This window comes from Microcebus murinus, chromosome 19 (genome assembly GCF_040939455.1).
Source record: "Microcebus murinus isolate Inina chromosome 19, M.murinus_Inina_mat1.0, whole genome shotgun sequence".
Taxonomy (NCBI): Eukaryota; Metazoa; Chordata; class Mammalia; order Primates; family Cheirogaleidae; genus Microcebus; species Microcebus murinus.
In genome coordinates this window covers 31,498,176-31,601,704 of record NC_134122.1, presented here as the reverse complement: position 1 = coordinate 31,601,704, position 103,529 = coordinate 31,498,176, and the positions used below count along the sequence as shown (strand labels likewise).

Sequence of the window (103,529 nt, the reverse complement as noted above, 5' to 3'; positions counted from 1 at the left end):
TGGCCCTGGCCCTCTTGCCTGGCAGAGTGGAGGTTGTCCGGCAGGCACAGGGCTGGGAGTGGCATGGCATCACCCGTGGAGATACCAGCTGAGGCCATCAGGCTGGTGGCCACACCCTCACTTTCAAATACATGGACTTTGCCTGAGCCCAGCTCCCCTGCCCTTGGTCGGGTTCTGCCCACAGGAAAGCCTGGCACCTCGCCCGTGCTGGTACGGCCATGTGGGGTGAGCCCAGCGTGAAGGAACAGATCTCTGCTATGGGTGATATAGGGGCTTCGCCCAAGGTGGGGGTTCCCGAGATCCTGGGGGCTTTTTCCGTGCAGCTCCCTGGATTTCCCAAGGGCAGGTGATAAGGCAAAGCCTCTCCCCATTCGTCAGCAAATGCTGGCAGTGCTGAGTACATACCCCAGGCTGGGTTTCAGGCTAAGAACTTTATATGGAGTATAGAGAGAAATGAAGATCACCCCTGTGATAGCAAGGAAATGCTATGTATTCGGAGCTTGCTGTGCAAGGCAGAGACTCCAAGGCCAGCAGGGAGAGCTTTAGGATGGAAAAGGGAAGACTCTGGTATGCCCTGATCAGAAGCTGCTGGCCGGGGAGGCCGGTGCCTGGGGGCAGGACGTCCTATGTGATTGACAAGGGGGGCATATTTGGCTTTTTCTGGTTGGTTCTAAATTGGAAGTGGAGGCAAAACCTAGGGAAGTAGCAGTTATTGGTTAAGTCCTGGCCATCTGGGGCCGATTGCTGCAGGGGTTGTGTTTGCTGCAGAGAGTAGGTCAGAGTTCTGATTTGATGTATGGCCCAGTCACTGTGCATTTGAGCACAGAAAGTCTCCAACTTATAGTGGTTCAACTTAAGACTCTTCAACTTTTTTACTTTAGGACGGTGCAAAACTTTTTTACTTTACTTTTTTACTTTAGGATGATGCATCCGTAGAAACTACTTCGAGTACCCAACAACTCTCCTGGTTTTTCACTTTCAGTACCATAGTCAATAACTTACATAAGATATTCAACACTTTATTATAAAACAGGCTTTGTGTTGACATGATTTTGCCCAAGTGTAGGCTACTGTAAGTGTTCTGAGCATGTTTAAGGTAGGCGAGGCTACCCATGAGGCTCGGTAGGTCAGGTGTATTAAATACATTTTCAAGGCCGGGCGTGCTGGCTCACACCTGTAATCCTAGCACTCTGGGAGGCCGAGGTGGGAGGATTGCTCAAGGTCAGGAGTTCAAAACCAGCCTGAGCAAGAGGAAGACCCCCGTCTCTACTATAAATAGAAAGAAATTAATTGGCCAACTAATATATATACAAAAAATCAGCCGGGCATGGTGGTGCATGCCTGTAGTCCCAGCTACTTGGGAGGCTGAGGCAGGAGGATTGCTTGAGCCCAGGAGTTTGAGGTTGCTGTGAGCTAGGCTGACACCACGGCACTCTAGTCCAGGCAACAGAGTGAGACTCTGTCTCAAAAATAAATAAATAAATAAATAAACACATTTTCAACTCAGGATGGGTTTATCAGGACATAATCCCACTGTAAGTCAAGGAGCAATTATACTCAGTCTCTCAGTATTAATCACTCCGTCCCCACCAACGATTCTAAGAGGTGGGTGTGATTATTATGCCCACGTTAGAGAGGAGGGAACCAGGACACAGAGAGGTTAAGGGACATGCCCCAGGTCACACAGATCGTGAGTGGAAGGTTTGCCGGGCCACCGGGCTTCAGAGGTGCCCAGGAAGAAGGAGCAGAAAGCTGGGCGACACGGGCTGCCTGGAACTGGATCCCAGCTCCGGCGCCAGCTGTGTCCCGCCTCTCCCCGGGCGACTGGGGGAGACACGGAGAGGAGATCTTCTCTGCTAGGGAAGCGCACAGTCCCCGTGTTGAGTGCCTACTGTGTGCCACATTTGCTGTTCCCTCTTCTGCAGGCGCCGGTCTCTGCGCCTGGAATAACGGGGACTCGCACGCTTGTCACGACACCCCCGCGGGCGGCTCTGCTATCGGCCCCTGTGCGGGTGAGGGTCTGGGACTCAGCTGTGCCACTCGGCAGGTGGTGGCTGTACCCCGTGGAATCCTGGCCGCTCGGGTCCAGGTGTTGGTGTTTTGGTCACCACACTGCCAGCCGCTCAGGTGAAGTGGTGCCTGTGAACGGGCGGCAGTGGCACCTGCGACATGCCGGGTGGCACAGGTTCACAGCGGGGACTGCAGGGCTGAGGTCGGGCCAGGCGGGTGGCTCCTCCTCGGGCAGTTCCTGAACGGGCGTCTTCAACTGGGGCCTGGGAAGTGGAGGCCACCCCCTCCGAGGTGGACAGGCCCACGCTCACTAAGCGTCAGGGGACACGTGTTTAGGGATTTCGCCTGCTGCTGGCATGGGCCCTGCTGGGATGGACATCGCCTCTAAAGGAAGGGTCTTAGGTGCCGGTGGCCCTCTACCACGCCCGGGGTTACTTCCTCCTTGGGTCCTGGGCTAGGCCACACACCGCCAGCTTCCTCTTCTCAGAAGAAGTCTCTGGAAGGTGCTGGCGGCAGGGCCCCTCTGACGTCCCTCCGTCTGCAGCCGCCCAGCCCCAGCTGCGATTCCTCATGTGTCCCTCCTCTCTCCGAGTCCCACGAGTGCACATCTGTGTGTTAGGTCACTCTCCAAGGCAGTGACACACCCTAGAAGCTTGTTTATTCTGCTGTTCCTGCGAGCCTTTTGTCTGGGGACGCTGCCCACTGGCCCCTGCTCTGCCCAGGGCTGCCCCCAGCCCCCCAAGGCTGTACGTGCTCTCCTGGCCCAGATCTAGGGGGGCATCTCTTTGGGGTCTTTTGGGTCCTCCTGAGAAGTCACACCAATAAGATCCCCTCATTCCCACCCAAAACGCAAAAATGAGAAACTGATGTAATGTTCCCAGCTTGTTACTTTACCAAGAAAAAGACGCTGGAAAAAAAAAATCACTGTGCTGTTGACATCATTTCCTAAAAGAAGGGACATTTAGCACCGGAAGAAGGTAAGCACATCATCTTGGAATACAGGATAGTTTATTAAATGAAGTCCGCTTGGCTTTGGGGCAAACTCTTGTTTTGTTCATTCTGCGGCTGGTGGAGGGAAGGTTGGTCAAGGTTGGCAGTTGTTCTGGAACCCTGGGAACCGTCCTAGGGAAGTTCACTTTGGCCGGAAGCCTCAGGGTGAGGGGTGAAGCCTGAGGGACTTCCCTCATCCAGACTTCTCCAGTTTCCCCGTCCACCTTGATTTCCGACAGAATGGCACTGCCCAGTCTGCTTTTGGGGGCCAGCTCATGCCCCTTTCCATCCCCCCACATTCTGGGGTCCCTGAGCCTTGATAGCATCACAGCTCCATGGCCAGATGTTTGGAGAGAAGCTAGGAGATCATTTATATTATCCCTGTGGCTTTTCAGCAGGAAGGACAAAGTACCAGGGGGTAAAACACCATTAGGAGAGCCACCAGCCCTCTTAAAAGAGCAGTCTGCTTTCTCTGCAGCTTACCTTTGTGGCTTCCTCATTCATACATTGTTCCTTCATCCAAAAGCTGCGGTCCATGTGTGTATGATATATGAGAGTTAGAGCTAGCCTGGACAACATAGCAAGACCCCATTTCTAAAAAAAAAAAAAATTTTTTTTTTGAGACAGAGTCTCACTCTGTTGCCTGGGCTAGAGTGCCGTGATATCAGCCTAGCTCATAGCAATCTCAAACTCCTGGGCTCAAGCAATCCTCCTGCCTCAGCCTCCTGAATTGCTGGGACTACAGGCCACCATGCATGGCGAATTTTTTATGTATATATTTTTAGATGTTTAGCTAATTTCTACTTTTTTTTTTTTTACTTTTTTTTGAGTCAGAGTCTCACTTTGTTGCCCAGGCTGGAGTGAGTGCCATGGCGTCAGCCTAGCTTACAGCAACCTCAAACTCTTGGGCTCAAGCCCCCTGAGTAGCTGGGACTACAGACATGTGCCACCATGCCCGGCTAATTTTTTTTCTATATATTTTTAGTTGGCCAATTAATTTCTTTCTATTTATAGTAGAGATGGGTCTCGCTCTTGCTGTAGCTGGTCTCAAATTCCTGAGCTCAAACAATCTGCCCACTTTGGCCTCCCAGAGTGCTAGGATTACAGGCGTGAGCCACCATCCACAGCCTAAAAAATATTTTTAAAAAAATTACCCAGGCATGGTGGTGTGCACCTGTAGTCCCAGCTACTCGAGAGGCTGAGGCAGAAGGATCACTTGAGCCAGGAATTGGAGGCAGTAGTGACCTATGATGGTGCCACTGCACTCCAGCTTGGGTGACAGAGCAAGACCCTGCCTCTAAAAAACAAGTTAGAGCTCATATTCAAACTGCTGTTGCCTAGCAACAAAACCTCCCTTATCACTTTTAAATCCTTTAGCTCCTTTCTGCCTACTGTGTGGCTACAAAATTGCTTTGAAAAGACACCTACTCAGATCAGAGCCCTGATGCAGTAAAGGTCCCTTGGGCCATGTACGTCTAATTCTTGAAGTATGGTGCTTACAAGCAGCTTCCTGGAGGAGGTGACAGCCCAGGTGTGTCTTGAAGGATAAGTGTGTGGCAGGCAGGGGGCAAGGTGGGAAGAACCTCAAAGAGCTTGGGTGGCCAGGGAGCTGGGACTGAGATTCGGCAGGAGGGCAGCAGGCCCCCAGTAGGGGGGCCTCGTGTGGCGGGGCTGTGGAATTGGGCTTTTTCCTAAGGGCAATGGGGAGCCCTGGAGGGTTCTAGGCAGGGGAGGGACATAAATGTCAGGCCTGAAGCCTGGCCCCCCAGGGGTTGGAGGTTGCAGGGACCTTGTGGGGACAGATAGGAGGAGGCGGGATAGTGATGGAGGGGTCCAGCCTGCACCCACCGGGCAGTGTCCCCCAGGCCTGGCAGGGTGTGGGCGGAGGAAGCACAAGCCGTTGAGGACGGGATTTCCACGCTCTGGCGCCGATTTCTCCCAGCGAGACGAGTGACCCCAGCCCGCCGCTCTGACGCAGAGATGAGGGTTTCGCTGCCTACGGTTGGGGTGAAAGGTGGATGGACCTCCGCTGTCTGCCTAAGAAAGCTCCCAGTGGCCTGGCGGGTAATCAGCCCAGCCTGGCAGGGCCAGGGACAAGGACACACTTGTTTTCCCCAGCCTGCCACCCACTGTGAAAATCCACATTCTCCCAGTGCCCTGGAAGGGATGTTGTGTCAGAATCTTGTGTTCTACGGCCAGAGCTCTCTGTGGACAGGAACAGACACTGGATCCAAGGAAAAATAATGCCGCAGGCTGGGTACCCTCTGGAGTTGTGGTGACAATGACACCAATATACCCTTCACCTGGGAGGAGCAGCACCGGGCGGGGCCATGTGGCAGGAGGACAGGGACAGGCACAGGCTCAGGGAACCACGGACCCCACAGGACCTCCAGCTGACAGGCACCAGCTGTGTGATCCTGGATCACAGCGTCAGTTTCCTTGTCTGCAAAGCGGGAGTGACACACTCCACCTGCCACATGCACGGACCGATAGACTCGATCCAAGGCCGCAAACCCACTGATGGAGACACGGCCAGGGATCTTGGGGCCTCGTCTAACTCTCAGTTGTGGGTCTAAGAAGAGAGACGTGGCCGGTCGCAGTGGCTCACACCTGTCATCCTAGCACTCTGGGAGATCAAGGTGGGAGGATTGCTTGAGGTTAGGAGTTTGAAACCAGCCTGAGCAAGAGTGAGACCCCGTCTCTACTATAAATAGAAAGAAATTAATTGGCCAACTAATATATATAGAAAAAATTAGCCAGTGCATGCCTGTAGTCCCAGCTACTCGGGAGGCTGAGGCAGAAGGATTGCTTAAGCCCAGGAGATTGAGGTTGCTGTGAGCTAGGCTGACGCCACGGCACTCCCTCTAGCCTGGGCAACAAAGTGAGACTCTGTCTCAAAAAAACAAAAAAAAAGGAGAGACATGTCAGGTGGTGTAGGACGGTGGAGCTGTTTCTGTACCAACCATGTCACTCTCGTCTTTTCATGTTGGTTGGGAGACGTTACTCCAAAGTGACCAGCTCTGATCAAAGGTTTGGCGAGGAGGAGAGGAGGAAGAGGCCCAGATGAACCTTTTGCGTCTTTGGCAGGAGAGAGGGTGTCTGTGGATGTCATCAGGAAGCTGGCTCCTGTTCCCCTCCAGCCTGGGGAGCTGAAGGCAGCGTCTGCACAAACCTTCATGGGGCTCCGTGCAAGACACGTGACTGCTCTGCGCCTCAGTTTCCCCATCATGCCCCGCTGCTCCTTTTTCTCTTTTGTTAAACCTCTCCTTCCCACAACCCTACCCGAAAGGGTCCCTGGGCTGGAGCTCGGTGGCAGCTGAGGGTGCTCCAGCCGCGTGCAGGGAGGAACGCCAGCGTGTGGCCTGGCCCGCACTCCGCCGGCGACGCGTTGTCCTCTCTGAAACTCGGGCCTCGCAGCCTGTGTTGCAAACCGAAGTTCCCAGAGCCCTTCTGAACCCCTTGGGAATAACCCCACGAGCGACCGTGAGCATGACACGGGCAGGGTCACGTCTGTCCTGGTCACATGTCGCCTGGTGCATGATCAAATGTGAACACAAACCCCAGGTCTGCCTGCAAACCAAGGAGGGAGGCCTGGGGAGCAACCGACCCTGCCAACACCTTGGTCTTGGACTTCCAGCCCCCAGAACTGCGAGAAAATAACTGTCTGCTGTTTAAGCTGCCTTGCCTGTGGTATTTTCTATGGCAGCCCGAGCCGACTAACGCACCGGGTATTTCCATGGGACGGTGTCACACTGGGGAACGTCATCTGTGAGTAGCACGGTGGGAGGGCAGCACATGTGTGGACCAGGCTCCGCAGCCTCCCCAAGGCTGGTCTGTGATCCCACCCTTCCACCGTGGCAGTCAGATGGGTCGGAGACAGATTGCAAACATGGAGGGAAGATCTGGAGGGGCGGGGAGGCAGCCGGTGACGGGCAAAGGGCACTCGGGGCTCCTCCCGGCCCCTCCCAGGCCCCTGGAGCCGGGTCAGCTGCCCTGCCTAGCTGGCCCCAGGCACCACGTGGAATCCGCTGGAGCGCCAGGATGGAAAGTGAATTCAACCAAAGACATTTATTGCTTTTAAGTGTTTTGGTTCGGGCTACAGTCTGGGCTAGGGTAGGGATTGCACCGTGCTGATCTGGGGGAAAGCTGGGTGCCAATGTCTTCTTCATGACTCGGCTTCCTGTATCTCAAGTCCACGTTTCCACAAATACATTGAATGTAGACTCTCATTTTAACTCCTTCGGGGACAGCACTGGCTGAAAGCACCACCCATCCAGCCAGGGAACTCTACCACCCGAGTGCACACGGGGATGTGGTGTCTTTGCGGGGTGCAGAGACGCAGTCACATGTAAAACACATGGATGCTCCCTGCCTGGGCTCAGAGGCCCTGGGGGCAGTCAAGGGGCTGCCACAAACCAAGAAGTTTTAGCTACCGGAGGACCTTCATCTATCGCATCAAGGGGTGCCTGCCCGCCCACGCCCGGCCTGCAGCTATGGGCTCTCCGGGCTTCTCGTCCCAAAGGATCTCTGCCTGGGCTCGGAGAAGACAGTCAGGGTGCTGTTCAAGTCCGTTTCTCTCATTGTCCTGCCTGACAACTCCCTGTAAGTAAAGGTGTATCAGGGGATAGTTCACTAGCTGGAAACTGATTGGTCCTCTGGTCCCTTTGCCTTGGGTTTGGGATCAACATACTGGTCCCTGTCTCCTCATGGAGCCTTCTAGAAACACTGAGACCCCAGTCACAGCAGGATCTCTAGGTCAGCATCAAGGAGGGGTTAGGGTGGGGAATCTCTAGGTTAGGTGGGGGGTGGGGGTACAATCCTGGGCTCTGCCCCCAAATCTTTTGTGTGACTTTGGACAGGTTTCTTCCCCCACCATCCTGGTCCTTGATTCATAAGATGAGGTGAGCGTGTGCACGCGCATGGTAAATTGCGTTCAATTTTGATTACAAAATAGGCATATAAAGCAGCAGATACAACGTACAGAGAGGACTTAAGGACACGTGGCTTAAGAAATAGAACTTCCCCAGTACCACTGAATCCCCTGTGTGTACCCCTCCATGCCACGCCCTCCCCAAAGGAGCCTGTTGTCTTAAATTTTTGCTTCCCTTTGCTTCTACACATATATGCCCAAACAATACTGTGTGAAGATCCGTGTGCTTTCAACCCATCTGTAGGTGCAATCACGTGGCAGGCATTCTTCTGTGATGTCCTTTTTGCTGTTCCACGTTATGTTTGGGCCTCGCCCACGTCAGTAAGGTGGCCACAGAGGATCCCACTGTGTGGACGTTGTCCACGCACCTACCTGCTCTCTCGATGATGAACATATGGGTTGTTTCCCATATGTTTGGGGTTTTGTGTGGTTTTGTTCTGTTTTTGCTGTTTTCACTGTGTCTCACGGGCTCACTGTACAGCCCTCTCTGGTGGCCAGCTCGGAGGGAAACTGCAGGGTCTGGGGGAATGTGCATCTTTGCCCTATAAGATACTGTCAGATCGTTTTCCAAAGTGGTGGACCAGTGAACATCCCCTTAGACAAATGCCAGTCCCTTTGTTCTAGGTATCTATAGCAACATTTTGTATTGTCGGACCTTGTCATTTTTTATGGTCTGATAGTTGTAAAAAAAAAAAACAAAACAAGAAAAAACACTTCCTGAAACCTGATTGCAAATGGGGTTGAACATTTTTAACAAGTTTGTGGGCCGTGGGAATCTCCTCTTTTGTGAAATACTTACTTGTGCCTTTGCCCATTTTCTATTGGGTTGTCCGTTTTTCTTAATGATTTCTAGGATTATTCACATACCCCAGACATTATTCCTTCATTGGTTAGAAGAGTTACCAATAACGTCTCTGGTTTGTGGCTTGTCGTTGAACTTTGTTTATAGTGCCTGTGAACAGACAAACCTTGATTTGAAGTGTAGTCAAGGTTTTTCTTCATGGTTTAAGTCTCTGGGGCTTTGTTTAAATCAGAGGTTTTTCTTTTTCTTCATAGTTTAAGTCTCTGGGGACTTGCTTATTTATTTTTATTTTTTATTTTTTTGCAACACAGTCTCACTCTGTTGCCCGGGCTAGAGTGCCGTGGCATCAGCCTGGCTCCCAGCAACCTCAAACTCCTGGGCTCAAGCGATCCTTCTGCCTCAGCCTCCCAAGTAGCTGGGACTACAGGCATGTGCCACTGTGCCCAGCTAATTTTTTGTATATAGTTTTAGACAATTAATTTCTTTCTATTTTTAGTAGAGACGGAGTCTTGCTCTTGCTCAGGCTGGTTTCAAACTCCTGAGCTCATACGATCCTCCCTCTTTGGCCTCCCAGAGTGCTAGGATTACAGGCGTGAGCCACCGCGCCCGGCCTGTTTATTCATTTATTTTTATTTTTTTAGTAGTGGTAGCCTTGTACGGGACTTGTTTAAATCAGACGTTTTCAATTGACTTTTTAGCAACATGTCTCTTTGTTCAAAAGAAGCTACAAAAAATAGATCCCCACAGAGAACACCCACTTCCTCATGGGGGCAATTTTTTCCGTAAGAAAAATTTCTTGGACGAACTATCATAAATCAAAGACCCAATGTTTAAGTAATTAAGTCTTTATGGCAACAACGGCAAAACCCAGAAAGGTAAAGACAAAAGAAAGCAACTGTGGTATGGCCAACGATGCCCAAGGTCACCCAATGTGAACCCACTAATCTGGCCAGCCACATACCTGAGGCCACACTCTGGGGTGGCTGGGCACTTCTATTGCCTTTTTTTTTTCCAGACAAAATTAAGTTTGTTCATTTTACAGAATGATTCTTTGCTTTGCAAAGTAATTTCAGAATGGTGGTAAATAAGCTCTGGTTATGCATTTAAAATACAGATTTATTTTTAATCCAAGTCTTCAGGGAAAGTAATTTAGAATGAGACACATACTTGCTTTAAATAACAAATCTATAAATGACACAAATCAGGATTTCGGAGTGCTAGAGGACCCCGGAACACTTCAATGCAATGTCCTCGCTTGAGGAGATGGGGCACTAAGGGTTATCTCCGGCAATCCCGACACGCCAAGAACCCAAGGCAGGCCCCTGGAGACGCGAGCTGCCTGGAAGCAGAGGGAGTGGTAAATGCAGCCCGATAAGTTGGCTTCTTGGGCCTGAATGGCTGCAGGTCTGGGTGTGGCCGGCCGTGAAACGCACCCCTGCCTTGTCGGAGGGCGGCGGCCAGCTCAGCCTGGGCCCCATATCCAGGGACCGGTCCCCGTGGGGTGCCTGATCTCCTGCTCCCAAGCCCTGCCAGCCGCCTGCAAGGGGTGCTCTTCGGGCCTGGGCGCCCTCACCGCCGTGGCCCTGCCAGCGGCCACAGCGGCCCCTGCAGGCAGTGAGCGTCCCTGCACGCACAGCCCAGGCTTTCCTTCCACCTTGGGCTGCCTGTTAAAATTTGGGTTTGTCTCCCAGCGGGATGGTGCTGCGCACAGTGCTGAGGCTGCTGAGGGTGCGGCGGGGTCAAGGGCACAGCCCCATGGGCCCTCCTAGCTTTTCGGCCAGGCTGGGAAAGAATCCATGAACCCCGTTTCCCCAGCTGCAGCTGGTCCTCCAGGACACTCCTTCCTGCTCCTTCCGCCCATCCAACCAGACTCAGGCCACAGACATTTGGGACTTTTCATGCCTGTCCTCATCTTTTTGGCCTCATGTAGGAAATGAGGTGACGCCTCTGACTCAGGTCTTGGGATGCTTCTTGGGAAGCAGACACACCAGTGGTCCAAGGACGTCTTCAAAGATGAGCTATGGGTGGGCCAGTGCACTCTCTAAGGACCAGCAGTCTCCCTTAGAATCCTGGTCCTGGCGGGGGTGGGGGGTGGCTCATGCCTGTAATCCTAGCACTCTGGGAGTCCGAGACCAGCCTGAGCAAGAGCGAGACCCCCCGTCTCCACTAAAAATAGAAGGAAATTAATTGGCCAACTAAAAATACATAGAAAATAATTAGCTGGGCATGGTGGTGCATGCCTGTAGTCCCAGCTACTCGGGAGGCTGAGGCAGCAGGATTGCTTGAGCCCAGGAGTTTGAGGTTGCTGTGAGCTAGGCTGACGCCACGGCACTCACTCTAGCCCGGGCAACAACGTGAGACTCTGTCTCCAAAAAAACAGAAAAGAATCCTGGTCCTGCCATTTACTCTGTGCGAGCATAGACAGCACAAGCTGCTCTGTGCCCCAGTTTCCCTCGCTATAAAATGGGGATATGCTAGTACCTACCTTACAGGGCTCCTGGGAGAGCAGAATGAGATAACTGCTTCTCTAGGGCTCTTCACACAGCGCCTGGCACGCTGCGTGTACTCTGGGGGGCGGGAATGATCTCTCACACGGTGAGACCTCCAGGCATTCATTTGTACCGGAGGCTGGAACCCAGGTTAGGGAACCAGAAGGGCAGGGCTCCCTGGGAGAGAATGACTCCAGAGCATTCCTGGTGCCTCCCCTGCCAGCGCCAGGCAGGCTGTCTGTCCTTCCTTTCAGTGCAGACACCCACGCAGCTGATTCATCCCCCAACCCCAGGTCTGCCCCCCAGCCCCAGCCCCGCTGCTTCCCCTTCAGCCCGGTGGCCCCTGGTCTCTGCCCTTCTTGCTTCCTGTTCATGCCTGCACTGTGGCCCAGATGTGGCGACAGCGCACCCTCACCACGGGGAAGGCAGAGCTGGCCCAGGGCGGTCTGCACTCTCCAGCCCCTCTCCTCTCTCCTCTGAGCCCAGGGTAAGCACACACAGCCCGGCTCACAGCAGGACTGATTCTAGTACATTCTCAGATGGTCCCTTTAAGCTGGGAATGCTTCACTTCCTGTTTGTTTTCTGTCAGCAGTTCTAAACCAGAACTTTCTTCCCCACAAAAACTATTTCTTCAGGTTACGACACTGTGATGCTAATTTGAAAACGAGGGGAATTGCAAACACGTTTTATTTGGATCAGAGTTAAAATTAAGGCCTCCCCATTCGGAAGCCCAGGGAAGGCTTGAAGCCCTGGTCCAGCCCAGCAGACCTCAGTTCAAATCCCCCCTGTGGCACTTGCTGGCTGCCTGGCTTTGGGCAAATCTCTCTGGGCCTCACTCTGTTTTCTCATCTATAAAAATAAGAGTAACTCGATGTGGTGGTTCAAGCCTGTAGTCCTAGCTACTAGGAAGGCTGTGATGGGGGACTGCCTGAGCCCAGGGGTTCAAGGCCAGCCTGGGCAACGTAGCAAGACCCTGTCTCAAAAAGAAAAAAAAATATGAGTACACATTTCTGTGCTATAGTCTTGTGGATATTGAATAAAATATTGTATCAAATGGCTTCAAGCACAGGGCCTGGCATAGAAAAAACACTTGATGTCCAAAGAAATAGAATTTCTCCCTAGCCCACTGCACATCAAGGTTTTACAGAGTGGTCAGTGCAGAGAACAAGAGCAAGTATGAGGTGAAAATTCTTAAGAATAGTTGCTGAAAACATTTTTTATAAAGAACCCCATCAGAAAGTCAAGGAAGCAAAAACTCTGAGGCTCAAAGGAGCAAGTCCAGGCACCCACCTAAATCTTTCTTGACTTATAATTAAGGACAAATTTTCTGTCATTATCCAGGGCTCTTCACATCTTAGGAAGGAGCACAGCTTAGATAAAGAATGTGAACTATTCAGCTAACTCATAAAATCTCCATTATACATAAGTAAATTTCTACGGGTACTTAAAAAATATGTAATGCATATTACAAAGTGAAAGAAGCCAGTCTGAAAAGCTACATACTGAGCATGTGTGATTCCAACTATATAATGTTCTAGAAAAGGTAAAATGAGGGAGACAGCGGAAAGATCAGTGGTTGTCAAGGAAGCATGAACATGCAGAGCACAGAGGATGTTTAGGGCAGAGAAATTATTCTGTATGACACTATAATGGTAGGTACATGACAATATGCATTTGTCAAAACCTACGGGGCTGTTCAACACAAAGAGCCTTATAGACAAACTAAGGCTTAGGGAAAAAAAGCAAACCTTATTGTAAACGATGGACTTTCGTTTATAATGTAGCAATATCAGTTCATCGATTGTAATCAATGTACCACACTCATGCAAGATGCTAATGACAGGGAAAACTGCGTGCCAGGGAGAGGGGTATGTGGGAACTGCCTGTGCTGTCTCCTTAATCTTCTGTAAATCTAAAACTGTTCTGAAAAAAATATAGTCTGGTCTCCTTTCACTCTCAGGGGTTGACACAGTCCTTCTCTGGAAGGACTATGCTTTAATACTATTTCATCATATTATGGTTTAATACTATGCTTTAATAAATTTCAGCACTTTGCTTGATTGCATAAAATATATAGTCTATTAATTTTTAAAAATTATTTTTAAAAATATGTACTTGCAGGAAATAGGGTGCTGTGGAAAGAACAGTGGGCTGGGCGACAAGAATCCCTGACAGATTACCATTGATTAGCTGGGTGGCCCTGGGCAAGCCCGTTGCCCCTGTGACCTCGGTTTCCTCATATTTATTAATAAAATAAGAGCATTGGACAAGATTATCTCCAAACAGCCCACTCTGGATATGAAACGCTCTGACCTTATTATGACATTTCAGAAGGATAAATGAGCAAAAGTCTTTGAGTTTCCCAGGAAACAGGCCTATAAACAAAGCTCAGTAGTTTTGTTCCAGGAACCCCCTGGAAGTATTAATAAAACAGAAAATGCAAAATCTCCCGCCTGGTCACCTTGACCGGCCAATTACTATTTCCTCCAAATACCACGCGGGCGGCGACAGCAACCGAAACACTAAACTGCCTCTGGTCCCTAGCAGCTGGCCGGGTTTCTTTCCTTCTTGGCTGGGCCTAGAAAGTCATATTTTATTCATGAAATTTGAGGCCCTGGGAGGCCTCGGCATAAACAGGATGTAAATATTTGCGGGTGGTGGGGAAGAGGTGGTATTCGAGCAAGGGTCTGCCCAAAGTGGGAACATCCTGGGCAACGCTTACTTGGGGACCCGCCCACCTCCATCTCCTCCGCAGGCTGGGGGTGGGGGGCTCCTGCGGACACCTCGGATTGGAGATGGGGCTGGAATTCCAGTGCCCTTGAAGTGAGCTCAGGGCTACTGCTTAATCTTCTAGTGTGTTCCATTCTCCTAATCACTGGGGTCCCTTCATCCCTTCTTCTGGGCCGCAGACTTAGTACTGGCTTTCTGGCACTTGCAGAAGTGCCCTTCTTCCTCTCCAGCCCCTCACCTGCCTTCAGGCACCTGGACACTGTTTCAGTTACAGGGATGGAGTTCCCTGCCATTCCCCAGGCTGCACCTTCTCATGGGGCTTGGCCCTTTGCTTATGCCAGTTGCTCTGCCCCGGGTGACCCTCCCCCTGTGGGCTTTGACTGGTCTCCAAGACTTCATCCAGATCTTTGCATGGGCTTCACTCTTTCTTGGAACCCAAGGCCGCCCCATCTCTTGGGCTTCCCCGGGAGAATAACTCTTGCTCAGATACCAGGGCGTGGCCTGGGTGTCCCTTCCTCCAAGAAGCTGTCCCCTCCAAATCTGGATTCCGAGTCTGGCCTCCCCACCCATGGCCTGGAATTTCCCTACTTTAGCACCTGCAATGCTGAGCTGAATCTCATCCCCTGCCAATCCCACACTGACAGGGCCCCGGTGCTTCCTTCACTAGGTAGATACTTGGATGGATGAAACGGGTGGATGAATGGATGCACGGGTGAAGATGCAGTTCCCACCTCACGTGCGGTATTCTCTCGTTTTCGATCACTCCTGATGGACATGCTGTGCACGAGTCATTTGTTTCTCAATCAGTGTGCCTCCTTACACCCCTCACCCCACAGCCTGTGCAGTACATCCCTGTACCCAGGACGGCTTCTGGGACACAGTTGTAGTGCTGGTTGGAATCTTGAAGGGTATCCAAGACTTTCAATATTGTAACCTGCACCCCACAGCCTCAGGTATGCGGAAAACACTGCTATCTGTGAGATGCCACTTGCTTGGAATTGACGCCCTCAGGGCTTCCCAAAGAATGTGGTGAGCATGTGTGTGTGCCAGCAGGCATGCTAGGACTAAGCTTTGTTTAAAATACCCATGACGAGAGCCAGATGCACTGGCTCACGCCTGCTATCCCGGCTAGCTGGGAGGCTGAGGCAAGAGAATAGCTTGAGGCCAGGAGTTTGAGGCCAGCTGGGCAACACAGTGAGACCCCAAGAGCCCCTCCCACCCGGTTCTCAAAGTAAAAAAGTAAAAAGGCAAATAAAATAGCCACAACATCCTCTTCAGGTAATGAGACCCACATTTGGAGATTTCTGGGATAAGAGAAAACTTAAAATACACCCTCGAAATTGGAGCAGCAGCTGGCCAGGTTAGACCTGGGTCCACCCCATTCGTGGAGGACGTGGTGTTAGAATGGTGGGTACGCCCTCGTGTTGAGGATATAATGAGTTTGCTGGTGAAAAGGGATGTCAAACTACTGAGGTGAGGTGTCCTCTTTTTTTAAATGCAGTTAATCACTCCCTAATTGAGCCCGTGTGGACATGTAGATTTTCTTCAGTATAGAATGTCTTAGCCTAAAGTGGGCTCCCTTTGCAACCTCATGAGAGAACTTCAAAAAAAAATTTTTTTTACTTAAGTGGACATATAGGAATAACATTTATTGGGTGTCGGGCGGGTGGGAGGGGGCATGGGCAATATACATAACCTTAACATTTGTACCCCCATAATATGCTGAAATAAAAAATAAATAAAAAAAAATTTAAGTAAAATGGTGTGGTTTTTTTTGTTTGTTTGTTTGTTTGCTTCCTGTTTTGTTCTCTGTGATTTGGAATATTTGGATAGATAGATCAGAAAGCCCATTTTACTTTAAAATTTTTTTTATTTATTTTTTATTTCAGCATATTATGAGGGTGACTAAAAATGACACCCTGGCACTCACATTCCTGGTGGGAGAATGCCCGGACCCCCACTCACAGCCTGCTGTCCCTATATTTATTGACACTTTAGGGCAGAGGTTCTCATCCCTGAAACACATCTGAATTCTCCATACTCAGGCCTTGAGACCTAAGAAATCAGAACCTCTGGGAGGGGACTGGGGCCTCAATACTTACATAAAACTCCCCCGGTGAGTGTGGGGCAGCCAGGCTCCAGAAGCAGTAGAAATACATAGAGTGAATCATGAGAGAAAGTTTCCCTCCTCTATGTCATATGTCCCCTCCATACCATTGTCCTCCCCACTCGGAATCACAGCTAGCATTGGGTGCTCCAGGCAGAGTTAGAGTTGTTTCTGTTTTTAGACAGGTTCTCTTGCTCCGTTGCCTGGTCTGGAGTGCAGTGGCATCATCATAGCTCACTACAGCTTCTAACTCCTGGGCTGGACCAGCAATCCTCCTGCCTCAGCCTCCGAAGCAGCTGGGTCTACAGGTGCAAGCCACAATGCCTGGCTAATTTTTCTGGTTTTTGCAGAAATGGGGTCTTGTTCTTGCTCGAACTGGTCTGGTCTCAAACTTCTGTCCTAAAGAAATCCTCTTACCCTGGCCTCCCAGAATGCTAGGATTACAGGTGTGAGTCACTGTGCCCCACCAGAGTTGTTTGTTTGTTTGTTTGTTTGTTTTGAGTCAGAGTCTCCCTCTGTTGCCTGGGCTAGAGTGCAGTGGTGTCAGACTAGCTCACAGCAACCTCAAACTCCTGGGCTCAAGCGATCCTCCTGCCTCAGCCTCCCAAGTAGGTGGGACTACAGGCACACGCCAACATCCCCAGCTAAGTTTTTCTATTTTTAGTAGAGACGGGGTCTCTCTCTCTTGCTTAGGCTGGTCTTGAACCCCTGAGTTCGAGCAATCCTCCCATCTCAGCCTCCCAGAATGCTAGGATTACAGGCATGAGCCACCACTCCCTGCCTTATTTTTTTTTAAATAAATACGATTATGTATTTCTTCAGTGACTTTGTTTTTTTTAAGAGGGACACAGAGACTCTTCCCTATCAGTGCAAGCAGATGGCCTTCATTTTTTAGTGACTATATAGTACGTATGTGCCATTCCACTACTGATGAACATTTATATCGTTTCCTTTTCCCCACTATCCTAAATGGCTGCAATGCATATCCTAGTACATTTATCTTTGTGCACATGTGTAATTCTGTAAAACAAGTTTCTAGAAGTGGAATTCTGGGTCAAAGAGTGTGTACCTCTGAAGCATTGCTAGAAACTGACAAATTACTCTCTGAAAGGACTTCAGGGTTTGCACAGAAAAATGGACAAATAGACAAGTCGCAGAAGAGGAAATACAACACACACACCAAAATGCTTATCAAGACAATGAAAATTAAAATAGCACTCATATATATTCATATAATATGTATTGCGTGTAGTATATGACTATGTATGTACATTGGCACACCAGATTGGCAAACGAAAATATGCACCCCCATCTCTCCACGACTGGTGGAGAGAGAAATGGAACAGAACCGGACTGGGCTTGGTGCTCTGGTCCCCACCCGGCAGCAGATCCAGAAGTGGTCACAGGAAGGCCAGGGAAGGAAGGAGGAAGAGCTTAGACGAGTAAACAGACTCAAATTAGAAGTAAAGAATCCACAAGCTGGGATCTGGGCTGTACAGTGTGAGGGCCACAGTCCATTGCACACCCAGAGTCTCTGGGGTCATCCCCGTATCATGGCACGTAAAACACATGACCTTTGTACCAACGATGCTTAAGGCATCATGGAAAATTCTGGATCCTTCTTGTTTTTAAAGAAAGCAAGGATGTGTGTAAAGCAATTTTCCAGGTTTCCAGATTGCTAATGTTTAACAGAGTAGTTAAAACGAAAGCCTTTGCGTACAGAGGGCGCTTAACCGGAAGGCGTGTCTATGTAGAATAGCTCCTTCTCTGGGAGAGTCATTAACGTGTTACTCTTCAGGATTTGCTTAAAAAGTAGGGCAGGCACTTTTTGAAATCATCAGCCTTAGTACTTTAAAACGCCACCTGGTGAGGAAAGTGTCTCCTAAAAGATGCACCTAAGAGTCATGGGTAGACACCTTCACTCCCCTCAAAATGTGGTGTCCGGGGGGACAGGGGTGCTGAGGGTCTAACAACATAGAAGACAAGTGTCCTCTTTGAACACATGCTGTTGGCAGCACCGGATTTAAACTCAAGCTGAAGGCTCAGCTCAAAGGTCGTGCCCCCCTGCAGCCCTGGCCCTACAGCCACAAGTGACCCTTCCCTGCTGGTGCCCTCCAGTTCCTAGCAGTGGTGAGGCCGGACAGCTGTGTACCTGCCAGGCAGCTGGACTGGGCACAGCTCGTTGAACTTGTCTCTGTGTCTCCGGCTGTGGTCAGCCCGGAACTGTGCTGGGCAACCCTCTGTAGGCTGTGTTACATCCTGGCTCTGCAGCCAGGACTGTCCATGTCCGATAGCTGCCTTCTCTCCCATGCCTGTGCAGAGAATCCTGCCAGACGTCACCCTGTGACCTAGTTAATCGTAGTGACGGGAAAAAGTCACACACTCAGAGACGCACACCAGATTCAGGGGGAGACTCGGGGAGAAGTAGAGACAGGCACAGAGGAGGGGCCTTTGAGGTGGCAGGTGCACCTCCTCTGTGGACAGAGTGACCTTAACCTCAGCCCACCAAGGCCCCTAGGAAGCTCCTGGCGAGGCCAAGGTGACTTCCGGGAGGCGGACGTGAGGGGGGCTGGCTGGACAAGGTAAGGAGCACAGGCTCTGGGTGTGCTCAGACTGCACCTCCTGCTCACCATGAGACCTTGGGGACCACATGCCTCGGTTTCCACATCTGTAATGGGATAATAACAACCTCAAAGGGGGGCACAAGGAGTCAATGTAAAGCTCTTTTACACAGGAGGATTGTTAGTTATCATTATCAAGCCTCAGCAGGCCTGAAGTCTGTCACCAGCTGCAGACTCAATTAAGGGGACATCAGCGGCAGCAGGCAGAGAGGCAGCTGTCCAAGGTGGGAGGAGCAGGCCCGGGGTGGGGGCTGCATGGCCCCACTGAATCTCAGTGGCCCTCAGTTTTCTTGTTTGAAATGACAGGATTTGAGCATTTGAATAGCACTTTAAAAAATTACTTCCTATGTGCGGCTGGGTAGGGGTGTCACTGCGACAACCCTTCAGAAAACAATGTGACAACACTCATGGGAATGTGGGTTTTCTGGTGTACTCGAGGACAACTCTCGTGCATTGAAAACTTTATTCAGAAAATTACTTAAAAAAAAAATGTTTTTTTGAGATAGGGTCTTGCTCTGTTGCCCAGGCTAGAGTGCAGTGGCGTCATCATAGATCACTGCAACCTCAAATCCTGGCCTCAAGTGATCCTCCCACTTCGGCCTCCCCAAAGTGCTAGGATTAGGAGTGCGAGCCACTGCACATGTCCCCACCTCCATTTTTTTTAACTTATGAAAGTTACAAATTTAAAAAACCTTTGTTCTTCCTCAAGTTTTTAGGTATACTATAAAATCTTATTTTTCATTTTACAAATCTTTACAACTTTTTTTTACAATTTGCTTTATAGCAAATTTTGACTGTAACTTTTGAAGTCTTTTCGTGTATAAATATGTTCTCTAAACATCTTAAACTACTTTTACAAAATTTAGTATATTTGATTTCCTTTTTAAGTACCTTAGGTATCTGACAAGCCTTCCAAGTACTCAAATATATCTTAGAAATCTAACAAACTAAACTTGTAATATGTTGAATCTCAAGTTCTTTAAAATGTCCTAATACTGCCGGGCGCAGTGGCTCACGCCTATAATCCTAGCACTCTGGGAGGCCAAGGTGGGCGGATTGCTCGAGGTCAGGAGTTCGAAACCAGCCTGAGCAAGAGCGAGACCCCTATAAATACAAATAAATACACTATAAATACAAAGAAATTAATTGGCCAACTAATATATATAGAAAAAATTAGCCAAGCATGGTGGTGCATGCCTGTAGTCCCAGCTACTCTGGAGGCTGAGGCAGCAGGATTGCTTGAGCCCAGGAGTTTGAGGTTGCTGTGAGCTAGGCTGACTCCACGGTATTCACTCTAGCCTGGGCAACAAAGCGAGACTCTGTCTCAAAAAAAAAAAAAAAAAAAAAAAAGGAGGGGAAATTTTAGCATGTCTTGGTGGTGGGTATATAAATGTCAATATTTTTGGTAATTTTGAAATGTTCTATAATTTAAAAATTAGAGATTAAAAGATCACAAACCCAACCCGACACTTTCACACATATTTCCTCCCCAGCTACCCTTGCCTCTGCCAGACCACTGGCTGCACAGCAACTGGAGTGATCTGAAGCACAAACTGGGTCTGGTCACTTTGCCTCCCGTCCTCCAGCAGCTTCTGATGGCTCTTAATAGGCCTTCATGGCCCTGCACCCTGGGGCCTCATCTCTCTCCAACCCCCACTCCCACCCATCCGACTGGTCAGGCCACCGTGTGCTCCAGCTCTGCTGTCATTCATTCGTCCATGCACTCCTGGAGCCCCTGCTCTCTGCCAGCCACTACAATGGGGACAGGACACGGAAAGTTCCTGTTCCCAAAGAACTGTCATTCTAGAGGGGAAAAAAATAAGTAAGGCAATATATCCAGATAATTATAGATTGTGGGCAAGTACAATTAAACAGGGCTGGGCAAGGTGTCTCATGCCTGTATCCCAACACTTTGGGAGGCTGAAGGCAGAGGACTGCTTGAGGCCAGGAGTTTGAGGCCAGCCTGGGCAACACAGCAAGGACCCTATCTCTATAAAAAAATAAGAAAAATTAGCTGGGAGGCTGAGGCAGGAGTTTGGGGCTGTAGTGACTATGATTGCACCACTGTACTCCAGCCAGGGTGAAGAAATAAAAAGAAGAGGAAAGAAAGTAATATGGTGATAGGGTAGGGAACAATGGGAGATAGGACAGGGGTTAGGTAGTCCTTCCCAGCAAAGCCAACAGGTGTTCAAATCTCAGAGTCAGGGTCAAATGCTCCTCCCTGGCAAATGATTCCCTGACCTCCCAGGCAGGGTGTTACCTTACTGCTGATAGCCTCACAACCAATGAGTTCCTTTTCTAACACTCATCATAATTAAATAAACATAAGATTGGCTGCTTGGTGGCTATTTCCTCCCTATAATGTAAGTTCCTACACCTACCCCAGTGGCTGTAGGCACTCCATCAATATTTGTTAAAGGCAGAAAATGAGAGTCACATTAAATGATTTCCAACCAGCTTCCAAATTCCATAATTCTAATCACAGCAATACCTGGGGACAAATTTTACCCAGATGAGAAATCTTTATACTGTAGATATATATAGGAAATTTTTTCCCCCACTACATGATGAGCCTCTTAATATTGAAAATGCCAAGAAGAATGTTAAGAAAAGCTCTAAAGGGGACGGAACACCACAGTGTCTGAAACAAAATGATTATTTCAGTGACAGCATCAACATTTTAAAACAAAAAAAGAGGCCAGGCGCGGTGGCTCACGCCTGTAATCCTAGCACTTTGGAGGGCTGAGGCGGGTGGATCGCTCAAGGCCAGGAGTTCAAAATCAGCCTGAGCAAGAGCGAGACCCCGTCTCTACTAAAAATAAAAAGAAATTAATTGGCCAACTAATATATATAGAAAAAAATTAGCTGGGCATGGTGATGCATGCCTGTAGTCCCAGCTATTCGGGAGGCTGAGGCAGGAGGATTGCTTGAGCCCAGGAGGTTGAGGTTGCTATGAGCTAGGCTGACGTCACAGCACTCACTCTAGCCTGGGCAACAGAGTGAGACTGTGTCTCAAAAAAAAAAAAAAAAGAGCTAAAAATGATAAAGAAATCCACTTGAAAACAAATAAGGAATTTTAAAAATACAATGTAAACAAGGCAAACATAATCAAGTATGTTCAATATTCTGGGCCAATGGAGGCCAGAGTGGGCAGAGAGCAGGTGGAAAACAGGCTTATGGATAGTCCTGGTCTTGTGGTGCCGCCAGATTTTCAGCCTCATGTCCCGTAACACTACACAGGAAGTGGCAAATAGTGAAAAGTCCAGGTGCCATTTTAACAAGATTTGTTGCCTGTCCTATTTGATAATTTCATTGGAAGCGTCTGGATTTCGGTAAAAGATATTGTTTTCAATTTTATTTCCTTTCCACGTGCTTCCTCTTTTTGTATAAAAGCCTTGTCCTCTTGTGAGAAAAGATTCTAGGAGCCTAGCCTCAGTGTGAATTCAATTTCCTGGGATTTCATGGATTTGTCAGGAGGAAGTCCCTGTGGCTACTCCTTGCCCTTTTGCAAGAACCTGTGGTTGGTTTCACCACCATTCCCTGGTCCCCCAACATTGCTGCTGTTTGGCCCTAGAGAGTGGCTGGAGTTTTTAAGCTTTGAGCTCTGTCTGGGCCGGAGTCCAACTGGGTCACAGAAAGCTCAGTTTAGAAAGAAGAAAAATGTCCTGACAGTGCACTTCTGCCCCAAAAGTCACCTTCTTCTCTGGTTCTCCCGGCATTCCAAGCACATCAGTGAGACTAGAGTACTGGCAGCAGCCAAAGGCCTTTTGTAGAGTCGGGTTTTTGGAGAACCACCATGAAAGGAGAAAAAATTATATACCATTTTCTGCATGCATTGAAAATGTTTAGTTTCTAAATTGTTTTATATGGTGGAAGGGATGTGTGTGATAGTTGATTATAAGAAAAACATGAATATTACCACATAGGAACAATCCCAAGGAAAAACCACAGAGACATTTCAAGAAAAGTTTGTATTTCAAGAAAAGTTTGTATTTTTTCCTCCAGAAATATAAAGGACCTGTGAATACTCATTTAAAAAATATACAAGATGGCTCCATCAGTTTAAAGGGGAATGGAAGAGAGATACCCAAATTATAAAAGGGGAAAAGAAAAACACTGACCAAGTTCTGAATCTGGAGACTTTAATAATTACTATCAGTAAACAAACCACTTCAGAATTTGAGGTTCCTGTCTGACTGGCAAGAACTTGGAAAGAATGAGGAAGCACATGTTTTTTTCTCATCTTATAGAACACATTTATACCTATTGTCCACTGCTTGGATCTTGCCAGTCTGGCTGCATGACCAGAATGAGCAGTCAGCAGATATCAACTCAGCACTGATTATGTACAAGGGAATAAAATAGGAAGCAGGGAGCAGGGGCCTTGTCCTCAAGGAGCTAAACACTCTGGCTGGAAAAGACAGAGGATCAATTTACACAAGGATAACTAGCGTAACAGCAATATTGTCTTCCCCTATATATTTCCATAACAGGCAAGGTTTCTTGGAGGAAGAAAACTAAACAATAAGGATAAAAATAGAAAACAATGTCCTGCAATATAGATTCTGGAGCAGATATTTATTTGAAAGAGTAATCAATTGCCTAAAAACAAGGTCTTCTATCTATGATATATGCAGATTTTCGCTGATGATGGGAAGAAAATCGCCATGTGGCTTCGGTCAGTGCTCTGGTGAATTCGAGCAACCCACCTCTTCGCTGCTGACCCAGGCTGTTCTGGAAACATGACTTCTCATTATTCATTAAAGACATTCACACACTTGCAGTGCACCAGGCCCTGTGCTAAGCACTGGGGATAGGGATAAACCGTTCCCAATCTTTGCCTTCAATTCAGACGTTAAAGCCAGTTTTTACCCTGAAATTATTATTATTTTTTTCTTCTCTCAAATGACTTAGATTTAATCATCAGAAGCAAACTAAATGGAAACCTTACAATAGAGAAGAATTACATGTCAGTGCTTTCTGCAAACTGAGCTAGGACAGAAAGGGACTGGGGTTGCCACTCAACCTGATCCCTTCCAACAATGACATCCACAGTGTTCCTGGCACTCTGGCTCAGGAAAGGGGGAGACTCCGCTGGTTTTGTGTGTTGAAGTCACCTCACCCAGCACTCATTCCTGGCTAGCATCAGGAGCCCCGCCTTGCCGGCTCTGGTCATCGCCCTTCTTCTTGTGGCCTGAGACAATGTCATCAATCCGCAGCAGCAGAACTGCCGTCTCCACTGCAGTCTTGTATGTCTGCAGCTTCACAGCCAATGGCTCCCATATGCCTAGTTCTTTCATGTCCACCAAAGTACCCTTTTCACCACTTACACCCCAGGTCTCACAGTTCTCGTGGATATGTCTGGCCCAAAGGGAGGTGAGCGGATGGAGGGTGCTGGCCCCATAGTTCTGGATCAGGATACAGGGAATGACCTCCAGGGTCTGTGCAACAACCCTGTATGGCCATTGTTCCACACCAGTCATGGCCTTTGATTTTTCTGTCAAGGCATGGGCCACAGCCATCTCAGAGGCCCCACCACCGGGCACCAGCTGGGGGTCCAGGAGAACGTTGCGACACACTTGCATGGCATCCTGGAAGTTGTGTTCTACTTCTGAGAGAATCTCTTTGCTGGCCCCCCGTGGGAGAATGGTGCAGGCCTTGGGGTCCTTGCACTCAGTGATGAATGTAAAGTACTCATCTCCAATTTTTTTGATTTCCAACAGGCCTGCTCCTGTTCCAACATCATCTTCTCTAAGTTCCTCTGGTCAGCTGACTATCCGGGCCCCACAGGCTCTAGCAATGCAATTATTGTCTGTTTTCCGGACTCTGTGGATGGCTGTGGTATTGGCCCACATGAGGTAGTGCTGAGCTAAATCTGAGATGCCCTTTTCTGTGATGATCACATTGGGCTTCAGTCGGATAATGTCCTCACAGAGCTGTTGGATATACGCTTCTTCCATTTGGAGGATTTGGGTGAAGTCTTCCTCTCGTGTAATTTCAATGTCAGTCTGGTTTTCTCCTTTCTTGTATTCTAGAGAAGAATCCAGCAGCACAACTCGAGGGTTCTTGATATAGCGTTGTATTAGTGGATGGGTCACATCCTTGTTGATCATGACTCCACGTAGGACACATGAGTCTTCAATGATACCCCCAGATATCTTTTTTGCCCTTGCATGTTTTTTTATGTCAATCTCCTTCTGGCAAGTCTCCTCAAACTGTACAATCTTGACATCATCCAGGGCAATACTGCAAGCCGAAGAGGACCACCGACTGATTGCTTTGGTAGTAATGGAGCTGTTGATGATGTTTAGCATCCTATCACAGTTACTGACGTCAACAGGGGTACTCATTTTCTTTAGGGTGCTGATCATATCATCCAATGCCTTGCGGTAAGCACTGATGACCACTGTTGGGTGCATCTGCTGCTCTAGAAAGTGCTCAGCTACAGACAACATTTCCCCTGCAAGAATAATTACTGATGTGGTCCCATCTCCAACCTCTTCATCTTGGGTCTGGCTAATTTCAATCATGGACTTGGCTGCTGGATGCTGGACTTGAATCTCTCGAAGAATGGCATTGCCATTGGTCATTATGATGCTTCCCATTGGAATGGCATCATTGGTCATCATGATGCTTCCCATTGGGGCCGAAAGCATCTTTATCATGGACTTCGGTCCCAAACATGTTCGGATGATATCTGCAATGGTCTTGGCAGCATTGATGTTTCCAGATTGAACTTTTCTTCTGGATTCACACTTCGTGTTCTGGCTAAGGACTAGAACAGGATGATGGCCCATCATGGCGGCGTGATGCAGAGCCCTATTATTTTTTTTTGAGACAGAGTCTCATTAGGTCGTCTGGGATAGAGTGCAGCGACGTTATCACAGCTCACTGCAGCCTCAAACTTTTAGGCTTAAACGATCCTCCTGCCTCAGCCTCCGGAGTAGATGGGACTACAGGTACAACCACGCCTAGCTAATTTTTCTTTTAGTGGGGACTGGGTCTCACTTTTGTTCTGGCTCATCTCAAACTCCTGGCTTCAAGCAATCCTTCTGCTCCGCCTCCCAGAGTTCTAGGATTACAGGTGTGAGCCACCACGCCCGGTCTACCCTGAAATTACAATGCAATATGGTATGTGCAGTAAAACTGAATTTTCTATGAAGAGCTTTGGCAACACTGTGGGGGAATGAATCCTGGCGCCACCATTGACAACCTAAATGACATTGGACAAATCATTTCATCATTCCCAAGCCTATGTCTCCATTTGCAAAATGAGAATAATACGAGTATTGACTTTGGGGCTAGCGCATAGTAAAGGTGTAGTAAATGATAGTCATTATTTATTATAATTATGACATCTTGGCTATGGGAGGAAAAATTAGTTCAATAGGTAGAAAAACAGCCCCCAAGAATGCTCCAAGCACTTGTGAATGTGAAGTACCTATGTTTCTGGAATGAAAACTATACCTGACAGAGGGACAGTTTCAGTTTCCCCTTCTGCAAAATGGGGCGGGGTGGGGGTGGCAATTCCCGTCCTGCAGCAGAGAATTCCCTGATAATAAACGTCCAGTACCTTGGCCGGGCGCGGTGGCTCACGCCTGTAATCCTAGCTCTCTGGGAGGCCGAGGCGGGCGGATTGCTCGAGGTCGGGAGTTCAAAACCAGCCTGAGCAAGAGCGAGACCCCGTCTCTACTATAAATAGAAAGAAATTAATTGGCCAACTAATATATATAGAAAAAATTAGCCGGGCATGGTGGCGCATGCCTGTAGTCCCAGCTACTTGGGAGGCTGAGACAGAAGGATCGCTTGAGCCCAGGAGTCTGAGGTTGCTGTGAGCTAGGCTGACGCCACGGCACTCACTCTAGCCTAGGCAACAAAGTGAGACTCTGTCTCAAAAAAAAAAAAAAAAAAAAAAAACGTCCAGTACCACACGCGGCTCAGCGCGGAGGCCCAGCCAACCGGAGCTGCACATGGGGCCATTCGGTGCAACCCGGAGAACTGGGCACCGGCAGATCCCAGGTGCGCCCGGACGTCAGCGCCGCCGGTGTCCCTGCGCCTGGGGCCGCGCGGGGGCCACAACGCCACAGGCACCCGCTCCTGCTCGCGCGCACGAGGCAGGAGGCTCCCACCCCGCCGGGGAGAGTCTCCCAGATAAACCACACAAACGTCCATTTCTGGATCTCGCCAGGCAACGCTGCCGTGTCTCGCCTCAGTCTAGCTCCCAGGCCGGACGCCAGACGGCGCTTAGCAACCGCGGCCCATAGCGACGGGAACCCAGCCAGGCCGGAGTCCTCTGCGCAGGCGCGGAAAGGGGCAGGCGCGCGGCTTCCGCTCGTGCCCGGCGGGGCAGGGGCGGGGCTTTGCGTGACGGCGTCACGGGGCGGGGCCACGGGTGGCGCGAAGAGGAGACGCGGGAATGGAGGTGCAGGCCAGCTGCAGTAACGCGGGCGAGTGCGGGTCCCAGGACCCTGCCGCTGCCCCCAGCAAGGCCCCTGGCAGCGCCGGCCACTACGAGCTGCCGTGGTGAGGGCCCAGGCCGCTGAGAGTCGGCGCATGCGGACGTGAGGGTGGGCGAGTGGCGGGCCGTGCCCTGGAGGGAGATCCGGGGGCGGGGACTCGATGGGGGCGATCCTGAGGGAGCTGCCGGCCTGCGGTGGCGTCGAGGAGGTTACTGGTTGGAGGCGGCGCGGGGCGTGGGTCACCGAGCTCCTTTGGGGTCGAGAGTGGCAGGTCTGAACTACAAGCGGGGTCTCGCTCAGAACAGTGCTAACGACGGTGAGGGCTACCTGGTGGGACCAACTACTCGGACTTAGTATTTTTAAAATATCACCGTCATTCTTTTATATTACATGTTGAAAATAATAATATTTTGACTATATTAGGTTCACAAAATATTAAAATTAACTTCACTGGTTTTCTTTTTACTTTTTAATGTGGCTACCAGAAAATTTTAAATTACCTATGTGACTTGCATATTTTTCTTGCACAGCACTATTCTAGATGCTAGAGATACTTCAGTTAGCAGAACAAACTCTGTTGTCATGGAGCTTACATTTGGTAGAGAATGGCAAAATGAAAAAAAACAGACAAGTAGATATGCAGTGTATTTGATGATGATGGGTGCTCTGGAGAAAAATTAAGTGGAGTAAGTAGCTGTGGTGGCCTGGGAAGGTCTCTGATGAGCTCTGATATTTGAGCAAAGTGGGGGAGTAAGCCTTGTGGCTGTGTGGAGGAAGAGCAGCTTAAGCAAAGGCCCTGAAGGAGGAACAAGCTTCTTCAAAATCCAGCTCAGATTTCAGCTCTTGACATTCCAGCTGTGATTCTTTCCCTCCTCTGGGCTTCCACAGCCCTTGGTTTATCAGACCAACTTGGCACAGTAGTAGGATTTGCTAAGCTCTATGTCCCTGCTAGTGGGAAAGCCCTTTAGAGCAAGAACCATGTCTTGCTTGTCTCTGTACCATCTACTTTCCTCTCCTGAGATCTCTAACTCTTTATATAGTGGTTGGCACCTGGAAGCTGCTGACTATAAAGAATGAGTAAGAACTAGCTTACTCCACTTGCTAGTCTTGGAGAAGAGCTGTCTCTGTTTTCTGTAGTTTGTGGCAACTAAGCCTCTTTGCCTACAGCTACTTCTGGAGCAGAACCAGTACCTGCACACTGTGCAAGCTGAGGATAAATCAGGGAATTTAATGAAGGGCAGAGGAAGTTCTGATGGTCACATCATTGCAATTGTACCACCACTTCTCAGAGCTGGAGAAAGTCCTTTTTCTCTTATAACATAGCTTGCTTTTTAATTTAAAAGAGAAAACTATTGGTCTCAATAAGCCACTGGCCTGTCCACTCCATACAGCCTAATAGGATCACAAGGTAGGCCTGTGGTTCTGTCTAGCCAGCCCTGCTGTGCACTTGGCACATGTCTGCAGAAACCAGCACATAAGGGATGAGAAAGGGGCTCGGTTACACCCATGTCTGTCAGACCAAATGATGTCAGTTCTGCATGTGCTGGGCCTCTGTTGTGACAGGCACACTGTGTTGCAGCACAGTGTCACATTGCTCCAGATGGCCTGCCTCTGGCCCTTTTCCAGCAGCCACAGGTGTTTCTCTGCTGTGGCAGGTTTGAAGCCTTTGGTGTACAATTCTCATGCACTTTTCAAATGGCACTTAGGCACCTCCTTAAATTTAAACCTTGCAGCCATTTGGCATATTTGCATTAAATGTTTATAATCTTCTGACAAAACTGTCCAGGATTGCCCTTTAGTTCTTTCTTTTGGGTAATGTGAAAATGGCCATGTCAACATTTTTATGCATTTTCTTTAAAACAGGGTTGAAAAATATAGACCAGTAAAGCTGAATGAAGTTGTCGGAAACGAAGACACTGTGAGCAGGCTGGAGGTGAGTGACTTTTTAAAGGATGGTCTGTTATCCTTATTGTAGCTTTGACAAGCTTGAGGCATTTGGAGGAAGACACCCAAGATAGTGAGGGGGAGATGAACAACAAATCCGGAAGAATTGAGGGACTGGGAGGCTTTCAGTTTGGGGGAGAGTGGAAGCTGTGGGGGATAGTTGCTTGAAGGGCTAGCATATTGGAGAGGGGTTCTCAGACCTGTTCTGTATTCCCCTAGAGCAGGGGCGGCAAACTGTTTCTGTAAAGGCAAGATAATAAATATCTTAGGCTTTGCAAACTGTGTAAGGTCTTTGTCGGATATTCTTTATGTTTTTAAAAAAAAAAAAATCCTTTAAAAATGGAAAAACCATTCTTAGCTAGGAGACTTACAAACACTGGCTTCAAAATGGCTTCTCTCCACCCCTGTCCTCACCCCAGGCCATAGTTTGCCAACCCCTGCCTAGAGGAGCTAAATGGCTGAGTGATAATGCAGCTGACTTCAGGGTGACGCAAAGAAGAGCAAGCAGAAATGTTAGGCAGTAGAGCAAGCTTTGAATTCCTAGCCCTGGAGGTCTTTAGAGGCAGGATCTAGAAGCCACTATGTGAGACTTGACAGGTGCTCTCTACAGAAAGTAAGGGCTTAGATTTTAATAGCTACCAAGGTTTTTTTGATTTATTCGTGTTGCAAGTATTTGTGTATCTTCTCTGGGCCAATGCAGTATTAGGAACTGTTGCTGTGTGAACAAAATACACATGATTGCTGCCCCTGTGAGATTTACAGTCTAACAGGACCTACATTAAAGCCAGCAGGTACTGTGATAAGCACTCTATGAGAGGAAGTCAGCGTATCATGGGAGTGCATGGCAGGAGGAGTTAACCTGACTTAGTCCGCAAGTGGGAGAAGTGACACCAAAGCTGAATGAGTGGGAGGTGGCCAGGTTTGGAGGGTATAGGGGCAGACAGAGGGGAGGCAGTAGGAGCAGCATGTGCAAAGGCCCAGAGGTAAGAGAGTTTGGGTGTATGTATTGCTGGGGATCTTGGTTAAATGCAGATTCAGATCCAGTAGTTCAGGAGTGGGGCCAGAGAGACAGCGTGTCTCACAGGCTCACAGGGGATGTGACACTGTGGGTCTGGGTCCATGGAGTCCACTGTGTGTAACAAGGCTGGAAAGAGTGTGTTTTAGGATGGGGTGAGAATGAGCTGGGGAGGTGGGCAGAATCCAGGTCATGCAAGGCCTTGTGTGCCATGTTTAAGAGTCTGGGCTTCTTCTGTGACGGTATCACTGGAAAAAAATGAAAAAAAAAATAAAGAGTTTGGGCTTTATAGTGAGGACAGGAAGAAGTCTTCCAAGGGTTTCAGTTAGGTAAAAATTTTTAATAGACACTTTAGAAAAGTCACTGTGTCTATGGTATGGGAAATGGATTGCAGTGGGGCAAGATTAGAGGCAAGGAGACCAGTTAATGGCCTGTGGATTGCAATCAGGTGAGAGACTATACATAGGGTGAGTCATGGGGCTGGAGAGAAAGAAAGGAATATGGAATTGAAGGAGAAGAGTGGCAAAGCCATAGTACATTATGATGGAGGTGCTGTGTAGGGTGAGGAAGAGGCCAATCAAAGATGGCAGTGACCTCAGCTTTGTGGTGTGGACAGTCCATGAAAGAGGAAACATGAGTGGGGCCTCAGATTTGTAAAGGAGAATGATGAGTTCAGTTTCAAATATGCTGAGGGGCGGTGTTCTGTAGTCCCAGCTACTTGGGAGGCTGGGGTGGGAGGATCACTTGAGCCCAGGAGTCGGAGGCTGCAGTGAGCTATGATCACCCCTGTGAATAGCCCCTGCACTCCAGCTCCAGCCTGGGTAACAGCAAAACTACATCTCTGAAAAAAAAAAGAAAAGAAAAGAAATGAGGATGCTGAGGTGAGAAGTCCATGGAGCATCCACGTGGAGAATTTTGCAGCCATGCTTCCCACACGGGCCTGTGTAGCTGAGGAGATCAGTTCATGAAGCTTAAGGATTGACCATTTTGAATGAACATTTTTCCCTCAGGTCTTTGCAAGAGAAGGGAATGTGCCCAATATCATCATTGCCGTAAGTACTCAGTCCTGGTCCTCTTGGGTGTCTCGGCATGTCATTTGCCTGCCTGCATACGTGCTTCCTCTGCAGAGGGGTTGCATCAGTACTCCCGGCAAAGGGAAGCACTTCACTCAAGTTAGTCGGGAAGCCTGTGGGTTGGCAGCTGTGTTGATCTGGTGTGTGCTGTGGTAGGGGTTAGAGGGTCAGAGGGAAGGTGGGTGCAAACAGTGGTGAGCTTTAGAGCAGGAGCTACCCTGAGGTCATTCTGGTGGCCTGAAGTACTTACTGGAGATCTTATTCTCAGGGCCCCCCAGGAACTGGCAAAACCACAAGCATCCTGTGTTTGGCACGAGCCCTGCTGGGCCCAGCACTCAAGGATGCTGTCTTGGAACTCAATGCTTCAAATGACAGGTAGGTCATTGACAAATGACAAATGATAGGCTGGAAGGGTAGTGAGCATTTTGCATTTTGAATTGTTACAGAAACAGCATTTTTTCAGCTCCATGTTATGGTTGGGGCTCGCCGTGCCAGCTGTGTTTTCCTTCCCACTGAAAGAGCATGAGAATTGCTTACTTGTTGATTTGTTGTTTACTTTTTTTTAATGAAAATTTTCAGAAATTATTTTTTTTTTATTCCTTTATTTTTTTTTTTTTCCATTTTCAGTTGGCCAATTAACGTTTTTTTTTTTTTTTTTTTTTTTTTTATTTTTAGTAGAGACGGGGTCTCGGCTCTTGCTCAGGCTGGTCTTGAACTTCTGAGCTCCAACGATCCACCCGCCTCGGCCTCCCAGAGAGCTAGGATTACAGGCGTGAGCCACAGCGCCCGGCCAGAAATTATTTTTAATTGTGAAATATACGTAACATGAAATTTGCCATCTTAACCATTTTTAAGTGTATACTTCAGTAGTATTAAATATATTCACATTTTTGTGCAGTCAAATGGCAGAACATTTTCATTTTGTAAATCTGAAACTCTGTACCCATTAAAAAGCACCCAGCCCCTGGGAATTGCCCTTCTGCTTTCTATTGCTATGAATTTGGTTACTCTAGGTACCTCATATAAGTGGAATCATACAGTATTTGTCATTTTGTGACTGGCTTATTTCACTCAGCATAGCATCCTTGATGGTCATCCATGTTGTAGCATGTGTCAGAATTTCCTTCCTTTTTATGGCTGAATAATATTCCATTGTGTGGTTATGCCATGTTTTGTTTATCCATCTGTCAATGAACACTTGAGTTGCTTCCATTTTCCAGCTATTTTGAATAATGGTGCTATGAACCTGGATGTATAAGTACTTCTTTGAGACCCTACTTTCAGTTCTTTTGGGTGTATACCCAGAGTGGAATTGCTGCATGCTATGGTAATTTTGTTTAATTTTTGAAGAAACTGCCATCCTTTTTTTCCTGTATTGGCTACACCATTTTACATTTCCACCAATAGTGCACTGTGATTCTTGTTTCACCACATCCTTCCAACACTTGTTATTTTCTGTGCTTGTTTTGATAGTAGCCAACCTAATGGGTGTGAGGTGCTGCTTTACCTTTCAGATATGAAATAGAGTATTATGGAATGAGAACCTGTGGGATGAAATGTCTGCGGAGTCTGCCTTTGATTATTCCCTTGAGGGTGTGGTTCTCAGATCTTTAATATTTTCCTGGTTTTGAAGATCTGTATGTACCTGAAATGGGCAGTGTCCTTTTATTTTTATTTATTTTTTTTTGTTTTCCTTCACCTATAATTCCTTCCCTGCTTACTTCTAAATAACACAAATTATGCTTGAACTGCATCGGTACTTTGTACACTTTTGAGATTTTACTGTATGGTTTTGTTTCACCCTGCCAGATTTCTGCTCCTTAATAGTACTGGCATCTGCACTATCTCTTACACAACTTATCTCCTACTTCCCCCTGGTAATTTTCAATATGAGCTAAATGGATAAATAAAGCAAAACACATAATCTCTTTCAGTTATATTTTTACTGAAAGATTCTTTTTTTTTTTTTTTTTTTTTTATTCTTCCTTTTGCAAGTCTTGCTTATGAAAGATTCTTAATTTGGGGGATTTTTAGGTGCATTAACAGAAGAAAGAGAACTGTATTAACCCCTCTCATAATTTAACCCGAAACAAAACAATTTCTTTCACCATATACAACCTTCTTCCTGAAGCCTTTGCTGGACGAGGTCGAAGCACCACAGTCCTAACCACTTCTTCCCCCTACCCCCCAAACCTGGCGTTTGCTTCTTTAACACCTAAAATAGTGTGCATTATTTATTTATCTGCTACCCAACCTGGTCGTACACTTCTTAAAGGCAAGATATGTCTTTCCTCGCACATTCAGTAACTAGCACAAGTAGGGTTCAACAAACTTTGCAGACCGAATGAATTAATGAAGCCACATAGATCTCAAAAGACCACGCATAGAGCTTCTACTAGATATGGGAGCCCCCATTCCTGGAGAAACTTCTTAAAAGTTGCCTCTGGATAGGTAGGATCAGAAAGGCAACCTACTTTACTTTCTTCCCAATTTAAAGTGTTGTTACAAGCGTCCCCGAAATAGAGTTCCCCCAAGGAAGCCTACGCAAAGACCAGAAACCCAAGGAAAACACTAAAGCCAAGGCCCACCGGGTTCCCGTCCCACCTGCGGGTTCCCGTCCCACCTGCGCGGCAAACACAACACGCCCCCTCGTCTACTATGCCCGGAGGCGGGCAGTGTCCTTTGACTGTGCCTAACTGCTCCTCTGAGCCTTCAAACTATCCATTTTGTAAATGCTGATTCCAGGCATCAAATACAAATAGGTTCTAGCTTACCATTATCTCTTGTTCTCACACTTATATCATCAAAACACACCACTTGGAAGGCTGAGGCGGAAGGATTGCTTGAGCTCAGAGTTCGAGGCCACAGTGAGCTGTGATTATACCACGCACCCTGGCCACCTGTGCAACAGAGTGAGGACCCTATCTCTTTAAAAAAAAAGAAAAGCAATACTTTTGAAGACTTTGGTGGCTCATAATTTTCTGGGAGAGAGGATGGCCCATAATTAGAAAATATTTGTGAATTCTTATCCTGTTTCAATACTATCTATTTCCTTCCAGTCACCTTTGTATACATACCTGCCTTTAGCTTTCATTAACTTACAAACTGTACCAGGTAACTATTGGTGTACAAACCTCATAAATGATGAAAGAATATTGTCACATGTCTTAGCAAAATGAGATGTCCATGTTCTTATTGTAAGGTAATTATGGAATGAAGCTCTTCCTGTTGAGTGACTAGATGAAAATATATTTATTTTTCTCCTTAGAAATGCAGTTGACCCTCCGTATCCATGGGTTCTGCATCCTCGGATTCAACCACAATAGATTGAAAATATTTGGAAAAAAATTAAAAATTAAAAAAAATACAACAATAAAAATAGTAGAAATAAAATAGAAAACAATATAGTTTAGCAACTATTTACATAGCATTTACATTGTATTAAATATTACAGGTTGAATATCCCAAATCCAAAACCTGAAATCCAGAAGTCCTCTAAAATCTGAAACTTTTGCACACCTATGTGACACTCAAAGGAAGTGCTCATAGCATTTCAGATTTTGGATTTTTAGATTTGGGGTGCTCAGCTGGTAAGTGTAATGTAAATATTCAAAAATCTGAGAAAATCCACAATCCAACGTGCTCTGGTCCCAAGCATTTTGGATAGGGGATATTCAACCCATGTTAGGAATTTAGAGATGATTTAAAGTATATGGGATGACACGCATAGGTCATATGCCAACACTGCCATTTTATATAAGTGACTTGAGCATCCGTGGCTTTTGCTATCTGACGAGGTCCTAGAACCAATCCCCGTGGATACCAAGGGACAACTGTGTATTGTTCACTCCTTGATACTTCAGTTTGAGAAAATTCTTCTAGGATATGGGCATCTGAAGACTCACAGTCTGAGATTTTGCCTCTATGGCCAGTTTCACTATCGGTAGAGTCTAGAATGCGGTTGTTGGTCTTTCTGCTGTCATTTTCTGATTCATCTAATGATTATGAAATGTCTTCCTCTGATTTTTTTTTCCTCTTTGCTACTGTGGGTGGAAAATAAAAATTTTGAATTCTTAGCTGTGGCCAATGAAAAAGCTTAAAAGACAACAAAGGTGGTGTACCTGAACTTATCTCATGCCATCTTGAGAAACAACACAGCACCTCAAATAATGCAATTAAAAAACTGAAGGTTGAGGCGGTATAGATGGTCTTTTTTTTTTTTTGAGACGAAGTCTCACTTTGTTGCCCAGGCTAGAGTGAGTGCCGTGGCGTCAGCCTAGCTCACAGCAACCTCAAACTCGTGGGCTCAAACAATCCTCCTGCCTCAGCCTCCCAAGTAGCTGGGACTACAGGCATGCACCACCATGCTCAGCTGATTTTTTCTATATGTATTAGTTGGGCAATTAATTTCTTTCTATTTATAGTAGAGATGGGGTCTCGCTCTTGCTCAGGCTGGTCTCAAACTCCTGACCTCAAGCAATCCGCTCGCCTCGGCCTCCCAGAGAGCTAGGATTACAGGCGTGAGCCACCGCGCCCAGCCTAGATGGTCTTTTTCCCTTTTCCCACTGTTGCATCATCCTTTTAGGCAATTCTAATCTTTTTTAGCATAGTTGAGAATAATTGATGAATTATGATGCAGTAATTACTAGGATAATGAAGTAGCAAGCTGTTTTAAGATATAGGAAGAATGAGATCACTAAGACCCAAATATATCTTAAATTGTAAAAGAGTCCAGTGAACCCACATGGTAATTGCAAGATAAATGAATTTTATTCCATCAAAAAAGTAAGTATTTTCTTTTTTTCTTTGGAAGACCTCCAAGAAAGAATAAAAGTAATGAAATAGCCATCCTTATAGTTAGAATTGCCCCAAAAAGAAACTCAGAAACTAAAATTGAGTCCTGTAGTCTGACTACATACTGAAGGTTTAAAAGTTTCCATGAAGGTAACTGAATTTGTTCGGAAGGTGACAATAAAATTTTGACTTACTGTTTCAGAGGCATTGACGTTGTGAGGAATAAAATAAAAATGTTTGCTCAACAAAAAGTCACCCTTCCCAAAGGTCGCCACAAGATCATCATACTGGATGAAGCAGACAGGTAGGATGCGTTGCCAAATGTCTTTTTTTTTTTTTTTTTTTTTTTGAGACAGAGTCTCGCTTTGTTGTCCAGGCTAGAGTGAGTGCCGTGGCGTCAGCCTAGCTCACAGCAACCTCAAACTCCTGGGCTTGAGTGATCCTTCTGCCTCAGCCTCCCGAGTAGCTGGGACTACAGGCATGCGCCACCATGCCCGGCTAATTTTTTATATATATATCAGTTGGCCAATTAATTTCTTTCTATTTATAGTAGAGACGGGGTCTCGCTCTTGCTCAGGCTGGTTTTGAACTCCTGACCTTGAGCAATCCGCCCGCCTCGGCCTCCCAAGAGCTAGGATTACAGGCGTGAGCCACAGCGCCCGGCCGCCAAATGTCTTTTGACCTTGATCTCTAGATCTCTTTTGGGGCTTTATTAAATCAGGAGGAAAAGCAGTACCGACAGCATCCAGAAACAGCTCTGCCCTGCACCCGTGTGCAGCCTGCCTGTGTGAGAACCACCCCGCCATGGGCTCCTCCAGGGGCTGCCCACACTCAGGCAGGGCTTGGTTAGAAAAGTTGGCAGCTGATGTTATAGCTCTTCTCTTGAATTTTATATCACGGAGGAGCTGAAGGGAGGCCTGGTTCCTGCAAATATGATGGCAGCCACTGTAGATGGTGGGTTTTTAGGGGTTGTTTCTGGTTGTTGTAGGTACTAAAATATCATCTGGGCAGTCTTTGAGAGAGTGGCTTGGGGTGGGGGTTAGCATTTGTGAGGTGGCCTGCTTTACTTATGAGACCCCATCTAGGATACTATCCTATGTGCTGGGTTTTCGTATAGGGAAGGATTTGTGTCCAGTGGCCCAATTGCAAACTGACTCCTTGTGTGTTTCTTCCCAGCATGACTGATGGGGCCCAGCAAGCCTTGAGGAGAACCATGGAAATCTATTCTAAGACGACTCGCTTTGCCCTTGCTTGTAATGCTTCTGATAAAATCATAGGTGAGTGTGAGCTCTGGGAGGCTGGGGTCCACTTGGTGCTCACCTTGGCTCTTTAGCATCAGAACAGGACTTTTTGATTGCCTACCACAGGCCACCACTGCATAACCAATTTGTTTTAATTTAATTTTTTAATTGACAAATAAAAATTAGATGTATTTATCATATATAATATGTTTTGCAATGTAATCAACTGAGGAAGTATTATTAGCTTTACTTTTTTTTTTTTTTTTTGAGACAGAGTCTCGCTTTCTTGCCTAGGCTAGAGTGAGTGTCGTGGCGTCAGCCTAGCTCACAGCAACCTCAAACTCCTGGGCTCAAGCGATCCTCCTGCCTCAGCCTCCCGAGTAGCTGGGACTACAGGCACAAGCCACCATGCCCGGCTGATTTTTATATATATATATATATATATATATATATTAGTTGGCCAATTAATTTCTTTCTATTTTTATGGTAGAGACGGGGTCTCGCTCAGGCTGGTTTTGAACTCCTGACCTTGAGCAATCCGCCCGCCTCGGCCTCCCAGAGTACTAGGATTACAGGCGTGAGCCACCGCACCCGGCCTTAGCTTTACTTTTGAAATGAGCAAATTGGAGCTCAGAGAGGTTGAGCAGTTTGCTCAAAGTCACACAGCAAGTGCAGGAGCTGGGATTGGAACCCCAGGTGAGAGCTGCTGCTCTTTATGTATCCACTTGTACTCTCTGTTTGCTCTGAGCACTTGGCATAGATGGTGTCTACATGTCGGGCTTTGTTATCACTAGGAATTGCCTCACTTTTTTTTTTTTTTTTTTTTGAGACAGAGTCTTACTCTGTTGCCCAGGGTAGAGTGCCGTGGCATCAGCCTAGCTCACAGCAACCTCAAACTCCTGGGTTCAAGCGATCTTTCTGCCTCAGCCTCCCGAGTAGCTGGTACTACAGGCATGCGCCACCACGCCCAGCTAATTTTTTTTTTTGTTTTTGGTAGAGACAGGGTCTCACTCTTACTCAGGCTGGGCTGGAACTCCTGAGCTCAGACGATCTGCCTGCCTCGACCTCCCAGAGTGCTAGGATTACAGGTGTGAGCCACCGCACCTGGCCTGCCTCACTTTTGAAATCTTACAGTATCAGAAAAAAGAATTCCTCATCAGGTTAGGACAAAACAAAAGAAAGAACAAAATCTTACGGTCTCCTCCCCAACCTCAGTGCTTGTCCTTTCAGCTCCCTTCCTACCTTGGTCATCTGCTTCCTCACTGCTTTGAGCCCAGGTCCCGTCTGTAGCTTCCTGCTGGTTTCACAGCCCAGCTGTTTTGCTCTTGTCCTGTCGCCTCACTTCTGCCCTGATCCCCAGCTGTGTGAGCTCATCTGAGCGACTCCTCCCACCCCACGGGCCGCCGAGTGCTGTTGCGGACAAGCACGTTAGCAGGCGTGATGACCCCACAAGGTCACGGTTTCCAGCCTTGGCGGGGCTCTCAGTGTTGCTGGGAATCCTTTATGTTCTTTTCCCTTCCCCAGATAGCCGTGTGTTTGTCCATTAATTTATTCATCCACCACCAAACACTTACCCTGTTCTCAGTAGGTGTGAGGCACCGCCCTGGTGCTGAACTTGAGGAGTTCAATGAGAACTGTTCTCTGCCTTAAGATGCCTATGGCGCACTTACTGGAGAAAAATGCATTGAAAGTGCTTCATGTATGGATGTGTACGTAGCTCACCTCCTTAAACACTAGAAAGACCAATCTTGGAGGCCAGGAGCAGTGACACAGACCTCCCTCATCGCAGAATGCAGCTGGCAGAGGGCGGTGTGTGTATGCCTTTGTTCAGTGATTTGAAACTGCAGTTGTTGATGGAGAAAGCCCTAACTTTCCATTTTTATGAAATGTTTTTGGATATACTCAGCATTCTGAATTATTTTTATTTTCTAAAGGGATATGGCAAACATATAAGCAAAATCCTTAAAGAAGTTTGTTTCTTCTCTTTAGAGGAAACGCTTCATGAGCTGGTTGCTGCAGAGTTGATTTTTGAAACTAGAGTCACACCAGTTAAGAGGAAGGTAAACCTTCCTAGAGCAAGGCCGTGTGCCCGATTCTGACTCTTATTTTCTGCAGAGTAAGCTATGGTGCTTCTCAAAAGAGAAAAATCTACTAAAGGAAACTTCCAATGTAGTTTGAATATTAATTGCTTTTAGATACAACTCCAGCTTCTAAGCTTAATGTAAATAAATACGTAAATGAGTTTCAGTTGCGAAACTTCCTGATTTCAGATAAGTTGAACTAACTAACTCCAAGGCAAGCTGCTCTTTTAAAAGTTTCATCCCTGTAGCAAATATTGAACACGTTTGATATAGAAAGCACCTGCCACGCGCAGGGCACATGTACTTACACCTCCTGTGTATAGTGGAGGTTGCAGGCCTGTCTGAGGCTCAGTCCCAGCCTTGCCGGAGCTCATGCACGAATAGCAGAGGTGGAGCCCTGAACCAGCCAGCTCTGAGTCACCCTAAGTCCCCCTTTATCTGCCCATCACCACAGCCCACAGCCATCCCCTCGCCAAAATCAAATCCAAAGTTGTCCCCCCTCAGTGGTATCTGGAACCCCCACCCTTCCTTCCCTGCCCCAGCTCTGTGGCTTCACCCTGTGTCCCCTTGATGAGTGCATTATTCTCGGCTTTTCTCCTGTTTGAGTCACCAAACAGCTGCCAAGGTTGTCTAAGACCAGCCTGAGCCTGCCAGTTCCTTGCTTAACCCTCCAGTGGCTTCCCGTTGCCTGGACAGCTGTGTCACTCCCCAGCTTGTTCCATGGGATGCCATCTGCCTGCTGTCTCCTCTCATTCCAAGCACTGTGGCCTTATGGTGCCTACCAGCCCCTGAACCTCTTTGCCCTTTCCTCACTCTCGCCTTTGTGCTGTTCCTCCTGCCCTTCCAGCCTGGAAAACCTCATCCTTAAAGGCCCAGCTCAGAACTTGGGTCTGCTGTCCGTCTCCCCAGGCCAAGTTGTCTTCTCTGGCCTAGGTGCCAGAACTGGCCCGGACCCTCTCCGTGCACAGTTGCTGTGCATAGTGCCTCTTCCTGTCCTGGTGAACCTGTGCCCTGGGGCCAGAGCCCTGTCTAGATGTTCATCCACATCCCCAGCTCCTAGGGAGGGGCCTGGCTCACTTTCTGCAAATAGATTAACAGGAGTATGTGTTCTTTCAAATGGTGCGTGAGAACAAAGGATCGGGGTCGCTTCAGCCTGGGTGATCAGGGCTGGCCCCGTGAGAAGGTGGGTTTGTGAGGAGCCAAAAGATGGTTGTGGTTTAAATGGGGAGAAATTGAGAGGGCGTCCTCGCTGGGAAGAGCCCGCCAGGAGAGGGCAGAGTCAGTGTGTTGCAGGGAGACAGGGTGCCAGACACTGGTGAAGGAGAGGCAGGAGGACGAGGGCGCAGGAGATTTTGCAGAGCAGGAGAGTCAGACTATTGGGGAGTTAGTGTGAGGGGACTGTCGAAGGGTTTGCCTCGCAGGAATAGGTGACAGATGAGAACATTGTACAAAGGTCAGCGTGGGCAGCAGTGCAGAGGAAGGATCTGAGAGAGGACCACATTTGTGGTTGGACATCATGGCGAAGTTATTGTAGCCTAAGGCAAAGGCGGTGGAGAGTTCCAGAGCTCTGCATTTGTCCATCTGGTGGTTCTCAGCCCTGTTGTGAGTCAGAACCTTCTGTGGAGTTTTAAGGAGACTGCAGCTGTCCATTCCCACCCAGCCTGATGCATTCGGACCTGCCCAGAAGGGCCTAGTGTCCAGCGTGCGTTGTGATTCCAGAGCCCACCTGGGTCAGGGCTGACTCAGCTGAGGGCTCGTGGCACATGGACATGTGTGTCCTAGAGGATCATTTCCCCTTCTGGAATCCGTGGCTAGGCAAGGTCTTCCTGTGCCCGCTGAGGCCTCTGTGATGGCTTGTCAGGTGATACTTTGACATTTAGCCATTTGTACCAAGTCTCTCTTGAGCACATGCTGACCGGGAAGAGTGACGCTGCCAGCGTGGCTATTCCACGTGGATCGTGCAGCTGCACTCTAGTGACCAGAGTGCCGACCGGTTGATGCTGGCTCCTGCCAGGGGAGCCTCACTGCCCTCTGTCTCGTCCAGAGCCCATCCAGTCCCGGTGCGCCGTCCTGCGCTACACCAAGCTGACCGACGCCCAGATCCTGGCGCGGCTGCTGAACGTCATCGAGAAGGAGAATGTGCCATATACTGACGACGGCCTGGAAGCCATCATCTTCACAGCGCAGGGAGACATGAGGCAGGTAGGTGGGTCACTGCCATCTAGACACAGGCCTCCTGGGCCTGCCCTCCTGCCCCTTACATGGGGGCAGGAGGGAGGCGACTGCTGCAGAGACGCCAGGGTGGAGGGCACGGACCCAGCGCCCTCCTGACCCGTGGGCTGCCTTCCTGGACTCCAAGAAGAGAGGCAGGAAGGCAACGATTTAAAAACCACCCTTAACGTGTTTTTGTTGCCCCTCAGGCACTGAACAACTTGCAGTCCACCTTCTCGGGATTTGGCTTCATTAACAGCGAGAATGTGTTCAAGGTACGGAAGCTGCAGTGGGTGCCACCGTCAGCAAAATCAGTGTCCTCCTGCTGTGGCCGGCGGGGTGACGTGGGCTGTGCTGGCAGGCAGGATGGACACTTGGGCCTGGCGTGGGGCTGGGCCTGCCTTCGGGGGGCTGGTGCTGGGGGACTTGTCCTGTCCCCATTTTCCTTTCCCTGTCGCTGCTTTTGCTTCTCATGCTGGAGAGTTGGGAGGGACCATGGGACGTGTGTGTGGATGCTGGGCGGCCGCTGGTGGATGAGGTGCGGAGCTGGGCACTTTTGGACACGTCTGTCTTGGCTCCGCACTTTCCTGCACAGAGAGGTTCCTCCCATCTCTCTGTGGGGGTGGAGATGGGCTCCGGTGGCTATCACAGGCCACGCAGCCCCTGAGGGGCAGGGAGCAGTGCCGTGCGTTCCCCTCAGCAGCCTTCTGAGCCCACGCCCTGGGCTGCTTCTGCATTGCCGTGCCTGCTTACCCCCTTCTGCCCTGCGGGTGGGGACAGTCCTCCGCAGAGCCAGGCCGAAGAAATAAGGCTCTTCCCTGCCCACATCAAGGAAGCATTTTACTTTTGGGAATTCTTTTGAAAACTTTGCCACATCCTGACAACTCAGTGTCTAAAGCCATCTTGGAAACTGGTTTCCCCCTTTTTGGGCGTAGAAGTTGGGCAGGGCTGTTCAAGCTTTCAGTTTGTAGCTCTTTCTTACCAGGTTTGTACAGACCTTGGCAGTGAACGTATTTTCAAGGGCACGTAGGAAAGGGAAACCTGCTCAGTAAGCGGTAGTGGTAGTTCAAGTCCTGTTTTGTCATGAGTGGTCATTGGGGGCTTCTGCAGGGAGGAGAGACCAGGGCGGCGTGGGTGCCATCTGGCGACAGGAGAAGGCTGAGGCCGATGTGCACTGGAGGGCAGAACCTACGGCCAGTGGGGGGTGCTGCAGGGAGGCAGCCGTGGGCTCCGGGCGGGCTGAGCCCCCAGCACCACCCCCCTGCCTGTTGGGGTAGCCGGACCCCTCTTCATGAGGTCACACTGGCTGGAGGGCTCTTTACAGGGAAAGGGAAAACCAGTTCCTGCTCCAGGGTGGGGGTATGGCGGGGATTGGCCCAAATGACCTCCCAGTTCTAAAGTGGGTTCCAAGTGGTTTTGGGCAGATAACACCCCACCCCCACTCCACCCTGCCAAGTGATATAAGACAGGTGACTGGTGGCTTTAACACTGCTCCCGAGTGAAGATTGTTTATTGGCCCTTGTTTGCTTTATTGTTACTTGTTTTTTTTTTTGTTTTTTTTTTGAGACAGAGTCTCACTTTGTTGCCTAGGCTAGAGTGAGTGCCGTGGCATTAGCCTGGCTCACAGCAACCTCAATCTCCGGGGCTCAGTGATCCTACTGCCTCAGCCTCCCGAGTAGCTGGGACTACAGGCATGCGCCACCATGCCCAGCTAATTTTTTGTATATATATTTTTAGTTGGTCAATTAATTTATTTCTGTTTTTGGTAGAGACAGGGTCTCGCTCAGGCTGGTTTCGAACTCCTGACCTTGAGCAATCCGCCCTCCTCGGCCTCCCAAAGTGCTAGGATTACAGGCGTGAGCCACCATGCCCGGCCTATTGTTACTTGTTATGTTTGAGAAATTTGCGATCATGATGTCAGAAGTGTTTCTATTTGGTGACTTCTTTGGTGGTGAGAAGGACATTCCCAAACCTTGTTCTGGGTGCTGAGACTTCTATGGTAACAGCCAGCAGAGAAGTCGGTTGGTGGGGGCCTCCCCAGCTGGTACCTCCCAGCCCTGACCCCCTCTCTTCGGTTTGCCCAGGTCTGCGATGAGCCCCACCCCCTGCTCGTGAAGGAGATGATCCAGCACTGTGTGGACGCCAACATCGACGAGGCCTACAAGGTCGGCCCTCCCCCTTCCTCATTCGGGAGGAGCCTTCCGCCTCTTGAGCGGGGCAGAGGGAGCCCGCGGTGCCCGGGACTGTATGCGAATTGTTCCAATTAATGCTTAAAATTGTGCTAGGAGTTGAGTGCACCTTACAGATGGGAAAACCGCAATTTAGAGAGGCTGAAATCCTTGCCCTAAATCAGTTTGGAAGCAGTAGACCTGGAATTCAAATTCTATCTTTCTGCTATAATTATATCTTCTGCAAGAGAAATTTGTCAACCTAAGTCGTGAGGGAAGACTGTCCCAACTGCCTTCCCAGTGAAGCCATCTTCCCTCTGGTGGGGGGAGGTGTCCCCATCCACCCTCCACAGGAACATGGGGATGGCCATTCTGGGACCCAGCAGTTGCTGCTCAGCCAGGAGTGGAGGGGCAGGAGGGTTCTAGCCTGATTATGGGGCCTGGTCCTGTGAGCAGATGCCAGTAGGTGTGACTGGGGTTCAGGTGACCTCAGCTCACGTGGGTGGCAGTGGTGTGATTCAAGGCCATTTGGTCTGACAGGTTTCTCTCCCTTGGCCCCCAGCTGACTAGGCTGGAAGGTGACTGGATTTAGGGCAGGGTTTGACCTGTTGTGCCATGAGAGTGTGCAAGGCAGGGAGACTGAGGCAGAGAGGCCAGGCTGGGTCCCTGAGTGGGCCTGAAAGAAGCCTTCAGATTTACGACATAGCTTCCCAGCCCCTGAACTCACCCATGATATCAAAGCAAAGACAAAAGGACTGCTTCAGACCTGCGCTCTGGCCAGGGCGGGTGGGGTGGGTGGTGGTGACCACTGCGGTCTGCGCTGCCCTGGTCGGAGCGTGCTCAGGGCTAGTCCTGCAGGGGGTGCCCTGTGACCTGGCCACTGGGGAAACTGGCAGGTGAATGGCTGTGTTTCTCTGCTCTGTAGTACCTAGTCCTCGGATTAGTAGAGTGTTTTAAGAACTCTGGATAAAGATACTACATGGACATGGTAGTAGACCATCTTGCAGTACTATTTTAAATATTCATAAAGTTGTCTCTCCCTGCCAGCAGTCAGTTAAATTACCCCACGCATCTGAAGAGTGTGTCCCTCCAGCTACTGCGATTCTCAAAATCACGAGTCACCTGGGACAAGCTGTCTGCTCCCAGCAGTGTGACAGGCCAAGGCCGTGTGGGTGGGACTTCATTTCCCTATGGTCTTTGTAGTTTAAAGAGTTCAACAGCCTCATTGTATCTTTTTCTAGATTCTTGCTCACCTGTGGCATCTGGGCTACTCACCGGAAGATGTCATTGGCAACATTTTTCGGGTGTGTAAAACTTTCCAAATGGCAGAATACTTGAAACTGGAGTTTATTAAGGTCAGTGAGAATACAAAAATGCCTCTGTCCTCGAGAATGTGGGCCGTGGTGTGGTTTTGCTTTGCTCATGGGCCTAGCGCCTAGAAGGTGCTCAGTGGGTGTTCCCCGACTTCCGTGGCAGGAGGAAGGGTGGCCTATTGCCTGGGGTGAGAGTCTGTTCACCAATTTCTTTCAGCAACCAGAGTAGCTATTTATTTTTAAGGTCAGATTAATTGGGGTGTAATTTACATAGAGTAAAATTTAGCCTTTTAGGTACTTTCTGTTGACGAAAGCACTCAGTCACATAAACACCACTGCAACCAAGACACAGTGGTCGCTGCAGAAAAATTCACCTGCCAGTTTTCCCCAGCGGCCAGGGGGTGTCACAAGGCACCCCCTGTGTAGTGTGAATGCGAACATAGGTTTTCATTTTTCTTGAGTGACTTCCTTTTCAGGGATAAGATTGCTTCATCAAATATGTATATGCTTAACTTTGTAAGAAACTGTCCAAACTGTTTCCATAGTGGCTGTAGTGTTTTGCCATTCCTCCCAGCATTTCAGATGACCCACATGCTAGCCACATGTGACATACTCAGCTGGGTTTTTTAAACCATCCTAGCAGGTGTGTAATGGTATCTCGTTGTGGCTTTAATTTGCATCTCCCTAATAACCAGTGATGTCCAGCATTTTTTCTCATTTGCCATCCATAATCTTTGATGAATCATTTGTTCAAATCTACCCATTTTTTAGTTGAGTTGTTTCTTATTACTGAGTTTTGAGAATTCTTTATATATTCTAGATGCAAATCCTTTATCAGATATTCAGATATGTTTTATAAGTATTTTCCCCCAGCCTGGCTTTTTTTTTGCATTTTCTTAATGCTATCTTTTTTTTTTTTTTTTTTTGAGTCAGAGTCTTGCACTATCACCCTGGCTAGAGTGCGGTGGCGTCATCATAGCTCACTAAAACCTTAAACTCCTGGGTTCAAGTGATCCTCTTGCCTCAGCCTCCCAAGTAACTGGGACTACTTTTTCTATACTTTTTAATAGAAATGGGGTCTCAATCTTGCTCAGGGTGGTCTTGAACTCCTGGCCTCAAACAGTGCTCCTGCTACAACCTCCCAGAGTGCTAGAGTTACAGGCATGAACCACCTAGCCTGGCCCTCTTAATGCTATCTTTCAAAGAAATGTCAGCATCCTTTTAGGAAATAAATTGAACTTTAGTCATGATCCATTACATTTTAGTGTTCATTTTCCAACTGGAGTTTAAGTTTGTTGTATCACTTTTAAGCACACGACTAATTCAGATTTTACGAATAACCCCCTCACTTATTAACCAGATTTAAACTTGGTTTGTTTTTCAGGAAATTGGATACACTCACATGAAAGTCGCAGAAGGAGTGAACTCCCTCCTGCAGATGGCAGGGCTCCTGGCCAGGCTGTGTCAGAAGACAATGGCGCCAGTGGCCAGTTAGAGCAGAGACTTCACTGACTGAGTTACGAGAGTCCTTGAAATACAGGAGTCACGGCCTTCTGATTGGGGTGGGAGGAGATGCCACCTCAGACGGGGCCAGTACGCGCCGGGCTTTAAACTCTAGCTTACCTCCGCTCCACGCATGTCTTTTTGCCTTCGTCTCAGACTCCTCCAAGCAGCAACAGGGTGGAAAGGCCTCAGAGAAGCTCAGGGGCAGGGCCCCTGATCTGTGTGTGTGGGTTGACATTTTAGCTAATAAAGTCTTGCAGCATTTGTGGGCCACATGACCACAAATGACCACATGAGGCCTCGAGGAAAACTAGCTTCCTGTCTCTGCCTGCCCCCAGCATCCTTCAAGTGGAAACAGCTATTCGATGACAGACTGGACAAGATAATCTCAGTTTTTCTAGGAGCTAATCTCAATTTTTCTAGAAGCCTCAAGGGTCGGGTTCCGTGGTGTGAGGGCAGGGTTTGCTGTCACGTCCTGACAGTTTAGACAGACTTCTCAGAACACCGGCCACCACGCCCTTCAGGAGGGCTTGCTGAGGGCCACTTCGTGGAGTGGGGTGCGCGACCCATGGCCTCAGGAAAACTGCTGCGTCCTCTTTCCCTTGTAGTTGTGTGTACTTCTTGCTTCAGAATTTCCCAGTGAACTTTATATTAATTTGTAGAATTACCTTTTTTTTTTGCAAGGTACTATTTTTTTCCATTTTCTTTTAATTATGAAAAATTTCAGAGTAGAGAGAATAACATAGTGAAGTTTCACGAATTCATTGTCAACTCGCCCAGTGTTATCTATGCAGGGTCACCACCTACCACCAGCCTCACCCCCAGTTTCTTGTGAAGCCAACCCCAGGCATTGTTTTAGGATGGTGTCTTTCATGGGGCGGGGGAGACTGCTGTGCGTGGTGGTCTCCTATGGCAAGCTTTGATGGAAACACACTGTGTGTCCTGTGGGCTCCTGGATGAAGGGCCGTAGGGGTGGTTCCGTGTGTCGCGGCAGGTGGACAGGGCCTGTGCCCGTCTCATCCTCGTTATGGGTGGGTCCCAGACAGCTCCCGTGTCCTGGTCTGAACAGGGAGCAGCTGGAGCAGGCTCTCCCAAGCAACATCAGTCCCCCACCCAGGCCACATTTGAGTGGTGACACTAAACAGACATGGGAAAGGCACCAAGGTTACTGGCTTTTTGGGTTAAGGTTTCTGTTAAGGGTGGCAGGGAATTAAAAATAATTATAGCCCTTAAAAATGAAGGCATAGCACATACCTTCCCAATGTTACTTAATACCTGGGACCTCATAATGCCTGGGAGGTGAAGGGTTGATTATATCCCCAATTTGCAGGTAAGGACAGTGGGCCCAGAGAGCCACCTGGTTCCCGCGGCGGGGGACAGCAGAGGCAAGACTCCCCTGGTGTCTTCTCTCCAGTGCTGGAGTCCCCACAGCCCTGCACCTCCGCTCAGCCCTGAGCTCACGGTAGAGGCGCTTGTCTCTGAGCTTGTGAGGTCAGGACTTCAAGGTGTGAAGTGACAGTGGCCAAGAGTTGGGTTCCAGAGGCTTCTTCTAATTTCCTAACTTATGGTGTGATCTCTTCTCATGGGACCAGTCGGTGTGGGTGTCCTGGGAGGAGGGCTGTGCTCGGGCCTGCCTCCCTCTGGCCTCAGGGTCCCCTTCTCTTCAATAAGAGGCTTCGCTTCATTCCCTCAAAAGGTTTTTTACCTGAAGCAGACCCAGGAGAAGTGAGGCTCTTAAACTAAAGTGGTTTATTGAGATGTTTGGGTTGGAGGAGGCATGTTTCCCTGGCTGAGTTTCTGACTCAGAAGTTCCCCTCGGGTCCCCTGCTCCCCCTTAGCTGAGGCCCCCTGGGCAGAGGAGGATGCCGGCCAGTGAGGGGCTGCACTGCTGCTGAGGGGCCTCTGGCCGAGGTCCTGACCACACTGCTCCAGACTGATGCACTGTGGTCCACGGCAGATGCCATTTCCACGGAAGGGTCACAGGGTGGCTGTAGCCTCATTTCTTCCTGAGTGAACCGAGGCCCAAAGAAAGGCGAGGTCCCCATTCAAGGACAGAGGGAGAGCCGGGGCCCCGCCTAGCCAGGATGCTGAGGGTAACCACAGGTAATGCTTTGTAAGGTAAGTCTCTACCCAGAAGTTCAGAATATTAAATATGGCTCCACCTATATAAATTAACTGTACAAGATTATAGATCATAAAATCCCAGCAACTATCAACTTGGAATCCAAATCCAAAGCAAAAAGGACATAGCTACCAGTGTCAGACAATGTTTTAGACACGGGGACAGGGCTGCAGCTCGCCCTAAATCCTGGGCATCCACCATGGTGGCAACTGGGTCACCCCTGGCACCTGTCCAAGGAAGCCTCAGTTGGGAGTGGGGGGTGTATTTTTGGCAGTCCTACGAGTAACTGCCCCTCCCCAGGCTGCACCCTGTGGCCAGGTGGTCCTTAGGAGGTGTCAGTATCCCTTCTAGGTGCAGCCATGCAGGGGCCTAAAAGTTGAGCAGCTCTGGAAAGCCATCCTCAGGAGGCAACCGGCAGGTCCACAAGCTCAGTGGTACTCCAGCTGCCTCGCCTTGGCGCCTGCAGTGGAGAGGAAAAGAGTTTGTTAAAAGGAAAAGTTTGCCTTGGCCAGTATTTCGTTCCCTCGGGACCAGAGTGGCTCTTTGGGGTCTGCACTCAGCTGCCCTCCTGCCTCGGGGCGATCAGAACCCGCCCACCAAGCAGCCTCAGCTGGGTTTCTTAAATCCTGATCCCAGGCGGAGGCTGGGGCGGTCCTAGCCACCGGCCTTCAGAGCTGGGATGCCCTCTGCAGAGTGGCTGGCAGCCTTCTCCTGGACAGGTCCTGGGCCCGCGCTTACCCCCCCAGATCGGTCCTCGCCCCACACTCGGAAAGTTGCGTCAGGCCCTGAGTCAACTCCCTTCCGCCCTGACTCACTAGAACCCGGCGATGGATCGGGCCACTACGGCCTTTTGTCAGCCCACTGCGAATGCGGGCTGCAGTGTCCACGCCTCCTCTGCGCCCGATAGCATCTAGCTAGATAGGTCTCATCAGCCACTGCCCAGCCCAGCACTCCCCCCTGCAGCTTTTCCGTCCCCATGCTGTCATCTAAAAACCTTTGCAATCCCCCAGCTCCTGCCCTACTTCCTCTGCTCCCCTCTAAAGTGAAACTTGTTGAAGAAGTATCTGTACCACTGTCTTTGCACACAGACCTTCTTCCCACCATGTCACCAAAACTGCCCTTGTGACCGATGTCCACCTGCACTCAGCTCTGTCATCACCACCACCTTCTGTGCTTGGCTACACCCTCCCTGAGCCCTGTCACTGGTGCTTGTCCTGCTTCGGGCTTGGGAGGGGCCCCGGCTCAGCTGGGTCCTCTGCTCCCTCCCTCGGGGACTGTGGACCATCTGTGTGGTGGCAGTGCCCAGCTGTATCTCTAACCTGACCCTCTCCCGAGTTTGGGCTCAGATATCTCCCTGCCCGTGTCCTACCCCACCTGGATGGCCATCTTGAACTTAACACGTCCAAAACAAACCCCCAGCTTTCCCTACAAAACCTGCTCGCCAGTACCGCCCAGATCCAACAGCGATGCAGACTCGCAGCCCTCACCTCGGCCTCGCCCACACCCATCGATTCCTCCTTCCAAACGCTCTGGGACCTCTGCCCTCCCCAGCCCCAGACCCCAGTGTCGCCACCCCTGGCCAGGTGGCACCTGGTGCACCCTGCTCCTCCCGTGGATTGGGTGCCCGAGGCAGCAGGAGAGCGAGGACTGTACCTTCCTTCCGGCCTTTCCTAGGCTTCCCCGGCCACATCCCCATTCACGTAATCCGGTTCCCCGTCCTCCTCTGGGCTTCCCGGGGAGGGCGGTGCTTCTCGCCAGACGTGCTCTGCGGAGGGTTCACAGGGACACACCTGCCACTGTTCCCCTAGTGGGACACCGGGGCTCGGACCCTCAGACCGCACAAAGCAGCCAGCGGGAAGTGCCCAGGAGGCCGAGGTGACGGCTAAGGGAGCCCCGGCAAGGCTGGAGGCCTCTGCAGCTGCCGGTGCACAGGGGCTCCGCTGCAGGAGCAGCCGGCCCTGCTGGAGGGAAGCCCACCCGCCTGCCCACCGAGCCTGCTGCAGTGGCCCGCCCGCAGCCACCTACCCACGGCCCTCCTGGACTCGCGCCACTGGCGGATGGATGCCGAGTTCTGATAATCCTCACACTCCTCATTGTCTGCGGAAGAGCACAGAGACAGGGACTGGAGGAGGGGCGGCCACCGGCCAGTCCCCAGGGCCAGCGAGGAGTGGCGGCGGCTCCCCTCTGCAGAGGCCACCATCATGCCAGGTGGACACCCTCAACTCACTCCCACTTCGGCCAGGAGCTGATGGGGCTCCTCCCGGGACAGCAGGGGCGCCTCGTCACCCAAAGGCACCAGAGATAGCAGATGCGGGAGAACCTTTGGGCCCAAGCTGCGAGGCCTCACCTGAGGTCCTGGGCTTACAGATGAGCACGTTCTCGTAGGAATTGGTGTCGTCGTCGTCTGCCAAGGAGAGGGGAGAGGGCACGGGGTGTGGGTGGGCCCTGCAGGATGGCCTGGCTCGTCCTCCCTCCTCCGTCCTGCCCTCCCTTTGCAGACGACCTGTCCCGCCAAGCCCCAGCCCTCGGGGTCCCCCAGGGCCACGAGCCTTCTCTGGACAAGCTTCCTAATGGGCGCTGGCCTGGCCCCCACAGGCTCCACCCTGGGCTCCGTCTCTGTCCTCTGAGGTCCCATCTGAAAGCACTGGGGAGGGGGCCGTCACGGAGGGGGCTGGACTCCCCCAGACAGGGTGGGCAGGCTGGGGAGCACTCTGCTCAGGGACCCAGGCCGAGTGTGGCCCCTCAGAGCCTGGCACCCCGGCACCTCCCTGCACTGGGGAAGGTGAGCTCTGACACTGCCCTCACCCAGCGGTCCATCTGTGACAAAGGGGCTCCAAGAAATGAGCCCCCCAGTTCAGAAGTGGCCAGGGTGGGCGAGGACCTCCCGACACCTGCCCCAGCATGGCCCAGGCAGGAGCCAGGTCCCTGCACCCCTCAGTAGGCACCGTCCCCCTCGGTCTTCAGTTCCTCTTTCTACAGAGCAAAGGTGTTCAGAGCCTGCAGGGCGCGGCGCCCATCAGCAAGGCTGCCCCGGCCAGGGCCTTCCAGGGTCTCCCATCCGTGCTCGTCAGGGGCTGCCTGTCCTCCCTCGTCCACCCCCAGCTGCCCCTCTGGGTCCCTCCCCTGTGGCCCAGTCCACCCTCCCAGCGCCTCCACCCACACCTCCCACGCTGGTGGCAACCACCCTGCGGCCGAGCTGCCACGCCACTTCCTCCCAGCCCACCCCCTCACCTTCCGAGGGCTTGGGGAACCGCTCCCGGTCGTAATAGCACCTGGCAATGGGGTCTCTGGCCGAGAGAACAGACACAGCGCAGGTTGCGGGGCAGGCCCAAGGTCAGGGTGGGGGCCCTTAGGGGGACAGTGAGGCTAGGGCTGCTCTGGCCATCATTTGCCAGGGGGCCCAGGAGGCTCTGCCAGGGTCACCTGTCATCCCTTCACCCACACTTCCCTGCACTCCCAAGCCCTGGGGGCTGGAGAGGGTAGCCTGGCTCTGGCCACCCTGCTGTGTGACCTTAGGCCAGTCCCCTCCTGTCCTGGGCCAGGGTTTGCCCATCTGTGAGACAGGCGACCTCCCCTTCCTGCAGCGCATGTTTGGGTGACACAGGATGGGTCTCACCCACCCAACAACCCCACCCTCAGAGCAGGGCCATGTCCTGATCCCACAAAGCCATGGTCATGCTCCCGCTGGGACCCCCAGGGGCTGGGTTCTGGGCAGATGGCAGTTCCTAGACCAGGAAGCAGAGGTCAGGGGGCACAGAGGGCGGCCAGGGCCGGGACAAGGCCCCTCACATGTAGCCTGTATCCGATCCGTGTCTGCTTCCTGCAGGGCGAGGTGAGAATTAGGCCTGAGCTCCCGCGCTGTGGCCACCCCCAGACCCCCACCCCACCCGGAAGCCCACCTACCTTTGCGGAAGTTCTGGTACCTGCAGGACGCGGGATCTGGAAGAGAGGCCAGGCTCGTTGCTCCCCTCCACTGCCTGCCTCCCATCCGGCTTGGGCTCTGGCAGCCCAAGGGTGGGCTGGGTGTCCCCAGCGTTCCCACCTTGCAGGTGCTCCCTGTCCTCTCAGTGGGGGCTGTGTGTGTGTGAGGGCACCCCCCGCCCATGAGCCCACCCAGCCCAGCTTGTGGGTCTCTCCTGACCTCGGAGGACCCCCCTCCGCAGCGCCTGTACCACCAGGTGCTCACCTTAGTCCCACCCGAGCTGGCCCCGCCCCTGCCTCCCCTCATCACTCACCCTCCAGGTCAGGAGAGAACTGCAGCAGCTTCTCCTTCCTGCAGGGGTGCGGTAGGTGGGGGCTGAAGGAGGGAGAGGCCCCAGGGCTCCCGGGCTCTGAGGCCCAGACCACATCCCCCGCCCCCGGGAGCGGCCCTGGGGTCTGGGGAGGGAGCAAGGTCTTGGCCTGGGCTCAGCCAGGTAGGCCCCCCCCATGCCCTCCTTCTCATGGCTCCCTGTGGGGCTGCGACCCCCTTGGGGCCCAAGACGGGGAGCCCACTCCTACCTCGTGTGTGCCGCGTCAGAGACTGTGTCCACCAGGGGCCCCGGCCACGGATGCCCAACCACTGCGAAGGGCAAGGGGGTGTCGGCTGAGCCCCCAGGCCAGCCCGGCCAGCCCAGCCCCCTCACCCCTTCCCCTCACCAGACCAGGCCTGGCCATGGTGTCGGGGCGGTGGTGAAAGAAGGGACCTTGACAGGGACACTTCCGGCCCTGAGCCCAGCCCCTGGACCCTGCGGACTCACAGGAGTAGGTCTGGGCCACCGCAAAGCTCTGCCGGCTCTCTTGCCTGGGAACACACGGGCTGTGCTGAGCCAGGTCCTGGCCCCTCACAGCCCAGGGGACACAGGGGCAGGAGAGAGGGACAGAGAGGGGCGAGGAACAAGAGGAGGGACAGACCAGGGCTGTAGCCAGGAGGAACTGCCCCTCCAAGCCTCAGGCTCACAGTCCCCCTGGTGTCCCCATTCCCTGGACGGCCCCGACTGGGCCCACCCCTCACATGGGGCCCTGGGCTGCAGCCAGACCCATCCCCCACGACCTCAACTGGGCATGTGCTGCTGGGACCCCAACCCCGGAGCTGTCAGGGTCTGTAGCTAACACTGGGGAGGTGGCCCTGAGATTCTGGGGTGGAGGCAGCTGCTCAGGGACCCAGGGGTGACTTGGGGCAAATGATTTCAGCCAGGAATGACAAAGAGACTGCCCCCCACCTCCTGCCCCGGGAGAGTTTGCCATTCCTAGCAGAGCACACCCGCCAGGATGGGGAAAGTGCCAAGTAACTGGTGAGACAACTCGGCTTAGCAGGCTCAGCAAGGGACCTTGCCGTCCGTTGGCCTGTCCCTCTCCCTTTGAGACAGACCCCTGATTTTCACTTAGGCAGCCCCGCGCCCATCTAGAGCCTATATTTCCTAGCCTTCCTTACACCTAAGCATGGCCATGTGATTAAACTCTGATCCATGAAATGCAAACCAGGGTTGTTGATGTTTGTAAGAAATCTCCTTAAAGGGGGGCACTGCCAACTCGGGTGCACCCTTTGTATCCTTATCCCTTCTTTCTCCCTGCTGCTTGAAATGCTGAGATGAGGGCTGGAGCTCCAGCTGCCATCTTGAGCCATGAAGTGTTCTTGGGAATGGAAGATGCCATTAGAGATGGCGGAGCTGATCAGCTGATCATTAAAGGTTTTGGGCTCCTCTCTGGGCCAGAATGGGTCCCTGGCCTAGCCTTCCAGGAGCTCCTGGGGGACTGGGGGTCAGGCCGGCCTGATTTAGGACACAGTCAGACACAGCTTCCTGGAGGAGGTGATGCGGAAGCTGGGCTGTTGCCCATAGCAGCTGCCTCATGCAGACTGGCAGGATAGAACCGAGCAAGGTGAGAGCTTGAGAGGCAGGAAAAGGCATTCCAGGGAGGGGAACATCCAAGGCTCCAGTTCCACCTCCCGCATGGGGACATTTACCTTCTGGCCCTGACTGCCCGTGGCCCTGAGAGCAATCAGGGGCCCTGGTGGGCAGGGACTGAGGGAGAAGGGGAGGAGCCCGAGTAGGCACTGGGGAGCTTGCTGGCAGGCAGGTCAGGAGGCCAAGTGGCCAAAAGAGTCCAGAAAGGCCCAGCCCTGGCCTGGGGTGGGGTGGGGGCGGGGCAGGGATGGGAAGAATCTATTTTCAAATCTCACTGTGGTTTTTCAGTTGCAAAAGGAAATGAGGAAGTGTGTGTGTGTGTGTGTGTGTGTGTGTGTGTGTGTGTGTGTGTTTGTACACTCTGGCCTGCCTGGGGTACACGCAAGTGCTGTGCTGCACGTGTGAGAAGTGCATGTGTGGCGGTCTCGGGTCTCCGGGCCCACAGCCATTCGGTCTCTGAAGCAAAGGGCACGAGCGGCCGCTGCCATCATGCCCAGGGCTGCTCTTGGGCTCCAGCCCCTGTCCCCGGTCTGCAGCGTCCGGCACACTGACGCTCCCGGGGACTTCCCACGGCCCTCCCTGCCCCCATGGGACGCGCCCACAGCCTCTCCTGAGCGTCTCCAGGGGGTTCTCGGGCGAGGCTCACATTTCACTCTGTGCCCCTGTCTCTGTCTGCCCTGTTGCACTGGCAGGGCATGCTCCTCCGTCTGTCCCTGCGCTGGGGTCGGAGGGAGGCTGATGACACAGGTGCCCGGACCTCCTGAGGGGCTCGTGGGCACTGCTGGAGTGGCCAGCCCAACAGCCCAGGTGTCCCCCCCCCCCGTCCCAGACTGTGGCAGGGCCTGGACAGCCCCTCTCCTCCCTGACTGCTGGGGACCCGCCAGACCCCGGAATGGTGAGGGACGAGGGATGGGGTGCTGGGAATGCCCTTGGGGACTCTGTGGCAACTCACAGACTTCTCTGCTCATAGATTTTCTCGGACCTCTTTGCACCTGCAAGAACAGGCTGGGGTTAGCACTGGCCAGGAGCCAGAGGCCTGAGTGGGGTCCGAGGCCCCCCACGTCTTGTCGCCCCTGTGCCCTCGGCAGGCCTCAGGCAGGACTGAGGCCAGAGAGCTCACAGCAGCTAAGTGGACAGACAGCCCCCAACCAGGGGGGCCACCTGGCATTGAAAGGGTATTTGTTCACCATTTTTTAAAGAGAGGAGAGCTTAGAAAATGTAGGTGCTGGGCACGGGGTCCAGCCCCAGACACTGCCTTAGTCCAGCGAAGCTAAAGCCCCAGGGCGAACCAAACCCACTGCATTCAGGGGCAGTTTGGGGCCACCGGCGCCCTTGGGGCCACCTCTCCAGGCCCATCAGACTGCTGCTTCTGACCACAGCCAGGTCGTCCCCCAAGAGGATCTTGGGGACACCCCGTGCCCGCCTTCCCCCCTCACGACCCCAGCACCTCCTTACCTGGGCGGGAGCAGCGCACACACAGGCTGGCGGCCACCCCCAGCAGCAGCAGCGCCACCCCGGGCCACAGCAGCTCGGTCCCCGAGCTCATGTCTGCTCCTGGCGTCCCCTCCTGCAGCACTACGATGGGGGCACAGGTGAGCAGGGGCTGCGCCTCCAGGGATCTCGCCCCACACTCAGGTCCCCGACCCCACCATGCCCCGAGGCCCCGCAGCCCAGCTCAGCTGCAGCAGCGCCGCCTTTCCCCTGCTCCCGCCGGGGACCCCGAACCAGCACCCCTGACCCCATCCTGACCCCTGGCCATGGCCACTCTTGGTAAGTGCTGGAAGGTCCTGGGGGCCGCACGCAGCACCGCACACACACGCACATGCACGGTCCCATGCACACTCGCTCAATCTGGACAACCCCACGGGGTTCACCCTGCTTCATAAACTGAGAAACTGAGGCCAGAGAGCTCACAGCAGCTAAGTGCACAGACAGGATCCCAGCCCCAGGCCTTCTGCGAATCCACCTTGACTCCCTGAGGTCAGAGTCCATAGTCCCTGCCTGCACAGGACTCCCCAGTGCCCCCATCAACCTAGAGCACCTGAGGGCTTTTCTCTGCCTCCTGGGGGACCTAGGAATGGGATTTGCATCCCTAAACCATCTGTGAAGTCAGGGAAGGCTTCTTGGAGGAGGTGGCCTGAGGGCATGAGCTGGGACAACAGGCCAGGCTGGAGAGAGGACGATCTGGGGAGAAGGGACCCTGAGCCCTGCTGGCACTGGGCCAGCTTCCTGGGGGCCGGGTCGTGATGGCCAGGCCTCAGAGAAGCCACACGCAGCCGCATGGCCTGGCCTGGGGAACGGAAGCCCAGCCCTCTCGAGGGGGCTTCCAACAAGAACAGGTACAACTGTGAAGAGACTCGTCCTCCTCATGATGGCTGGGGACACGGCTGAGGGTGACGGGTCTCTGAGGACGCTCAGGAGTGCGTCTGCTCGGCGCTCGCCCGTCCTCCTGCCTCGGCCAGTGGGGGAAGGTCCCCCATGCCACGGCCAGGGACGGTGGGGCTGGGAGCCGAGGCAGGACTGCAGAAGGGGTGCTCCGTGCTGCCGCCTCCTGTGCCGTCCCCCTCACCCGCCTTGTGACCTTGGACAAGGCTCAGAACCTCTCCAGGCCCCTGAGCCACCTGGTGATGCTGACAAGGAATCCCCAGCCGGGGCCTGTCACAGAGAAGCCCCTCCCCAAAAGCCAGTGAGTCAGTGGGAACAAGTGAATGCCCCGATCCTGTGACCCGCACGACCAACGTCACCCCAGGATGTTGTCTGGAGGGAGCTCCGCTCCCCCTGCCCCTCCCCCGACTCACCTGCTGCCCAAGGTGGGCCCCCCGCCAGCCCCTCTGCCACAGCCCTCGGCTATCTTGGTCTGTGTGAACTTGGAGCACCTGGTCTTGGAGGGAGGACTCCTGGGATTGGATCCTGCCTATGCCTGGGAGCCTCCGAGCCTCAGTTTCCTCATCTATGAAATAGGAATGAGTCTAGTGCTTTCCTCAAAGGGTGGTTGGTGTGATAAGTGGCCCGGCCTGGCTCACAGTCACTCTCTTCCTGGAGAGACCTGCCGGGGTCTTATTTATGGCCGGCTGGTTTGGATGCCTCCCTCACTCTACAGACCCTCGACATCTCTGTCCTTTGGTCAGGACAGCGACTCTGCTCCCCAAATGGATGCAGGCACGGGCGGGTCACACACAGGTGTGACAGCCGAGACGTTGTCCAGCACCAGCCAACTCCAGAGTCCACTTAAGCCCCCAGGAGCAAGGCTGGCTCTCGGCCCGACATTCCAGACCCTTCCAGGGCACTCTCCTTCCCGGGGTGGACGGTCCTCTGCCCAGAGGCCCCGACACCCAGAGGCCCTCCTGCCTCCTGGAGGCTGCCATCCTGGGACGAGCGGGACCCCTGCCCCCCCCCCCAGGCTGCGCAGGGCGAGGGGCAGGCCTGTCTGGTAGACTCATCCCTTCTCGAGATGCCGTGTGTAGCACAGGGCTGGGCCCTGGCTGGGCATGACCACCGTGAGCCCTGTCCCTGGAGGTCCCTAAGGCCCAGAGCAGTGGGAAGGGGCGGCAGGGTGGCCTGCTGGGTCCGGGGTTGGCTGAGCGGCCCGCAGTGAACACGGTGGAGAGCTTGGCCGGAGCCTGCCTGCCTGGCTGGCCCCAGACACACGCAGGCCTGCGCCACAGGGGCCAAGGTGTGGGGACCCCGGGAGGGGCCAGGGCCTGAGGGGAGCCAGGGCCGACGCATGGGGCACCTCTGCGACAGGCTCTGTGGCCTGTGCATGGCAGCACGTGTGAGACCCCCGAACCCAGCCCCCCTTGTCCAAGGGAGTAAAGGGAGGCTCAGAGATGCAGACAGTGTTCTGGGTCACACAGCGAGAGACGCACAGAGCCAGGATCCACGCCCATGCAGGCCGGCCACAAATGCCACAAGCCTTCTCCCACTTTTATATTAAATTTGAAAAAGTCATGAACTAGTTTTGAAAATGGAGACTGAAATTTAACAAACACTCTTGTGTCTGCCCCAAACTGAATAAGTTCTGCCTCTGTCTCTCTCACTCTCGCTCCCACCCGGGTTCTGAAAGCAGGTGGGGGAGGAGCTGGGCCCCCCAGGAGAGGCCCCGGTGTTCCCCAGAAGGCCCCAAGGGGCCGGCAGGGCTGGGCGGGGAGGGGAGCGAGGCGGCTGCCACCGGCAGTTCTCAGGCCGAAATAGCAGAAAGGGAAGTGGGCAGTTTCCATTTGAACAAGGTTTGCGAAGGTCTGGCTTCGGGGAAGTTCGGGCCAGGCTGAGCGTTGGAGCCTCGGAGACCACCCTGTCCAATCCCCCAGACCTCCCCATGCTGTGGATGGGGAAACTGAAGCCCAGTGGGGCGGTAGGCAGACAGGGCGGTGAAGTGAGAGGTGGACCCCAGCTGGAAGCCCTGTCCATTGGGCTTCATGTGAGGCTGGCCGGGGGCCCTCCGAGGGGGCTGTCGGGAGGGAAAGGGGGCAACGGGGCCCAAGCAGTGATGCAGATGGTGAAGGCAGGGTGGCTGGGGCCTGCCAGCCAGACCACCTGTCACAGAGCCAGGCACAAGGAGCCCCCAGGGCCTGCGGCAGTTGGCCCCTCAGAGCCCCGGGAGAGTGGCAGGTGGCCAGAGGCTAGGTGGGGGCGGAAGGGACAGTAGCTTCCCCCTGCCTGGGGCAAGACCTGGGCACACGGACCGGCCTGCAGAGTCTCACCCTCACCCGCAGCCCTGTGGCAGGGGTGTTATGTCCCATTTTGCAGATGAAAAAACTGAGGCTCATGGCCCAGGTGGCTGTTTTCCTGGCTCCCGGCAGCCCCTTGCCAGGCTCTTGCAGTGACAGGACCACCCCGGGGGCTTCCTGGCTGTGCAGGCTGGGCTGGGGGAGGCAAAAGAGGATGGGGCTCCAGAAACAGGCTGCTCGGAGAGGGCTGCAGGTCGGGGCGCCAAGGCAGGAGTGGGGCCAGGCGGGGGCTGCCCTGTGGGGTTGGGGGCAGCCTCAGGGCCCCGCCTTGGGCCGGGCTCCGGGCGCTCCTAGGAAAGGCTTACCTGAGGGTCGAGGGCTCCTCACTGCGGCCACCCCATCCTGCACCCACACACCTGCAGCGCCACACACACTGGCGGGCAGCGGGCAGCGGGCAGGCGACAGGCTTCCTGTCAGCCCTGAGTCACCCGCACATCCGCTGCTGTGCCGGACAGACGCGGCTACAAACAGATGGGGCGGGGGCGGGGAGAGTCAGAAACAGGCTCAGAGAGAACAGGAAGACGTGGACACACACGTAAACACAGAAAGTGACACAGAGAGGAACAGAGTCACGCACCGAGGGACGGGGAGAAGGAGAACGAAACGGAGGCGCTCACACAGACACACCTGGGCAGAACAAGCAGGAAGGACACACGTGCAGAAACCCACGCCCCACTGAAGACCGCGCAGAGGGAGAGACCCCATGGCAGGGACAGAGAGGGACAGGTAGAGACTGAGCCTGAGATGGACCAAGAGACACAGAGACAGACACACAGGCTGTCAGAGTCCCAGAGGAGGAGACAGACAGACACAGACACAAAGGACATGGGACATGGGTGGGCAGGGACAGAGACCAGTGGGACAGCGGCCAATGCACACTCGGGTGGAGCAGACGGAACAAACCACCACAAAAGATGGCCTCGTGCGCCAGAGGCAGCAGGACGGGAGGAAGGACAGCCCAGCCCAGCTTGTCCCCGCCTGGGAGCCCTGTCACCCCCATTCGCAGTCGAGGCTCCTGGCTCAAGGGAGGACAGGCTCGGATCGTAGCCACATCTGTCCAGTGCCACCCGTGTGCCCAGTCCTGGCCCCCGGGTGTCCCCAGTCTCCACAGAGGTGAGGGTGGAGCGAGACAGTCCTGGCACCTGGGAGAGGTCACTAAACGCACCCAGCGAGTCGTGCTGGGCCTCGTGCTACTGGTCACTGAGCAACTTGCATCCCATGGCATCCCACCTGCTGGAGACACCTGCAGGGAAGAGCAGGAGGGTGTGGCACTTCAGAAGCCAGGCCCCCAGCCCGGGACTCCTGGAGGCCTGGGACCCCAACCCTGGTCTCCTTTGGGCCGGGGGCTGGGCTTCTATTTCAGCCCTTGTTGCGGGCAGGCAAGGTAGCAGCACAGACGGGTGGCTGGGCCGCACTGCTGCCACCCTGTGGGCAAGGAGGGCAGTGCATGCCCCGCCTCCTGTGGTGGAACTGGGACAAGGCCATCAGCTCCCAGATCTGTGCTGTGCAAGTAACACCACGCCCCCTCGTTCTGCCACACGGTGACAGGTAGGAAGACAGAGGCTCCTGGAGGCGAGGCTGGATTTGAACCCAGACATCAAAGGCTGTCCTCCTCAAAGGGACCCCTTGTTTTGCCTGGCCCTTCCTCACAATGGGCACAAGCCTGCATGGGCCTCCCCCAGCCCTGGACTGTGCGCCTGGCCCCGGCCACCTGCTCTGCCCCCGCTTCCTCCCAGGCCTGTGCACTGGGAGGTGCTGGAGAGGGGTGACCTCTGGCCACGGCCAAGTCAGGGGTCCACCCATAGTGGGGCCGACGGACCAGTTTAGACCCACCATGGGCCCATTTTCCCAGCCACAAAACAAGGGAGTTGTCAACCCCAGGACACTTAGTGGTTGGACCTGAGTGGAAGGAGGACATGCTCCGTCTATCTGGTCAATTCACATAGTCTCCAAGCCTCAGCCACCATTCAGCTGTGAATTTGAAAATAAACTTTAAAAAAACTGGGTGTTCGGCCAGGCATGGTGGCCCACGCCTGTAATCCTTATCCTAGCACTCTGGGAGGTGGTGGCGGGAGGATTGCTTGAGGTCAGGAGTTCAAGACCAGCCTGAGCAAGAGTAAGACCCCCATCTCTACTATAAATAAAAAGAAATTAGCCAAACAATTAAAAATAGAAAAAATTGGCTGGGCATGGTGGCTGCATGTCTGTAGTCCCAGCTACTCGGGAGGCTGAGGCAGGAGGATCGCTTGAGCCCAGGAATTTGAGGTTGCTGTGAGCTAGGCTGACGCTGCAGCACTCTAGCCCAGGCAAGAGAGTGAGACTGTCTCCAAAAAAATAACCCCCAAAAACTGGGTGTTCATGTCCAGTTGTATAAATGCTAGTACACTTAGGTTTTTATAACAACTCAATAGTTTTTAGTATATTACATTTTTTAAAACTGTGATAAAATATACATGGTATAACATAAGATTTACCATTTTAACCATTTTAAAGTATGCATTCAGGGGCATTAATTACATTCAATGCTATGCAACCATTGCCACTATTTCTAAAACTTTTTCATCACCAAACAGGGCTTTTCAGTTCACAGCTGAGTGAACAGTGCACATCTGTGCACATTTGTTATAGAAGCAAGATACCGAGAATAATGCAAGAGCTCTAAACAATTCTGGGGGCCATAATCCCAGCACTTTGGGAGGCTGAGGTGGGAATATCTCTTGAGGTCAGGAGTTTGAGACCAGCCTGGGCAACATATCAAGAACCCAGTATCTATAAAAAATAGAAAAATTAGCCAGGAGCAGTAGTGCACACCTGTAGTCCCAGCAACTCGTGAGGCTGAGGCAGGAGGATTGCTTGAGCCCAGGAATTGGAAGCTGCAGTGAGCTATGATGATGCCACTGCACTCTAGCCTGGGGACAGAGGAAGACCTGGAAGACCATTTCTAAAAAAACCCAGTTCTGGGGCTGAGAATCTTCCAGGGTCATACATGTCTTAAAGCATCAAGAAAGCTATTGATTTTCTATTTTTTCTTTTTTTTTTTTGAGACAGAGTCTCGCTCTGTTGTCCTCGCTCTTGCTCAGGCTGGTCTTGAACACCTAACCTCAAGCGATCCTTCAGCCTCGGCCTTCCAGAGTGCTAGGATTACAGGCATGAGCCACCATGCTCGGCCAGCTATTGATTTTCTTAAGAAAAATGTACCTCAGGAACCCATTTACCCTTCTGCCTCCCCCCACCTAAGTAATTGCTTTTTGTTATGTGTATTTAGAAAGTATTTAATTTTGTATGTGAAGAAAGTACCATGTTGTACGTAAGCACTTGGGGCTTATCTTCCACCTCTTAGCGTTGCTATGGTCCGCCAGTGTCGAGTGAGGCATTATTCCTTCAGCCTGTGGCATGATAGTCCGTTATCTCAATATGGTTTCTCTCTAGCTCTATCAGACATCAAATTGGTTTCAGTGTTGCTGCTGTGCATGTTATTTCTCTTGGGCACATAGCCGGGAGGGGAGCCCCCGGGGTGCAGAGTATGGGAATGTTCAGTTAATTTCCAAAGTGGCTGTACCTGTTTACACCCTCACCTGTAATATGCAAGACACCCACAAACCTTCCAGCAACTGGCTCATCAGGCTTTTTGATTTTTGCCATTTCAATGGGTATAAAATAGTTTTCCATTTCCTTGAAGCCTTATTAACAACTCCTTGATCACTCATGAGGCTTAGGCATTGTTTTTTGGCCATACTTCATCTTTTGTGAAATACTTTGCTTTCTTCTTACGGATTTGTAGGAACTCTACATATATCCATCGTCTTTTTTCAATTTGTAACTTGTTTTTCCATTTCGTGCTTTGATAAAATGTCTTTTAAAAAAAATCTGGTGAGCATATTCCTAACTTCAATAGAGTACGAGGCATGAGAAAGGCTTCTACCGATTCCAAGGAATCCTGGTGCTATCATGGAATTTCTGGTGTGCCTCTCTCCCCATCTTGCTGAGGAGGGCTGGGCCATGTACTGCCTCCCACGGCACAGGAACCGGCAAGTACAGGAAACGAGTTTTCTCCAGGCCAGAATACCGAGAGCCTATTACTGTGAAATGGTGCACTTTTATCTGTATGATTTAACATTTTACAGAGTCAGAGGGTGGCTCCAGATGGCAGACGAGGCTTAGCAGTAGGTTATAATTAAGTGCCTAGTCTTTGTTATTTTGGTTCACTTTCAAACCAAAAACTTGCAAAGGGCGGACTCTAAGGTCATGGTTGCTTCCTAAGTGAGAAAGTGACTCAAAACACCTCAACATCGTTAAAGGTTGGTCGAAACACAAAACGAAGAGCAAAGCTTCTCACCAAAGAAACAAAACCAAAGGTGGCCAGAGACAGCCCCACTTCGTTACAGAAGCCCAGAGAGCCTGGCCCTTGCCCCTCTGTGCGAGGACTTCCTTTAAGGCGGACATTTCAGGCTGCTTCACCACCCTACACAGCAGGAAAACCCAAGTTCTGGGTTAATTAATTAGCTCTTCTCTGTTAAGTAATCTCCCTCCACCGAGAAAGCCAGGCTGTTCCCTGGAAATCACGAATTGAGAGTGGACGCCAGATAACAGTCCCAACACCTCCCCCTCCTTACCCAGCAGCACCTGCCACCTCTTTCCTTCCTGCCTCCTGCTAAGACCTCCGAGAAGCAGCAAGAGTTCTGAGTCACGACGGAAAACCCAGGTTTCTGGAAGTCGGCTGTGGACACGTTTCCCTTCCTAGGCTCTGGAGCCCAAACCACAGGAAGCTGCTGTCAAAAGTGAGTCAACAAGTAACAGGCCTGGGAGAAACAATCCCACCCTGCCAAAACGGATGCAAGGACATTCTTTAGAAAGGGTCTCACTTGGCACACCATGAAGTTTTGGTTCTCTTTAGTCAGTTTTAGAACAGGAGAGAGAAGCCAGGTACCAGCTACCTGCCTAAACCCTTCTCAGGAACACTGACATGGCTGGCGCAAATTTTTACAAAAATGACTCTCTTGGCCGGGCGTGGTGGCTCCTATCTGTAATCCTAGCACTCTGGGAGGCTGAGGCGGGAGGATCACTCAAGATCAGGAGTTCAAGACCAGCCTGAGCAAGAATGAGAACCCGTTTCTACTAAAAATAAAGAAATAAGCTGCACAACTAAAATTATATAGAAAAACAAACAAAAAAATAACACAACTCTCTCCATCCACCCACTCATCTTGGGACATACGTACCGTTAATCTAGTTACTTACGGATGGGAGGCAGGTACCGAAAAGCTTTATGTATCTACCTGCCAAGGGAATGGTGCTTGTCGTGAGAAGTAACCTTTGCACAGCTACAGCAACGTTCAGGGAGGTCAGGAGAGCGCTGCACAAGCTCCTCTTCAGTATTAGAAACCCTCCCAATGACTGTGAACTGCAGCTGACTGTTTTAAACATGGGAATGTTCCACAGGCCCTTCAGAGATGGAGCCCACAGGACGCTTGGATAGAAGGCTCGGAGCTGGATTTCAAGTCTCTGGCCAGCCACAGAAAATCCCTACTGAAGACGAAGTGCCAGCTCAACCTAAGAGTAGGAAGGTTTCCCGTCTTCAGGATCTCCCTGCTTAAACACCAAGAGGCTCCAAGTCCTCTCCTGCATGGCCGGGAAGCAGTCCAAGCAACAGCCCCTCCAGGCACTCAAACAGCACCCACGCTGCCCACCTTATTGCTAAAATTCAGCTGCAGTCCTGCTTTGTACACCACCTGCGGAGGCCCTACCACACGGTGGGGTCTGCACTGGGCCAGGCCCTCACTGCCCTCCCACAGACGGCCGGGCCTTTCCCAAACACAGGCGGAAGCCTGCACTCTGCCCGCAGAGCCCACCTTTGCTTACAGAAGCACATTTGAAAAACTACCAGATGGCAAAACATGTAGCAGTACCTCCGCAAAGCGGACCCGAGTGCCACAAAGCAGCACCCATTAGTCATGAGAATTTCTTTTGCAAACAAGCAGTTGTTACAAGCAGGCACATATTTGTGTAAATACTTGGTTTCCTCCATCTGGAAAAAAAAAATTATGTTCTTTACCTAACCAAAAACTACCACTAGACTTCTGAAGTTCTTGTCTGGTTAGGAAAATTACATTTTTAGGAAGTGAGAGAGGAAAAAAGAAGAGAAAATAATTGGCATCTTATTTCTAATCAACAGTAGCTTTTAAAATAATCCTACTAGGCCAGGTGCGGTGGCTCATGCCTGTAATCCTAGCACTCTGGGAGGCCGAAGCAGGCGGATTACTCGAGGTTAGGAGTTCGAAACCAGCCTGAGCAAGAGCGAGACCCCGTCTCTACTATAAATAGAAAGAAATTAATTGGCCAACTAATATGTATAGAAAAAATTAGCCGGGCATGGTGGCGCATGCCTGTAGTCCCAGCTACTCGGGAGGCTAAGGCAGAAGGATTGCTTGAGCCCAGGAGTTTTGGGTTGCTGTGAGCTAGGCTGACGCCACGGCACTCACTCTAGCCAGGGAAACAAAGCGAGACTAAAAAAAAAAAAAGTAAAAAAATAAAATAATCCTACTAAACCCGTGACTTACAGGAGACTCTCCTAAAAGTAGATGGTGCTTCTCAAATTTAACATTTTTAATTTTACAAACAGTGAAAAAGCATTCAAAAATAAAGACAAGCATTAAATATTACGTAAGGTTTTCTTTTATTTAAAAGATCATTCACAAAATACCATATCCATAGATTTACTTTCTGTCATATAGCTGAATGTGTTAAGTGTTTGGAATTCCATTCTTACATTTAAAAGTCAACTGGATTGCCCAGAAGTTTAGATGAGTGTTTTGTTCTTTTTCTTTTCCACATTGAAGATGTGAGTAGGTCATCTGAAAGCATCAGGTTTGATTACAACCACATAATGCATGTCTTTCTTAAGTTAAGTATTGGTGTTACACAAATGGTTCTTATCTCGGAAGCAGAGAAGCTGACAGGTGGAAAGAAGGAGAGGCGAGAGAGTTCTGTAGATTGCTGAGACCTTGTAACAGAGACACAGTAAGAGAAGCTGAGGATGACAGCTAGTGACCAACTACTACCTAAGCACACCATGCTGTGTAAGCCAGGCCACCCTGGGCTCTGCAGTCAGTCGTCAGGGAGGGCCTCTTTACCCGAGGGCTCTAGTTGCTGGCTGTCCCTGAACTGCTCCCAAAGGGACATACTGGGACTCGGGTGCTAAAAATTTTCCTTTGTTCACACACAAGCGTTCAAGCTCAAAAGCCTAACCTTCTATACCCAAGTAAGTGTTAAACACTCTACACAGGAACAGTAAATTTTGTCCGAAAGATGAGGCAGCAAACCTAGACATTTATTGTCATCTATAGTTAATTTAAGGTTCTTGACAGCTCTGCATAGTAAAATTTTCAATTCACCAAATGAAATAAAGTGCCGGATTCTAGGCCCATTTTCACCATGAATTTAAGGGGCTGTGGAAGCACTGTATCTCACGTTACCTATACTAGAAACAAAATACACAGACAACAGGGATTAGGAGAAAAACAACGTCGGCGCTGTGCATCAGCCCGGCGCAGTGGAAGCACCACCCCCCCTCAATCCCCAAAGCGCCTCAGCCCAGCAGAAAAGAAACAAGCTAGCATCTGGTACACCCAGCCAGAGAGGAACCTCTTACATCCGGTGAAAGGAGTGAACTAGTTTGGACACGACCTCAAAAGAGCAGTAACAAAAACACATGAACACATTAGAGCATTCAATTCATCTTCTATGTGGACTCCCCACCAATATTCCATAATGACCCTTCTCTTCCAGGTTTTACAGTTTGAAATGTGAGCCTATCCTGCTCCAATAGTCCGCATGGGGAGGGGGGAACAGAGACAGGACTACCTATAAATAGGAACGGAAAGGAATCTGCAAGGATCAACAGATATTTTTATCCTTGTTTTGAAAACAAGGTGCATCAAATTCTGTATGTCAATCACAGCTGAATAAAAACAAGATGCAGTTCAATTTGTAAGTGACTTCTGTTTTTCCCCCCTCTTGGAAGCCACAGCAATACAGAACTCAACATGCAAGGCAGAAGAGAAGGACCAAGAAAATCAAAGGAGATGCCTGGGGTCTGGCCAGTGTGTCTAAAGTAAACAGAAAGCAAAGGAGAAAAAAACGAAGCAGAACCTCAACCCCACAGCTCCCGCGTGGTGGCTGCCTTAGACCCTTCACAGAAACTCCTGTTCTGTAAGAAAAACAAGGAGCAAGAAGGAAAAAGGACAGAAGGAAAATGGGGAAGTGGGAGGGAAGAAAAAAAAGTACAAACAGGCACTAGATAGATACAGCAAAGCCAAGGATGTACTAAAAACCACTTGTTAACAGCTGACATGCATTCACAAGCTCTGTGTTTCCGTTGTAAGAAAGGAGGACAATGTCAGGCGCGGGAATGGTGACTGCAGGACTGCTGCCCAGGGGGCCAACCAGGCTGTGGTCTTGCTCTAACCCCCACACCCCATTCCCTCCCAACTGTAGGCTCATTCTTGCTCCCTCTGAACGACTTCCTCTCTGGGCCTGGCTCCCCCGAAGATAGCAGAGTTGGGATTGGCTACTTGATTGAGGGGTGTTGCAACTGTTCGAGGTTTAAGCTGGAGTCGTGGCCTCTGAGCTCTTTCCTCTGGGGAGGAAAAAACATTGTTTATAAAAGAATGGATCCCACTTCATGTTCAGGCAAAATAAGCAAACTGATATTGATCTCTACAGCTCAGCCCATTTTCTAAAATTAACAGCCTTAAAGAACTACTGGTCCATCAGCAAATGCTTTAATAAAGGTAAACTTCCTACTTAAGACAAAGGGGGCTGGATCTATGGCACCAATTGTGTGTGAAATAAGGAGAATTTATGTGGGGCCCAGTCAATGCATCATGAAAAGATGCCCTCCCTTTACAGATGACCACCATACCTTCTGTTGGTTCTCTGAAATCCATGTTGGATCCACGAAGGGGAGGGCCATCTCTGAAACGACTGCCCATGGGAGGGCCTGTTCGCCGGTCACCTGGGCGACTACCTCCCCTGCCTCCTAAGAAATCATCCCTGAAGCCTGAAGAAGAAAGAGGACACTGAATCACTTGTCAACCAACTGTCTAAAGCTGGTTATACAGTAGTTTGTGTATGGTTCTGAGTTTAATTTTAAATTCTTTAGTTTATCCAGCATCTGAAGTTTTTTCCGATCCAAAGTAAAGTGCAATGAAATGGTTCCAAATGTGAATCTGCTGGGCAGTTACAATGCTTTAAACAGACTTTTCAAATAAAAAGAATCAGGAGCTTAGGAGAGATAAATAAAACAGCTGTTTAAATTCTCAGCTTTCAGGAAAAGTGGAAAATTACCATGAAACTGTATTTTAATGTGGCTTAAAACAAAACAAAAATCCTTAAAAACAGGTTTAATTGCATTTTTCTAATATAAATCTAAACAGTTATTTAAAAGGTAAACCTGAAATTTAGAAGCATTTATAAACACAGAACATGAAATCACAAGAAAAAGCTATATGAAGACGAAATAAAAATACGAAGTCACCTCTGGGTGACACTCCCCATTTTCCTGTTTCTGCTGCGTTTCGGGTGTGGATCATTCTAAAAGCAAAGCACCTGTGTGGTAAACAAAGCGGTTATCCAAGGAAGACCACTCCCTACAGAGGGGCAGAGAGGCAAACACCTCACACCCAACTTGCACCTCCAGGGAAGAGGGGAGGGAAGGTTCTTTCCCATTAGTGAACTGGCTTTTAGCAGAAGCAGACTGCATCTTACTTGTAATTGTTGGAATTCTCATCAGTGTGTACAGAGAAGACTATTTCTCAATGGCTTTCAAGAACCTTAGAGGCTTTCTTGTATTTAAGCAAAAGTCTCTCACAGGGGGGATTAAACCCCTTAACTTTTAACAGTATAGCCTACTGAAGTTTGAGTTAAAATTTAGTAAAAATAAATCTAAGGAATAAGACCATTAAATAAATAAGTTTGCTCCCTTTGTTTAAGCACCCAAAGGTGACACTCTCCAGGGATGGTGCCATGGCTCAAAGTTTTAAAGAACTTATCTTTGAGAAGAGCCTTCAAAGCCTGAAGGATATTCTACATTCAGTTGATCCTCATTATTCAGACTCCACATGTGCAAATTCATCTAGTCACTAAAGATTTATCTGTAACCCCAAAATCAATACTTGTGGCACTTGTGCACAGAGCAAGGGAAGACTTGAGTGACCAGATGTGCTCACTCCAGCTGAGGTAAAAAAAGGCAACACTCTGCCTTCTTTCAGCTCTTAAAGTGTAAACAAGAGTCTTGTCACAATCTATTTAGTGCTAGGTTTTTTGCCCTTTTGTGTTTTTTGGTGACTTTATGGTTTAAAATTGCCCCCAAACGTAGTGCTGAAGTGGTGTCTGGTGTTCCTAAGTGCAAGTCGGCTGTACTGGGCCTTTCAGAAAAACAGGAGCAAGATAAGCTTCATTCGGGCTTCTGTTATAGTATACTATAGAGTACTACAGCTGGCCATTTAAAGTCAATGTTAATGAATCAACACTATACACTAAATGGAGTGTCTTTAAACAGAAACACACATAAAGCAAAGTTAGGTATTGATTGGTAGATGAAAATGTGACCACAAGCTTGCAGGAACCTAATCCTGTATTTCCTCTGGAAGCAACAGTTCAGTATTGGCTAATTCAATGTACTAGTTGACTTTATGGAACACAACTACTTTAAATAAGGAGAACCAACTCTATCGCCAATGGTGGCACATTTAGGTGCTTTAAGGGTGGTAAGAATTTTGGAAACAGATCAAATTATTTCAAACCCAGTTCACAGACTGAGTTGATCAATACATGAACAATTCTAAATAGGTTTAGACCAATAGGAACTGCTTTGGGGAAAATACATTTGGATGTGTAGAGTCAATTATATGGTCCTTTAAAAAGTCTTTTAACAACTAGAGACATGACAGTTTTGTTAAACAAACTTAATTCGTATCTGAGCACTTAACGTGACATTTTCCCCAATCTAATCTAAATAGGAAGTATGCCTTTCCATGTGAGTATGGAAGTTACACCCTTTAATATGAGATTAAATAATTTTTGCTACCAGTTTGGCATGAAACACATCAGCACACACCTGCACTGGTGAGGCAAATAAACACAATTGCTGCTCTGTCAGGGTGCACGATATAAAGTACCGTATAGAAAAAAAAATAGCACACATTAATATCAACTGAAAGCCTCATTTCAAAACCTCTTATGAAAGAAGCAATGGGAAAATTGTGAAGGAAAAGAGCAACGTCTGACATTAACAAGTATCTTTAATCAAGATTGTTGACAGATTTCTAGGAAGCAAACTATTTATGACAATCTTCAGAGTTTTCTTTACAAGTTTAGTTTAACACACTATTTCTGGTGGTGGGATGTTTTTATTTGCTTTCTTCTTTGTATTTTGTTTCTTTACAATGAGCATGTATCATTAAAAAAAATAGCACCATTCTATTAAAGAGTAAAAAAGATCTATTTCTGCATCAAATCAGTCATTACTCCATCACATGAGCACATCAGGTTTTAGATGTCACCACACACTGCAGTTCACACTGGAACTGGCGGGTGGCAAGGCTGTGGCATGCTCACTGTGTCCCTGCCCGAGCACCAGCGGCCAAGCTAAGCCAAGAGTAGAAGGCGTTAGTTACTTAGGTAACGTCCACAGCACCTGCGAATACAAAACTGGCAGGTCAAGGGCCACCACTCACTGAGCCACTGGTTAGCTTTGAGAAGACATTTGTTGCATGTTTCAATCAGAGACTAGCTTATACATAAAATTACAGGTTTACTGGATCATACTGTACTTTTATGAATAAGCTCATTTCTGACTGGCTATAGGACTTTTAAAAACTAAATTATTCAACAGATAGTCATCTGTTTAGCTAAAGCAGTAGTCCTGGAAATGAACTTAAGAATTTCAAACTCCCAAGACAGCCTGCACCAGTCTCTCCCATACTTACCACTTATTTTATGTGAGCTTTGTTTTGATGGGGGGATGCTGATGTTCTTATATAGTGGAAAGAACATCTCAAGTTTGTGGGAAAAAAAAACTTGTTTTTCTTTTTCTATCTTTCTGTTACAACTGACATTTTAATCACTTGTATAAAAAACTTTATACATTTAGAATTAAAAAAGAAAAAGTAGGGATAAAATGCTTAGGAGACCAACCCTGAGTAAAGACACAGAATTGGTCTGCCTGGGCTGGCAAAAAAAAAGGGGACAGTGAAGACAATCTCATCCGACATTAAGGAATTGGAAGGAAAAGGAAGGAAAAGGAAGTTCTAAGACTTCAAGAGAAAAACAGGCCACCAGGACTACCTCTTACTATTTAATAAGTAGCCACAGCTAGGAGGCTTTCTGTAAACTTCTAGGACCTCTATACTACAGTTTTCCAGAAGTATTAGTATTTTCTTTGTGCCATATGCAAAACCACCAAGAAGTTTCCCTGGGCTAGAGCCTGACAAAGGGTCTCACCTGCCCACAGTGGAGCCCTCAAGTCCTACCTCCCACAGGCTCTAACAGGCTCTTGCATGCCTGGCTACCTTTCAGGAAAGTTTTATTTGTTAAAGGAACTAAAGTAGTAGTCCGGCCAGGCGGGCTACTCACAGGAAACATACAACAGCAGCAAGGCCACTGGAAAAAAGGTAAGTGGTGATACTTTAAATACTGATACCGGAATTGAAGTCATCCCGGGAATCCCATCCACCTCTAGATTCTCGAGAGCCACCCATTCCTGAGGATACACAAAAAAGATAAAGTTGAGGTCGTATCATTACCTTGCTGCACAAACATGGAAAAATTCATTTGGAAGATGTACAACTCATGTGATGGGAAGTTCAATGAAATCATTGTAAGAGTTTTTGCTGCCAACAGAAAAAAAACCCCAGGCTTGCAGAAGCATCATCCATTCTTTCTAAGACTTTATGCATATTGTTAAGAGCTCACAAGAACCTATCAGAGCTATAAGATAAGAGTTCTACTAGTAATGTTCAAGAATCATAATCAGTGGGCATATAGCAAGTTTTTATGATGTTCAGTTTTAGAAGAACCAATCACCTCTGTCATCTGGTCCACCTTTTCTGAATCCAAAGCCACCTTTATCTTGTTTTCTGCCTTCTGCAATGTCCACACGAAGTGACCGATCACCCAACAGCTAATGATAAGTGGAAAACAGTGTCAGTATTGGCAAGGCAAAGAATCCTGACTGCTAAATACAGAGAAACCTGAGGATACTTACTGCACCATCATATGTCAAAGCTTCCTTGAGGGAATCCACCTCATCGAATTCTACATAGCAGAATCCTGTAAGAGAAAGCAAACCCCCAATTCCTCATGCAATTCTGGGTTAAAGATATGGTGAGATCCTCTCTATACTATATTTCGCTACATCAGAACTACCTTTTTTTGTTGCATCGAGATGACAGTAGACTAGTAGAACCTGAAAGAACATATTTTACTTTCCATAAACAGAATTTGACTGGTATTCCTCCCTCTCAATTATAGTTTATCAGTCAGAAAATGCTAATCAAACATGCTCGGAAAGAACAGCTGTGTTTTTATAAAGCTTTCTTCTTGTATGTTTTAACCATAACAATAAAACCTTTCTTCGGTCATTGCAGAGCTGTTCTGACTTCTGAATGACTTTATTTATACAAATTCGATATGTAAAATGCTCTGAAGAAAGAGACTTAAGGGTGTCTACTAACTTACCACTCAGGTAGTTGATATAAAATTTGCTTCACAAAGCTAAAAATATATCCTCAGCAACAAGACCGGCAGGGGTGAGGAACCTGCAGCCTTGGGGACACAGGTGGCCTCCTGGATCTTTGAGTGCAGCCTTTTGACTGAATCCAAATTTTACAGAATAAATTCTTTTAATAAAGGAATTTCTTCTGTGAAGTTTGGATTCAGTCAAGGGGCTGCACATGGGGATCTGGAGGGCCACCATGTGTCCCCAAGGCTGCAGGTCCCCCACCACCCTAGGTCCAAGCATGTGTTACTGACAACCCATGTCCCTGATGCTGGATTCTGACATTGCTCCTTCCTTGCTGTCTGGAGACTAAATCTGAGTTACATATTCCTGTACCCCCACATAAACTCACATGACCCACATATCCTTACCCTGTATAATAACTACATTTCATCTTTGAAGCCCACTAGACTGCAAGTGCTTTGAAGCCTTGAGTTGAAACTTCCCTGTTTGCCATTTGTGTAAACAATGTCCTGCCTTGGCTGGAGGATCCCCCCACCCTCAGCGTTATTCCCTAAGTGCATTAAATGTTAAGACTATTTGAGAAAGCCACTCCCAAGTTCCATAAAGGCAACAGCCCAATCATGCATCTCATACTCTAGAGCTGCTAAACTGAAGATGATCCTCTATGAGACAAACTCCAACACCTGGGGCTATTGATCCAACCCAAAGGCTGGGTTCACCCACAAATTTTTACACAAAGTTTGAATTCCTAATGCTTGCTACCAAGCAAACTGGTGGGACTTACTTTCTCAAGCTTAATGATTTGTTTTCATTGTTTATGTACTATGTATGGCTTCAGGTTCTAAAGTCGCAAAGATTACCACCACCTATACATAAAACCACTCAGATCAGCAACGGTTTCTCTGCTTCGTGTATAGCTGTCCATAAGTCACTCTGTACCTTTCATGGACATACTTTTGGAACAATGTAAGCCAAATATCCTTGCACCCAGCATTATGCACTTAAATACTGGGTGCATTTTCCTTTGGGAAACCTTGAAAGCAGGATAATGCTTATCTGATCCTTTATTCTTACTCCTCTCTGCTCGAGCACCCTAAGCTGACACCTATCTATAGATAGATACTAAATCTGAAATTTGAGCCAACCCTATCCAAACACACGGTCCTAATTTATAAATGTATACTGACAGTGCTAGGTATCTTTTGGATTTTATAATAACTGGATTATAGGAAAACGACAAAGAAAATCTACGAATCAGTCAAGGTGAAATGTGCCTTTAAAGTCCTCAGTTCTGTCTGTTCATTTCATTCCTGGTCAACTCCTTTAATGGCAGAGACAGGATTGCTATAAAGGTAAGACAAACAAACCTGGGCATATGCCATTATTTGTACAAACTGGATTGTGCATAAACCATTTTCCCCCAAGTGGAACTGAGGACCTATGAGTTAGAGTTAATATGAATTTCAACTGCTTGGACCAGGCAAACCTTTAAAACAGTTTCATGATTAGAGCCTTCTGGTTCACTAACACATTTTCATCTAGAGCCCCTCCCCCAACCCTTTACAGTAATATACAAGAATTCCCCAAAACTCACCTTTAAATTTGTCTGTGTCTTTGTCTCTGACTAGCCGTACACTCCTTATGCTGAGATCCTTAAAGATAGCGTCTATGTCGCCCTGAACCGTATTAAAAGGTAGATTTCCTACATATGCTGTGTAGGGGGGCTCTGTAGGCAGCTCCTTCTGGCTACGGGAGCCATGGCCACCGGCACTGCCACGGGACCTAGGAGGGGAGACAGACAACATTCAAGTCTGCCCATGTGTTCCTGTCCCCAGGGCAGGACAAGCCAAACAAGCAAAGATGTCTTCTACTCAGCCGCATCAGCCGGCACCAGCACCCCAGGTGGAACACTCCACTCTAATGCACAGGAACGGCTTCTTGAAATTTTAAAGATTATAAAATATCTTTTATCAAAAAGGTACCTTTTTGATGACCAAAACACGGAATGTGAGTAAATAAGTATTTTTCAAAAATCGAATCCAAACATATATTCTCCTAAGCAACTGGTTTTCTTCTAGTCACTTAGAATCTATCTGTATCTACAAAGTACTGATATCTTCAACCTAACCAAATACCCTCCCTTTATTTGCAACCGTACTAAGAAATACAGAAATGGACTGTCTAGCACATTGCATCCAGGAGGGATCACTGAGGCTAAGTTTAATACATAATACTACTGTTTCTCTCTTTGGCCTGACTATAGGCAATAAGAATGTCCTAATAAAAACTCTGGTCGCTGTGCAGCAAGTGGTGTGTGCATACTACTCTCCATTCTCCATGCAATACTTTGCTGTGGCCCTAAACATACACTGTATGTACTACTAACCCATACAGACTTCAATGCCAATTCCTCAGTTTACCAAGTGTTGTTTACTTTGCAGAGGTATTGGTTTAAATCCCAGCTCTGCCTCTAACTAGTCATATGACCTTAAGGAGTCACTCAACTTCTCTAAGCTTTATTTGTCAAATTGGGTTGACACTAACACAGACCCTGAATTATTGAATAATAGCAAACATAGCAGTGCTTCACACAGTGTACGTATGTATAGCAACAATCACATTATCGCCTCCAACTACAACCTGAGTTTATTAAAAATATAAATAAAAAATAAATGAGGTCATTATACATTTGTCCAAATCCACAGAGGTACAAGGGTGAACCTTAGGGTTCACCAAGAATGAACCCTAAGGTAATCGATGGCCTTCGGGTGACAAAGATGTGTCAATGTAGGTGCACTGACTGTAACAAATGTACTACCCTGATGCAGGATGTTGACAGTGGGGGAGGCTGTGGGTAGGGGGAAAGGGAGTATTTGGGAACTCTGTGTACTTTCTGCTCAATTTTCCTGGGAACCTAAAACTGTCCTAAAAAAATAATGTCTATTTAAATAAATAGGCCGGGCGCGGTGGCTCACGCCTGTAATCCTAGCTCTCTGGGAGGCCGAGGCGGGCGGATTGCTCGAGGTCAGGAGTTCGAAACCAGCCTGAGCAAGAGCGAGACCCCGTCTCTACTATAAATAGAAAGAAATTAATTGGCCAACTAATATATATATATAAAATTAGCCGGGCATGGTGGCGCATGCCTGTAGTCCCAGCTACTCGGGAGGCTGAGGCAGAAGGATCACTCAAGCCCAGGAGTTTGAGGTTGCTGTGAGCTAGGCTGATGCCACGGCACTCACTCTAGCCTGGACAACAAAGCGAGACTCTGTCTCAAAAAAAAAAAAATAAATAAATAAAAAAAAATAAAAAAAAATAAATAAAGAAATAATTAATGAATGGGAACACTTTATATATTAGCTGAGAAATGTTTCAGCTAATAAACGTAGAAGAAATCTTACAGGAATTACAAACCATTACCTCCAACACCAGCGTAGCAACTGACCCAGACAAGGCTTATCAACAGATGCCAAAACCAGAGTAAAATGGTTTTGGGGGGGACAAGAAATTCACATGATCTCAAATTAACACCCCACAATTATTAATCAAGGCGGGGGGGAATCCTCCTCAAATGGAAAATCCTGTCAGTCATCACATTAACCAGACAGGTAACTGTTGTTAATAAAGGGACAGGCTTATATTTCATGTCTCCTATTTTGGCATGGATTCTTCAAGTATGTCACAGTCATGAATGAAATAAAAGGCAGAGGGACTCATGAGACATGACAACTAATGCCACATGGGATATTTGGATCATGGGACAAACAGCTATGAAAGAAAAGATGAAGAAAAGATGAAGGCAGATGAAGAAATCTGAATATGGTATATACAGACACTGTATCAATGTTAAGTTTCTTAGGAAAAACAGTGGAATCACCATTAGCAGAATGCCCCATCAGAAGTGTCAACACAGCCAACATGTATCTTCAAACAGTTTATCATGAAGGATAAGTGTGCAGATATGTATATATAAGGATTAAACAAATGTGGCAAAATATCACCTTTTGAATCTACCAATGCCCATTGTATCATTCTTTCAGTCTTATTGCAGATTCGAACATTTTCTAAAGAATACATATGGAAAACTAAGGAGAAAAAAATTAAAATGGGGGGGCTGTTCTTTTGAAAGGGACATTTAAAACAAATGGGTCCCTTCACTATAGTCATCCTTCTTTCTGCAAGGGAAATATTAATACCAGACTTGGAAAACAACCTGCTTTCTTATCCACATACTGCTAACAATACCATGAAGCAAATTCCACATCTTCCATGAGATAAATTCCAGATATCTCAAATATCTGAAAAGTATCATTCTTTAAAACATTTTTCTAAAGCAGAAGGACCAAGCTGTGATGGTTCTTAGATGGCAAAAATTTTTAAGTTTAACAATTCAGAATTCTGCTACTTCCCAACATGAAGTCCTATATTCTAAGAATACCAGAGAAACAGGTTTACAAGTAGACTGCAACCCACCCTGCTTACCCCACCCTCCCTAGCTTAGTCAATGTGATTTATTCTGCATTTCAATACCTGTTGCCAACACTATTCTATCATTCCTATCTCTACAACCATAAATCCTAAAATATTTTCAGTAAGACACTCTTTAGGACTGGATAATGAACATGTAAGATGCAGTACAAACATTTGGAAAACTGTCAAAATGGAGGATGAATTCTAAACACTTTAAGTTCATCAACAAACATCTGATGAGAAAATAATCTCTTACACTCAAGTAGCTTACAACTCAGTAGCACATATAAAACATTTACATAGGTATATATGCAGGTCATGTTTGTGCATAGATGTACATATACGTAAAGCAAAAAGCTACAACAGTTTTTTTAAAATTTAAGTGAGGGTGAGGATGAAGAGAGATGATAAATTCACAGATGTGTGATAAGGAAAATGGAGGTAGGAAGGTGTTGCACAGAAATTTATGGAAAGTGCTGGATGTAGAATAGAGAAAGAGGTGTGACCTCAGTGAGTACAGGGAGCCCAAGGAATGGTAATAAGGTGATAGGGGTACTAATAAAAATGCGGTAGGATAAGAAAGTGGCTCTCTGGCTTTGGAGAATATAGAAACACCTGGTGTTAGGCAAGTAGTATTGGAAAAGCTAGCTAAATGTCAAGTGGAAGAACCTAGCCGCTCACTGGCAAGTTAATTCTGCAGTACAGATGAACCAAGCCTGTCAATTTGTTCAGGTCACTCTAGCCTCACAAAACTGCCAGTGGCTTAATACTCCAGCCCTTTCAATAATTACCAAAGCAGTCCTAAATGTTACCCTTCCCTACCTGATGCAGTCAGTTCTAGAGGATGTCAGCTTTTTTTCCCTTTTTTTTTAGCTTTTCATCCAGTTCAATGAAGTCACTTACAGGGCAGTGGGGTTGGGCCATCTAAGTAGAATTTATTAATGCTAACATTTATAAACTGTCTACCGTGAAGGGTGAATAAGGCGAACCCCAGAGAGTACACATGTGTAAGAAGACATAATTCTGTTACCCATCAATTAATTTTAAAAAACCAAATGTGAGACCCCATCTCTACTAAAAATAGAAAAGTTAGCTGGGTGTGGCGGTGCACACCTATAGTCCCAGCTAGTCGGGAGGCTGAGGCAGGAGGATCACTTGAGCTCAGGAGTTTGATTGAGGTTGCTGTGCCCTGGGCTGACCCCACGGGCAACAGAGTAAGACTCTGTCTCAAAAACAAACAAACAAACAAACACACACACACCCACCAATGAAATGTCTTAAAACTTGGTACCCTATAAAAATATACAACTATTATGTATAAGAGGGAGAGGGAATGGAAGAGGGAAAGGGAGAAGAAAAAGGAAAGAAAGGAACTCTGAGCTAAAATGCCTGATACCTCTGCCACTAGGCTGAAGCTTAGGGGAGCAATCATCTGAACAAACTGTGTCACAGGATCATAAGTACTTTTGTAATAGATTAACAACAACACACACAGGGAGAACAGATTCGTTTGACACATTAGTTAGCTTGATGTAGGACCTCTGCCAAATTACCTCTGTTCCTCAGTTCTCTGGTCCATTATTTCATAAATATTTCAAATTTTGATTTTAGAAAGAAACTTTGATCATAAAAACATTTCATAGGGCAGGCATGGTGGCTCTGCCTATAATCCTTGCACTCTGGAAGGATGAGGTGGGAGGACTGCTTGAGGTCAGTAGTTCTAGACCAGCCTGATCAAGAGCGAGACCCCATCTCTACTAAAAATGGAAAAAATTAGCCAGGTGTGGTGGCTAGTGTCTGTAGTCCCTGCTACTTGGGCGACTGATGGCAAGAAGATTGCTTGAGCCCAGGGATTTGAGGTTGCTGTGAGCTAGGCTGACACCATGGCAGTCTAGCCCAGGCAACAGCTTAAGACTATCTCATAAACAAACAAATAAATAAATACATTTTGATGTTTAGCCCCCCTGCCCACATGATTCCCTTATGTTACCTTGGTAATCTGAAGACTCCCCATCAGCAAGAAGGCCCTTACTTGATGCAATCTCTTGACCTTGGACTACCCAGCCTCCAAAATTGTAAGAAATAAATTTGTTCTTTAAAAATAAAATAAAAACACTTCGTAAACACTGGCTGGGCAATTGTGGCTCACACCTGTAATCCCAGAGCTTTGGGAGGCCAAAGCAGGAGGACCAACAATTCAAGATCAGCCTGGGCAATATAGTGAGACCCCATTTCTACAGAAAAAAATATTTTTAAATTAGCTGGGTGTGGTGGTGTATGTGCCTGTAAACCAAGTGCTCGGGAAGCAGAAGCAGGAGGATTTCTTGAGCTCAGGGGTTGGAGGCTGCAGTGTGCTCCGGCCTGAAAAAACAAGACCTTGTTTCTTAAACAAAAAACGACTTCATAAACACTGAGTGCTATAGACACATTTAATAACAATTCTCAAGTGTTTATGGGTACACAGTGAACACGCCTGAGGCAACACTGCGGAGCAGAAGCATGTGGACTGGCAGCTGTGCATGTAAAACAGGAAACAGATGAGCAAAGCAAGGCCAATTCAGAACAGACACCTGAAGGACTGGGCTGCAATCTCCCAGGCTCTGTCACCAGTTACTACTGAGCAATGGTTCTCTTTGTCTTTTACTCCCATTGCGGACAGTCTACTGATCATTACAACAACATATGAAAGTTTTAAAGTAGTAAATTACACCCTCAGTAATTTAGGAAATCTAACTTTCAGCTCCAAGTGTGACCCAAATCCTTTACAAACAAATCACTTTTCTTCACTCAAATCAAATATCTGAGTGTCTGGAAGCTGGAGTGCAGTGGTATAGAAGGCACACACCTAAAATCCAGTTCCTGCTCTCAAGGAACTGATAATTCAACTGAATGGGTCCAGGCATCTGGAAAGAAGAAATCACATCAAAAGCAAAGGACGGCAGAAAATTCAGGAGATAGCAATGAGACCAGTCTCTCCAGGGTGGAGCAGTGGGGTGTCAGGATATACAGCACATTATATAGCAGCAGGGACATGGACTCCACTGTCTAGATGGCAGACGGAAAAAACACTAAACTCTTAAAATGAATTAGCAAAAATACACAGTGTCAAAGGAAAGTAGAGTTTAGTAACTTGAGGGTAACTTGAAAGCTAAGGGCTCAAGACTTACTTCCAAAGTATAAAAGATACTGAAAAATGAAGGACACATGCTAAGTTGTTTCTGGAAAAGGATTTTATAAAGATTTCTAAGTGCATTAGAAACTATACAGAATTTAAGCATAGTTGCAGTCGCCCTTAAAACATCAAGACAAATGCTGAGATATCAAGACTAAAAAGTATTAACCTCTCTGTTGAGTATTTGGAACATTAGGAGGTCTCCCTCTCTATTACCTTCAGGTATTAACTGAGGTAATTTATTAGGGCTGATCAACAATTCTGGTCCATCGTGTGTGCCATCCAGAAATGCTGATCAATAGCATGTACTGTTTTGCATGTTGTACTACACTAGATCCTATATAAAACACCAGTAACACTGCCTTCATAACAGTAAAATGCAAGTAAGTGACAAAGACAAAATACAGTGAGCATGTTTTAAAAAAATGAAAAAGCGGTGATGGTCAAAATGTGTAACCTTCAGGTTTTGGACAATAATCAAAAAAAGTTAAGCTTTCAAAAGTCAAACCCTTATTTCAAAAACACCATTTTGTTACTACCTACTAGTAACATCTTACATTAATGTGGTGCACTGGTTATAATCACTGAACCAGTACTAAGACATTGTTATTAACTGAAGTTCCCTATTTATTCAGATTTCTTTACTTTTTACCTAATGTCCTGTTTCTATTCCAGGATCCCTTCCAGGACTCCACTTTACATTTATAGCTTAGGTTTTTAAAAACTAACTCACTGCAACTTGGATTAAAGGCAATTTATTTCCAAGTAGACGGCTTCCTGCTAAGTATAAGCATTCTCCAAGGCCTTCAATCAGCTTTCAAAATTAAATCTTGAGAACTGTCATTACTATGGGTTGTGCATGAAAGCCTCTGAAAGTTTCTGGTAAACACTGGGAACAGGGAAGTTCCCTGGTGAACTCTTCAATGATTCTATTTTCAAGGAGCTCTTTCCTGCTGAACTCCAGTGAATGGTATCTTAACACAACCACATTTTTAAGATATAAAAAGCCTTGCAGAGAAAAATACTTCATTCTAACTGGTAGAACGTGTGTTCCATGTAGACAGGAACTCTGTCTTGTTCACTGCTGTCATCTGCAGAGCTGTTAAAGTATCTGATACTTTCCAGGAGCAGAAGGAATGGAAAGTCATAGATGTAGAAGCTACTTTAGTATTATAAATTCTTTCTGTCACTCATACAGGTATTCCTATCTGGAAAAAAAATTTTTTTTTACAATATGGGAGAGGGTTATGTGTATTCAGATGACATCTCCTGGCTGGATGTGGTGGCTCACACCTGTAATCCTAGCACTCTGGGAAGCCAAAGCGGGAGGGTCGCTCAAGGTCAGGAGTTCGAAACCAGCTGGAGCAAGAGCAAGACCCCCGTCTCTACTAAAAAATAGAAAGAAATTAATTGGCCAACTAATATATATATAGAAAAAACTAGCCGGGCATGGTGGCACATGCCTGTAGTCCCAGCTACTCGGGAGGCTGAGGCAGCAGGATTGCTTGAGCCCAGGAATTTGAGGTTGCTGTGAGCTAGGCTGATGCCATGGCACTTTAGCCCGAGCAACAGAGTAAGACTGTCTCAAAAAACAAAAATAAAAACAAAAAAACAGATGACATCTCCAATTACGTTATTTGTTTTTCAAACTTTTTTGGGCATTGACCAACAGCAACAAATATTTAATACATCATGATTTAATACACATATACATGCATGTATATTAACTGAATAAAAAAACTGTCCAGTAGCACCATCTTGTAGTATATAAAGCACACTATTTGCTATTCTACTTATTTTTTTTTAGACAGAGTCTCACTTTGTTGCCCAGGCTAGAGTGAGTGCCGTGTCATCAGCCTAGCTCACAACAACCTCAAACTCCTGGGCTCAAGCAATCCTGCTGCCTCAGCCTCCCGAGTAGCTGGGACTACAGGCATGCGCCACCATGCCCGGCTAATTTTTTCTATATATATTAGTTGGCCAATTAATTTCTTTCTATTTATAGTAGAGACGAGGTCTGGCTCTAGCTCAAGCTGGTTTTGAACGCCTGACCTCGAGCAATCCGCCCGCCTTGGCCTCCCAGAGTGCTAGGATCGCAGGCATGAGCCACTGCGCCGGCCTATTCTACTTAATTTTTAAAAAATGCTTAACAGGACCCACTAAATTGATTCCATCTATATGACACCTATCTATATGACACAACAGGCATTTGAAAAGCTTTATTTCAGATGAACAATGAACACAAAATGACTTTTGGTTTGCAATTCTTAAAGGAAATTTTTCTTACTAGGGAAAAGGCATTTATAATGTACTAAAATTTTGGACTCTCACACATTAATGAAAGCAATTAAATGTGTTAGTAATTTAATAACTTCACATGGGTGAATAAAGCTACTTAATCCAACAGTTCCAGATCAATCCAAATAAATAAAATGGAACAAAATATTAATTGAATGCTTGAGACTTGACATTCCACATACTATCACTTCCATTTAAAAGAATACTTCATTTTTATGCAATGTTGGATTTGATATGATCTACCAATAAATCACAACTATATAATTTATTACGTTTTCAATTCTTTAGTTAACAAAAAAATCCACAAATAGATCACCATTTAAAACCTAGAATTCAAAGGCATTCAAAGTCATACCTAACAATTCTCTTCCTCATTTAATATCTGAAAAATAAAAATCTAAGTTACTTATACTAAAATACAAACATGGGGCGGGGCACGGTGGCTCACGCCTGTAATCCTAGCACTCTAGGAGTCAAAGACTGGCAGATTGCTCGAGGTCAGGAGTTCAAAACCAGCCTGAGCAAGAACGAGTCCCCATCTCTACTATAAAAAGAAAGATATTAATTGGTCAACTAATATATATATAGAAAAAATTAGCCAGGCATGGTGGTGCATGCCTATAGTCCCAGCTACTCAGGAGGCTGAGGCAGCAGGATTGCTTGAGTCCAGAAGTTTGAGGTTGCTGTGAGCTAGAGTGATGCCACGGCACTCACTCTAGCCTGGGCAATAAAGCGAGACTGTCTCAAAAAAACAAACAACAAAAAACAAATATGCATTAACATTTAATATTAATACTTAAGTCTGTTAATATCAAATTAATTTTATTGCTACCTTGCATATAATGGTTACAAGAATTAAATATATTAAAAGTCCCTAGAAAAAAACCACCCCCACTAAAAAAACAAATAGCAAGGAATAAAATAAAAGGAAGAAGTATTCTATGGATTAAGAAATTAGTAGGCAAATCGACTAAATGCAATATGTAAACCTTGTCTGGTCCTGGTTCAAACCAACCAGTTGTACACCAAAATTTGTAAGCCAACTGAAGATATCAAAATATTTACTGGGGCCAGGTAGGGTGGTGGCTCATGCCTGCAATCCCAGAACTTTGGGAGGCTGAAGCGTGAGGATCACTTGAGGCCAGGAGTTCAAGACCAGCCCAGGCAACACAGGGAGACCAAGTCTCTACAGAAAACAGTTAGCTGGGTGTGGTGCCATGAGCCTGTAGTCCTAGGTACTTGGGAGGCTGTGGCAGGACAGAAAAATCACTTGAGGCCAGGAGTTCCAGGCTGCAGTGAGCTATGATTGTGCCACTGCACTCCAACCTGGGTGACAGAGCAAGACTGTCTTCCAAAAAAAAAAAAAAAGAAAAGATTAAAGTGTTAGGTAAAACATACAACTAGAAAACTCCAGCCCAATCTATACCCCACAGAAGCCCCTTAAAAGAAAATTTAGTTCAAGTAGCAATTCTATTTTTAAACAGTCTCTACTATAAAGGTGTAATTCTCTTGCTCCTATTCTACCCCCCAGAGTCATACTTTTCTTCTAAGGTTCACGAGCACTTATCACTGCTGCTAATGCTTCTCTTTCAAAAGCTGTCTACACTTAAGGTGCTCAGCCTTTCCTCTGAAGTTTCAGAGCCTTGCCATCCTTGCTACTTTCTTCTTTATAGGCTCTAGTCCATTACATATTAAGACATGGTTCCCAGACTGATCACAGTATTCCAGGTTTATCAGAGCAGAGACCTATACCAATCTTGCAATTGTATTACTTTGCACAAGCCAAGGAAGAAGTGGCACCAAACTACATTGCTCATGCTCCACCACTGTGCAGTTGCAGTATTAAAAAAAAGAAAAAAAGAAAGGTAGCTTCAATTAAGAACATCCTTGGTAAAGCAGTAAAAATTACTTTATTAAATCATGACCCACTTTTTAATATGCCATGTTAGGAAATGAATGGGTGGTACACACAAAGCACTTCTGCCACATTACACAAGTGGGATGATCATCTCCAGGAAAAGCACTTGAGAGCTACAAGCTGAACTAGCTGTTCTTTCCTTGGAAACACCAATTTTCACCTGTAAGAACTGATGACAAACTACGGTTATTCAGACTTGGGTATCTGCCATACATTTTCCTGAAAATGAAGTCAGCCTATTGCTCCAAGTAAAATAACCAACAGTATTTGTTGCCAATGGTAAAATTCAAGCTCCAAGCAAAAAAGAGCATTTTAGAAAACTTGTATCCATCAACGTAAGCTTGACAGACTCCCAATATTCAAAGACTTTTCTGAGATCAATGGTGATATTAATGAAGATGATTTTTGATACTGTATAACAAAATGTGTCAACATTTGGAAGACCTGGCCTGGCACAGTGGCTCACGCCTGTAATCCTATCACTCTGGGAGGCTGAGGCAGAGACCAGCCTTAGCAAGCCGAGACCCCATCTCTACTAAAATTAGAAAGAAATTACTTGGACAGCTAAAAATATATATATTTATATATGTACATAAAAAAAAATCAGCAGGGCATGGTGGCACATGCCTATAGTCCCAGCTACTTGGGAGGCTGAGGCAGTAGGATTGCTTGAGCCAAGGAGTTTGAGGTTGCTGTGAGTGAGGCTGATGCCACAGTACTCTAGCCCAGGCAACAGAGTGAGAGTGTGTCTCAAAAAAAAAACAACCCCAAAACATTTGGAAGACCTGCATAGGTTAGTGAACAGATAATTTGCAAATCACCACATGTTACAAAATCAAGCACAGGTAAAAGATCTATTCAAAGGACAAGATAGAGTGATGGATTTTAATGTAACAGAGTTGGAAGAAAAGTCTATTAATAAGGTTTCAGGTTCCACACTGTAACTAACCTTTATAGAACCTACCACTTGTTGAGTTTTGTTGTGGAACCAAATAAAAATATCCACAATTACCTGAAAAGGCTATTAATTAGATCATTCCTCCCTGTTCCAACTATTATCTGTGCAAGGTTGAATGTTTCTTCAAAATACAACCCAAGAGTGAGGACAATAGGTGTAAGAAACCAGCTGTCTACTATTAAGCCACACATTTAAAATGCTCCAAAAAAGTAACTGACTACATATTTATTATAGGAGAATAGTGTGCAGAACAAGGGAGATTACAGTCTCTATCTACCCTGTACTGGAGTACAATGCTTAACTGGAGGACCATGTTATCCATGGAGTATTAAATACTTTCAGAGGGTTCCTATCAAGGTAGAAAATTTTAGAAATCATGACATGTGGAAAACTTCAAAGAACAAGGATATTCAACTTAAACAAAAGAAGAAATCTTAAATGCTACAGCTGTCATTATATTCTATCAAAATCATGCAATCACACTTAATTTGCAGCCTGAGTGTGCAAGTCTAACCAGATGCACAAATAATGCAAAGGCAAAGAGGCAGGGAATGCTCTCCTTCAGTTTCTATGAGAAACTAGAAATTGGAAGATGGAAGTCTGATCTTGGGCCGACACTCAAGCATTCTACTTTGTATGTTGCAAGCTCCTGGAAAGACTCCTTGAAATTGTGAAGTCTTCCCAGAACACTAAGGTTAAAGTCTAAGCACTATAGTGAGACCCGTCTCTACAAAAAAATTAGCCAGGCTTGGTGGTGTGTGCCTATAGCCCCAGCTTCCTAGACAGGAGGATCGCTTGAGCCCAGGAGTCTGATGCTGCTGTGAGCTATTACGACACCACTGTACTAGCCAGGGCAACAGTGAGAGTGAGACCCTGTCTCAAAAAAATATAAAATAAATTTTTTTAAAAAGTGGAACTATACTGTTTATAGAAACCAGAGAAACATTTATATTAAAATATCCCAAGCATAAATTCTGTAACAAATCAAATATTTTACAAGAACTAAATACTTGTTTTTAATACTGATGGTGCTCTAGTTGCAAAAAAGTATTTTACCGCCATACAACGAACAGCTTCACTTACTTGGCTTTAGCAATATAGCCAGGAAAAGAAAAAGCTCCCTTAACTCAACAGAACTTTTTCCATTTCTTTAACCCAAAGAGGAGAGAAATATTTTAAGATATTAAAAGCCTACAAATCAAGAACTACTAATTACCAAGCGTTTTCTATGTACCCGGTACTATGCTACACAATTTAGATACATTTAATACTCCCAAGAGCCCAAGAGAAGAGCTTCTATCTCACATGTGGGGGAAAAAGGAGGCTCAGAGAAGTAAAAGAACTTGCTCCAGATCACATAGCCAACACATGGCTGAGCTGATACTCAGACTCTGGTCTGCCTGATTCTAAAGCCAGAAGATCTCTTAGTAAAACCAGGTATTTCTGGCAACACTTCATAGAGGACAATGGTTTGGAATCAAGCAACGGAACACTGGGGAGTGAAGAAAGGGTGACAGCAAACCCAAACAACTTGACATCTGACAGGTAAATGGGATTTTAGAAAAAGCTTTTTAATACTTTTATAGACTCTGGTATCAGCAGAAATAGCTTTAGTGTTATACACTGCTTTCCTTCCCATTTTAAGTCTTAAAATATGCTTAGAGACAGAAAATAGAATGGTGGTTGCCAGGGACTTGGGAGGGAGGAGGAAATGGGAAATTGTTTAACGGGTAGAAAGTTTTAGTTTTACAAGATGAAGAGTTACAGAAATGGATGGTGATGACGGTCACACAACATTATGAATATACTTAATACAACTGAACTACATACTTAAAAATAGGCCAGGCACGAAGTGGCTCATGCCTGTAATCCTAGCACTCTGGGAGGCTGAGGCAGGAGGATCACTCAAGGTCAGGAGTTCAAAACCAGCCTGTGCAATAGTGAGACTCTGTTTCTACTAAAAATAGAAAGAAATTAGCTGGACAACTAAAAATATATAGAAAAAATTAGCCGGGCACGGGGGCGCATGCCTATAGTCCCAGCTACTTGGGAGGCTGAGGCAGGAGGATCGCTTGAACCCAGGAGTTTGAGGTTGCTGTGAGCTAGCCTGATGCCACAGTGCTCTAGCCCAGGCAACAGAACAAGACTCTGTCTTAAAAAAAAAGATTAGAATAGTGAATTTTATGTTATGTATATTTTACCACCATACAAAAATGGGGAAAAAATGCTCAGAGATGCCAAGCTTAAGTCCTACAAGACTCAAAAGGTTAGAATTCTAAACTCCTTCGGTGGATAAAGAATACTTAAATTTAAGCTGGGCGTACACCTGGAAGTCCCAGCTACTTGGGAGAGGCTGAGGAGGGAGGGTCCCTTGAGGCTAGGAATTCAAATCTAGCCTGGGAAACAGGAGGATTGTCTCTCTATTAAACAAGCAAACCAACTCATAAATTTATAGTTTTACCAGCAGGCACCATTTCAGCAATCTCAATTTTTGCTAACTCCAAGTTCCAATCTAATCTTCAGGATTGATAGTTTCTGGTTAAGCACTCAAGACTTTGTTTCATAAGAAATGCAAAATCTATAGTACTCTGCACTTTATTGCTGATGGCAATCATAAAAGCTGGAAATCAGAAAGCTAGTTTACCAAACTGCAAAACAAAGTCCGTTCAAGATCTGGTACAATCAACTCTTGATAATTCGGAATTTTGTTTTGATTTGCGTTGAACAATGCAGTTGCTGGTTCTCTCCTTGGCTGCTAGGGACATAACTTTATAGGCCTGGGGAAAAAACCAGTCGCTCAATATTGCTTCCTGACAACTCAACTGGTTATTAAACACAACTACAAAATAAACTTATGGAGAAGCCTAATTATTAAAACCACGTTGTTATTAGATTATAACTGTTCATTTTAAGCCTATCATTTCTTTCACCTGTGACCCAAGTGATTTAGAGTTTAGAGGAATTACCCTGTCTAAGGTGTTTCAGACTAAGGAGAAGGTGCCTTACACAAGTACCAAAGCAGTACAAGACAGGCTTTCCATAGGTGGCAATCTTCTATAATGCTTAAGCACTGAGACATTTGTTGATGTGAACATGATTCAAATAACAATGGAAACTATCACTGAAGAGTATCTGATCAACTATCCTACCACATTGCTAAATTTCAGAGATCTCAATAATTGAGAACTACTGATCTGATGAAATTAAAGTAATACTGATTCTGTGGAACAGAAAAGGCTTTTGCACAAACTATGTCACTCCCTGCCTGGTTCTCTGAGAAATTTCCCCACCCACTCCAGAGTCATGTATAAATGAACACACAAACTCACCAGCAAGTTTTTAAAACTACCTTTGGGAAACTGAGCAATACTTTCTATGTACCTTTATATGAATATGAAGTCAAATGGAAAATTCCAAGAAAGTCAGATGCAGATGTCACTTAACAGCAAAGGGACTTTATATAAGGAAGTTTAAGAGATGCACAGTGCTATCTAGTAGTCTCTCTTATTAGTTTTAGAGTCCATCTGGGCAAATGGAAAACATTCCAATTTGCTTTTTGATATATGAAATTAATAGCATCTTAAGAGAATTTTACTTTTGATCACCTTTTCATTTTTCTGATTGTTTAAAGAATGCCCAAGTATCAAAATTTAATGTGTACTATGTAAAAGTCTAACTTGAACACTTAATATCACCAGAAGGCTGGCAAATTTGTCTAAAGGCAGAACTTTTAAAAATCCCCAGGCCCAGGAAAGTAAGACCATCTCATTGTAGTCCCAATGCAAATAAAACTCCATGGAACTGCCTTGAATTGAATCACTTTTTAAGTAGAGTTTTCCTGGGTCCTTCTGAACATTTTTTGAAACTAAAAAAAAAAAGCCCTAGTTATTAAATTTCAAGATGACTTAAGTACAAATTTAATGTCTAGAAACCTACCCCATAGGCTATAATTTTATATGTCATCCAACATCTATTTCGTTTTTTATTAGCAAATAAACTATTCTCTGAAATAACAGGTGGCTCCTCCTACCCCAACTTTCATGTTAATAGTGTCATGAACAATACTGGGTACACTCTTCCACCAAAACAAGCCTCTGAGCCATTCCCAAACCAAGGTATTAAAAGTGATCATTCTTCAACAAACAAAGATCGTTTTTGGACTGCAACCCAGGAGAGACTGGACACCTCAGTAGGTATTATTGTGCTGTTATCCTGGGAAAATAATCCTTGCTATAAAAGAAAACAAAGACCAAGTGTGTCCTTGACAAAACTCAAGATGTTTATAGCCTGTATTCTAAATTCTGGATGAAATAACTTCTATTGAAGAAAAATACAGCGTGGGTTCCTGGAATTAAGCACCATGAGCTTCCTATTCAAAGATTTTTCTTTTAAACAAGGTGCTTCAATTATATATAGTCTTTTCCATTTGTCCACAACCAGGACGTGCCCAAATGCGGTTCCTTCCACAGGTCAGAGTGAGAAACCACGGAGAATTAAATTTTCTGTGCCAGCAAGCACGTACCACCTGTCAATAGGCATTCTGAACCAAGAAAGATTAGCAAACAAAAAATTGCTACGATGTACTTGTTTTCGGTGGTCTCCCCCTCCTCTAGCCGCCCGCAGCGAACAGGACCATTCAAGCCGCCAAATCCCTGCCTCTCACGTAAAGAGAAGGGAATTGCCCCTCTCTCGGCCTCCGTCCTTACCCTGTCTGCTAGGCTCTTGGCGTCGGGGTCAGGGGCCTGCAGCGCAGGCAGACAACGGGAGACCGCCGGAGAGCCCGGGACTGGAGCTGGACAGGCCGCGGCCCCCACCCCGGCGCTGCAGATGAGCCCCGCGATAGCCCTGCCGTAGGGAATCGGGTTGGAGGCAGGCGCTCATGCCCGGGCACTGGGCGCCGCTGCGGCCTGGCCTTGTAGTCAAGGCAGAGCAAAAATTACACGTCGTCGTAGGTGGGAGGCAGAGTGAAGGATCCCTTCCGCGAGCAAGACCCTGGGAGCCTAACCGCCGCCGCCCCTTCCCCGAGCGCGCCATTTCCAGGCCCGGGCCCTCCAGGCGCCTCTCCCAGGCTTCCGCGGGCCCAGCCGGGCTCCTGCCTCTCGCCGCCCCAAGCGAGCGCAGGACGCCGCCTCCCCTAGACCCCCGACTCCGCCGCCCCCAGCCCCAGGAGGGGCCCGCGCACGCCTGCCTCACCCTCTGCCGCCGCCGAAGCTGCTGTAGGCCCGATCGTCGTAGGTATCGAAGTCCGCCATTTGCCGTCTCCGCTCCGAGAGGAACCAGGGTGAGCGAGGAAGGACCCCGCAATATAACTCCCCCCGCCCCGCCGCCGGGGCTGTCCGCCGCGCCGCCTGATCGCAAATCGCATGCACGCACGCGCGCGCGCGCGCACGTACGCCGCGCCGCGCCCGGCCTGGGGCGACGGGCCGCTGGTGGCCCGGCGCGCTCTGCGGCCCACGTGGTGCGGCTGCACGTTGGCTGCGCGCCCGGCATGCAGCCCAGGCCCATTGTGTGCTGGCCCTGAGGCCTCACCCGCCGCCGGCCCTGGCCCACGCCCCGCCCGGGCGCGCTGGCCTTAGCCTGCCGTGGGGGGCTCTCCCCGGTGTCGCCTGGGACCCTGCACGGGCCCGCTGCGCTTTCTGTTGTCGCTTAGCTTTTCGGACTCCAGACCTGGCGGGGACCCCGGAGGCCGGCTCCGCTTGGCCCCCTCCGACACACCTCTTCCGGCCAAGTGGTCGCCGGGTAACACCAAGGACAGGCTGCCTCCTGTAGGCGGGGACCCCGCGGAGTGGGCACACTCCAAGGATGCCCAAGGGGGGCAGGGCCTGGAAGGGGCGCGAGGCGCGGGATGCGGATGCGAATCCTGCCTTGGGGGTCTACTCGCTGCCTGGGCATTGGGGGTTTATAGGCTGCGGTTGAAGTAGTGGGAGGGTCCACACATCGCGATTTCGCATAAGTCATTGCGCTGGAAGAGAATTGAATCCTGGTGTGAATTCCATCATCCAGCAGTTGCAAAGAATGGTTATGCGGTGAGAATTAATTACACTGCTAATTTCCAGGTTTGCAATTGAGGTTGTGGTAATATTGGATACTCCCACCATTGAAGCCACCAAGGTTGATGTACCCCTGATGTGTCTAGGCACAATATTAACAAACCTCATAGAACTTTTTTGCAATGTATATGCCAGTATCTCACGCTTAACCACTACTTTTATATTTAAGCATCTCCTTTGTGCCAGTACTCCGATTGACAGAACAGCTGTTAACTCATTTTTATTCGTTTTTCTGTCCTTTTTTTCTTTCCAAGTTATTAAAACACTTTGCTATCAGAGCCAGACTAAACTGGGGCTCAGTTAACCTGAGCTTCACCTGTTACTAGCTAGGTGACTTAAAGTTCCTTAACTTTTTTTTTAAGAGATGGGTTCGCTTTATCACCCACGTTGGAGTTGGAGTGCAGTGACATGATCATAGCTCACTTCAGCCTTGAACTCCCTAGCTCAAGCCATCCTCCTGCCTCAGCCTCCCAAGTAGCTGGGACTTCAGGCATGCACCACCATGCCTGGCCTATTTTTCTTATTTTATTAGGATGAGGGTTCATTGTGTGGCCCAGGCTGGTCTCAAACTCCTGGCCTCAAGTGGTCCTCCTGAGTCTCTGGGATGACAGGCATGAGTCACAGTGCCTGGCCCTTTAACCTCTTTAATATCTCAATTTCCTATAAAGATTAAATGAGTAGATATTTGTAAAATTCCTGGCACACAACAATATATATGGGACACCCACTAGACGTCTGGCACCATTGTGGGTTTTTTACATATATAATTAACAGACCTCTCATTTTACAGCCCTGGAACCACCCAGAGAGAGGAAATGACTTGCCCAAGGTCATGCAGCTTTGACCTTTGAGCACATGTCTCAGAGAATAACCCATCAATGGTTTCTCCCCTCTTTTCCGGGTTTAAAATTGGGCCCCTCCTCCATGTTTAAGAGCACCATTACTCTTAAAATGCACTTAAAAGCATTTGACTAAATGAAACCTTAATATGTATCCTTGAATAGCCTTACTTTTTTTTTTTTTTAAATTCCCAAACCTCCCAGTCCAAAGTCACTTCAATGTGAGTTCCTGGAAGGGAACCATGTTGAGGGGATTACATCTGTCATCTCCCACAGGACCTAGATGAGGGAGACGGGATAATTTATTACTAATGGATAAAAAAAGGGAAGAGTAATAGGAAGGCTGGGCTTTATCAGCACTGGACCATCCACAGGCCATCCCCTCCTTCCTAGCTTAATCGCTTTTATACCCAGCAAGTACCCAGGGCCAATCCTCTGGGCCACATTCCTAGACCCTCCAATCCATAGGCCTGTTCCTCTTCTCTTGGTTTCAAGCACATAGCCCGCCTCCACCTGGGGTCTAGAGGATTGAGGTCAACCCTAGAAGGTTCCATAAACATTGTGACTGACTCCATGCCAAAGTTAGATGTCCAACCCTTCCTGAGGTTATCCTCATGAGTTTTGGTCTTAATTGTTCTCTAATCCCTTCCCCAGTGTGGATTTCCCAGCCTTTATCAGTTCTCCTGAGCCCTGGGCGTGGTTCTCCAAGGCCCAACTCAGATATCCCTTTCTCTAGAAGCCTTTATTGCAGTGGTGAAGCCTCTGGGTTTGCATTTCAAACTGCCAATCATCAAATCCTAGCCAAGCCACTTACTGCTGCTGTAAACTTACTGCTGCTCCAGTAAACTGCTAATCTCTCAATTCTTGGTCTATAAAATAGGAATAGTAGTCATTGTGCTATCAGATTTCTGTATTCATGCTATTTAAAGCTCTGAATTGGTGTATTGTTGGCATAATGCTGTTAATTTATTATCTATTAAAATAATCTGAACTATGAGTCATTTTCCTGTGAGATTAAAGTCAATTTATATTTAATTTGTGTGAAAACACAGTGGTATTTTACAAATTATACAGATCCCCTCCTGCATGAATTTCAGTAAGCATCGATATTGAGCTCCTGCAAAGCTTTTGTTACAAGTATGAGTGTTATTCTAGGCCTAAGACTTTCCCAACAAGTGAATGTGAATGAGAGAAAAAATTGAAATTGGCACATGGAATCCCCATACCCATCTCTACATGATAAAAATGAAGAAAAAAATGTACTGAACATGCTTTCTTTGAAACCAAAACTGTTGTTCACTAGCATTAAAAATGTGCAGACTTTGTGAAATAACTCAAAAAATTATTCAAAAAGATCTCAAATATATCAAATAAGAGATGGAAATATTTGAAGAAAGATGCTTCAACTCTTGCATCCTTGCTCTATAGTCTACCTAACTGTCAAAATGTTTCTTCTAACACCTAAATAAGGGCATATCATTTCTTTTCTTTTCTTTTCTTTTTTTTTTTTTTTGAGACAGAGTCTTGCTTTGTTGCCCAGGCTAGATGGAGCGAGTGCCGTGGCATCAGCCTAGCTCACAGCAACCTCAAACTCCTGGGCTCAAGCAATCCTGCTGCCTCAGCCTCCCAAGTGGCTGGGATTACAGGCATATGCCACCATGCTTGGCTAATTTTTTCTATATATATTAGTTGGCCAATTAATTTCTTTCTATTTATAGTAGAGACGGGGTCTCGCTCTAGCTCAAGCTGGTTTTGAACTCCTGACCTCGAGCAATCCGCCTGCCTCAGCCTCCCAGAGTGCTAGGATTGCAGGTGTGAGCTATCGTGCTGGCCAAGGGCATATCATTTCTTTTTTTTTTTTTTTGAACAAAATCCTACAGATGTAAAGGGCATATCATTTCTTTGCTCAAACTTTCCTATCTTCCTCAGAGTAGAGGCCAAAGCCCTTAAGTGGCCTGCAAGACTCTGATTGGTCTGTTCCCAGCCCCTCCTTCCAGGTCACTCATCTGCCCAGCCACACTGGCTTCCTGGCTGTACCCTGAGCCCCCTTAATCACCTTAGCCCAACCTTTCCTGTACCTCCCCCATACCCACATGTTGTGCACCTTCCTTTCCTTTAGTTCTCTGCTCAAAGAGGCCTTCCCTGACCTTGCTACTTGAAATAGCAACAGCCCCCAATTTTCACTTTGCTGCCCTGTTTGGTTCTTTTTTCTAGCACTTGTCCCATCTAACTTCTTATCTTTTTATTGTTTGCTTGTTTAATGTCTGTCTTTCCTGAAGGCAGGGGAAAAAAATCACTTGACTATAAAAGCAAGAGTTGATTTTCTGGACTCTTGGTTCTATTCCACTGATCCATAAATCTGTCCTTCTGCCAGTACTACAATGTCTTTTTATTTTTATTTTTCTTGAGACAAGAGTCTCACTCTATCACACTGGCTAAGGTGCAGTGGGATTGTCATAGCTCACTGAAACCGCAAACAATTGGGCTCAAGTGATCCTCCAGCCTCCCAAGTAGCTGGGACTAATTTTTCTGTTTTTTTATAGGGGGTCTTGCTGTTGCTCAGGGTGGTCTCAAACTCGTGGCCTCAAGCAATCCTCCCATCTCAGCCTCCCAGAGTGCTAAGATTACAAGTGTGAACCACCATGCCCAGCCCACAATGTCTTTTTTATTTTTAGGCTGATTGGATAGTTGGAATCACAATGTCTTGATGACCATTCATTGCTTTATTAAATTTCGAAATCAGGAAGTGTCTTCCAACTTTGTTTTTCTTTTTCAAGATTGTTTTGGCAATTTTGAGTTTTTTTTATTTCCATATGAGCTTTAGGATCAGCTTATCAATTTCTACAAAGAAGTCAGTGGGGATTTTGATAGGTATTGCAATTGAATTCATAGATCAATTTGGGAAATATTGCCCTCTTAACATTTATAAGTCTTCAGATCTATGGAGATGGATGTTTTTCTGTTTATTTAGTTCATCTTTAATTTCTTTCAATGACATTTTTTGTAGATGGATGAGGATTTTTGCATCTATATCCATAAGAGATATTGGTCTGTAGTTTTCTTGTTATGTCTTTGTCTGGTTTCGTGTGCTTCATTTAAGATGACACTTTTTTTTTTGAGACAGAGTCTCACTCTGTTGCCCAGGCTAGAGTGCCGTGGCATCAGCCTAGCTCACAGCAACCTCAAACTCCTGGGCTCAAGCAATCCTCTGCCTCAGCCTCTTGAGTAGCTGGGACTATAGGCATGTGCCACCATGCCTGGCTAATTTTTTCTATATGTTTTTCGTTGGCCAATTAATTTCTTTCTATTTTTAGTAGAGACAGGGTCTTGGTCTTGCTCAGGCTGGTTTCAAACTTCTGACCTTGAGTGATCCGCCCGCCTCGGCCTCCCAGGATTACAGGCCTGAGCCACCTCGCCTAGCCTACGATGACTCTTTTTAAAAAAGAATACATTTCATGTTTAATTTTCCTGACTAATTTAAATTTTCTTTTTGAAACTGTCAAGGTTATCATTTTCTGAACAATGCTTTATTTTATTTTCATCTGCTAATTTTGTTATAAATTAAGTTTTAACTTGATTTTTATGTTAAAATGTTCATATTTGAAATACAACAAATATTTGGTTTCACTGATTTTCTATTCTTTTTTAAATTTTTGTTTTGTTAAGTTTTACAGGTATTTCGGGCATAATTTCCATTTTAGCTGAGTCCAGGGTAGGGTTGCATATTTAGCAAAAAAATTTTAAAAGTACCCACACATTCTGAATTTTTTGGGTTTTTTTAGGGACAAGGTCTTGCTCTGTTGATCAGGCTAGAGTGCAGGGTACAATTATAGCTCATTGCAGCCTCCAACTCCTGGACTCAAGGGATCCTCTCGCCTCAGCCTCCCAGTAGCTGGGACTGCAGGCACTCGCCACTAGAGACCAGGTCTTCTTCTTGTTGCTCAGGTTGGTCTTGAACTCCTGGCCTCAAGTGATTCTCCTGCCTTGGCCTCCCAAAGTGCTGAAATTATAGGAGTGAGCCACCATGCCTAGCCTGATTTTATTTCCTTTTATGCATCCTAAACACCTTTTAAAAATAAATTTTAGGGCTGGGTGTGGTGGCTCACGCCTGTAATCCTAGCACTCTGGGAGGCCAAGGCAGGAGGATCGCTCAAGATCAGGAGTTTGAGACCAGCCTGAGCAAGAGCCAGACCCTGTCTCTACTAAAAATAGAAAGAAATTAATTGGCCAACTAAAAATATATGGAAAAAATTAGCCGAGCATGGTGGCACATGCCTGTAGTCTCTCTCAGCTACTCAGGAGGCTGAGGCAGTAGGATTGCTTGAGCCCAGGAATTGGAGGTTGCTGTGAGCTAGGCTGATGCCACGGCACTCTAGCCCGGGCAACAGAATGAGACTCTGTCTCAAAAAAATAAATAAATATGGGGGGAGAAGGCATTTATTGAAACCTTAAAATTTGTACCCCCATAATATGCCGAAATTAAATGAATTAATTAATTAAAAATAAATAAATAAAAAATAAAAATAAATTTTAGGAGGGGTGGGGGTAGAAAAAAAATAAATAAGTTTTACATAATAAATACCAGAATATTGGTATTGTCAATATTGTCATTTTCTACCTCATGGGTATTTACCAAGGTTAAATGAGATCAGTCATTTAAAGCTCTTAGCACAATGCTAGACATGGCAATAATGTTATAAATGTTTTCACACGTAAGTTGCTATTATTATTATTACAACATATGTGAAAATGTCCCTGTCTCTCCCAGCTATGACACACCCACCCACTTCACCCACACTGTGACCTGCAGTCACACAGTACTGACGCACACGGTCATTTGTGTTGTCTGCCTCCCACTCTGGACAGCTGTCTCCTTCAGGATGGAGGTCTTAGCCTTTTCAGGGTTCCCTTTGGTCACCAGATGCCTGTCTCCCAAGGGCTCTGGGTCACTGGGGGGAAATGGGGTCAGGGGAAAAAGGAAAGGATGCTCAGGGCCATGGCCACCAGCTCTTTGGCTCAGATGGCCAGGGCAGTGGGACCTGTGTGGTCATACAACTCCGGCACCCTGAAGCCCGAGGTCAGAGGGTGGAGCTGTTCATCAGGAAGCAGAATCCAGGCTGCTTCCTGGGTGGCTGATCCAGCCTGTTCTTCCCAGTACACCTCCTCAATCAGACACCTGACTTCTTGTGGCCTGACAAAAGTCACAAACGGGGTGTGGAGGGCATAGACCAAATTTGACTGTCCTAAACCCCCCCCCCAGCCTTTCAAAGAATTGGAACTTCCCATAAATGTCCTGATTTCTCATTGCTCTTCAAAAACTGGAGAGATCTGAAGACCCTGGGGCTACAATTCTGCTTAGCACCAGACATCGGAGCTAAGTAGGGACCTCCAGCCCTCCTGGCATCCCGGCCTTCCCACTCCCTGTGGTCTTACACCCAGCCCCCTTCAGCTGTAAAGATTATACACAGTGGCCAGGCACTGTGGCTCACACCTGTAATCCCAGCACTTTGCAAGGCCGAGGCAGGAGGATCACTTGAAGCCAAGAGTTTGGAACCAGCCTGGGCAACATAGCAAGACCCCATCTCTACAAAATATTAAAAAATTAGCTGGGCCTGGTGGCATGCACCTGTAGTCCCAGCTACTCCGGAGGCTGAGAAGGGAGGATCACTTGACCCCAGGAGTTTCAGGCTGCAGTGACCTATGACGAGCCTTTGCGTTTAACCTCCCTTCCGACTCACAAGAAATATAGAGGATGCCTGACTCTTCATGTAAATGAGACAAATCCAGAAGGTGAGACCTTTTTTTTTTTTTTTGACACAGAGTCTCACTGAAACCTCAAACTCCTGGGCTCAAAGTGATCCTCCTGCCTCGGCTTCCCAAGCAGCTAGAACTATAGGCATGTGCCACTATGCCTGGCTACGTTTTCTATTTTTTTTTTTTTTTTTTGGTAGAGATGGGGTCTCACTCTTGCTCTGGTCAAGACTGGTCAAGGTGAGACTTTTTATAAGCCAATTAGCCTGTCCCTTTAAAAAGTCAGGGACAGGCCAGGTATGGTGGCTCACGCCTGTAATCCTAGCACTCTGGGACGCTTAGATGGGAGGACTGCTTGAACTCAGGAGTTTGAGACCAGCCTGAGCAAGAGGAAGACCTCGCCTCTAATAAAATATAGAAAAAAATTAGCTGGGCAACTAAAAATAGAAAAAATTAGCCAGGCGTGGTGGCGAGCACCTATAATCCCAGCTACTAGGGAGAATGAGGTAGGAGGATCGCTTGAACCCAGGAGTTTGAGGTTGCCGTGAGCTAGGCTGATGCCATGAAACTCTAACCCAGGTGACAGAGTGAGAGTCTGGAAAAAAAAAAAAGAAAGAAAAAGGCAGGGACAAAATAAATGCTGCTGGGGCAATGTTTTAGCAAAAGAGAAAATGCAGAGACTTTAGCAAACATAGTCCTTGAGCCTTGATTGGATCCTGATGATTGGATCAAAACAACAGAACAGCTATAAAATGCTTTTTTTCCTTTTTTTTTTTTTTTTTGAGACAGAGTCTCGCTTTGTTGCCCAGGCTAGAGTGAGTGCCATGGCGTCAGCCTAGCTCACAGCAACCTCAAACTCCTGGGCTCAAGCAATCCTGCTGCCTCAGCCTCCTGAGTAGCTGGGACTACAGGCATGCGCCACCATGCCCGGCTAATTTTTTGTATATATTTTTAGTTGGCCAATTAATTTCTTTCCATTTATAGTAGAGACGGGTCTCGCTCTTGCTCAGGCTGGTTTCGAACTCCTGACCTCGAGCAATCCGCCCGCCTCGGCCTCCCAAGAGCTAGGATTACAGGCGTGAGCCACCACGCCCGGCTTCCTTTTCTTTTTTAAATTTTAAAACAATACCTTGAACCAGAATTTTCTTTTCTTTTTTTTTTTTTTTTTGAGATAGGGACTCTGTCGGCAAGGCCAGAATGCTGTGCCGAGGTCATACCTCACTCCAGCATCTAACTCCTGGGCTCAAGTGATCCTCTGCCCTTAGCCTCTCAAGTAGCTGGGGCTACAGGTGTGCGCCACCATGCCCTGCTATTTTTCTATTTTTAGTAGAGATGGGGTCCTGCTCTTGCTCAGGCTGGTCTCCAATTCCTGGCCTCAAGCGATCCTCTCTCCTTGGCCTCCCAAAGTGCTTGGATTATAGGGGCAAGCCACCGCGCCTGGCCCTAAAACACTGTTTTTGAGGCAATGGGGGAAACTTGAATATGGACTAGATATTAGGTAATATTGGGAATTATTGTTAATTTTTTTTCAAGGCTAGTCAAGTGAAGCAGTGGGAGTGGAGAAGGACCTCGAGCAATCCGCCCGAACAAATCTGTATCTGGCTGTGATCAATTAGTTGTAAACACCACTCTGCTTGGGTTGGCCTTGTTCATTTTCTGGAGTCTAATGACGATATTGTGGTTTTGAGGAGAATGTTTTTTTTTATTATTATTATTTTAGATATTAACTTCTTTTTCTTAACTTTTTTGTTTCTTTTAATAAAAAGTCTTCAGTGGGAAGGAGAATGTTTTTTTAGGAGATGAGACTGAAGTATTCATAAAGTGAAGTGTTATGATGCTTCCAAACTAATTGCAAATGGTTCAGCAAAATGAATGAATGAATATATATATAAGGCCTCTACACACTTATAACTAAATCCTGTAGGCAGAGCATAACAGTTACTTAATATAGGTGGTGAGCCTAAGGGGATTGTTATTCCAAGTTTTCTTTTTTATTAATATATAATCGTTGTACATATTTATGGGGTACATGTGATATTATGATACTTGTATACAACATGCAATGATCAAATCAGGGTAATTGGAATATTTATATTCCATATAGATATTCATATCCATGAAACATATATCTTATTTATTTATTTTTCCCACATCTTTGCAATTCTGATGAAACATATATCTTGTGTTGGGGACATTACACTTCTATAGCTATTTTGAAATATCCAACAAATTATGGTTAGCTATAATTTCCGTACTATACACATACTAGAATTGATTCCTTCTCCCAGCTATATTTTTGTACCCCTTATCATAGCTGGGCCCCTTGGCATTTTTTTTCCCCCTTGGCATTTTTTTAAACGATTGAAACAATGTCAAATTATCAGGCCCTTGTTTGCTTGCCCGTGTTAACCACTGTCTTCCTGCCTAGCACCCTTTGTTTTCACGGTATTTATTCACTTCTGATGTCCTGTTTCTTTGTCAAGCAGCAGAAGGAGGCAACTGCACAGTTAGGAGGAAAATCTGTGAGTTTGTTTTGCAGAAGGAATTAATGCCCTTGATAAAGTTGCACTAGCTGCTGACATCCGGAAGTCTGGTTACTCATGGTGTTATTATATTTGGGACTAAAGCAACACAGGTTCCCCCTTCGGTTCCCTGTAACTCCCCCTCGCTCACTCGCTAGGGGCATAAAATCTCCCTACTTCATCCTTTTGTCAAAAGGGATCTGAAGGATCTTGGGCTCCCATCTTCTTGCTTTGGCCAAATCCAATAAGCCTTTCTCTATGTCCAAGCCCCAGAGTTCACAGTGCTTGGCTTTAGCTGTGCATTGGATACACGACCCTGAATTTGGTTTGACCACATTATCAACTATTTTTTAAACCTATTTTTTCAACTTTTCTGAGATTTTGGAATTTATCATACTAAAGAGTTTGGGAAAATCTCTCCTTAAAGAGAGCGCTGGAGGCAGTGGTTTACACCCAATGTACTCACTTTTGGATTTTTTTTTTTTTTTTTGAGTCAGAGTCTCACTCTGTTGCCCAGGCTAGAGTGCCGTGGCGTCAGCCTAGCTCACAGCAACCTCAAACTCCTGGGCTCAAGCAATCCTCCTGCCTCAGCCTCCGAGTAGCTGGGACTACAGGCACGCACCACCATGCCCGGCTAATTTTTTCTATATATTTTTAGTTGGCCAATTAATTTCTTTCTATTTATAGTAGAGACGGGGTCTTGCTCTTGCTCAGGCTGGTTTCAAACTCCTGACCTTGAGCGATCCACCCGCCTCAGCCTCCCTGAGTGCTAGGATTACAGGTGTGAGCCATCACGCCCGGCCCTCGCTTTTGTTTATACAGCTTTCACCACTGAAAAGCCCAATTTATGTGCAAAAAGCTTGGGAAAAGCAGGCTGTGTTCGGGGAACTGTGAGCCGAGATGTGATAGGAGGCCATGACCTGGGGTACCCCAGGGGAGCAGTGTGCCTGGGAGGGCCCAGAGGCACCTGGCAGGAGGGGAAAGGCCTTGCATGCCAGGTCAGGGAGGCTGCCCTCCTCTTGCTGGGCCCTGGACAAGTTGCAGCCTGGCAGGGTCAGCTGGGACTTTTAGCCCGAGCAATGAGGATGATCAAGGTGCCTTGAAGGGCAAGGTCGCCTGGTGGGTGTGAGGCCCCTCTGATTGTCCCTTGAAGGGGGTGAAATGCATGTGTGGGTCCTGTGAATTTCTCAAGAGCAGCCAGATTTCTTTACATGTGAAATCTTCCAGTTTATAGTGTTGGCTCATTTCAAGACCAAAGCCCAGCAAGACGCTGTCCAAGGCCTGGACCAGGCTCAGGCTCAGAGGCCACCACACCCAGGCTAGAGGTGGGAGGTGAGCTGGGTATTGTGACAGGGCAGGGGGCGGTGCCGGCCTCAGGCCATGCTGGGAGGCAGGGAGGGCTGGGGACAGAGGCCTTATTTCAGAGCTACCCAGAGGTGGGCTCCCTCCGGGAGACCTGGTGACTAAGCAGGATTGGAAGGGGGAAGGCAGAGGTGTCTGGTTTGGCGACAGGTTGGGTAAGGATGACAACTGGAGATGGAGCCACAAAGGAGGGTGGCATCTGAGGGACATGGAGGGCGTGCCTGGGCACGCGGCCTTGGACAAGCCTTTGGGCCCATAGCAGTAGGCTGGAGCTCCAGGAGCGTCCAGGCTGGGGGCCCGGGGTGGGTGTGGACTGCTGGAGGAGGGGCTTTTGGGGTAAGGGCTAGGCAGAGAATTGGGGCTGGTGATGGTCGGGGGAGAGATGGGGAAGGAAATCCAAGGCTTTTAGGGGCAGGGGAGGCCAATGGGGTTCTGACTGTCACTGGGGTGTTCCTGATCCTTCTCAACTTTGTGCCCCACCCCCAAACCAATAAATTAACAAGGCCTAATGCAGAGCCCTGTGGCTCCCCCGAGGGCCTGGCCTGCAGGCTGGCCATTCACCTAGCACTTCCTAGGTCCACATCCACAGAATGGAACCTAGGCCAACCCACCTCCTCCCAGCCTGACCTCCACCAAGGACCTCTAGACCAGGGCAGGGCTAGAATGCAGGTTGTCCACGCCCTAGGGTTAGCCTGTGACCTGAGCCTGCCCGGCTCCTGGGGCAGTGGTGAGCTCTGCCTTCCTAAGGGGAAGGGAGAATGACCTTTATTGAGCAGTTACTGTGTGCTGGGCTGTGTCAGGTACTATCTACTTCGATCACCTATTACACCTGCACAAGAGGTATCATACCTATTTTATGCTGACCACGAAGTGTCTGTCTGCCAAGAGTCATTCATGCATTCGTCATCCACTCACTCACGAGCACTCGGTGTCCGTGAAACCATGAGACAATGGGGATACAAAAGTCTAAGACACAGGAATTGAATCAACACCAGGGAAGTGGGCTGAGTGTTGTTTTCCAAACAAACAGGAGCCATCTACACCTCCACCCCAATTCTGGCCCCAACTTCACGCAGAGTTTGGTGTTCTCCTTCAGGGGCTGTATCAGAGTTCTGGCAGGGAGAGAGGGCTGTGAAACATGTGCTGGAAACTTCTGCATATGTTTCTGATTTGGCAGGCTGAGCGAACCAGAAAACTCGCCTATTAAAACTCTTTGCAATGTTTGATAAAATCTTA

General features: G+C 48.0%; 3 protein-coding genes and 1 pseudogene across 9 annotated transcripts; 1 reads left to right on the top strand and 3 right to left on the bottom strand.

Moving 5' to 3' along the window:
• Positions 1-23,755: 23,755 nt before the first annotated feature.
• Positions 23,756-25,507, bottom strand: LOC105858812 (T-complex protein 1 subunit gamma pseudogene; annotated as a pseudogene).
• Positions 25,508-27,042: 1,535 nt separating this feature from the next.
• On the top strand, positions 27,043-46,774 carry RFC2 (replication factor C subunit 2). Its single transcript, XM_075995381.1, has 11 exons — positions 27,043-27,202; positions 29,002-29,071; positions 31,108-31,149; positions 31,439-31,545; positions 36,167-36,268; positions 37,141-37,241; positions 41,331-41,488; positions 41,707-41,772; positions 43,582-43,662; positions 44,907-45,020; positions 46,363-46,774. The coding sequence occupies exons 1-11, from the start codon at positions 27,096-27,098 to the stop codon at positions 46,471-46,473; spliced, it is 1,059 nt and encodes a 352-aa protein (XP_075851496.1). The 5' UTR covers positions 27,043-27,095; the 3' UTR covers positions 46,474-46,774.
• A 1,436-nt stretch (positions 46,775-48,210) lies between these two features.
• On the bottom strand, positions 48,211-59,693 carry LAT2 (linker for activation of T cells family member 2). Of its 5 annotated transcripts, none has more exons than XM_012742216.3 (13): positions 59,521-59,693; positions 55,944-56,055; positions 55,441-55,480; positions 53,343-53,386; positions 53,104-53,164; positions 52,839-52,876; positions 52,507-52,542; positions 52,393-52,423; positions 51,835-51,890; positions 50,951-51,007; positions 50,629-50,700; positions 50,257-50,407; positions 48,211-49,063 (listed from the first exon to the last, which is right to left on the bottom strand). In XM_012742216.3, the coding sequence occupies exons 2-12, from the start codon at positions 56,032-56,034 to the stop codon at positions 50,274-50,276; spliced, it is 660 nt and encodes a 219-aa protein (XP_012597670.2). In that variant the 5' UTR covers positions 56,035-56,055; positions 59,521-59,693; the 3' UTR covers positions 48,211-49,063; positions 50,257-50,273. The 5 variants fall into 5 exon arrangements, with proteins under 5 accessions (XP_012597670.2, XP_012597669.2, XP_012597671.2 ...); XM_012742215.3 differs by having other exon boundaries at positions 55,944-56,063; positions 59,521-59,692; XM_012742217.3 differs by having other exon boundaries at positions 50,257-50,368; positions 55,944-56,063; positions 59,521-59,691.
• Positions 59,694-65,869: 6,176 nt separating this feature from the next.
• Positions 65,870-91,244, bottom strand: EIF4H (eukaryotic translation initiation factor 4H). 3 transcript variants are annotated; one of them, XM_012742213.3, is made up of 7 exons: positions 90,963-91,244; positions 74,551-74,738; positions 72,480-72,544; positions 72,299-72,395; positions 71,916-71,975; positions 68,136-68,273; positions 65,870-67,850 (listed from the first exon to the last, which is right to left on the bottom strand). In XM_012742213.3, the coding sequence occupies exons 1-7, from the start codon at positions 91,019-91,021 to the stop codon at positions 67,711-67,713; spliced, it is 747 nt and encodes a 248-aa protein (XP_012597667.1). In that variant the 5' UTR covers positions 91,022-91,244; the 3' UTR covers positions 65,870-67,710. The 3 variants fall into 3 exon arrangements, with proteins under 3 accessions (XP_012597667.1, XP_012597666.1, XP_012597668.1); XM_012742212.2 differs by lacking the exon at positions 90,963-91,244 and adding an exon at positions 87,075-87,184; XM_012742214.3 differs by lacking the exon at positions 71,916-71,975 and having other exon boundaries at positions 90,963-91,243.
• Between the last annotated feature and the right edge of the window lie 12,285 nt (positions 91,245-103,529).

Excerpts from the sequence above, each read along its gene's own strand:
- RFC2 (XM_075995381.1), top strand. The coding sequence starts at position 27,096 with ATGGAGGTGCAGGCCAGCTGCAGTAACGCGGGCGAGTGCGGGTCCCAG. Across the intron at positions 36,269-37,140 it reads ATACTGGATGAAGCAGACAG|CATGACTGATGGGGCCCAGC; the intron begins GTAGGATGCGTT and ends GTTTCTTCCCAG. Across the intron at positions 45,021-46,362 it reads TGAAACTGGAGTTTATTAAG|GAAATTGGATACACTCACAT; the intron begins GTCAGTGAGAAT and ends TTTGTTTTTCAG.
- LAT2 (XM_012742216.3), bottom strand. The coding sequence starts at position 56,034 with ATGAGCTCGGGGACCGAGCTGCTGTGGCCCGGGGTGGCGCTGCTGCTG. Across the intron at positions 52,424-52,506 it reads GTACCAGAACTTCCGCAAAG|GAAGCAGACACGGATCGGAT; the intron begins GTAGGTGGGCTT and ends CTCGCCCTGCAG. Across the intron at positions 50,408-50,628 it reads CGAGTCCAGGAGGGCCGTGG|GGGAACAGTGGCAGGTGTGT; the intron begins GTAGGTGGCTGC and ends GTGTCCCACTAG.
- EIF4H (XM_012742213.3), bottom strand. The coding sequence starts at position 91,021 with ATGGCGGACTTCGATACCTACGACGATCGGGCCTACAGCAGCTTCGGC. Across the intron at positions 72,545-74,550 it reads AGACACAGACAAATTTAAAG|GATTCTGCTATGTAGAATTC; the intron begins GTGAGTTTTGGG and ends TTTCTCTTACAG. Across the intron at positions 72,396-72,479 it reads CTTTGACATATGATGGTGCA|CTGTTGGGTGATCGGTCACT; the intron begins GTAAGTATCCTC and ends ACTTATCATTAG.